The 129,440-nt window shown below is 32.1% G+C and overlaps 1 protein-coding gene, 11 non-coding genes and 2 pseudogenes across 14 annotated transcripts; 8 read left to right on the top strand and 6 right to left on the bottom strand.

The window, feature by feature from the left end:
- Window positions 1-12,101: 12,101 nt before the first annotated feature.
- On the top strand, window positions 12,102-12,258 carry LOC114189271 (U1 spliceosomal RNA). Its single transcript, XR_003605588.1, has one exon. It is a non-coding gene; the product is annotated as a U1 spliceosomal RNA (small nuclear RNA).
- Window positions 12,259-19,944: 7,686 nt separating this feature from the next.
- On the bottom strand, window positions 19,945-20,024 carry TRNAL-UAG (transfer RNA leucine (anticodon UAG)). Its single transcript has one exon. It is a non-coding gene; the product is annotated as a tRNA-Leu (tRNA).
- Window positions 20,025-31,566: 11,542 nt separating this feature from the next.
- TRNAL-UAG (transfer RNA leucine (anticodon UAG)) lies at window positions 31,567-31,646 on the top strand. Its single transcript has one exon. It is a non-coding gene; the product is annotated as a tRNA-Leu (tRNA).
- Window positions 31,647-34,472: 2,826 nt separating this feature from the next.
- On the top strand, window positions 34,473-34,633 carry LOC114189331 (U1 spliceosomal RNA). Its single transcript, XR_003605635.1, has one exon. It is a non-coding gene; the product is annotated as a U1 spliceosomal RNA (small nuclear RNA).
- Window positions 34,634-41,184: 6,551 nt separating this feature from the next.
- On the bottom strand, window positions 41,185-43,285 carry LOC114188973 (toll/interleukin-1 receptor-like protein). 3 transcript variants are annotated; one of them, XM_028077662.2, is made up of 5 exons: window positions 42,588-43,285; window positions 42,278-42,416; window positions 42,020-42,104; window positions 41,828-41,929; window positions 41,185-41,593 (listed from the first exon to the last, which is right to left on the bottom strand). In XM_028077662.2, exons 1-5 carry the CDS (start codon window positions 42,763-42,765, stop codon window positions 41,408-41,410), a joined length of 690 nt encoding a protein of 229 aa, XP_027933463.1. In that variant the 5' UTR covers window positions 42,766-43,285; the 3' UTR covers window positions 41,185-41,407. The 3 variants fall into 3 exon arrangements, with proteins under 3 accessions (XP_027933463.1, XP_027933462.1, XP_027933464.1); XM_028077661.2 differs by having other exon boundaries at window positions 42,278-42,772; window positions 42,978-43,285; XM_028077663.2 differs by having other exon boundaries at window positions 42,278-42,688; window positions 42,978-43,285.
- Window positions 43,286-44,608: 1,323 nt separating this feature from the next.
- On the bottom strand, window positions 44,609-44,767 carry LOC114189367 (U1 spliceosomal RNA). The gene has a single exon (XR_003605670.2). It is a non-coding gene; the product is annotated as a U1 spliceosomal RNA (small nuclear RNA).
- Window positions 44,768-60,650: 15,883 nt separating this feature from the next.
- LOC114188426 (squalene monooxygenase SE1 pseudogene) lies at window positions 60,651-61,665 on the top strand (annotated as a pseudogene).
- Window positions 61,666-62,422: 757 nt separating this feature from the next.
- LOC114189344 (U1 spliceosomal RNA) lies at window positions 62,423-62,582 on the bottom strand. Its single transcript, XR_003605647.2, has one exon. It is a non-coding gene; the product is annotated as a U1 spliceosomal RNA (small nuclear RNA).
- A 16,776-nt stretch (window positions 62,583-79,358) lies between these two features.
- On the top strand, window positions 79,359-79,517 carry LOC114189372 (U1 spliceosomal RNA). Its single transcript, XR_003605675.2, has one exon. It is a non-coding gene; the product is annotated as a U1 spliceosomal RNA (small nuclear RNA).
- A 680-nt stretch (window positions 79,518-80,197) lies between these two features.
- LOC114189269 (U1 spliceosomal RNA) lies at window positions 80,198-80,356 on the top strand. Its single transcript, XR_003605587.2, has one exon. It is a non-coding gene; the product is annotated as a U1 spliceosomal RNA (small nuclear RNA).
- A 15,372-nt stretch (window positions 80,357-95,728) lies between these two features.
- Window positions 95,729-98,606, top strand: LOC146885716 (uncharacterized; annotated as a pseudogene).
- A 1,321-nt stretch (window positions 98,607-99,927) lies between these two features.
- Window positions 99,928-100,087, bottom strand: LOC114189334 (U1 spliceosomal RNA). Its single transcript, XR_003605637.2, has one exon. It is a non-coding gene; the product is annotated as a U1 spliceosomal RNA (small nuclear RNA).
- A 16,325-nt stretch (window positions 100,088-116,412) lies between these two features.
- LOC114189375 (U1 spliceosomal RNA) lies at window positions 116,413-116,569 on the top strand. The gene has a single exon (XR_003605677.1). It is a non-coding gene; the product is annotated as a U1 spliceosomal RNA (small nuclear RNA).
- Window positions 116,570-125,953: 9,384 nt separating this feature from the next.
- On the bottom strand, window positions 125,954-126,033 carry TRNAL-UAG (transfer RNA leucine (anticodon UAG)). Its single transcript has one exon. It is a non-coding gene; the product is annotated as a tRNA-Leu (tRNA).
- Window positions 126,034-129,440: the final 3,407 nt, after the last annotated feature.

The following is a 129,440-nucleotide window of genomic DNA, read 5'->3' as shown; positions in this document are numbered from 1 at the left end:
ATGCAAATACTGGTTTAATGTTTAGATCCAATTAAATCTTCTAATGCTTGGGATATACCAGAGATGGATATGCAATTTTAGTTGGTTTAAAGAGTCTTGTTCTTAAAGCAAGGGTTCCTCCACTTGAATGGGAATCATCATGCGTCTGGCACCCTTAAGTTCCAATACTACAAACATGAGGTTAGAATGACTTTTAAAAGTACTTCCATGACTACTAAGATTAAGAACATAACTTATAGATCAAGGGTAGTGCATTCGTGTGAGTGAAATCAAGTTCAATCCCAAGATCTTAATGAACATCACTTATTAGTTATCACATATCACCTATCTTTATTACTATTCAAACTTTTTATTTCGAATAATCAAACATTTATCATTTTGTTATTGCAAAATTGAATAGATTATAAATTACTATTTTATCAAACCAAATCCCTATGGATACATCCTTGTTTTGCTATAATTGAATCAAATCACTTGCTGGATAATGTCAACACCCAATTTCGTCCGGGTAAATGCATTTGTTTGGTAAAAATAATAATAATAATAATAATAATAATAATAATAATAATAATAATCATAATATATAATATAATAATAATAATAAATAATAAAATAAAATAAAAAAATATGTTTTGATTGATGGTAGGTTTTTTAACTTTAATTCTACCATGGGAAAAAAAAGAAAAAAAAAAAAAGAAAAAGAACCAAGAGAGGAGAATCTAATTTATTTTTAATTATCACACTCTTTTCATGAGCCCAAATGTTTTACATATTTTCACCCCCACTGTTTGCTATTTACACTCTTCACATGACATGTCAGAAAAGGACGTTTCATAATTTTATGTTTTTAGACTGTTGTATGATTAAATGTGTTTGGGGTTCTCATGTTAGATAATTTTGGGTTTGTCATTGATGTGCTCAACTTCTCTCTTTCCCTCTATTTTAATCTTGATAAATAAAAAGGTTTCTTTCATAGGCTTTAATTCTCTCAAAACAAAAAAATAAAAAATAAAATAAAAAATAAAAAAATTTATATTTTTTTTATATAAGTATTGCATACCATGTCAAGTCTCGGACTTGCTTGGTAATCAAAACACTTCTTCGTAGGTTTTTTTGTTCTTAAAAGGAAATTAATAACAATAAAAAAAATAAAAATATAAAATTATAAAATTATTTTTAATATCATGTCAAATCTCAGATTTACTTGGTAACTAAATCTTTTATCATGTAGAATCTCGGGTTCTCTTGATATTAATAATATATATATATATATATATATATATAGAAAAATCTAAAATTAAAAAAAATAATAATATCAAAAAATAAATATTTGTACAAAGAACTGCGTTATCCTTGATTTTCCAAATGAAAATACGTAGGAGCGAGGTACAATCCTCGTCGAGCCCAAAAAATAAAAAAATAATTTTAATCTTTAATATTTTGTATTGTGTTTTTATTTTGTTTGATTTTTTGGGGAATAACAAATATTTTAAGCATCAAATTCTACTTTGCACACTTAATTAAAGAGGGAACCGTCTTAAGACGGGCGTTGTGGGGTGCTAATACCTTCCCCACACGTAACTAACTCTTGAATCCAAATTTGGTTTCAAAGACCATTCTTTTAATGTTTTTCTATAATTTTCCATAATAAACTATGGTGGTGACTCCTCTGTTTTTTTAATTATTTTCGCCGTCCCGCTGCGATCTCGGTTCCGACAGATGAGTTAGCCCATTAACCGATAGTCAACAAGTGTTTGGTGTCGTTGTTAGGGGATTTGTGCTGATATAACTAGTAATTTGTAATCAGTTTGTGTTTGTTGTAAACTTTTGTAAATATGTGCACACTTGTGTAGTTCACTAACATTTCCTTTGTAAATATGTTCATATCTTCTAAAAAATATACTTGTAAAATCTACACGTTTTGTTTTTTTTTTCTTTTCTAAAGTGTCTTTTTTCAGGTTTCTATTTTACTCTCACACAAATATCAAACAAGAGGTAAGTTCAAATGATACATATTTGTATTACTATTTGAAAATTTTGGCTATTTGATGCTATTGGAGGGATTTTTTTTTTTTTGCAAAAAATATGGTTTTTTAGTGTAAAATTGAAATCTGGCAGCTTTAACCTTTGTTGTTTGTTTGAAGCATAACTTTCTCTGCAATTATCCAGTTGAGCTGGTCCTTTTTATCATTACATTCTTTACTCAATGATCTTTAATTTGAATATAAGAACATATTTTTTTGGATTTTTGTGAAAGATGCATCTTAATTTCAAAATTAGCATATAGATTGCATAAGATAACTTTGACCTATAGTGCTTGTTTGATGCATAACTTTCTCCACATTTATCCAATTTAGCGGATTCTTTTTGTGTTACATTATTGATTCAATTATCTTTAATTTGAATATAATTACATATTTTTTGTATTTTTGTGGAAGATGCGATTTTGAAAAAAAAAACCAAACAAATTGCATAGGTGTTGATTTGTGTTTTAAGTGGATTTAAGATTTTTAACTTATGGTACTAGATGTTGTGATTTAAGTCCAATTCTGAGCATTGAACTTAAAGGAAAAAATTGAATGAATTTGGATAGAAACTAAAAGACTTATTGTAGGCAACTAAAAGTTCAACTTGGTAAGTTAAAATCATAACTGATAAAGGATACTTATTGGTGCAGTTTTGATGACCTGTCCAAGCTTTGGTTCAGTAAAACAAGTCCCAAAATTTAGTAATTAGTGTAGGCAAGCTAAATTTTTCTAAACCTTATAGCAATACTGATGAATCCACCCCAAGGATTATAGCTTGGGCCATAGATTAAGCCCATTTTCTTTATCCGTATTAATTAAATAAATATTTGTTTTGGGCCTTATGCTTTTCTTGGGCCATGATTTTGCGCAACCTTTAATTGTTTTGTTTATTTTTTAAGTGGACCTGGAATATTTTCAAGCCAACAGCCTTGATATGGAAGTGTATGAGTGGACCAGGCCTACATTGTGACGCATCAAGCTTCATGAGTGTTTGGGTCGAGGGCTTTCCAACAGCCCAATTAACAGCTCTGTAACCTCTTTACCCGTAGCCAATACATCACGCGTGCATCTTCAGTGTTCTCCAATGTATGTAACCTGCAACGCACAAAAGGCTTCATAATTCATATTTGGCCTAAAACCAACAGCCCAATACACTCCAGCATATGTATCACATTCACGAAGGCTTCCCAAAGAATGAATCTCCTCTACTAGGGTTCCTCTCATCACGCACCTTCACACCAGCTCCTAGGATTGTCTCCTCTTTCACGCACATACTTAGGGTTCCAGATCTCACTTTCTTGGCTAGGGTTTTGCTTTCGTTTACACACGCTCCTCACCCTTAGATGCTAGGATAATGTTCAAACCTTGTTCATGTTTTTCTTTTAGTTTACTTTCGTGGTTGCCTTTCATCGATAAAAGGGGCAGACCATTTGTTTGTAATTTTCAGCTTTGATTAATTGAGAGGTTTATACCCTATTTTCATAGCTCCCATTCCTAGTATCCATTCCTAGTAGAGGTTTTACCTCCTAGGGTTCCAAAACTAGTGAAAACTTGAGAGGTTCCTCACACAAGAGAGATTCGAACCTTCTGCTGCGTTTTAAAGGTGTTCTGCGTGAATTGATCAGAGGAACACTGATTGGAGTGGACATTTGGCGAATTCCGTGATGGAGCGTCTCCATCAAATACTTACAATTTTTCACAGGATTGTAAAAATAAAAGAGAAGAATATGGATGGAAGCAAGGGAAATAGTATCCTTCATTAAATGAAAGAACTAACAAACTTGAGGATACTTTGGAAAAATTCATACAATTCTCATTGTCCGATTAGAGTAACATTGAAGCATCAATAAAAATATTAAAAACACAAGTTGCACAGTTGGCTAAACAAATTGCAAATCAGTTGAGAAGCCAATTCTCTACCAAACACACAAACCAAAGCCAAAGAATTTTGCCAATCAGTCAATTCAAAAACTTCAAGGATTGTTGATGCTTTAGCTGAGAATGGGGGCTGTGACATAATTGTAATAGGTGTCGAGCTAAAGACATTAATCAAACGCTCTTGGGATGCAGTCCAATGTTTCATTTAGTCTTGTTTCATTAATCTTATTTCTGTTTTCCTTTTTCTTGGTTTTTGAGTTCTTGATATTTGTGTTTTATTTTGTTTTGAACTTCTTTTAAAAAGAAAACATTTTTCTCTCTAATGTGTTTTATTGTGCGGAAGATTTGATCTTTGAATAATCTAGAATGGAAAACTAAGAATGAGGCGAAAAAAGATAAAAAGTTTTCAGGTACACTTAGAAAAATTTAAAAACTAAGAATGGATAACTCTTAGAAAATTTTCTAGATTTGTCATTCCACTTGCTACAAGAAGAGTAGAAAGTAAACTTGCATTTCTTAACATAATTCTTCACATTTATTTTCAAGTAAAGATCATGAATATCCCTTAGCTAACCTTGAAACATTTTATGAAGTTTGCACAAATAAAGGGAATTGGAATAAGGGGATTTTGAATCCTTAACTAGCACTTAAAGGACGCAATTAGCCAATACTAAAGTTGGCCAACCAAGGTAAAGGATCTAAACTAGAAACACAATTTACTAGTACTAAAGTTGGCCATGTAGTTAAATAAACATAATTGGCCAATATTGAAGTTGGACAAGTAGTCAAAGAACTAAAGTCGTATTAGAAGAAGAGGATGTTGAAGCCTCTAAATTTTAAGATGAAGAGTTCTTTGACAAAGATATTCACTCTAGTTGTTAAGCAATGGAAGAATCTGATGCAGAGGAGGAATGAGCCAAAAATAAAGTTCCTTTTCAAATTTTCTACACTTTAAATTATTTTTTTAGAATAGTTTTTTTGATACATAGTCTACATGTTTTTAGGAGTTACTTTTGGAACATGGTTGGACTAGGAACTAAGAAAACATAGAACTAAATACACTATTTGTAATCCATTTTGAAAAATTAGCGAGTGTAAGAAAGGAAAGATTCAAAAACCATTAGTGCTTAATGAGAATCTAATACATTGTAAGACAATTAATGGCTAGGAGTTAGCATAGAAAAGTGAACATGCCTTGTGAGATGAATGAGCCAAATAGTTCATGGGAGATTGAGAGAAGCACCTAAGTAATAGAGCCACTGGTTTTGTGTTGAATTTTTTATGTTCATTAAGCATGTTCAACATAGAAATTATCTAGGAAAAATTTTATTGTGAATATTTTGTATAAACCAAAGCCAAACAACCGCCCAACATGATTTTGAATATAAAAAAATACCCTTTTCAAACCTTGGCCTAAAACACACACCCTAAGTCTAAAATGTAGGTAATCCAACCCTTCTTACTAATGAGAAATATTCAACAAATGTGTGTGTGCCATGAAAGGAAATGGTAAGTTGTAAATTGGATGAAAAGGAACAAAGTTGGGGTATGTAAAACCAAACCCAAAAATGCAGATTGCAATCAAAGCAAATTGAAATTGGGACATCTCAACTAGAAAAAGAATGTACTAAATTAATACAATGAAAGGCGTGCTCAAAGGAAATGTAATTGAAAAAGAAAATGAGATGCAAGAGAAGAATAAGGTTGGAACAAACTTAGACTCGTGGCACTTGCATGTTGTTTGTTTTCTGTTTTAGGAGTGAGTCTTGAACATCTTTAAAAACAAATAACTTTTGATAGCCTAACCATGTTACAAGCCCAAAAGACCTTAGTGATCGTTTCTAATGTGTGTACATGGTAGTTGAAAATGAAATACAAAGCTAAGTGGACAGTTGCAAAGTTGCAAATAGAGCAGACACTTTGAACACCTGAGAGGATACAATTCTGCACTTTAAATTAAAAATCCATTGAGAGACTCTGTATTGTGATTGCATTCATTTTAGCATTTTGTTTTAAATTAAAAAGTGTCAAAATTATAGTTCTTAAGCCAACCATGATCAAATTTTTGGAAACCATTCTATAGAAGTGTTTAGGCTTTGCTTAGGACAAGCAAAGAGCTAAAGTTGGGGTACATGATAAATGTCTAATTTTAGTAAAATTGTATATCATTTAGACACTTATCTTGCATGATTTTAACATAAATCTTAGTAAAATAACCCCTTTTACCTTTAATGATAGAATCAAGAGTAAAGAAGTTATAAAAAGTTAAAATTGATATGTTTATGGTTTTTTGCATGTAAAATGAAGAAAATTGTGGCTGATGCGACTAAGCGGTAGAAAAGATGTTGAGGTGGGAGTTGCAGTTGTGGTTGTCCTACCAGTTGATGCAACAACGTGGAAAAGGTGTTTGAGTTGAGAAAGAGGAGTCCTCTATAGTTTCCACAACCATAAGGTTGGGTGCCCTTCTCTTTTTGGGTGGAGCTGCACTGCAATAACTTTCCCCTTCTTGGAGGTAGGAACCTCATAAGTTGTCTGTCTCTTTGGTGCCATTTAAAAAAGAATCATAATTATGAACATCCACACCTTATACACGACAATCAATCCACTATTTTCTTTAGAGTTTCGTAAAATGCGACTTCCATGCTCTTTTAATTTCGCAAACTTTTAGAAATAACATGATCAATAATCAAAACGAATTTTAAGCACACTCAAGGATGATATATATACTTCAAGTCAGTTCTCCATTTACGAAGCCAACATGCAACCTTAAAAACACAATCTTTACTCAAAAACAAGAAAACACAATTTTTGAGTCATCTTTGTACTTGTTGTGATTGTTCAAAAATCAATGGCTCTAAAATGTTTTATCACAAATGAATTTGATGTATAGAGACTTGATGAAGATATTGCATAAAGACTTGATAAGGTTATGAAGGATTGATGGATATTGATGAAGACTTCAAGAAATAGTGTGTTGATCAAGCTTGAAGTGTGCTTTATTTTGCTATCATGTGATGATCTTGAAACTTGAAGATTGGAGCTTAACCTAAAGACTTTTTGACATGGAATAAGTGTTTTGTGTCTTTTAGTCTATTAAAAGGTTTTTTAACATGGTAATTGACTGATTGTTATTGTTTTGTTATTAAGATATTTAATTAGCTAAATTATCATTTACTTAGTTGATTTCACTTAAGTCAAGCCAAAACAGATTCAACAGATAAATCAACATGTTGAATATGCTAACAAACAAACAAACTATAAAGTCTAGTTTTTAAGGGAGATCAGTAACACTTCATAATTTGAGCGCGAAATCTGTGTGAATCTTTTCGAAAACTTGTTCTTTTTGAACTACATAGTCTTGCAGCTGTTTGTGATTGATTCTTGGAGCCTTGGAGACTTGTTGGCTTGGAGTTGGTGCCTTGAAGAAAGCATTTGGTTAGCTAGGGAGAGCCATCTCCAAGGTTTAGTCTTTCTTGGATACCTGGGTGTAATCTAGCATGATAATAACCCAGTGCTCAAATAGGTTGGTTAGTTATTTAAATTGTGTTTGTAGTTAGGGTTTGAGTAAGGAGGTTAATTAAGTTGATTATATATATATATATATATATATATATATATATATATATATATATATATATATATATATATATATATATTACACTCATGTATAAAACATGTGGCATAAAAAAATTCTTACCTTTTTAGTTATTTCTTGAATCACAAAGGTGGATGTGAGAGACATGTTAAAATTTGTCATTATATTATAATTGGATTATTTATGATTTATTTATATAATTCTACAATTATGGTATATTAGAGGCCCAAATGTAATAGAAAAGAAAAAAGTGAACTATGGAGTTAGTCTAATAATTAATAAATATTTTCTAGAATTTTAAAAATTTTAAAAATATTTCAAATAATTTTTGGCGGTTTTTAATTATGAAAATATGATATATTTTGTAGCGGTTTTTAACCATAAAAATATGACATATTATGTGTAGGTTTTTAACCGTAAAAATATGATATATTTGTGGTGGTTTTTTTACCGTCAAAATATGATATATTTTTTGTCGATTTTTAACCTTTAAAATATGATATATTTTGTGGCAGTTTTTAACTATTAAAATATGATAAAATATAATCAATTAGATTACATTTGTATCGATTTTTAACCGTTGTTATTTTTTTTCTTTTCTGACAACAATACCCATAGTTAGAATATTTTTGTCACAAATTATTTTTGACTTTTGTAACTGTGATGGATACTTTTTATTGTAACCGTCGGAAATTTCATTTTTAACGATTTTTAACCACTAAAATTTGTAATTTTAACCCTCACAAATATCAATGTTTTTTGCATTGATAATCTTCTCTTTTTATTTCAAAATTACTTTAATAAATACTAATTGTATAAAACAAGTGTTTTTCTTAGAAGATAAAATTAACGCAATAGTATTGATATATGTTTACATTATCATATCATATTATGCACTTTGTAAAACTATCCATCTAGTCGCTCGCACAACGTTATATTCTAAATGACATGAATTATAAAAAAAATTAAAATCTTAAAAAATAAAAAGGACTTCAAATTTTAAAAATATCAACATACAAATAGCTTTTTTTTTAATAAATAACTACATAATTCTAATTTTTTATTGTGAATGAAAATAAGTTGGATTATATTGTTTGTTTGAATTTTTGAGAAAAATAAATATTTTAAAATTAAATTAATCTTACAAGTTTAATTTAAGGGGTCGTATTAAAACAAAACTAAATCTAATTTCATAGAACATTCCTTATTTAGTTTTTTCATAATGTTTCTTGATAAATTGTGATGACAATTCCACTATTCTTTTTTTTCAAAAGTTGTCTTTCTTAGTGTCTTGTCATGAACACAATGATGACACACCGAGTTGTGTTGACTAAACATAACTTCACTTTGGGGAGTCATAAGTCATGTCATGCAACAATGACTTACTCATGTACATAATGTTTTCAAAACTTGCCCATTTGGATAATATCCCATTAAAATTGTACCACTATGACAAACTTATCCCATTTACTTCCACCTAGTCTAATTTATTCATAATCTCTTCATTTTCTTCCTTAATAAAGTAAGTGCAAAATATTTTGTTATTCAGGCCGGTTGTATGATTAAGAGATGGTAAATTTGGGCCGGTTGTGACAATTTAATTCATGATTACATGACAGTGCAGGACTTCATGAGTATCCCATTCAATGCATAAATCTAGAATTGAGTGTTGAATAGTTTATGTCAAAATTATAAAGTTGATGAATTGATCATGTCTGATATATTGTGAAATGTTCAAGTCTAGTAATTCTGGTTATGTAAAATAGTTTATATTACATGATGGCCATATAAAATACTATTAGCTTACCATGTTTCTTGTGTTGGGTTATGGGTTATCCACTTGCAATGATCATATGTTGTACGTAAGCATATGATAGTGCAAGTAAAGATCCTCAATAATGAGATAGCTCAACAGTGATATAGAGAGAAAGGGGTTGCATATGTATAGTTTCCTTTATGTTTTGCATATTTCCTCTAATTTAGAATACTTTTATGTTTTTTTTGTTTGTAAAACTTTATTGTGTAACTTGTGAGGAGTATGATAATACACAATTCATATACTATGTAGTTTTTTTGCTTATATATAAATTTCAAAAACTTTAATATAGTACAATGATTCTATTAAAATGGGTATTACATTTATAATTTTAAGATTTTATAATTTATAATTTTATAAAATAAGTCTCTTACTCTGAAATAAAATTAATGCACTAGTATTGATATATAGTTTATATTATCATCTCATATTGTTCATTTCGTAAAAGTATCAAGCATAGTCGCTCACACTACATTATACTCTAAATGGCGTCAATTATAAAAAAGATATTGAAATATCAACAAATAGAAAAGACTACAAATTTGAAAAATATCAACAACCATCAAATAGCTTTTTTAATAAAGAATTACATAATCCTGATTTCTTATTGTGAAGAGATTATGTTGGAGCAAAGTCAATCATTATCAGATCCATATAAATATTTTTTTGAAAAAATATAAAAAAATTTTGTTGATTTTTGGAGAAAAAAAATATTTTAATAACTAAATTAATTTTGCAAGTTTAGTTAAAAGGGACCATCTTAGAACAAACCTAAATCTAGTTTCGCATACCACTTCCTATGTAGTTTTTTTTTTGTAGTTTTTTTTTTTGTAGTTTTTCTTGATAAATTATGGTGACAACTCCATTCTTTTTTCAAAAGATGTCTTTCTCAATGTGTTTGCCATGGAAGTAGGACTTAGTCATGTAAATAATTTTTTCAACACTTGCCCATCTGGATAATATCTCATTTAAATTGCACCATTGTGACAAACATTTCCATTTAATATCACATGATCTAATTTATTCATAATCTCTTCATTTTCTTCCTTAATAAAGCAAGTGCAAATTATTTTATTATGTTTAAAAGTAAATAAAATATAAAATTTACCTAAAGCTATGCTTATGATTTACATCTACCAATAATACAAAATGTAAAGAAAACTATTTAATGTAAATAAAAAATAAAAATCACCTTAATTTTATCTTGTCTCTTAGTTTTGTGTTGGAAAAAAAGCTAATAGCTTCATTAATGGATGCATTACTTCTAAATAAAAGGGTAAGTAACATATGATTATCATAAGGACTAGGAATTATATTTGAGATTCAATGGTGGCAATTTACCATCATTAAATACAAAAAAAAATCCTTTAGTCCATAATCTTTTTAGCCTTCTATGGGGCAACAAACAACAACTTTATTATATACCTTCTTATTAATTAGTTTGTACACCTCACTGAAGTTCCATGAGTAGGAAACGATCGGCCAAACAATTCCATTTTTTGACATGATTTTCAAAATGTGCAAAACTAATATTTGTCTAAAATAAATGGTTAAATTACTCTTTTAGTCCTTGTATTTATCTAGTGTCACACCGGTCCTCCAATTTTTCGTTGTCTCAATTTGGTCCTTGTTTTTGTAAAAATGATTCAATTTGGTCCTTGCCGTTAATTTTGACCAAACGATGTTAAAGTCAACACTACGTGTCAGTTTCTGGTTTTTTTGAATTTTTGAATTTTTTGAATTTTTTTATTTTTTACACGTGTCACTTCACAATTGTGCCACATGTCAAAATGATTCAATTTGGTCCCTATATTTGCTTTTAGTTTCAATTTAGTCCCAATTTTTGTAAAAATGAAGCAATATTGTCCCTCTTTAAATTGACACTCAATTTACTTTTTGTATAAATGTTATGATGATATTCTTACTAAAATTTACATTTTAATTTTATTATGGGACTAGATTGATACTAAAAACATATATAGGGACTAGATTGAATCATTTTGACACGTAGCACAACTGTGAAATGACACGTGTAAAAAAAAATTCAAAAATTCAAAAAAACCAGAAATTGACACTTGATGTTGACTTTAACACTATCTGGTCAAACTAACGGTAATGACTAAATTGAATCATTTTTTAGAAAATGACGACCAAACTAACATTACTTGACAAATAGAACGACCAAAAGAGTACTTGAACCAAAATAAATTGATGTGAAATAAGTGCTTAGAAAAGAAAAAGAAAATGCGGTTTTTTTCCCTTACCCTTGTTAAAGAATATTAATCCATGGCAAAGTTTTTCATGAATAAGGATAATGCAAGCATTTGAAAAATCGAACAAAATTAATAATGTATACAACATATTGGAGACAACCCATAGGACTAGCATGAGAATGAATTCCAATTATTACTACAGTAGTTTCAATGTATCAAAATATTTTACTAGGATTTGATTCATCTAGAGTGTGTAAATTGATATAAGCCATTTCAATCACTAATGAAAAATTTATGTATATGAATATGAATGCAATATCAACTATTAAGATTATTGATTTTACTCTCTAAGTTGAATGACTCATTTTAGAGGATCTAGATCCATTTTACTACAGGTAGAAAGCAAGAAAAATTTATGAAGATACCACAAATCTTGTCATAAGAACTTTACGTCTATGAAACTAGTCACTACTAGTACCTTGCTTTTAGCCTCTCAAAATCTTATGATTTTTAAAAATATGTGAAACCATGCAAGCATCAATTTTCACATGCACTACCCGATGGGGTCCAACATACTTACCTAGATAGGGTCTATGGTTGATCATGAAGGCCTGTGGCCTAAGGTAGACTTTCATTGCACTCTTGAGGTATGCTACCTTAAGGTCTGCCAAAATGGTAGAGGCTACACCATAATTTGTGGTAGTGGAGTTTGTGTTCGCGCAACTCCTTTATTGTAGCTCTACATTTTCTACAAAAGCTAAAGCAAGTGATATTACTATGAACTTTAATTTACATTATAATGTCTAGATATTATCTATTATCTATTTCAAAAGAACTTTGGCCACAATGTATAGAGAAAATAAAATATGGTGTGTGAATTTCAAATAAATGTTCTATCTTCTAATCTATTAGAGTGAAATAAAAATATGCATTGGAATAAATGTATAATTAATTTACTACTAAGTCATTGTCTTTTAATAACATTTGATTCATTTATTACTGCTTTTATATATAGATTTTTGTTGACGTCTTAGTTTCAAGTTTATTGTATGTAAGTAATCAATATAGACAACATCATTAAAATTTAGGTTCAAGTTGAATAAATGTACACTTAACTTTTAAGTTAGTTACTGAAATAGTCATATCAATTTGTTTAACGGTATATACAAGAGCAAAAAGAACATTAATATATTTTTGGGATATATTCATAAGTTTGCACGACCCCTACATTTCATTCATAAGTTTTGTTTTGTTTGTGAAATTTAGGTTTATTCATATTTATCTATGATCTTAAGTGTTGTGTTGTTTTTGTAGTTCAGGTTTTCCCACAGTCTTTAAGTTCTTCTTTGTTTTAGTAGAAATCTTTGTTTGTGTTGGTTCAGTCTGTGTACATTGTTTTTATCTTGTTTTTGGTTGGTTATATGCTCTTCTAATTGGGATTCTTATGTTTCTGTAGTTGCCAATTATGTCATTTGGTAGTAATATCAAATTTAACTGTTCATATTTAAGGTTGAAGGTTAATTTATTATAGTATTCACATTGAGTTTTTATTTTTCACTTTTTTGTAGTTTCTATATTTTGTTAGGTAAATTTTGTTCATTTATTAAAATCCATAAACATTAAAACTTACAATCATATTGGATATGAGGATGTGCAAAATCTTTCTACAACGAAAAAAATCTATGCCAGACAAGTATTTAGAGAGAAATGTCTTTAATCATGGAACAAAAAAGTTGAAGCTAGTCTAGTTTATGTTTCCTTTCGGTAAACCTTTGATGCTTTCACACTGCCATAGTGTAATCTAAAGTTTATCAGACTTTTTATTTCTAATCATTTATTGAGCTCTATTTTATGTTAAAATGCACAAACAACTTTTCAAAGGTAAAATTTCCTAAGATCACAACACGTTAATCATATTAGTTTTGACTCTCTCATTTTAGACACCAAATCATAATGTTAAGGACAAGTGTGAAGAAAACATTTCAACATAAAACCTTTTTTACATTATAATAATTGCAGTTTGTGGGTTCAACACATGAAATGCACAATGGTTGAGCAACAAATGATAAGTGATGTTGTGTCTTCCTCTAACTCGTCTAAAAGACAAAGATATGACGTTTTCTAAGATTTCGAGGTGAAGACACTCATAGGAACTTCTCTAGCCATCTTTATAAATCTTTAATGCAAAAGAAAGTTTTGTTAGATGATGCGGGTACCTCAGAAGAACTAGAAAAAGTGATAAAATATTATGATTTATTAGGAGTAGGAAGTAGAGTCATCGTTCCAACTACAAATAAACAAGTACTTAGCCAAATTGATGAAGTATATAAGGTTAAAGAATTAAGATCTCATCTCTGTAAGACCCGAGAAAATTAAATAATTAAATAAATAATTATTTAATATAAATTTCGGTAATGGAATCTTTATGAAATTTAATGTGGGGAGTTGTGATAGGGAACAATACTAGCTCAAGTGGTTGAGAGTACTTGGCTATTAGGAGAAGACTTGGGTTTGAGTCATGTGGATGTCATTTGTGTGTTAATTTGATTGTTTTATTATTTTAAATAGGCTTGACCCTAGTGCGTGATAATATAACCTTAGTTGTATAAGAATTATCTTGAAACATGATTTGGTTGGTTGGTTGTGCATTTGCTTGGCAAGTGTGTGATTGTGTGTTCAAACCTTAACTTATGCAAAAATAGGTTTCTTTTTGCAAAAACTCTTTTTGGTCATGAAGGGAAATGTTCAGAAACCCTTGCCGTCATAGGGAGGTGGAAGGGCTAAGAAGACCTCCTGTTAATGGCATTTGATGGCCATTGCCATTAATGCCTCATAATAATAATTTTCGTTTTTATTATTAATTAAATTAAATTATGGTGGAAGATGGGAGGAAAAGAGAGGCCTTGAGAGATTTAACTAGAGGAATGAATTTGGCATTGAGAAAAGAGAGTTTGGGCACCTAGTAGTGAGAGTATTGAGGGCTGGAATCAACTTTGGAGAGGAAACAAGGGCTAAGGAAAAAATGGGCTAAGAAATTTTAGGCGTTAATCTGTCGTGCTTTAATATGTTGTTAATTGATTGGATGTTGTATGTATTGTATGTGAATCGTTGGTCCTTGCCATTTTCTAGATTCTTTTCGTGTTTCTAGAAATTTTAAAAACCACCTTGCTGCCTTGAAGGTCTGCCAAGCAAGCCATGTGTATTGTTGTTAGTTTTTGGGTTTCTGCCAGAAACTGCCTGGCGCTATGAACTAGCCGCCAAGCGACACAACTAGAGTAACCCAGTTTCTTAGGTTTTTACATGAAGCGCCTAGCAGCGATGAATACCCACCAAGCGGCGCAAGCAAGATTGGCTCGTTTTTAGTGTTTTGTGGTTTTTGGGTTATTCAGATCGAGGGAAAAAGGTTCTTAGCAACTGGATACATTGCGAACTGTCAAGAATTATTGAATTGTGTTGTGGTTCGAGCAATAGGTTGAATCATTGTGAGTATGATCATAAGTGCATTTTAGGGTTTTGGGAAAATTGGGATTTTGATGTTCGGGGATTAATTGTAGTATGAATTGCACTAAAAAGTTGTTAGATATGATGTAGGTTGAGTATTTGTACAATTGTAGGCATGATTAGCTGTTGGGTTGTGAAACTGGACATGGGAATTGAGGGTTGTCATAGGTGCAAAGAAATTTTGGGTTTTACCTAGAATTCTATGCATCGCCTAGTGGACCTGGCTTGCCGCCAAGCACCAGCGGAGGGAAAAGTGGCACTACGTGTTGTGTTTGATGGAATTACATGGCTAAATGTCGAGGTTTGATGATGGAATTATAAGAGGGTTGTTGGAAGGGTGATTGTAGTTATTCAGTGAGTAAGACTTGGAGTTCATAAATTTAGGTTTAACTTGTGATTGGGTTTGAAGGTGGATATGGTTTCAAATGGGAATGGTATACGTGCATTATAAATGCATAGGCATAAGAGAAATATGGATCACGTTAAAGTGTAGGATTTTCGGGCGATACCTGGAAATCTAGAGATTTTTGGAGCGTGTGGCGCCTGGTGGCAAAAGGCTTATGCTAAGCGGTCTACAACCAAACTTCGGTTGGCAGCGCTTAGGCAGGGGACAACAGGTTGTTCTAATGGATTGGTGCGTGTTCTACAATGCTTTGGATGACACCTTAAGGATGAAGCTTACTAAGGCATTCCTTGAGTTGTGGCTTAAAATGGAGGGTAAACACCTAGTGATCCCGAGTTGTGTCCTAGTGATATTGGAAAACCGGTGTGAGTATGCGAGTTGTGGCTCATATGGATGGGCTCCACTTGATTAGGAAAATCACGGGTTGTGGCCAGTGGGGTTGTAAATCTTGTGTTGAGAATACAAATTATGGTTCATATTGGGAACTCAACCTAGCGTTACGGATGGTGGTCCGTAACAGGATAGTCCCGTAGTCTATCTACTAGTTTTGACTTGTAGAGGTGGAACCACGAGTTGTGGCTTGTGGTAGCAAGGATTATCTTAAGGTCACCATCTGAGGATGTAGAGCGTGGATGAACATGGTAGTGACCATGTTTTATGGAATCGGGGTATGGAGGATTCCCGACCGAGTGTGTGTGTGTGTGCACTTTATTTTGGTTATGTATGTATTTATGTTGTTAGCTCACCCTATTTGCTTGTGTTTGGCGATGATCGTGTAATTCGTTACATGGGAGTAGATGATGTTACAGGTGGAGCTGGTGAGGTATAGCATCAAAGAGGGGCAACATGAGAGTTTTGTTTTATTGATTATATCTACTATTTTTTGAACAGGATTTATAACCAATATTTGGATATGTAAACTTTGAGTTAAAGTACAAATTTTGGATTTTAGCGGTTTTAATAAAATTGAAATTTTCTCGCGTTTTGGGAAAGAGTTTTTATTCAATGTGATATTATTACTATTATTATTTCTATTTTACTTAAATTAGTAATATCTGGCCAGGATATTACAATCTCTCTCTGAAAAAATGGGTTTAAACCCAAAAGTGTTGGGTGAATAGGTCTTAATCTTTGTTTCAATACCTTTAATCTGAAATATTGAATTAAATGGTCACATTGTACATTGTATAACTAATTCAACTCCTCTTTGACCAATCTTCTTAACTTTTCTAACTTCCCATTGTGGAGTGATATTGGGTTTAGTGTTAAACATTGTAATATCCTTCACATTGTGAAGTTTACCCTATGAGCGTGATTGTATTCTTCTGCATGAGATATCATTATTGTTTATTGTAAATGAAAGTTCTTGATCTCAATGAGAGATTGAGAAAGATACTTGGAGAGGTTAAACCCATTGTAACCTAGAGAGGTTTATACTAGTAATACTTGAAGAGGATGATACTCGTGAAAGTTAAGGGATTTGATTAGTGGAACTTTTTAAGCAAGTTGCTTAAAAGACTAGACGTAGCCTCAATGTGGGAGGTAAACCAGTATAAATCCTTAAAATTTTGGTTCACTTATATTATGTCTGCGCAAAATAATTGTAAAATGTTTACATGCTCTATTCATCACCCTTTTCTAGAGCCACCTTGCACTAACAAACATCACCCTTGCTCTTTATATTTTGAAAAAACAAGTTTTATCCAATGACCAGAGCACTCACCGAGAGAGTCTGCATAATCAGTAGATGAAGAGCTCATATATTGGATCACAAAGAGGCTATTCAAGAATTTTATCCATTCCTCATGTTAAAATACCTACCTTTTAGTTCAAAAACACCTAAAATGACACCACTTATCTAATTGATATATCAAACTCACAAATACCATATTACAAACCAAAACTTCACATGAATTTCAACATTTATAATAGTCATATTATACCAATTAAATTATCAAAGCTACTCTACTCTAATTAATACAACAAATTACAGCCTCAATGCCTTAATTAAAAATTTAAGTATTATTATAATATATTAGCTTTCATTACCTTGTTAGTAAATTCCTAACACTATTAATGCTCCACATAACACAACTCTCACAAGTAACTTTAACTATGCAAAGAAAACACACATAAATGATCTGAACATACCCTTATGACCATAAAAAAATAGAGATTTAGTTTAGGGTATTGGGGGTCACATGAAAACCTTATAGAGGCCACATGCAAATAGAACATAACTGACTCAAGAAAAAAAAGGAGAAAATGACTGTAATCACACTTTTGAATTAACAAATGTGTTGCCCTCTACACTAGGAGTCTATAGGTGGGTGCAAATCTTCAAAGGGATGAAAGACGAGGTCGAAATTTTACAAAGATTGCAAAGAAAGATTTAGAGTAAATGTTTTAGACAAATGATGGTTTTATATAAGAAAACTCGATTAATAAAAAATTATATTGATAGCTTAACTTTTTAATACTACAAAAATAAAAGTTTCATCTACAAAATCATTTCTACTCTTAAACTATTTTCTACATCAATAAATTTGCTCAAGAGAAAAAAGAACATTTTTTATTTTTTAGATACTCTCATTATTTTTAAATATTTAACTAATAATATCACTTTTTATCTTTTATTTTTATCACATTATATTATCTATAATACATATATTCCTCTCCTATTATTCATTTACTTTTTTTTTGGTCTATATGTTATCTTATTACTGTTTCAATATTACAATAGTTTTATCTTTAAGAAGAAAAGGAGCATGCAATTTTTTTCACTTACCCTTGTTAAAGAATATTTATCCTTGACAAAGTTTTCCGTGAATCAAGGATAATTCATGCATTTGTCAACTATCAACAATAACATCAAAAGGACTTTTGCACATATCTCACAAAAGTTATAATGTATACAACATATTGGAGACAACTCGTATTAATATCATGATAATCAATTCCACTTATTACTACATCAATTTTAGTGTATCAAAATATTTTACTAGAATTTGATTCATCTACAATGAGTAAAATAAAATAAATCATCTCAATCACAGATGAGAAATGTATGCATATGTATGCCCTATCAATTATTAAGTTTACTAATTTTACTCTCTAAGTTGAATGATTAATTTTTTAGATCTAGATCCATTTTACTCTAACTAGAAAGCAAGAAATTTTTTTGAAGATAACATAATTCCTTTACAAACATGTATACTCTCCACTTGTACCAACTTGACCATTGTCTTATACATATGTTACTTTGCACGAGTATAAAGCTCCTTCGATTTTTATAAAGAATTACAATTACAGCCAAAATACATCAAGAAATTGTTATTGCCAAAAAACTAATAAATGTTGAGTTGGTGAGAAATAACAAGTGAATACTACGTTATTCATAAGATGTAGGAGGAAACAAGGTTATATAATTACACACTTGTATACTCTCCTCCTGTACCAAGTTGACAATTTTCTTATACATATGTTACTTTGCATGAATACAAAGCTCCTTTGATTTTTATAAATAATTACAATTACAACAAAAATACATCAAGACATTGTTATTGCCAAAAAAAAAATGAATGCCGAGTTGGTGAAAATAACAAGTGAATACTACATTATTCATAAGATGTAGGAGGAAACAAGGTATTTTGATGCTTGCATGGTTTCACAAATTTTTGAAAATCATAAGGTTTTGGGAGGCTAAAACCAAGGTACTAGTAGTGACTAGTTTCATAGACGTAAAGTTCTTGTGACAAGAATTGTGGTATCTTCAGAACTTTTGCTTTCTACTTGTAGAAAAATGGATCTAGATCCTCTAAAATGATCCATTCAACTTAGAGAGTAAAATCAATAATGTTAATAGTTGATACTGCATTCATATTCATATACATAAATTTCTCATTAGTGATTGAAATGGCTTATACCATTTTACTCACTTTAGATGAATTAGATCCTAGTAAAATATTTCGATACATTGAAACTAATGTAGTAATAAGTGGAATTCATTCTCATTCTAGTCCCATGGGTTATCTCCAATGTGTTGTATACATTATTATTTTTGTTAGATTTGTCAAATGCATGCATTATCCTTATTCATGAAAAAGTTTTTGGAAGATCGTTTCCTACTCATGGAACTTCAGTTAGGTGTAAAAACTAATTAATAAGAAGGTATATAACAAAAGTGTTGTTTGTTGCCCCATAGAAGGCTAAAAAGATTATGGACTAATGGATTTTTTTTTATATTTAATGATGATAAATTGCCACCCTTGAATCTCAAATATAATTCCTAGTCCTTATGATAATCATGTTACTTACCCTTTTATTTAGAAGTAATGCATCCATTAATGAAGCTATTATACTTTTTCCAATACAAAACTAAGAGACAAGATAAATTAAGGTGATTTTTATTTTTTATTTATATTAAATATTTTTCAAAATAATATAATTTTCCCTACCCACAATATATGAAATGGAGGTGCATATAGGGTAATCAAAGAAAAAAAAAACCATGACAGCTGTGGGATTTGAACCCACGCCCTTTCGGACTAGAGCCTAAATCTAGCGCCTTAGACCACTCGACCAAACTGTCCTTTGTTATTAATAATTGGGCTTGTAAATTTTATATTTTATTTAGTTTTAAACATAACAAAATAATTTGCACTTACTTTATTAAGGAAGAAAATAAAGAGACTATGAATAAATTAGATTACATGATATTAAATGGGACATGTTTTTCGCAATGGTGCAATTTAAGTGAGATATTATCCAAATTGGCAAGTTTTGAAAAAAATTATGTACATGACTGAGTCCTACTTGCATGGCATGACTTATAACTCCTCAAATTGAAGTTGTGTTTAGTCAAACATAACTCCCGTGTGTTGTCATCGTGTTCACGACAAGACACTAAGAAATACATCTTTTGAAAACAAGAATGGAGTTGTCACCATAATTTATCAAGAAAAACTACGAAAAAACTACATAAAAAGTGGAATCCGACAATAGATTTAGGTTTGTTCTAAGATGGTCCCTTTTAGTTGTTAAAATATTTTTTCTCCAAAAATCAAACACATTTTTTTATATTTTTTATTAAAAAAAATATTTATGTGGATCTGACAAGGATTGAATTTGCTCCAACTTAGTGTTGTTCACAATAAGAAATAGGAGTTATGTAGTTCTTTATTAAAAAACAACTATTTTTGAAATTTTAATATCTTTTTATAATTCGCCCTGTAATACCCCTTTCGTGTTGTCACATGTAAATTTTTTCCTCCTTTCTAACCAACGAAAATACTATGATACCATTCTATAAATAGGAACTTCATAAATACTTGTCCAAGTTCATTCAAATAAAACCTCACAAATACCAAAAACATCTATAAAGGTTCCTATTACAATTCTTTTAAACCACAAACATTCAAAGAAAAATTCAACATAAAAGAAACCATTTTTTTTTTCAAAAGCTTTCCAAAAATCCCAAAGTTCTCCTTAGCACATCTCCTCACACCTATGCATTTGCACCAACATCTATGACAACATTTGCTCCCGTATAACACTCACATTATATGATCATCGCACAAACACAACAATGTAATGCAACTCACCTCATGATCACAAATGTGTTACATAAATTTAACCAAGTCATATTACCACCAAGTAATATCAATCAAATCATATTAGCACCAAGTAATATTGATTTAGTATGTCATTTTCTTATATCTTACCACTATCACAACGGTCAAACGAAAGAACAACGTGTTATCGATCAAATGTCGCAAATTTAGCTCAATCCAATGGTTAACGATCCGAAAAACTCAATTTTACCAAAATTGAGCAGACCAGAAAAATAAACACTCGTCGAATACAAAAAACAACGTTTTGGCATATTAAAATGAACATGTTTCAATACAACCAATTCTCTAGAATACACAACAAAAATTTTGATCATCCCACCATCAAATTAATTGAGCATAAAATCATTCCCATATTCAAAAGTTCCAATTCTATGTGCTTATTCATTAAAATTGATACAACCTTCAGAGTTCAAATAATAAGGAGAAAAAAATACACTGCACTTGTAATCCTCTTAACATTGGACTCACTTACCTTATATTCACTTAATAAGCATTCTTCTATTAAATCAAAATTATACTCACCACTTAATATTAACAATTCAGCACGTAATTATTTAACCTAAACAACAAAACTATAAATTTTCCATAGAGAATAGCAACCCGAAACCACTTCTTATACCCTTATAACATCATTCCATTGATCATATAAAAAAACATCAATAATTAACATATAGTCACAATTTAGTACCTAAAATTATATTTCCATTGGATATTCCACTCATAATTATTAACTCCAAACCCAAACTGACCATTAATCCAAAAACTCAAAATTTAATCTTGCATTATAATTTCCTGTATTTATCATGAATAGAAAAATTGCAAAATCCATATAACCAACGTCACAACCATTGAGCGTCCCTTGAGAATCGTTATCCAATAATACAACTCATCATTCACTAAAATTCCATTTCACAATCCCATTATCATTATTTTTCCCAAAACCCAACTGTGCAAAACCACGTCACAAAATTTCCTTCCATTACACCCAACAATAGTCCACAAAAAAAGTGTTCATCACCACCACTTTAGAATATCAACATTTCGATCAGCCAATAAGAACAACAATAGAAAACATACATTGCATCCACAGTAACATCTCGGTCGGATATACTAATTTAAATAATTAAAATAGGAAATAAGTATAAAATCGCATTTATGGTAACTCATTTTCCCAAAATGCGGGAAAGTTTAAAACATTTATTATACCGCAATAAACCAAAATTAACAAACTATAATTGTTGATTACAAATTCCAAGTCTGGTAAGATAAAGGTTTACAAAATGTTTAAAATCCATAAAACAAGAAAACATCATAAAGGCTTTTCCCCAAGCTAGCCCCTCTTTGAATCTATGCTTCACTAGCAACACCTGCAACATCATCTACTCCCGTCTAACACATTACACGATCATCACCAAACACAAGCAGACAAGATGAGCTTAACAGAATAAAAGTACACTACACAATATAATAAATAATCATTCACTATTCCAAATACATCTAATACTCCCAAGTCTCACAACATAATACACCATTCCCTCAGAACCAACTAGTTTCCTTTCCTACGCCCTAACACCTCTTGGAAGAGAATTTCTCCCATTGCGAACCAACGCGTCGTGGAAAAACAAGCAACAACCCTTACCTGTTCACCAAAACCCTAGTAAAAGTATTACTTTCCTTAGGACTTACAAGCAACCGCCCTTGCCTGTCACCAAAACCCAGCAAGAGCATAACCTTTCCCTGTTCACACAAAACCTGGTAAGAGTGTTGCTTTTCCTAAGACTCACAAGCCACAATCCTTAATCCTCAACTTCAAAAACTTCCCCCGGACGCATCTTGATTCTACACCCTTTGATGATTACATTGATCGATCTTTGCTACCACGAGTGTCTACTCGTCCCTCTGACTACAAACCACCACCTAATAGTCCACACGCGGGAATAAATTTACCACGACCACGATCCACGACACGAAGTGGAGTTCCCCAATACGAACCACAATTTGTATTTGTCCCATGACTACCAACTCGTCAGCTAACACTAAGGAGGGCAATCTTCCGAAACCCATCCGTACAAGCCACAATCTCGCACACTCCATTGGACTTCCAAAACCACCAGGCTACAACCTCGAGTGGCCACATGTTACCCCAATAGAAGTTGCACTCGTAACTAGGCCCCCAACAAAGCATCGCATCAAGACCTCCATTTAAATTTGTGTAGAATCCTCCTCACAATCCAACTCTCCACCCAAAACTGCTTGGCACATCACTCGGGCATTATGTTTCTCCCAAAGCTTACTTGCACCCACTATCGCCTAGCGGCTTACCCTGTGCCGCCAGGTGCCACACCAATAGTGTCAATGCTATTGGTTCTTGGCACTTCAGAATAGGTTCTAATGAACCTACTCACCTTACACGCAATCTAGAACACCAACAACATGTTGATACATATACCAAAACTCCATGCACATTCTACAAGTCATAAGAATCAAGCACATATACTTTTACACAAGGATTCATGCATTTATATCCTGCCAATACTTGGTTTAATACGAACCATTCATGTTGTAACTGAACCCAATATGCACCCAACTGATAACGCAGTCGTCAAACGATCAAATTAATACTACTTATCTATAACAACTTTAGTATTGTTAAGAAAGTAGTCAACAAAATAGAAAGGGTAAAGTAACCCAAAGTCGTCTCCCAACGAACACAGAATTGAGTTTTAACAAATCAATTCTTATAAAACTATACAAAAGAGTTAGTCAAATAAAATAATAAAAATATGAGAGATAAAGATAAAAAGATAAAATAAGATGAAAATAATAGAAAAGAAAAATAGGTTGATTCCACTACTTTTTCAAAATAGGATTCATCACTGGTTTCTTAAAGATTATTGTTATTAATTTCTTGTTGAAAACTTCACATTAATCAATGTAACTTCTCAATTAATTTGTTGGCGTCCTTACTTTCAACAAAAGTAACTTCTCAATCAAAAGCAAGAACTTTGTAGATTAATCTTAGTAAATTTAACCAAAGTAACTTCTCAATTAAATATTACTAATCCTAATCATGTCCATTCTTTTACCTCTTATATCTAATCTAAGTTTTCACCTTTAATAAAAGTAACTTCTCAATTAAAATTTAAAAACCCTTGTACTCATACGATTGTTATGTTATGTAGATTTAACACCATGCTAACTTGCTACAATGTAAAATTCATTACTTTTACTAAATTAAGAACCAAAAGACATAGATGAAAATAAATCTCAACAAGAATCAAAAGAACAAACAAATTAATTGATCTAACCTCAGAATCCAATTAAGAAATTACAATGGAATCAACCCAAGAAGTTTAGCATTCCATGGAATGCAAAAGTAAAATAAAAATAGAAGAAGAATGGAGAGAAAAAGAGAGAAAGGAAACGAAATTAGGCCCCCCTAAGGGTTCCTAAACTCCGAAGTCCCGAGCTTTTTTTCTCTGCTTCCCCCTTGGTCTCTTTATGTAGGACTTGGACTAGGCTTTTCTGTTGCTAAAATCTCTCAAATATATTTTAAAATAAAGATAAAGATAAATATTCAAAGATATATGGAGAGATATAGACTATTTTACAAATATAGTTGGTTGATGATATTAATATCTAATATAATTAAATAAATTAATTGCTTAAAGATATATGATAAATTATCACCAACTAATATTTGTATTAGTTTTCTAAATCAGCCATTTTGAGATCTGATAGTCCAAATTTGTAGAGACATCCAAAAATATCAACATTTGTAGTTAAACCCCTCTTGTTTGATGAACTTTGACCAGAATTTGCCCAAAGTTGACTGTTTGACCATATTTAACTCTTTGACTGTCCATTGAGAAGCTGACATGTGGCATTCCTCTCTTTCTCTCTTCTCCCTTAGGGTTTCTACCGCAGAATGAATTATGATCGTTATTGTTCATGCTTGGAGGCACTGGAGGAACGATGCAAAAACGCTGGTGCAGGTGCGTGAAGCTTGGTTCACGTTTTCCAGATCTAATTTGGACTACACAGTTTATTGCAGTGCGATTTCCGTGTGTTAATCTCGTGTTCGCGTGCTGGTCTAGGCGCTCATGCAGGTTTCGCGTTTTCTGCTCCAACAAAGGTGTGCATGGTTGTGATGGTGGAGTAGAGAGCAGTGTTGCTAGCTGTTGCATATCCTATGGTGGTCGGCTCATAGACTGTTGCAATTTCTGCAGATGCAATTTCGTTAGTTAGGGTTTTTATCGAAGGTTCATCAATGGAGGTCGACGACGGCTATCATGGTCGTTGTTCCCGAAACTGGATTTATGTAAGAGCCGAGAAAATTAAATAGTTATTTAAATAATTATTTAATTATGGCGGGTATTAGAAACATTTAAGTAATTAATGTGAGGAACTATGACATGGAAAAGTATTAGCTCAAGTGGTTGAGAGTACTTTATTGTGTGTGAGGACTTGGGTTCGAGTCCTATGTGTGCCACTTGGGTGTTATTTAAATTATGCGTTTTTGTGTGTTTATATATTGAATGCATGGGGTGATGATAAATTCCTAGAATTGTAGGAGTTATAATGAAATCTGGATTGGTTGAATGGTTTGGCCTTAGTTTGGTATGTGCATGGGTGTGGGTTCAAACCTTGTTGAGAACTAAATAATTTCTTTTTGCCAATTTTTCCTTTGGCATGAATGTGAAAAGGTTTGGAAAACCTAGTAGCCAAGAAGGCAGTCGTGAGTGCTGGAAAAATACACTGTGAGGGATATTGAGTAGACATTAACACACACTTTTATTGTAATTTTCGTTTTAAAAGGTTAAGTGAAATTAAGGGTGGAATAAATTAGAGTGAGAGAGGATAATTAAGGGATTAAGGGTCTGAGACAGGGGAGTGCATACGGAATCACAGACTTCTGGGCGATTGGCACGAATTATAGAGGAGAATTGGAGTGGGAAACCATTGTGGAAGAGTGAGGCAAGAGCAAGGGTGAGTTTGAATTAAAAGTCACGTGCAATCCGTGTTTGGAGCGAGGATCAGAGGTTAGGGGAGCTGGAACCGAATCCTTTATTTCTTGTTTTTATTTGTATGAAATGTATGAGAATTTGAATGTATGTACTCTGCTATTTCATGTATTTTCGTATTTTCTGCAATTTTCCAGAAATCGCCTGGCGGGTGATGAATCACCGCCAGGCGACTCATCTTATTTCTAGGTAATTGGGGGTTCTGGAGACGAAACCGCCTGACGGCACGGGCTTAATCGCCAGGCGGTGCATGTTAGAGTACCCAGTTTTTTGGGTTTTATGAAGGGCCTAGCGGTGACGAATACCCGCTAGGCGACGCAAGCCACTTTTGGCTCGATTTTGATGTTTCACAGGTTCTGGGAGGTTTGTAATCAAGGAGAAATTGCTTTCTAATATTTATGAATGATTAAACATAGTATTTCATTGGAAATTCGTGGAATTGGGGTTTAATTGAGAAGAAGATTGCATGAAGGTTATCTTAGGGTTGATGAATTGGGGATTTCAAAAACGACACTAATCTAAATGGAAAGGGTGAATGAATTCGGGTATGGGAAGTGTTAGAGAATGAATTGTAATCCTAAAAGATGGAATCGTATCCTATAGAGTCATAAATTGGTTGAACTCAGAGTTGTTCTGAAAGGGTTGAGATTCGCAGGTGCAAAGAAAAATGTTGGGGTTCCTGGAACAGCAGGAACCGCCTGGCGGCACGTTGGTTACCGCCAGGCGCCATATCAGTGAAGCGTGGTGTCTGATTCATGAAAAACGCTGTTTTCCGTACTTTTCGTGGAGCAGGAACCGCCCGGCGCTAGTTCATGCCGCCAGGCGCCACCGATTTTTCTGGTCTGCGCAGTTTTTGTAAAATTGCCTTTCCCGCTTCGTTAACCGTCCGATTTGGGTGAAATTTTGTAAGGTGTTTCACAACATGTTGTTCTTCACTTTGAACGGTGGAGATTCAAATTGTATGCCTGAAGAGGGAGATATATGTCACTCATGATTGGTTGTTGAATTCCCTAATAATATGATTACTAATGGATGATTAAGTGTGATCAAGTGCTGGTATGGCCTTGATTGGTGAATGTATATATATATATATATATATATATATATATATATATATATATATATATATATATATATATATATATATATATATATATATATATATATATATATATAAATATATTGATGCATGATTGATGAGTATGTTTTTGGTAGTGCTTGTTGAGACATGTTGAATATATGAACCTATATATGTTAGCTCGAATGTAAGATGTTATAAGTGTGGGAATAAGGCCACAATTGATGATATCACTATGACCGAGTGTTGCATGATCATGACGGGTTTTGGAAAAGTTTGGGAACATGATAATCATACTTTAAATGTAATGGAATTGTAAGCATGCAAAGGGTTGGGAAAAATGAGAAGGGGAAAATAAAGTGTGTGTTGGAATTGGTTTAAGAGGTAAGTATATATGAATTATAAAAGAGAGGAATGTGTGCTTATACTTGAAAGATGCATATATGTTGTGATGTTGTAATTTGGAATATATGAATGTGTATGTTGATTTCTAGATGTTTGAGAATTAAATGGTTGAATTCTAGGAAATGAATTAGAGTACCTAAAACCAGTAGTGTCACATTACTGGTGTAGCGCCTAGCGGTGTAGACTGAACCGCCAGGCGATAGTATGAAACAGGAATGTCTTATAAGTTGTGGCGCCCGACGGTGATGTGGAATCGCCAGGCGGTCTGTACTGCCATTTTGCCTAGCGGTGCTTAGGCTACGCTAGGCGATGGTGTAGTGGTAGGGTGCATTGTGATATGTTTTGCATGGTTTGTGGTGTGGGTCCTGGTCTGGGATATGCTTGATGTTGTCATGAGCAGGTAGGTTCATGACTGGTGATGAACAGGTTCGTAGAGTTGGACCACGAGCGGGCAGGTTCGTGGAAGCATTGGAATCCCTAAGACCAGCTTGAGTATATACCTTGTGTAGGGTGGTGTGCTTTGCTTGTTTTCTTTATCGTGTTGTGAAACTTGGATCAGGGGATGCTGTGCCATGAGCGGTTAGGTTCATGGATGGTGGTGAACACGTGATGATATGAGCGGGGAGGTTCATATCATGTTACTCTCGTGTGGGGATACGAGCAAGGTAGGTTCGTATGTTCCGTGCTCACACTTGAGAGATGCTGCGTGCGGGGAGGTACGTAGCTAGTGGATCACGTGTGTTGGACTACGGGCGGGTAGGTCCGTAGAGTAGCACTGCGAGCGGGGAGGTTCGTAGAGGTAGGACCACGAGCGGGTAGGTTCGTGTGAGCATCATAAACCCTGAATTCGAGGCTAATTATTTATGTGTTGTGAAGGTTGAAAAGCCTTGGGGATTAAGGTCTGGGCCAAGAATTAACTAGAATAAAATAGATGGGTGTATCTTGACTTTTTTTATTAACTTATATGTTAATTATTTATGAGCTCACCCTATCTGCTTGTGTTTGGCGATGATCGTGTAATGCGTTACACGGGAGCAGATGATGTTGCAGGTGGTGCTGATGAGGCATAGCATCGGAGAGAGGGTTAACTGGGAAAAGCTTTTACTGGAGTTTTACCGTTATTATTTTTATGAAATTTGTAAATAGTGTCTTACTGATTTGTGAATTTGGATACTGTATTGGAGTTTCATAAATTATGGATTTTTGGATAACATCCGATTAATAAATGTTTTAAAATTTCCCGCGTTTTTGGGAAGCGAAGTATAATAAATTATGTTTTCATCGTATTTCTTAATTTTTATTACTTAAATTAGTAATATCCGACTGGGATGTTACAATTTACATTTTGGAGTGTTGCACTGGTGTTTAACGAAATTGCATCCATGGTTGCTACGATGGAAAAGATAATGCATTCGCTGCTGCAATGGCTGCTACGGCTAGTTGGTGTGTTGTGAACGCGAAAGGAGTTTTGAAATGCAGATGTGTGGAGGCGCTGCTACTGCAATGGTGATTGTTGGTCCGTGAGGTTGTAGGAATGGTGTGGAACTGTTGTGCTCTCCGTGTAGGTGGTGTTTATGGTGGCCAACGTTGTGCGTTGCACTGGATCGCAATGGCTCCGCGAAAAACAGGAAGATGTTTCTGAACCAATTTGATGCGTGTTGTTTCTTTTTGAGAAAATTGTGAAAGTATTAACTTTTTACTAAGTGAAACTTTTAAACAATATGCCTCATAAGAAATCCATCAAAAATCCACCGTTGCGATAGTGGATAGATATAAGAGAATGACATACTAGATTGATACTAGTGGGTGGTAATATGATTTGATTGATATTACTTGGTAGTAATATGACTTGGTTAAATTTATGTAACACGTTTGTGATCATGACGTGAGTTGCATTACATTGTTGTGTTTGTGCGATGATCGTATAATGTGAGTGTTATACGGGAGAAAATGTTGTCATAGATGTTGGTGCAAATGCATAGGTGTGAGGAGACGTGTTGAGGAGAACTTTGGGATTTTCTGAAAGCTTTTGAAAAAAAATTGGATTTCTTTTATGTTGAATTTTCCTTTGAATTTTTGTGTTTTAAAAGAATTGTAATAGGAACCTTTATAGACTTTTTTGGTATTTGTGAGGTTTTATTTGAATGAACTTGGACAAGTATTTATGAAGTTCCTATTTATAGAATGGTATCATAGTATTTTCGTTGGTTTGAAAGCAGAAAATAATTTACACTTGACTAGGGATGACAACAGGGCGGGGCAGGGACGAGTTTCGCTATCTCATACCCATCCCCGTAGAAAACATTCATATCCATCCCAATCCCCAAACCCAACGGGTATCAAACTTTTGTCCCATCCCCATCCCCACCGGGTACCGGGTATAATCTCGTACCCATACCCGTACCCGTTTTCTTGCTACTTCAATATTAATTTTAATTAATTTTTATAAAATAATAAAAAATTATGGTAATGGAAAAATAATATTATCAAATATTCAATATTAGAGGATGATTGTTTCTTCAATATCAAATACTTTTAAATAAATTATAATTGTTTACATTTTATATTAGAGTATCAAATAAAATTTCATGAGGATCAAAACATTTATTAAATTTGCAAACTACAAACATTAATGAAACAAAGTTGATAAAATTTAAAAATATAAAAGGAAAACAGATATTTAAATTAAAATATATTTTAAATTTTTGTTTACTTCAATTGATAAAAATTCTAATGAATCTATTTTTTATACACTAATAAAAGTTATAATACATATCTTGATCAAAATGATGCAAAGAACAAATAATAAACATAATAATAAAATTTTGACATAGATCTTGTATCTTTTGAACTTCAATGTATGTTGGATGGTGATAAAATAATATTCATGACAATTACATTAAATTTTTATATTGTAGTAGATAAAAGTTATTTATACAATTATAGTGAAAAATTACAGTATGATTGATAATGAGTTAAAAAATAAAAAATAATTAGATAAAATATATTGAAATGATATTGTAGATGATGAAAATAAACAACAAATAAAAATATTAAAAAAATATCAAATGTGTGTCTTAGAAATAATTTGAGAGACTATTGAAAGAAATCACAAAAAAGAAAATGAATGTACAATTAAGGGTATGGTAAGATAAAAAAAATACCTTAGAGATCTAAGAAAAGTTTTCAAATATCAACATACATACTTAATGTTTGAGCAATAACGAAAAATGTATGGGAGATGCGAATGAGTTTCATGACAAACCAAATAATTAGAAAAATAAAAAATAGAAAGTATATATATATATATATATATATATATATATATATATATGGTTACTTAATTAATTATGAATATTTTAATAATTTAAACGGAGACGGAGATATGGCGGGGACGGGTATTATGGCGGGGATATATACATCCCCATACCCATCCCCATACCCAATTAAAAAGTCGGGGATTCCCCATACCTATACCCATACCCATACCCAGTCAGTGCAAGGATTTCCCGTCAAAACGGGGACTGGTTCGGACAATACCCACGGGGACGGGTTTATTTGCCATCTCTACACGTGACAACTCGAAAGGGGTATTACAACGCGAATTATAAAAAAATATTAAAATTTCAAAAAATAGAAAAGACTTCAAATTTTAAAAATATCAATAACCATAAAATAGTTGTTTTTTAATAAAGAACTACATAACTCCTATTTCTTATTGTGAACAAGACTAAGTTGGAGCAAATTCAATCCTTGTCAGATCCACATAAATATTTTTTTTAATAAAAAATATAAAAAAAAATTGTTTGATTTTTGGAGAAAAAAATATTTTAACAACTAAAAGGGCCCATCTTAGAACAAAGCTAAATCATGTAATCTAATTTATTCATAGTCTCTTTATTTTCTTCCTTAATAAAGTAAGTGCAAATTATTTTGTTATGTTTAAAAGTAAATAAAATATAAAATTTACAAGCCCAATTTTCAATATCAAAGGACAGTTTGGCCGAGTGGTCTAAGGCGCTAGATTTAGGCTCTAGTCCGAAAGGGCGTGGGTTCAAATCCCACAACTGTCATGGTTGTTTTTTCTTTGATTACCCTATATGCACCTCCATATATATATATATATATATATATATTATGTTCTCTTTTTTTTCTCTCTTTTACATCTACCAATAATACAAAATGCAAAGAAAAATATTTAATATAAATAAAAATCACCTTAATTTATCTTGTCTCTTAGTTTTGTATTGGAAAAAGTATAATAGCTTCATTAATGGATGCATTACTTCTAAATAAAAGGGTAAGTAACATGATTATCATAAGGACTAGGAATTATATTTGACATTCAAGGGTGGCAATTTATCATCATTAAAGAAATAAAAAATCCATTAGTCCATAATCTTTTTAGCCTTCTATGGGGCAACAAACAACACCTTTGTTATATACTATTAATTAGTTTTTACACCTAACTGAAGTTCCATGAGTAGGAAACGATCTTCCAAACAATTCCATTTTTTCTGACATCATTTTCAAATTGCACAAAACTAATATCATTCTAAAATATATTGATGTGAAATAAGTGCTTAGAAAAGAAAAAGAAAATGTGTTTTTTTCCCTTCCCCTTGTTAAGAATATTTATCCTTGGCAGAGTTTTTCATGAATAAGGATAATGCATGCATTTGACAAATCCAACAAAAATAATAATGTATACAACACATTGGAGACAACCCATGGGACTAGAATGAGAATGAATTCCACTTATTACTACATTAGTTTTAGTGTATCAAAATATTTTACTAGGATCTAATTCATCTAAAGTGAGTAAAATGGTATAAGCCATTTCAATCACTAATGAGAAATTTATGTATATGAATATGAATGCAGTATCAACTATTAACATTATTGATTTTTCTCTCTAAGTTGAACGAATCATTTTAGAGTATCTAGATCCATTTTTCTACAAGTAGAAAGCGAGTAAAAGTTTTGAAGATACCACAATTCTTGTCAAAAGAACTTTACGACTATGAAACTAGTCACTACTAGTACCTTGGTTTTAACCTCTCAAAAAGTTATGATTTTTAAAAATATGTGAAACCATGCAGGCATCAAAATACCTTGTTTCCTCCTACATCTTATGAATAATGTAATATTCACTTATTATTTCTCATCAACTCAACATTCATTATTTTTTTGGCAATAACAATTTCTTGATGTATTTTGGTTGTAATTGTAATTATTTATAAAAATCGAAGGAGCTTTATACTCGTGCAAAGTAACATATGTATAAAAAAATGGTCAAGTTGGTACAAGTGGAGAGTATACAAGTGTGTAAAGTCCCACATTGTTTAAGGTATATAAAGTAATGAAAATCAAGAGATATAAAAACAGAAGTGTGTACATAGGTCCAACATACTTACTTGGACTAAGGTAGTGACTTTCATTGCACTCTTAAGGTATATTCCCTTAAGGTCTTCTAAAATGGTAGAACCTACATCATAATTTGTGGAAGTGGAGTTTGCATTTGCGCAACTCCTTCATTGTAGCTCAACATTTTCTACAAAAGCAAAAGCAAGTGAGATTACTATGCACTTTAATTGACATTATAATGTCTAAATATTATGTATTATCTATTTCAAAAGAACTTTGGCCACAATGAATACATAAAATAAAATATAGTGTGTGAATTTCAAATAAATGTTTTATCTTCTAATCTATTAGAGTGAAATGGAAGTATAAATTGGAATAAATGTATAATTAATATACTACTAAGTGATTATCTTTTAATAACATAGATTTTTATTCATTTATTACTGATTTTATATATAAATTTTTGTTGACCTCTCAGTTTCGAGTTTATTTTATGCAAGTAATCAATATAGATAACATCATTAGAATTTAGGTTCAGGTTGAATAAAGGTACACTTAACTTTTTGAAGTTAGTTATCGAAGTAGTCCTATGAATTTGTTTAATGGTACGTAGAAGAGCAAAAAGAACATTAATATATTTTTGGGATATATTCATTATTTTTACATATCTAACTCATGATATCACTTTTTTTTATCACATTATATTATCTACAATTGATATATTCTTCTCTTATTGTTTATTTAGCCTTTTGATCTTGTGTCTATATGTTATACTCGGTACATGTTGTTTCTGGTTTGATTGGTGGAATACCGAAAATTTTATATAGGACACTTATAAGTTTAGCAACAAAATGTCAAATCATGAGTTGAAATCCACAGGTTATAAAGATTTAAAATTTGTATATTTATGTGTTTTCATTATTTAGCTTTTAGCTCTGAAATATTTCTTATTCTTCAAAATTAGTCTAGTTTATACACAATGATTGCATTTAACGTGGAAAATGTGTTTTCTTTTTCTCATGTAGATCATGAAAATCTTTTTTTTAATCAAATCTAAAATCGTTATTATGAATTTAATTAAAAAAATAACCTTCAAAAGCAGGAAAAGAAGAAAGACATGCACTTTGTTTGTTGTCTATGTTGGTTTCAAATTCTCATTTCATAGAGTGCCATGTTAAGTAATTAATTATTTTACAACAAATTCAGTCATTTCTCTTTGAAATATTTAAGTTTGTAATCCCACGATAAGATTGAACTTTGCAGCTGATGTATCATAAATGAAGAATCATTTAATCATTCTATGGTACAAGTGCAAGGTCAATTTTCTCTATATTTTGTTGTTACAAGTTGGTGTTTTCAAATAGTTTATTATCATGAGCAGGAAGTAAGGTATGTTAATGTATTTGGTGGCAGAGGTGATTAAGTTAATGAGAGGTTTGTTTTCAAAGATATTTGGAGTCCTACATCACTGAAAGAGTAGTGAGAAGTGTGGAACTTGTGGTACAAAAGAAAAGTGTGAATGGTTATACAACATACTTACCTGGACGAGATCAATGGGTGATCAAGAAGGCCCATGGTCTAGGACAGTAACTTCCATTGCACTTGGGAAGGGTGCTGCTCTAAGGTCTGCTCAAATGGCAGAGCCTACGTCATAATTTGTGGTAGAGGGGGTCTGCGTTCGCGCGATCCCTACATTCCAGTCATAAGTTTTGTTTTGTTTGTGAAATTTAGGTTTATTGCAGTTTATCTATGATCTTAAGTGTTGCGTTGTTTGTGTAGTTCACGTTTTCCCACGGTCTTTAAGTTCTTCTCTATTTTAGCATAAATCTCTGTTTGTGTTGGTTCACTCTATGTATGTTGTTTTTTATCTCATTTTTTGTTGCTTATATGCTCTTCTAAGTGGGATTCTTATGTTCCTGTAGTCGCCAATTATTTCATTTGATAGTACTATCCGATTTAACTATTCATATTAAAGGTTGAAGGTTAATTTATTGTAGTATTCACATTGAGTTATTATTTTTTATTTTTTTATAGTTTCTATATTTTATTAGGTAAGTTTTGTTCAATTATTAAAATCCAAAATCATTAAACCTTACAATCATACTGCATACGAGGAAGTGCATAATCTTTCTACAACAAAAAAAACTATGCCAGACAAGCATTATATATATATTACACTCATGTATAAACATGTGGCATAAAGAATTCTTACCTTTTTAGTTATTTCTTGAAACACAAGGGTGGATGTGAGAGACATGTTAAATTTGTCATTATATCATAATTGGCTTATTTATGATTTATTTATATAATCCTACAATTATGGTATATTAGAGGTGCAAATGTAGGAGATAACTATTTAAAACTTGATTTTTTTCTAATAATGTTATAGAAAAGAAAAAAGTGAATTCTGGAGTTAGTCGAATAATTAATAAATATTTTTTAGAATTTTAAAAATTTAAAATAACATTTCAAATAATTTTTGGCGGTTTTTGATTATGAAAATATGATATATTTTGTGGCCATTTTTAACAGTAAAAATATGACATTTTATATGTAGGATTTTAACCGTAAAAATATGACATATTTTGTGGTGGCTTTTTATTATCAAAATATGATATATTTTTTGTCGATTTTTAACCTTTAAAATATGATATATTTTGTGGCGGTTTTTAACCGTTAAAATATGATAAAATATATTCAAATTAGACTACATTTTGTAGCAATTTTTAACCGCTGTTATTTTTTTTTCCTTTTCTGACAACAATACCCGTAGTTAGAATATTTTTGTCATAAACTATTTTTTATTTTTGTAACTGTGATGGATAACTTTTATTTTGACCATAAAAAATTTCATTTGTTTTTTGTATTGATAGTCTTCTATTGTTATTTCAAAATTATTTTAATAAATACTAATTTTATATATGATAAGATGTATAAAACAAATGTTTTTCTCAGAAAATTAAATTAACGCAATAATATTGATATATGTTTACATTATCATCTCATATTGTGCATTTTGTAAAACTATCCATCTAATCACTCGCACATCGTTATATTCTAAATGGCATGAGTTATAAAAAAAAATACTAAAATCTTAAAAAATAAAAAGGACTTCAAATTTTAAAAATATCTACATACAAATAACCTTTTTTTTTTAATAAATAACTACATAATCCTAATTTCCGATTGAATGAAAACACATTGAATTATATTGCTTGTTTGAATTTTAAAGAAAATTAAATATTTTTAAAATTAAATTAATCTTGCAGGTTTAATTAAAGGGGTCATATTAAAACAAAACTAAATCTAGTTTCATAGAACATTTCTTATTTAGTTTTTTCATAACTTTTCTTGATAAAATATGATGACAATTCCTTTATTCTTTTTTTTTCAAAAGTTGTATTTCTTAGTGTCGTGTCATGAACACAATGATGACACACTGGAGTTGTGTTGACTAAACACAACTTCACCTTAGGGAGTCATAAGTCGTGTCATGCAACAACGACTTACTCATGTACATAATGTTTTCAAAACTGGTCCATTTGGATAATATCCCATTAAAATTGTACCACTATGACAAACTTATCCCATTTACTATCACCTAGTCTAATTTATTCATAATCTCTTTGCTTTCTGCCTTAATAAAGTAAGTGTAAATTATTTTGTTATTTAGACCGATTGTATGATTGAGAGATGGTAAATTTGGGCCGGTTGTGACAATTTAATTCATGATTACATGACAATGCAAGACTTCATGAGTATCCAATTCAATGCATAAATCTAGAATTGAGTGTAGAATAGTTTATGTCAAAATTGTAAAGTTGATGAATTGATCATGTCTGATATATTGTGAAATGTGCCAGTCTAGTAATTTTGGTCATGTAAAATAGTTTATATTGCGTGATGACCATATAAAATACTTTTATGTTTTGCATATTTCCTCCAATTTAGAGTACTCTTATGTTTTTTTCTCTATAAAACTTTATTGTGTAACTTGTGAGGAGAACGATAATACACAATTCATATACTATGTAGTTGTTTCGCTTATATATAAAATTTCAAAAACTTTAATATAATACAGTGATTCTATTCAACTGGGTGTTACATTTATGGTTTTAAGATTTTATAATTTTATAAAATAATTCTTTTACACTGAAATAAAATTAATGCACTAGTATTGATATATTGTTTACATTATCATCTCATATTGTGAATTTCGTAAAAGTTTCAAGCATAGTCGTTCACACTACGTTATACTCTAAATGGCGTCAATTATAAAAAAGATATTGAAATCTCAAAAAATAGAAAAGACTTCAAATTTGAAAAATATCAACAACCATCAAATAGTTTTTTTAATAAAGAATTACATAATCCTAATTTCTTATTGTTAATGAGATTACGTTGGAGCAAGGTCAATCATTGTTGGATCCACATAAATATTTTTTTAACAAAAAATATAAAAAAAATTTGTTGATTTTTGGAGAAAAAAATATTTTAACAACTAAATTAATTTTGCAAGTTTAATTAAAAGGGACCATCTTAGAACAAACCTAAATCTAATTTCGCATACCACTTCCTATGTAGTTTTTTTGGTAGTTTTTCTTGATAAATTATTGTCACAACTCCATTCTTTTTTTAAAAGATGTCTTTCTCAATGTGTTGTCGTGAACACGGTGACAACATATGGGAGTTGTGTTTGACTAAACACAACTTCACTTTGGGGAGTCATAAGTCTTGCCATGCAAGCAGGACTAAGTCATGTACATAATTTTTTCAACACTTGCCCATTTGGATAATATCTCATTTAAATTGCACCATTGTGACAAACTTGTTCCATTTAGTATCACGTGGTCTAATTTATTCATAATCTTTTCATTTTCTTCCTTAATAAAGTAAGTGCAAATTATTTTATTATGTTTAAAAGAAAATAAAATATAAAATTTACCTAAAGTCATGCTTATGATTTACATCTACCAAGAATACAAAATTTAAAGAAAAATATGTAAATAAAAAATAAAAATCTCCTTAATTTTATCTTGTCTCTTAGTTTTGTATTGGAAAAAAGCTAATAGCTTCATTAATGGATGCATTACTTCTAGATAAAAGGGTAAGTAACATATGATTACCATAAGGACTAGAAATTATATTTGAGATTCAATGGTGGCAATTTACCATCATTAAATACAAAAAAAAAAAAATCCATTAGTCCATAATCTTTTTAGCCTTCTATGGGGCAACAAACAACACCTTTATTATATACCTTCTTATTAATTAGTTTGTACACCTCACTGAAGTTCCATAAGCAGGAAACGATCTTCCAAACAATTCCATTTTTTCTGGCATGATTTTCAAAATGTGCAAAACTAACACCTGTCTAAAATAAATGGTAAAATTACTCTTTTAGTCCTTGTATTTGTCAAGTAATGTCAAATTGGTCCTTCAATTTTTTATTGTCTCAATTTAGTCCTTTTGTTGTAAAAATGATTCAATTTGGTTGTTGCCGTTAATTTTGACCAAACGGTGTTAAAGTCAATGCCAAATGTCAATTTCTGTTTCTTTTTAATTTTTTGATTTTTTTTTAATTTTTTTAGTTTTTACACGTGTCACTTCACAATTGTGTCACATGTCAAAATGATTCAATTTGGTCCCTATATTTGTTTTTAGTTTCAATTTAGTTCCAATTTTTGTAAAAATGAAGCAATATTGTCTCTCCATAAATTGACACTCAATTTACTTTTTGTATAAATCTTATGATGACATTCTTACTAAAATTGACATTTTTATTAAATATTTGTAGAAATATTTTTAAACAAGCTTGTAGTGTGTATGTGTATGCAAGATTCTTGGGGATGTTTTCCTGGTGGAATATCACACCATCTTTGACTACACAAATCTCCAAGTTGGGTTTGTTGAAGTTATGTTGCAAAATAAGCTTCGAATACACTACAAGAGGAGTTTCAAGATAGTGATGAGATATATAATGTTAAACTTCATAAGAGAAGATTTTTAATTAATAGCAATGAAAGAATATTAGACCATTAAAGACTACTATTCTAGGTAGTTAGATAAGAGCCTATGGAGAAAATATTCTTGACAAAAAGATCGGTAAGAAAATTTTAATTTCTATTTCCTAGAAATATAATGCAACCGCAACCGCAATTGAACAAAACGAAGATTTGGCTACACTGTTAGTAACACAACTTATGGGCTATCTTGAAACTTATGAACAAAGATTGAAAATTTGCGAAGAAGACTTAGCCGAAAATGCCTTCAATCAAAACTAAAATTATCGTCTCGGAAAAAAAATATGAAGGAAATAAAATTAGAGGAGAAATTTCTAGAAATAAAGAAAATTCTAGAAGCTTATCTATGACCCGTCAAGGAAAATATCCTCCACGTGGCATTTGTCAAAAGAAAAGTCACTTGGAAAAATGGTCGACACCTCAATGTCAACACTACAAGAAATTTGGACACATGGAGAAAATTTGTTGCAACAAAAATCAACAAGCAATTTTTTCTAAATAAGAAGATAATTAGCAATATCTTTTTTATGCACGATACTCTAACAATCAAAAGGGAGATGGTTCTTGAATAGTGGGTGCAGTAATCACATGATTAATGATCCAGGCATCTATAAAGAAATTAATAACTCTATCAGAGTTCACGTATGATTGGGGAATGGCACAATGGTGGAGTCAAAAGGCAAAGGCACTATCATGGTGGAGACTAAGGAAGGAACGAGACTCATCAATGATGTCATACTAGTACCCAAGCTTAAAGAAAATCTCTTAGCATTGGCTAACTGATGGAGAAAATTTGCTACATACATGTTCCTAATTAAAGAAGCCACAAGCTTGAAGACAATTAAGACTATATGAAGAATGTTCTTGGGATATAGTACACAGTCAAAAGGTTAGTCGAGATGTTGAGGTTCATGAAAATTCTTCTTGGAATTGGAAGAAGAAAAAATTGTTAAAAGCAACATTTTAGTTTGAGTACAACAATCTTAAGAAAAAAAAACTCAAGAAGAGACTAAATATTTAGGTACACTTTCTCCACCTCCATAACAACAACAACAACAAGATTCTTCACTAGAGTCCACTCCAAGACTTCTAAGATCTTTGGTAGACATATACGAAACTTGCAATATAGTAATGATTAAACCTAACTGTTGTGAATTAGCATCAAAGCAAGATGTATGGGTTAAGGATATGGAATAAGAGATTAAAATAATTGAGAAGAATAACACTTAGGAGTTCGTAAATTGTCCTCATGGAAAAGACATTATTGGAGTGAAATGGATATATGAAAAAAAATGTTCAATCTTGATGGACCTATACAAAAGAACAAGGAAAGATTAATCGTTAAAGGCTACTTATAACAACCAAAAATCGACTACAATGAGACATTTTCTTTAATTTCTCACTTAGATACAATTAGAGTTTTAATAGCTCTTATAACACAAAAAGGATGAACATGAACTGGATGTCAAATCAGTCTTTCTAAATGGAGTGCTCGAAGAAGAGATTTATGTTGAACGACCACAAGGCTTCATCAACAAAGGAAATGATGAACGAGTTTAAAGAAGACATGGTGAAGACATTTGAGATGACTGACCTTAGCATGATAAACTATTTCCTCAGTATAGAGGTGAAGCAACAAAAAGAAGATATATTTATCTCTCAAAAGAAATATATTGAAGCTCTATTGAAAAAGTTCAAGATGTATGATTGTGTAAACCTGACACTACTCCATTGATAGTAAATGAAAAGCTACACAAAGATGATGCAGCACAAGAAGCAGATGCATCACACTACATGAGTTTAATTGGAAGTCTCCTATATCTCAGCCATATGGCCAAAAATTATGTATGCTACAACTCTGTCAAGATTCATGCAAAAGCCAAGTCAGATTCATTAGGAGTAGGAAATAGAAGTTTAAGATATCTGTAAGGCACAAAGTAGTTTGGTATATGATACAAAACTATGACTAACTCAAGAATGATCGGCTACGCCAATATCGAGCATCAAAGAAGCAAGTAATTGTGGCACAACCAACAACAGAAGCAGAGTAAGTATGTAATAGCTACTGAAACCACGAGTCAAGCAATATGGTTACGAAGAATACTTGAAGAAATGGGTGAACCACAAGATGGACCGACTATTATCTATTGCAACAACAAATGACAATAGCAATAGCTAAAAATTCAGTCCATTTTCAAAAAACAAACACATAACCATTAAATATCCCTTCATTCGAGATGAAGAGGCAACTCAACAAATTCAACTCTAGTATTGCACAACAGAAGATCAAGTTGCAGAAATATTTATGAAAGTGCTACCAAGAACAAAGTTTGAACAACTACAAACTATTTCTACTAGTAGTTCTATTTCTACAATGGTGAGACCCCATTAATTCCAACTAAAATAGAGAATCTGATGGAAAAGAGGCATTGGAAAGTGCATTCCTAGCATTCCCCTGCTAAAAAAAATGTAAAAATATAATAGAGCATTCTATACCTTAAGCATAGTCTTTTAAGATAGATTAGACCTACTAGGGAGGTCAGATAAATATGTACACCAGGTTCATCTTGCTCAATCCATTCAGTCTCATCGGAACCAAGAACATGTAACCTCATGGCCATATCCTTCAACTATTCAGTGCAAGAAACAAAGACATGTAAGATTAGCCAGACCAGTTCTCATACATCCACACTATATACTCAAGAAATAACTAAAGAAAGCATCACTAGGGATAAAATGTACTTGAATAAGGGTTTTCACTAGATATAGTTAGGTTATTTTAAATGAAAAAAAAAAATAAATGTTACCAATCCTCTATCTGTGTACGTGAGAGATTGTAGCTCTTGTAGGAATATAGTTTCTACCTGAGAAGTAAGTGACTTGATCACTTTCTCTACTGCTTTGCATTTAGCACTTTCTTCAATTGCAATTGCTTGAAGTTGGGCTTTCCGTGTAAGGTTTTCCACCTGAAGGGAGACAAAAAATTCACCAGCCTCACTACAAATAAATGAACACGAGATTTCATCAATCTGTTTATGGTGTTCCTCGATTCTTACCCATCCTTTACATTGGTTTCTGCATCTAGGAGGCAATTTTTCCAAAACATCTTTAACAATGTCCTTAAGTAATTCAGAGTCAGTCCTAGCATATGAAAAAGGAAAACAAAGAATTACATCATGAAAACATAACTACACAACTATCATGAAAGGTGTTGCACCACAACAATATGCTTAATCTAGAAAGGAATTAGGTAAACATAATCCAACACAAAATAATGTCCGACTAATTTGCACACTCTCAATTCATTTTGTTACCTATAATTTTGAGAGCTCCATCCAGCTAAGTTGGCTGCTTGAGTGAGAGCAGTTTTCCATTTTATGCAGTTGGGTTCTCCTTCATGTTTTACAAAGCTCTCCATAAACCTCCCAGTTTGGTTCCTGACATGGGATGGATCTGTGTTGTAGAACACTGGTATTACAATTTGTCCCAACTCTTTCTTGTAATCCATAATCTTTATGAGTTCATTCAAGCACCACTTTGAGGAAGCAAAATTCTCTGAAAACACAACAATAGATACACGAGAATCTTCAATGGCTTTCATCAGTGCTGCTGAGATTTCATCACCCTTTTCAATATCTTCATCTACATAGGTTTCCACTTTCTTTTGCACCAAAGCCTCATAAAGATGGGTGCTGAAGTTCCTGCGTTTGTCTTTACCTCGATAGCTTATAAAAACATCATATTTTTTTGTACAAGAGTTAGAGGAAGAAGAAACAACACTCATAATTCTCTGCTCAACCATCTTGCACCTGCAATGAGTATAACACTACAATTGAAGAGATAGAAAATGTTTTTATATTTCCCTTTGTTCTTGACACTTCTCCTCAACATGAGCATAGATAGAAGAGAAAACCAGAAGATACCAAATTAACCATATCCATTATTTCTATTCAGAGGTAAAATTGAAAACAGATCACAGTTCTTATGGGAGAGAATGAAACAAAGATTATTTACCTGAGCACAAGAAATTCTGAGATGCAAGAGAGAATAACTAGACTCTTTTACAACAATTAAAGAACTAGAAAAATGAATGTAAATAAAATGTCCATGTGATGCAAATTTCTAAGAAGTACCGTAAAAGGGTTCCAAGTGGGGTCCATTGGTTCAACATTGCTTTGAGAAAGTGTTTCATGTCTCTTCACTTTTGACCAGCACAAGCTTGAGTATGCAATATTCCTGCTGTGAATAAAATTTAGGACTGTTTATACGAAGAGCTATTTATATCTAAATTATATATAAAAAATACAAGATGATACATTTATTCTAACAAATAGTATAGTAATATTTTATCTAAATTATTTATTTATTTATTTAATCACATTAAATATCTAATGTAATAATTAAATGTTAACTTTTTTAACAAAAATTATACAACAGTAAATATTTTTCTTAATTCATTCATTCTACTCTAATAAACTCCTCTTAATTTTATTATAGAGCTCAAACTTGTTATTAACGCTGTGAAACGCCTTCTTAGTCGGTAAAATGTTTTGCATTGATAATACAAGGTAACATTAACAAATGAAATCAATTAATATTGATTTATTTCCTTATTATTCAATTTATGATAATCTTAGAATCATGAACAAATTGAACTAAAATTATAAAATACTTGTTTTTCATTATCTTTATCTCTTCCGTTTGCTTCGTACAAGAAAGCCAACAATAACTATGCTTTATGTAGAGTTGTACAACCGTAAAAAAAAGACAGTAGTTGCACTAAAACAATGTGCATGAAAAGCAGTTCCTAACCATCAATAAAATTGTATTACATGCACTACACTATTTGTTTCTACACTTGGAGCATAAAAAATGTTCTTCTTGATGCAAATCTTGGTTTAATCACGAGGTTCACGACAACATTATCACTTATGGTGAAGTTCTCATCTCTTTGGTTGCAGAAAGAAGTTGTTCCCTCTCTCTTTCAGAGCCTCTGATTTCTTTACATTCCCATTCAACAATTTCTTTGCTACTACTATTAATCACCTTCAACCATGTTGTTGTTGTGTTGTGGCATAATATAGTGGAAACACACCCACCCTCTTTTATCATCCTTTCGGTGCCAAAAGTGCATTCATGTTCAAACACAAATGTTATGTCCCTAAGCAATTCAGGATCGGTCCTACCATATTAAAAGGGAAACAAAGGAAGACAATGATTCTTTACTTCACAAAACAGAATAGTTATACAACCATTGTAGTGTTCCTGTTTTTTGTCTTCAGAAATTCACACGTTTTCCTAGATAGTGTGATCCAAGTTTCATGTAATTATGCTTGTTGAACTTTTCACCATGCAAAAGGTTAGGGTATATGCTTTTTTTTATCCCGTTGGATATGTTTTTTCGTAAAAATCGATTCTTTTACAATATTAATCTCAACAAATTATGGTATGAATTTAAAGTGGCAACTACAAAAACATCCCTATTGGAAAAGCATACAGCAAAATAAAATTGCCAACCAGATAAATTAACATCACAAGTACCTAAACAGAAACTTCTGCTAAACCTAAATAATCTCAAATAAATGGAAAAACGCATAGGCTACAAAGCCCAAATGACTGACAAAAGCAAAACTTAGGACTGAAATGCAAGGGCCGCGCAAACGCAGCTTCCTCTGCCACAAATTATGACGTAGGCTCTGCCACTTGGGCAAACCTCAGAACAGCACCTCCTCAAGTGCAATGAAAGTCACTGTCCTAAACCATAAGCCTTCTTGATCATCTAGTGATCCTGTTCAGGTAAGTATGTTTTATAACTGTCACACTTTTATTTTGTACCACAACTTCCACATTTCTAACTACTCTTTTAAAGATGTGGGGCTTATATATCTTTGAAAACAGACGTCTCTGATAACTTAACCTCTGCCACCAAATACATTAACATAAGTTGCTTTCTAATCGGAATAATAAATATAGAAAAAATTAACCTTGCACTTGGTAACATAGAATGATTATTCATTTAGGATACATCAGGTGCAAAGTGAAATCTTATCGTGGGATTACACACTTAAAAACTTCAATATTTGAAAGAGAAATCCCTCACTTTGTTGTAAAACAATTAATTACTTAACACAACACTATGTGAAATGAGAATATGAAACCAACATAGACAACAAACAAAGTGCAATGTCTTTCTTCTTTTTCCTGTATCCGAAGGTTAAATTTTTAATTAAATTCAGAATAACTAATTCAGATTTGGTTCAAAAAAATTAGATTTCCATGAGCTACATGAGATAAACAAAACACTTTTTCCACGTTAAACTAGACTAATTTTGAAGAATAAGAAGTATTTCAAAGCTCAAAGCTAAATAATGAAAACACATAAATATAATACTTTAATATCTTCGTAACTTCTGGATTTGACATTTTCTTTAAAACTCATGATTGGCCCAAGGGTGTTCGGCCAGAGTGATTGGTCATGGTGTTCGGTCAAGGTGATCAGCCCAAGGATGTTCAACTAGGGTGATCGGTCATGGTGTTCAGTTCAGTCAGGGTGATCAGCCTAAGGATGTTCAACTAGGGTGATCGATCAGGATGATCGATCCAAGGGTGTTCAACTAGGGTGATCAACCAAGGTGATGCCCCAAGTGTGTTCGGCCAAGGTGATCGGTCACGATGATTGGCCCAAAGGTGTTTGACAAGGGTGATCAGTAGGGTTATGAGCGCAGCTTTGGCGTGTTTGCAAGCTCAAAATCTAAACCCATCCAATGCTTCTCCCTATAGGCTTGTGGTCTGCCCACCTAACCCGTCCTGCTTTACCACCCCTACGACAACATAGACATGTTTACTAGTTAGACCAATGTAGTCTGTAGTGAGGATCTCATTAATTGGGGTTTGTTTAAGGAAGGTGTTTAGTCTATGGTAAGCAAGAGTTGTGAAGAGTCTTTCTTTTACTCTATGTTAATTGGTACAATTTATTTCTGGTTTGATTGGGTGGAGAACCAAAGACTTTATATAGGGCACGTACAAGTTTTAAACAAAATGTCAAGTCATGAGGTCCTATGGTCTAGTACAGAACGCAGCCCTTATATTTCAGTCTTGAGTTTTGTTTTGTCTGTGAAATGTGAAATTCATGTTTAGATGTTGTCCCTGTATTACAGTCTTAAGTTCTAGTGTAGTTTATTGTATGTATTACAGTCTTACATCATGTTTAGATGTTTTGTTTTGTTTTTTGTTTTTATTGTTACTTCTTAGTTGCTTATTGTTCCTGTAGTTGCCAATTATGACTTTTGACAGTATTTTCTAATTTAACTGTGCAAAATCTTTCTACAACGAACAAAAATGATGCCAGACAAATATTTTGACAATATCTAATTCTAAAATTTAGGATTGTTTATATGTAGGGTTATTTTATATCTAAATTATATAAAGAAATAGAAGATAATACATTAATTCTAACAAATAATGTACTAATATTTTATCTAAATTATTTTTATTTATTTAATCACATAAAATTATCTAATGTAACAATTAAATATTGATTTTTTTTTAACAAATATTATACAACAGTACAAATATTCAATCTACTATAATAAACTCCTTTTAATTTTATTATACAGCTCTAACTTGTTATTAGCGCTGAGAAACCCCTTCTTAAATAATAATTAATTTTACACAAGTATTACTTTTAATGTATGTAACAAAGTAGACGAGCTTCAACTTTTCCCTTCCAAGACATTCAACACATTTGTATTTTCTTCCTAAAATACTGTCTGGCATCAATTTCTTTCCCTTGTAGAAATTTTTTGCAATCCTCACTTCCAACATTATTGTAAGGTTTAATAAGTTTTGGATTTTAATAATTGAATAAATTTTACCAAATAAATTATAGAAACTAAATAAATACTATAAAAACACTTAATGTAAAGTCACAATAAAAGAAACATGAGAATTCCAAATACAAGAGCATAGAACAATAAAAAATAAACATCATAAAAAATAGAATGGAAACATCATATAAAACCTTAAACTTACACAAAGAAAACAGGACTGTGCAATTATGGGCTGCAATCAAACTTAAATTATACAATATAACAATACTAGAAGAGTTACACTTGAACAAGAACTATACAGACAAACAACTTACGACCGGAATGTAGGACGCGAGCGTAGGCCCCACTGTCCTAGATCATGGGCCTTCTTGATTATCCATTGATCTTGTCCACGTAAGTATGTTACATATTCATACACACTTTTGTTTTGTAGCACAACTTCCACACTACTCACTACTCTTTCACCCATGTGGAACTTGAAATATCTTTGAAAACAAACATCAATAACTTAATCACCTCTGCCACCAGTTACATTAACATACAATGCTTTCAGCTCAGAATAATAAATTATTTGAAAATATCAACTTATAATAGCAACATACAGAGAAAATTAACTACTATAATGGCTTGCACACAATGATTGTTAATTCAAGACACATCATCACCAAAGTGCAGTCCTATAGTAGGATTACAAACTCAAAAACTTAAATATCTAAAAGAAAAATGACTGAAGTTGTTGTCAATTAATCAATTAATATACCCATGTAGTGAAAACATGAAAGATATACCCATATAGTGTGTTGTGTGTTAAAGTTGTACATGTTAGTGTGTATAAATGTAATTTATTCTGTATTTAATAGATTATTCTATACTTTTTATACTTTTAATACATAGCTCTTAGTGATTCTCAATTACTCCATGTAAATAGAAAATCTCCTATAATTCCTACCCCTTTATTGAATATTAATGTACATATATTCTATAGTGCCTATTTAAGAAAAGGGGGCTGCAGAATAAAAGCAAGTCATTCTAAAATACACTCTTGAGTATTGGATTGGAGTATGTTTTCATATACCGTGATATTGTGACAATACAACCATCAACAGAAGACCGTATTTGTGGTAAAAAACTGTGCATGAAAGCAGTTCCTAACCATGATAATATTGTATTACATGCCCTATAGAATATTTGATTTTTCCACTTGGAGTATTGAAAATGTGGTTGTTGATGCAAGTTTTGGTTCAATCATGCGGTTCACAAGGTTATCACTTATGGTGAAGTTCTCATCTCTTTGGTTGTAGAGAGAAGTTGTTCCCCATCTTTCATTTTCATTATTAGAGCCTCCAACTCTGATTTCTCTACATTCCCATTCAATAATTTCTTTGCTATTGCTACTAATCAGCTTCAACCCTGTTGTTGTGGCATATTTGGAAACACCTCACACTCTTTTATCATCCTTTAGTGCCAAATTCATGTTTAGACACAAATGTTATGTTCTTGAAATCATCATACTATTCATTTATTGTTGTCAAATTTTCTGATGTCATGATGCCAAAATAACGCATGATCTTAAATTCAATTTGTGAAAATTATCTTCTTGAAACTCGAACACGCCTCATCAATGGGTGTGTCCGTGTCCGACACGTATCGGACACCGACACTCGTATGACACTCGTACGACACGTATCAGTAAAATGTCCAATTTGAAAGACATTTTTTTTGTCTTTAAGATGATTTTGAAATGACTCCATACAATATTAATAACTACAAATTCAATGATTTTATAAAAAATCCATAAACTTGTAAATTTATCACATAAGTTTCTATTATGATTATAAAAATAAGGAAAAAGTATTATATGATCACTAATTTTCATTTTTTTTATATTAGATAAATAAATTAGATTCATTTATATATTAGTTGACAATGTGTTAGTTGAAAGTTTGAAAATAATATGTATATACATGTCGTGTCCTAGGTCCTATATTTTTCAATTTAGCCACCTTTATACCATCTAGATAGACATAAAATGAAACTTCATTGTCAAAAAGATATAATCCTATATAAAGAATGATACAGTAAATGAAACCAAACAGGTTAGATTTTGGAAGGTAAGAAATACTTATTTCTAGTTGTAACAATGACTCAATCTGCCTTCTGTCTTTCTTGCATTCCATAATCTTAATGAGTTCTCGCAACCACCACTTTGAGGAAGCATATTTTTCTAAGAAGACAACAATAGAAACATGAGAATCTTCAATGCTTTTGATGAGTGCTGGTGAGATTATTTCATCTTCCTTTTCAAGATGTTCATCAATGTAGTTTCAACTTTCTTTTTCATCAAAACTTCGTAACGATGGCTAGAGAAGTTCCTACAAGTGTCTTCACCTCAAAAGCTTAGAAAAATGTCATGTCTTTTAGATGAGTTAGAGGAAGAAGTAACATCACTTATCATTCATTGCTCAACCATTACGCATTCCAATTATTGTTGCACCTCCAAACTGCAATAACTATAACGTAGAAAAGGTTTTATGTTTCAATGTCTTCTTCACACTTGCCCTTAACATTATTATTTGTGTGTCTAATATTAAAGAGTTCAAAACTAATATGATTATTGTTAGAAAATCTTTAATTAGTAGATTATTTTTACCAGATTTGTTTTATACAGTAGATTATTGCCTTTTATTTTGTGCGTTACACGTCATGTCTCGTCTTATTATTTTTCTAGTGTGCGTAAAGGTTTACTTCAACAAAATGGTATCAGAGCTCTTAAGCTCTGAGTGCCGAGTGAGAGAAAAAGAGAGAGTGAAACAGTGTGAAAAAAAGAGTGTGCGCTTGAGTGCTTTTTAAAAAGGAAAGGAGATAGCAAAAGTCATTAATGTTATGATTGTACAACAATTGTCGAAGAAAACTAATTATCATAATTGGTGTTTACAAATGAAGACTCTTTTGAGATCCAAGACATATGGGATATAGTAGAGAGCGGGTACCAAGAACCCGCGGAGGACGCAAATCAGACAGTGGCCTAAATTACCACATTGAAAAAGACATGAGTGAAAGATAAATCGACCTAGTACTTCTTGTACAATGCGCTGTATAGAGGTGTCAATTTGGCCCAGGCCATAGAGTTTAGCCCTAGCCCATGTGGGCTAGGGCCAAAAAAGCCAACATTGAAAAAAAAAACCACTTCAAAGAACCCAACAAGGCCAAAAACTCCACAAAAGCCCTGTGAGTCAACGCTAACCCATGGGCTTTCTTATTCAACATGAAAAATCTCTTATTTTCTAACATATATTACTAAACTTTCTGGCGACCTAGACATGCCCGACGACCCGGATTGGCCAAGAAAACGCAACAACATGGACGGGTCGGGCGGCCCTGATGAGCTAGGGCCCAACGACTAGAACGCGCCCAATGACCCAAACAAGTTGACGTGTCAGATGGACTCAACGACCCAGACGAGCTCGACGTCCTGAATGGGCCTAACGACTTAGACAAGCCCAACGACCTGAACGGGTTCAACGACCCAGACGGGCCTAACGACTCGGATGATCTTGATGACCAGAATAGGCTTGACAATTCGGATGGGCCCAATGACTCAAACAATTTCGACAACCAAGACGAGCCTGATGACCAAGATGGTCCCAAAGATCGAGACGAGCCCGACGAGTCGAGCAGTCCCGACGACTCAGACAAACCCGACGACCAGGACGAGCCCGAATACCAGGTTGGGCTCACTGACCAACACGTCAGGCCTTTTCGGGTCGTCATGCACATTTGGATCTTCCGAATAGTCGGGCTCGTTCGGTTCGTCAGCCTTGTCCAAGTTTTCAGGTTGGTCTAGGTCTTCGGGCCCATCCTAATCATCGGCCTCGTCCTAGTCGTCAGACCAGTTTGGGTCTTTGGATCCATCCAGATCTTCGAGTCTGTTCGGGTTGTTAGGTCATTCAAGACGTCGGGCTACTCGGGTCGTCGAACTTGTCTGGATCGTTTGATCTGTCTAGGTCGTCAGACTCGTCCAGGTCATTAGGCTCGTCTAGTTCTTCGAACTTGTTTGGGTCCATCCGGCTCGTTGGGCCTATCTTGGTCTTTGGACTTGTCCGGGTCACTCGACTTGATCTTTGACTCTAGCCTAATGTAGTATTTTTAGGGGAGCCTAACCCACCTTAGCCATGGTGCTAACCCACTAGAGAGGGGGCTTTGGGGGCTGGGGCTTTTGTTTGGCCCCTCATTTGGGGGCCTTCTAAAATGGGGCTTAATGAAGAGTTGTTCAGGGTTAGTCCATGGGCTACAAATTGACAATTCTAACGGTGGACGAGTCAGGCTTCGAGACATGACGTGCACCTTGATTTAGATGGAACTCGTAACACTCAGGGTTCAGTTCCTTGAGGTAGAGGACGAGGTAGCCAAGGACGAGGTGGACGTGATTAAGGTGATGTTAAAGATAACACGGATCAAACCAAGTTGCATAATTGACGTGGCCATGGTCAAGAAAAGGGCCGAGGAGGTCGGTCCAAGTCAAAAGTGAAATGCTTCATGTGTGGCAAGCATGACCACTACGCAAGAGAATGCAGGTCGACAAGCTGTTACAACTATTGCAAGGCTGGTCATATAGTAAAGTTTTGTCGAACTGAAGAAATGGAGAAAAATCTTCTAACAAAGGAAGACGACGAGGAAGAGATAGGGATTTTAATGATGATGCAAAACTTGGATGCTGAACTCAGCAGTTGTAATTCGCCATAAACTTAGGAACTCAACCTCACGCTCATGTTTAGCGCTATTAAGGAAAAATTCTCCAAGAACCTCCTCCTGAAGATGGTCCAAGTCACCTGCACATCCCGGGTCTGCATCTACTTCTGCATCCCCAGCCATCAATACTCTGCCTCGGTCACCAACAGGAAGGTGGCGAAGGTGAGCTTCTACGCCTCGGTGCACTCTATCACTCAAAAGATTTTCTCGCACTCTCGCATCCATGTGTCTGCCTCGTCTGGGGTGGCTTTTCCAGTGAACTTAGCTAGTTTATGGCACATGAAATTCTCCATCGTCACAGGCCTGACAGGTGGGATCATGGCTCTCGGTTGCACTGCCACAGGCTGCATCGCATCCACCATCCTGTGGATCACGTTCGCAATCTCATCAGCACCTACGGTGTTCCTGCGTCTCCAGTTTGCCATTGCTTGTGCACGCCACATAGTTCAGCTGTTAACATTAAACACCTAAATTAAAACAAACATTATTAGTTGCAAACAAACAACCACACATCACACAATTTCACAACAATACGCGGTCAGCTCACTTCCCAAGTTCCCCAAAAATTCAAAATGTTTACTCTGATACCAAATGTAACATACCTAAGGAATATTACTTAATTAAATAAATAAAGAAAGAAAGGAAAATAAAACATCACGATATCATTATTTCCAAATGCGGGAAACTTTAAAATATTTAAACATCGCGCCAAAAATCCAAAAGAAATTAAATCAAAATCATTACAAGTTCCAATGTTCCAATGAAAGTCATGAAAACAAAATAAAATCCCTAGCTCTAATCCCAGCTATCCCTCACTCCGTCGCCTGAGCATCCTCAGCATCACCTGTATCAACATTTGCTCCCGTGTAATGAATCACACGATCATCGCCATACACAAAATAGAAAGGGTGAGCTGAGAAAATAAAAATCACATATATATAATATGCAAGATAAATCATACACCCATCTTATTCAACCTACTCAGTTCCTGGCAGGGACCTTAACCACAAGGCTTTTTAGCCTTCAAATCACACAAATGGTTAGCCTTTGACTCGAGTATATGATGCTCACACGAACCTGCCCGCTCATGGTCCTACCTCTACGAACCTCCCCGCTCGTAGTCCTGCTCTACGGACCTACCCGCCCGTAGTCCAACACATGTGATCCACCAGCCACGTACCTCCACGCATGCAACATCTCTCAAGCGTGAGAACGGAATATACGAACCTACCTCGCTCGTATCCCCATGCAAGAGTAACTGGATATGAACCTCCCCACTCATATCATCACATGTTCACCACCATCCATGAACCTACCCATTCATGGCACAACATCTCCCGATCCAAGTATAGCATCATTGTTTAACACACAACACATAAACAAGTCAAAGTCTGCAGGATTTCTGCCCAACGCAGCCCCAAGTGCCGCCAGGCGAAACAGGTCTAGACCGCCTGGCGGTACCTTCCTACTACTAGTCGCCAGGGCGCTCCCAAACCCATTGTTTCACAGACACTACCTAACGGAGCACACCCTGCCGCTAGGCACCACGCGGTGCAGGGACCTCTTACGCTAGTCCTATCGCCTTGCGCACACACCCGTGCCGCTAGGCTCTACACTAGTGGCCTACATAATGTCTGATTTTCTCCCACAGGTCTGAGTACATGGACTTATACCACTAAACAACACCAAGATACTCATGTGTGTTTATTCTTCAACCTCGAATTGGTGTAATATTGTCACACTACACATGGTCCATTACCTATGATCCACTTCCAAGGTTACTCTAGTCATAACTTGGCCTTTAGCAAACATAATGTCACACTCTCCAAAGATTTGTTTTAACTTAACACCATTATTGCTCCATCCAGCACCTCCACTACATATAATTGGTATTTCTATGCAATGTTACATAATCCAATATCGCCCATCAATGCATTTAAGTCACGAGTGATACCTAAAGCTAATAAGTCATGATCAACAATTATCCAATCACACATATGCAAAGACTATGCTTCCAGAACCTGAACTTTTAAATAAAATTACTCTTCTCCCTTTCTTTACTTAACATTCCTACCAACACGACATACCCTAGTCATACTTTCAACCCATTACCATTCACATACTTAATTACCACAATATATTGCCCTTCCAATGTTACCCATTTAATTCTGAAACCACTCACTCGCCAAGGTTCCTCCTCATTTTTCACTACCTAAAATCGCAAACAGTACCTGGCCTCGCCATCGCCTGGCGGCAAGCAAAGCGTCGCCAGGCGGTGTGTCAGTACCCCACATAAACCAGACGTCTTCATACCTGTGACAGATTAAGCCCATTTTCCAGTATTCATCCCTACCACTTACAGTCACCAAGACGCGACAATACATATATAATGGACTAACTTTCTACTCTTAATTCATTTCATAAAGGTATCTCTATCTTTATTCTCTTGAGTAAACCCAATTCAATTCATGCACGAGTATATCTCAAGCTTTGCCATAACCCCAATTTTAATCGATTTTAGACCAACAAAGTGTCCAATAGAAGCTACACACATCAATTCCAGAAACCATATTGATTCCTGTACGAACAACATTGAAATCACCAAAATGAACATGAACAGTGTTGCGCCGCTTGGCAGAAATTCATCGCCGCCAGGCAATTCAAGCCAAAATCAAGAACATTGCCAATGTCTGATGTGCCGCTTGGCAGTAGGGGATAAGTCGCTAGGGTTTTCATGCCTCTTCATTCCCATGCCAAAATAAAAATTAGCAAAATATAAAGTTCTAGTCCCTTTTCCCCAACAAGAACCCACAACCCATCAATTATTAAGTCAAGTTCATAACCAATTCAACAAATTCATATTTGTTATAATTCCTATAATTTTAGGATTATATTATCACGTCTCACATTCATATATATATATATATATATATATATATATATATATATATATATATATACACAAAACACATAGTACTCTCAACCACTTGAGTTAGTACTTCTCCACATCATAGCACTCCGCATTAAATGCCTTAAAGGCTTCTATTACCCGCATTTATTAAATAATTATTTAATTAACTATTTAATTTTTTTCTAGTCTTACAATGTGTGATCTGACATGTTTTTAATCTATTATTTTTCACAAAACAACACATAGATGTCATGTAAGACCCGTGAAAATTAATTAATTAAATATTTAATTAATTAATAAATGTGGGTAGAAAGCGCCTTTATGGCATTAACTATTGTTTAATGTGACGTGGAAAAGTACTAGCTCAAGTGGTTGAGAGTACTTTGTTTGTGTGAGAGGACTTGGGTTCGAGTCTTATGTATGCCAATTATGTATAGATATTTTATTATTGATTTTAAAAGATATGTAAGAGTATGTGATTAGTATTGTAAACTTATGTGATTTGTGTGTATCATCAAATGTGAATTGGCATAGTGGTTGTGCTTTGGCCTTATGAGTGGAAGGTCATGGGTTCAAACCTTTGTGGGCAAAGAAAAAACTTTATTTTTGCTAACTAATAGTTGAGGTATGAATGTGAAGGGGTAAAGAAAAGCCTAGCAGAATGGGGTAGTCAAGGGGGTTGGAAAATTACCAAATAATCAAGGGGGTTGGATTATTGCTTCTTGATTAAATTCTGAATGGTGGCAATTTCGCATTCTATGTGCCGTGATTGGATTATTGCTTCTTGATTAAATTCTGAATGGTGGCAATTTCGCATTAATTTGGATGATATATTGGGTTGGAATGGATGATTCTGAATGGCATTTGTCATTATAATTACATTGGTATCGATTGAATGGTTGTGGTACAATTTTTGGGTATGATTTAACATGGTTTTAGGTAAAATGCGTGTGTGACAGTGAGGGAACTCTGCAAGTCTCGCCCAAGCGAGTTTATCTCGTCTAGGCGAGAGTTGCAAAACCTCACGTCTGGTTTGGGTTGCGCTGTCGCCCAGGCGACCTTTGTTTGGTGTTGAGCGACTTAGTCTCACTCAGGCGAGGGACAGCTCGCCTAAGCGAGGTCGCGAGGAAACTTAGACGCTTTTTGAGCGCGATATCTCGCCTAGGCGAGAAGTATTGGTGTTTTGAGCGACTCTGTCTCGCTCAGGCGAGAGACATTCGCCTGAGCGAGGTCGCGATGAGAAATGACGTTGTTTAGGTTCCTCGTTTAGGCGAGGGGTGGATGTTACTTTGAGCGATGGTGCAGCTCGCCCAGGCGAGGGAATCTCGCCTAAGCGAGATAATGTGAGATTGTGGTTGTTCTAAGCTCGCCCAAGCGAGGCGAACTAGCCTAAGCGAAGCAGAGCTTGGGCGAGGGTCCCTAGCTTAAGCGAGTTTATGTGATTTACTATGTTTTTATGTGCTTGTGAATGTCTTTTGGCTGTTTATACTAAGGTTAGGTTGTATATGCATGTGGTGTGGTGTTTGGGCTTGAAGGACTAAGTCCATTAGGAGTCTGGGATGTGCTCGGAGGTTGGACACATGATGGGCATGGAACTGGTTGAGTTCCCGTCGGCTACTAATGGGCTAGGAGTCCTTAGTATGGTGATTGCATGTGTCGGGCGCACGATGGGCAAGGAATTGATATGTTCCCGTCGGCTACTACTGGGCGAGGAGTCCATAGTATGGTGATTGCGTGCGTGCCAGGGTCCAAGTATGAGACTTGGATGTTTTACTACAAACGAGGAGTCTGTAGGGCAGGACTATGAGCGGGATAGGCTCATAAGGTTGGACCACGAATGAGTTAGTTTCGTGGGAGCACAGGGAAGTCCCAAGACCTAGTTCATGCATATGACTCATGAAGGACTATGAGGTCATGGTTGGGTGATTTGGAAATTATGAGTTTTGTACTTATGTTGTTTTGGGTGGGGAAACATGTTTATTTCATATATTTGTTTATACTTTATTGTGCATAGCTCACCCTATCTGTGTGTGTGTGGCGATGATCGGATACCTTGTTATCCGGGAGCAGACGATTTGGCAAGTGAGCCAGGAGACGCTTAGACTCGGAGCGTGGGCTAGCTTGGGATTTTTGTACATATATTTATTATTTTAGTTTTGAGATAATTATGTAACCATTTCGGGAGCCATTGAATTTTAATTCCATTTTATTATTATGGAGTCCTGGTGTACCACAGTTATATTAAAGTTGTAAATTTCCCGTGTTTTGGGGAAATAGTTTTCTTAAATGTGGACTTTAATTTTAATTTGGAATTATTTATTAAATATTCGTAATATTCCTTAGGATGTTACATTTCACGTAAACTGTCGCAACATGAATTTCATGTGATCAGAAACTTTTAGTCTATTAAATTTGCAAAAACAACACATAAATTTCACTTCAAATTGTCACTACACTCAAATTATGTGACCTGGTGCATTTTTAATTGACTGACTCTGAATTTTTATATGTTGATTTCATTTATGCTGATGTGGATTTGCTCGAATTGCATTCAATTGATAGACCCAGTCAAATTACTCATCATATGACATTGATTAGACTGTAGTAGCAACAATAACAACTAGTGCATCAACTAAAAACCAATTTTGCATATTGCATTGACCATAAAGCACTTTAATTATATGATTCCCAATGTGTATGCATTTGTTATGAACTGTTTTGAGTTGATAGCATAAAAAATGCTTGGGAAACATCTTACTTTATGCTTTAATACTGATTCCAGAACATTTAATTGGTTATGATTCCCTGTACTACATTGAATCCACAATATTTGTGCAAATTAATTGACTGATTTTATTATCAACATGTTGATTCTATAAATACATGCAAAAACATTATGCATTTGCACTCATATCTGCTAGTAAGAGCCAAACCTAGATTTACCATGTCTCGTAGACAAAGAACAACCCCGTCAAATGAAGAAAACTCCATCCTACCTACTCTATCCTTTCCCGTTGCCTTGAATCATGGAAAGCTTGAAGTTTGGTTCGAAGGCCATGAAGATAGGATCCAAACCTTCTTGATTAAGATCACTAGGAAGCACATGATCATTCCTAAGGTGTTGTGTCTATCATGGTTGAGGGCAAAGAACTTTGGGACTATAGAACAACACTTCAAGTCTAAAATATTTAAGGCTTTTGTTGAACTTTTGGGCTAGATCTATCTGGACTTGGCGAAGGTCTTCTATGACAACCCCAAGTTCAGCAATGGCATCCTCAAATCAAGGGTTAAAGGTGTTGACATGCAGATCACTAGGAAAACATGGAAAGATGTTGCTTGCCTAAGGCAAATGGGTGTGCAAATTCACAAGGGTGAAATAACTATTATGGATGAATTCAATAAAGTCCAATATTTCAACTAATGTGTGCGAAATCAAAGTAATCAAACTCGCAATTTTCATGTGGGAAGGGTTTGTTTGGAGGAAAGGTTGCTAGCCATGGTGTTGACTAAAATTATCATGCCTAGGGGGAGCAATCATTCAACCTTGAATGAAGGTGACTTGGTGGTGATGTATTGCATCCAAAATGGTGTGGTGGTTGATTGGATATACACCATCTATGGTCACATGTTTAAAGCAAAGAGACTCACTGATTTCAAGCTACCATATGTGGTTCTCATCTCCAAGTTCATTGAGCATTTTGGTGTTGATGTGGAAGAAAAGATTGAGGAGTCCACTGGCCTGTTGAACCATGTTTCCACAATCAATATGCACAAGATGGGTTTCACAAAAATATGTAACACATGGCTGGTTGAAGGAGAAGAAGCTGCAAACATTGAAGTTGGAGCCAATGATCATGAGGCTGAAACTGGTGGAGCAAACCTAGGAGAAGATGATGTCTCTGATCCACAATCCATGGCCATTGAGATCTATCAACCTCCTAAGAACACTAGACCTGTATATTCCCAGTTTGAGAGGATGGTTCTAAACAAACTTCAAGACTTGAACATGTCACCAAATGCTCACCATGCATAGGTTAAAAATTATATTTGAAGGAGTTGATAGATAAAGATTATGGTAACTAATGTAAGCCTTTTTTTTTTCTTTCCTTTGTTGTCCCAGAGGTGTGGGCCTGGCCCTTCGTAGGCCCAAGGGCAGCCCTTCTGAAGGACACCCTACCTTGCTACAAACCCCTCCATTCTCCTCATTCCTCAGTTTTTAATTTTTTCAGAAACAGCAACTCCACACCTCTGCTCTCTGCTAGGGCACACCAGCCGCACGTCTCCGAGCTACCAAAACCCTTCCTTTTCCCAGGTTCCAGCTCTTTCCTAACTCCGGGAGCTGTGGTGCCCTTAGTTTCGAATTTGTTGCTTTGGTTGTTCTCCAGAACAGGTAAGGGAAGTTAGACTCATCGGTCCTAAGTATTCTTGGCTGCTTAGGTCGATTTTATATTTATGTGCGTGCCTAGTATGCTTTATTGGATGAAATGAAGTTGCATGTGTATTTGGGCGTTGATCTGGGCTGTTTTCGCTACTGCATGTGTGCTGACAGTGGTGAGACCTGTTAATCTCACCCAAGCGAGCTCGTCTCGCCTAGGCGAGAATAACAGGGCTTTTGCTTAAGGTTCTGCTTCGAGAACTCGCCTAGGCGGCCATTTTCGTTTTTGACCGACGCCTAGTCTCGCTCAGGCGAAAAGGCCTCGCCTGAGCGAGATCTCGTGAAACCTCCACTGTCGCGCGTCTCGCCTGGGCGAGAATTCGCTGTTTCTGTGAGGACAGCTTCTCGCCTGAGCGAGTTCGCGAAGGCGTGCTCTGTTTTCCTAGCTGTTTGGATGGTCTGTTGCATGCCTTGGTTAGGTTATCCTTCCTAAATAAGATGTACATAAATATGCTTGGGTGTTTGAATTTTGTGAGTTTAATTGGCATGATTGGTATGTGGTTTATCATGGATTGTGGGTTTGTAGTAACTTGACATGAGAATTGGATAAATGACCAAAATGAGCTGGGAATTGTATGAGAAACATGATTCTGAATGTGAGATAGGCGTAATTCCATGAGTCCCATGGGGAGACTTCATGGTGGTGTGTAGTGTATATATTAAGATAAGGATTCAAGTAAGGACCGCATCCCGAAACTCTGAAAGGGTCAGTGAGTCTCAAGTAGAGCAAACTGACCCAAGTGGTGAGAGTAGCGGGAGGCCCTAGTCTATGGCAGGATAATGGCCTTAGACGTTTAAAGGCTAACCTTATGCGTGGTAGGGTGAAACCCATTGGCAATGGCTCTGCAGAGCAGTAGAGGCCACCACAAGTGCAAGCGTCCAGTGAATCCGATCTTAATTATGTATCCGGATAATCGAGTCATAGTGTTTTGCTTGCTTGTCATAACATGAATTATGTGCCTCTGTGTTGTATGTCTGGGAATGTTTATGCACTTCTTCCTTTATACCATGATAAGTCTTATATTGCACTAGCTTACCCTTGCATTTTGTGTTGTTTCTATTATGTTTTCTCTTTTGCGATGATCACCTTCGGGTGGGAGCAGATGAGAGGGAGGTACGAGATGGATCCGGGAGACGCAGCGGTGCGGCCTAGATTTCCTTGTCTGGATGTCTTAGGAGTAGTTTCATGGCCATGAGGCCTTTTGTATTAGTTGCCTTAGTGGCAACCTTTTTGCAAAACTGTTGCACCCTTTTAAATTTCCTTTTGCTTAGGACTATGTGCTATGCCTAAGTTTCCTTTTAAGTAATTCTGGATGACTGTAATAGTTATCTTTCCTACGTTTTATATTTCTCTGAGTGCTTCTCGTTATTGTGATCTTGTGACGTTTTATTTAGTAGTAATATCTTTCTAAAATGGGATGTCATAACTAATTTATATAAAAATTTAATTTAATTTATTTCAATTTTTACTTTTTATCATTATTTATCTAAAAAGTTTTAACTCAATGAATAAACGATATTGCCGAGTGATTTGCTAAATAGTTGAATTTTGTAGTGAAGTGCATTTATTTATGGAATACTAGTAAAATTCTAATTAAAAGGATTATAACTTTAGAAATTTAATTACGAACTTTGAAAGTTTCTTGACTTGTTTAAAACTTCTAAGTAGCTTTAGCATTAATGTGGTACAAATATAGATTGGTTGGAAGTATGCATGATAGTGTGATGAGAGAATAACGGGAAAAGTTGCGTTTTTGGATTGAATGGTGAGGTTGCCATGCTTAGAGGTTTTGGATTTAAGTTTGTTGAGATACAATTCTCATATTTCCACGTGCTGTGTATATCCTTTGTCAAACAGTGTTGATCAAATTGATACACAAAGGGTGCTAGGATATGTTCTTTTCATGGATGGGAAAAAAACTAAGCTGCCTTATCCTTTGGAGAAGTTTCATGCTGAAGTGGCTGGCAGGAGCTTCCATGATGGACGTTTTATACAGATGATGAGAGAAAAAGTTGTTGCTCTGCAATTGTAGTCCTTAATATATTTTGATTGTGAATTTAATTATTAAAATTATTTACAGGGCAAGAAAATAAGCCTAAAAAATTACTAATTTTTAATTGAAATTATTGTTTGAAGTGTTCTTTTTTGCCTGATAATATTGTCTGGTTTGTTTACTATTCAGTGTACGAATGGAGTAGGGCACTGTGACATCTCTTCTTGAACAGGATAACAAAACTGTTGTGGGGGTCCAGTACAGAACTAAAGGTGGTGAACAACTTAAAGCATATGCTCCCCTCACAGTTATTTGCGATGGCTGTTTCTCAAATCCGCGTCGGTCTCTTTGCCACCCCAAGGTTGAAATGTCTTCAAAATAGTTGAGTGACAATACTTTCCTTTTAGTGACACCATATATCGTGCTTATGATCAATTCAGACACAGTTTGTAGATGTTATGAAATCTGGAGGATTTGATTCATCAGTTTTGCACAAGTTTTGGCTCCCCTAATATGGTATTAGCCACTTGCCAGGTTGAAGTACCCTCCTCTTTCGTGGGTTTAGTTCTGGAGAATTGTCAACTCTCATGGGCATGTTATTCAAGTTTATCCTTCCCCTATCTTATTTTATCGTATCAGCAGCATTGAGGTTCGCTGCTTAGTTGATATACCAGGTCCAAAAGTCCCTCTTATTTGGAGCGGCATGGCCAATTACCTGAAAAAAGAAAATTATATTACTTGTGGTACATTCATATACCTGTGGAATAATTGTACACTATGGTGAGCATTAAACTCTTAAACAAAATCAAATCAAAAGTAAAATTTATTTTTTCATTTTTTGCAATCGAAAGTAAAATGAGTTTTTGATACAGTATTTGAGCATTAAAAGTAAATCAGCTATAAGAAAGTAACCATCAAGCAAAACATTAGTTCTTTTAATGTGTACTACTTGTAATCTTATATATTTTCATTTTTCTAGTATCAGTTTGAGTACTTTCGTGTTGTACCAAAACAAAACATAAACTAGACTGGCCTTACCGGTTTAGCAATCGAAACATAAACTAGAATAGCTTCTCCTTAAACTGGCATAGATTTTTTTTTGTTGTAGAAAGATTTTGCATTTCCTCATATCCATTCTGATTGTAAGGTTTAATGTTTTTGGATTTTAATAATTGAACAAAATTTACCTAATAAAATATAGAAACTATAAAAAAAATAAAAAATAATAACTCAATGTGAATACTACAATAAATTAACCTTCAACCTTTAATATGAATAGTTAAATTGGATAGTACTATCAAATGACATAATTGGTGACTACAAAACATAAGAATCCCGCTTAGAAGAGCATATAAGCAATCAAAAACAAAATAAAAAACAATATACACAGACTGAACCAACACAAACGGAGATTTATACTAAAATAGAGAAGAACTTAAAGACTGTTGGAAAATGTGAACTACATAGACAACATAACACTTAGGATCATAGATAAATCTGAATAAACCTAAATTTCAAAAACAAAACTTATGACTGAAATGTAGGGGTCGCGCGAACGCAGACCCCCTCTACCACAAATTATGACGTAGGCTCTGCCATTTGGGCAGACCTTAGAGCAACAACCTTCCCAAGTGCAATGGAAGTCACTGTCCTAGACCATGGACCTTCTTGATCACCCATTGACCCTGTCCAGGTAAGTATGTTGCATAACCAACCACACTTTTCTTTTGTATCACAAGCTCCGCACTTCTCACTACTCTTTTAGTGATGTGGGACTCCAAATATCTTTGAAAACAAACCTCTCATTAACTTCATCACCTCTGCCACCAAATACATTAACATACCTTGCTTCCTGGTTAGGATAATAAACTATTTGAAAATACCAACTTGTAACAACAAAGTATAGATAAAATTGACCTTGCACTTGTACCATAGAATGATTAAATGATTCTTCATTTAGGATACATCAACTGCAAAGTGCAATCTTATGGTGGGATTACAAAATTAAATATTTCAAAGAGAAATGATTGAATTTGTTGTAAAACAATTAATTACTTAACATGGCAATCTATGAAATGAGAATATGAATCCAACATAGACAACAAAACAAGTGCATGTCTTTCTTCTTTTTCCTGTTTTTGAAGGTTAATTTTTTTAATTAAATTCAAAATAACTATTTCAGATTTGATTAATTTTTTTCCATGTGCTACATGAGATAAAGAAAACACTTTTTCCACGTTAAATGCAATCATTGTCTATAAACTAGAGTAATTTTGAAGAATCAGAACTATTTCAAAGCTAAAAGCTAAATAATGAAAACACATAAATATAAAGCTTTTAAATCTTCATAACTTGTGAATTTCAACTTATGATTTGACATTTTGTTGCAAAACTTATAAGTGTCCTATATAAAATGTTTAGTACTCCACCAATCAAACCAGAAAGAACATGTACCGAGTATTACATATAGGAACAAAAGCAAAAGGCTAAATAAACAATAAAAGAAAAATATATCTATTGTAGATAATATAATGTGATAAAAAAAGTGATATCATTAGTTAGATATTTAAAAATAATGAATATATCCCAAAAATATATTAATGTTCTTTTTGCTCTTCTATATACCATTAAACAAATTCAAACGACAATTTTAGTAACTAACTTAAAAGTTAAGTGGACCTTTATTCAACCTGAACCTAAATTTTAATGATGTTGTCTATATTGATTACTTGCATAAAATAAATTCGAAACTGAGAGGTCAACAAAAATCTATATATAAAATCAGTAATAAATGAATTAAAATGTATTAAAAGATAATAAATTAGTAAATTAAAATGCATAGTAATGTCACTTGCTTTTGTAGAAAATGTTGAGCAATAATGAAGGAGTTGCGCAAATGCAAAGTCTACTACCACAAATTATGATGTAGGTTCTACCATTTTGGAAGACCTTAAGGCAATATACCTCAAAGTGCAATGAAAGTCACTACCTTAGTCTAGGTAAGTATGTTGGACCTACATACACACTTCTTTTTTTATATCTCTTGATTTTCATTACTTAATATACCCTAAACAATGTGAGACTTTACACACTTGTATACTCTCCACTTGTACCAACTTCACCATTTTCTTATACATATGTTACTTTGCACGAGTACAAAGCTCATTCGATTTTTATAAAGAATTATAAAACCAACATACATCAAGAAATTGTTATTGCCAAAAAAATAATGAATGATGAGTTGATGAGAAATAACAAGTGAATACTACGTTATTCATAAGATGTAGGAGGAAACAAGGTTATATAATTACACACTTGTATACTCTCCACCTGTACCAAGTTGACCATTTTCTTATACATATGTTACTTTGCACGAGTACAAAGCTCCTTTGATTTTTATAAATAATTACAAATACAACCAAAATACATCAAGAAATTGTTATTATCAAAAAAATAATGAATGATGAGTTGGTGAGAAATAACAATTGAATACTCCATTATTCACAAGATGTAGGAGGAAACAAGGTATTTTGATGCTTGCATGGTTTCACATATTTTTGAGAATCATAAGTTTTTGAGAGGCTAAAACCAAGGTACTAGTAGTGACTAGTTTCATAGACATAAAGTTCTTGCATGTGCTTTCTACTTGTAGTAAAATGGATGTAGATCCTCTAAAATGATCCATTCAACTTAGAGAGTAAAATCAATAACGTTAATAATTGATACTGCATTTATACATAAATTTCTCATTAGTGATTGAAATGGCTTTTATCATTTTACTCACTTTAGATAAATTAGATCCTAGTAAAATATTTTGATACACTAAAAATAATGTGGTAATAAGTGGAATTCATTCTTATGCTAGTCATGTGGGTTGTCTGCAATGTGTTGTATACATTATTATTTTTGTTGGATTTTTCAAATGCATGCATTATCCTTATTCATGAAAAACTCTACCAAGGATAAATATTCTTAACAAGAGTAAGAGAAAAAAATGCATTTTCTTTTTCTTTTCTAAGCACTTATTTCACCTCAATTTATTTTAGACAGATGTTAGTTTTGTGCATTTTGAAAATCATCTCAGAAAAAATGGAATTGTTAGGAAGATCGTTTCCTACTGATGGAACTTCAGTGAGGTATAAAAACTAATTGATAAGAAGGTATATAACAAATGTGTTGTTTGTTGCCCCATAGAAGGCTAAAAAGATTATGGACTAATAGGATTTTTTTTTATTGAATGATGATAAATTGCCACCGTTGAATCTCAAATATAATTCCTAGTCCTTATGATAATCATGTTACTTACCCTTTTATTTAGAAGTAATGCATCCATTAATGAAGCTATTATCCTTTTTCCAATATTTTTCAAAATAAAATAATTTTCCCTACCCAAAAAGAAAAAAAAAAACATGACAGCTATGGGATTTGAACCCACACCCTTTCAAACTAGAACCTAAATCTAGTGCCGTAAACCACTCAGCCAAATTATCCTTCAATATTGACAATTGGGCTTGTAAATTTTATATTTTATTTACTTTTAAACATAACAAATTAATTTGCACTTTTTTAAGGAAGAAAATGAACATATTATGAATAAATTAGATCACGTGATATTAAATGGGATAAGTTTGTCACAATGGTGCAATTTAAGTGAGATATTATCCAAATTGGCATGTTTTGAAAAAAAAATATGTGCATGACTGAGTCTTGCTTACATGACATGACTGATGACTCCTCAAATTGAACTTATGTTTAGTCAAACATAACTCCATTGTGTTGTCATCGTGTTCACAACAAAACATTGAGAAAGACATCTTTTGAAAACAAGAATGGAGTTGTCACCATAATTTATCAAGAAAAACTACATAAAAAATGGTATCTGAAAATAGATTTAGGTTTGTTCTAAGATGGTCCCTTTTAATTAAACTTGAAAAATTAATTTAGTTGTTAAAATATTTTTTTCTGCAAAAATCAAACAAACAATTTTTATATTTTTTATTAAAAAAATATTTATATGGATCTGACAAGGATTGAATTTGCTCCAACTTAGTCTTGTTCACAATAAGAAATAAGAGTTATGTAGTTCTTTATTAAAAAAACAAATATTTTGTGGTTGTTGATATTTTTAAAATTTGAAGTCTTTTCTATTTTTTGAAATTTTAATACTTTTTTATAATTCGCGTTGTAACACCTCTTTCGAGTTGTCACGTGTAAATTTTTTTCTCCTTTCAAACCAACAAAAATACTATGATACCATCCTATAAATAGGAACTTCGTAAATACTTGTCCAAGTTCATTCAAATAAAACCTCATAAATACGAAAAACATCTAAAAAGGTTCCTATTACAATTATTTTAAACCACGAAAATTCAAAGGAAAATCCAACATAAAAGAAATCCAAATGTTTTTTCAAAAGCTTTCAAAAACTCCCAAAGTTCTCCTCAGCATGTCTCCTCACACCTATGCATTTGCACCAACATCTATGACAACATTTTCTCCTATATAACACTCATATTATATGATTATCGCACAAACACAACAATGCAATGCAACTCACCTCATGATCACAAATGTGTTACATAAATTTAACCAAGTCATATTACCACCAAGTAATATCAATCAAATTATATTACCACCAAGTACTATCAATATAATATGTCATTCTCTTATATCTATCCACTATCACAACGGTCAAATGAAAGAACAACGTGTTACCGATCGAAAAAATCAATTTTACCAAAACTGTGCAGACTAGAAAAATACACACTTGCCAGAATACGGAAAACAACATTTTGGCATATTAAAATGAACATGTTTCAATACAACCAAGTCTCTAGAATACACAACAAAAATTTTGATCATCCCATCATCAAATGAATAGAGCCTAGAATCATTCCCATATTCAAAAGTTCCAATTCTTTGTCCTCATTCATTAAAATTGATACAACCTTCAGAGTTCAAATAATAATGAGAAAAAAAATACATTACACTTGTAATCCTCTTAACATTGGACTCACTTACCTTATATTCACTTAATGAGCATTCTCCTATTAAATCAAAATTATAATCACCACTTAATATTTACAATTTAGTACATAACCACTTAATTAAACTGTAGGGATTGAGAGCCTTAATTTCTTTCTTGGGTGATCTGATATAAAAACTCCTTACATCTTTCATAATCTCATGATTAAGCATGGGAAGCTTAATGGCCTTGTTGTTCTTCTAATTGTGGGTTGTGAAAGGGCTATTTTGAAAATCTCTTCAGTGATTATATCTACAATGTCCACCATATAGCCTCTCATGATGCAATAAAGCAATTGTGCTTTGTCAAAAGTTATGCCAGACACATGCGAACTTGGAAGAATGCTGGTAAACACAAAGGTCACCCCAAATCTGAGTGATAGTCTTCATATTTTCGTTGTTCCGCCTTTAGGGTTGACCATTCTTCTCCAAACTCAAATGAGCATTCAGCCACACATTATAACTCTATTATTTGTTGTACAATTATATCTCTCATCGTGCAATGGAACTCAATTATTTTCTCATCTTCCATGAGCATATTAATCGACAAATACTTCCTTATAGTCTACCGACCATAATGCACCTTTGATAAGTGTCAAGTTTTAGTAAATTTACATATCATTTAGACATTTATCCTGCATGATTTTAATATAAATCTTAGTAAAACAACCCCATTTACCTTTAATTACTGAATAAGGAGTAGAGAAGTTATAAAAAGTTGAAATTAATATGTTTGTGTGATTTTTGCATGTAAAATGAAGGAAATTATGGTTGGTGTGGCTGAGAGGTAGAAATGGTGTTAAGCGCCACAAAGGTAGTTCTCTAAACTCTTTGTACTACACTTGATTCAATATATTATGTTCTTGTTTTATGTGTTGGTTATTTGATTTGCTTTTATTGCTTTGATGACTTGGCCAATCATCATACTTCATCAACACTAGATAATAGTGAGAACTGGTTTAATGTTTAGATCCAATTAAATCTTCTAATGCTTGGGATATACTAGAGATGGATATGCAATTTTAGTTGGTTTAAAGAGTCTTGTTCTTAAAGCATGGGTTCCTCCACTTGGATGGGAATCATCATGCGTATGGCACCCTTCGGTTCTAATACTACAAACATGAGGTTATAATGACTTTTAAGAGTATTTCCATGACTACTAAGACAAAAAACATAACTTATAGATCAAGGGTAGTGCAGTCGTGTGAGTGAAATCAAGTTCAATCCCAAGATCTTAATGAACATCACTTATCAGTTATCACATATCACTTATCACCTATCTTTATTACTATTCAAACTTTTATTTCGAACAATCAAACATTTGTCATTTTGTTATTGCAAAATTGAATAGATTATAAATTACTAATTTATCAAACTAAATCCCTATGGATATGGCCTTGTTATGCTACAATCAAATCAAATCACTTGCTGGATAAGTTAGCCCTTTAACCAGCAGTCAACAAGTGTTTGGTGCCGTTGTTAGGGGATTTGTGCTGATATAACTAGTAATTTGTAATCAGTTTGAGTTTGTTGTAAACTTTTGTAAATATGTGCATACTTGTAAAGTTCACTAACATTTCCTTTGAAAATCTGTTCATATCTTCTAAAAATAAACTTGTAAAATCTACACAGTTTTATTTTTTTTCTTTTCTAAAGTGTCTTTTTTCATGTTTCTATTTTACTCTCCAAAAAATATCAAACAAGAGGTAAGTTCAAATGATACATATTTGTATTACTATTTGAAAATTTTGGCTATTTGCTGCTATTGAAGGGACTTTTTTGTTTTACAAAAAATATGTTTTTTAGTGTAAAATTGAAATATGGCAGCTTTGACCTTTGTTGTTTATTTGATGCATAACTTTCTCCACAATTATCCAGTTGAGCTAGTCCTTTTTCTCATTATATTCTTTACTCAATGATCTTTAATTTGAATATAAGAACATATTTTTTGGAGTTTTGTGAAAGATGCAAATTAATTTCAAAATTAGCAGATAGATTGCATAGGATAACTTTGACCTATAGTGCTTGTTTGATGCATAACTTTCTCCACATTTATCCAATTGAGCTGATTCTTTTTGTGTTACATTATTGATTCAATTATCTTTAATTTGAATATAATTACATATCTTTTATACATTTGTGGAAGATGCGGTTTTGAAAAGAAACAAACAAACAAATTGCATAGGTGTTGATTTGTGTTTGAAGTGGATTTAAGATTTTTAACTTATGGTACTAGATGTTGTGATTTAAGTCCAATTCTGAGCATTGAACTTAAAGGAAAAAATTGAATGAAAGTTGGATAGAAAATAAAAGACTTGTTGTAGGCAACTAAAAGTTCAACTTGGCAAGTTAAAATCATAACTGATCAAGGATACTTGTTGGTGCAGTTTTGATGACCTGTCAAAGCTTTGGTTCAGCAAAACTAGTCCTACAATTTAGTAATTAGTGTAGGCAAGCTAAATTTTTCTAAACCTTATAGCAATACTGATGAATCCACCCCGAGGATTATAGGTTGGGCCATAGATTAAGCCCATTTTCTTTATCCGTATGAATTAAATAAATACTTGTTTTTGGCCTTATACTTTTCTTGGGCCATAATTTTGTGCTATCTTTAATTGTTTTGTTTATTTTTTAAGTGGACCAGAAATATTTTCAAGACAACAACCTTGATATGAAAGTGTATGAGTGGACTAGGCCTGCATTGTGACACATCAAGCTTCATGAGTGTTTGGGCCGAGGGCTTTCCAATAGCCCAATTAACAGCTCTGCAACCTCTTTACGCGTAGCCAACGTATGCAACCTGCAACGCACAAAAGGCTTCATAATTCATATTTGGCCTAAAACCAGTAGCCCAATACACTCCAGCGTATGTATCACATTCACGAGGGCTTCCCAAAGAATGAATCTCCTCTACTAGGGTTCCTCTCGTCACGCACCTTCACACCAACTGCTAGGATTTTGTCTCTTCCTTAACGCACATACTTAGGGTTCCAGATCTCACTTTCTTGGCTAGGGTTTTGCTTTTGTTTACACGTGCTACTCACCCTTAGATACTAGGATAATGTTTAGACCTTGTTCATGTTTTTCTTTTAGTTTACTTTCTTGGCTGCCTTTCATCGATAAAAAGGGCAAACCATTTGTTTGTAATTTTCAGCTTTGATTAATTGAGAGGTTTATACCCATATTTTCATAGCTCCCATTCCTAGTATCCATTCCTAGTAGAGGTTTTACTTCCTAGGGTTCCAAAACTAGTGAGAATCTGAGAGGTTCCCCCACACAAGAGAGTTGAGCCTTCTGCTGCGTTTTGAAGGTGTTCTGCGTGAATTGATCGGAGGAACGCCGATTGGAGTGGACATTTGGTGAATTCCGTGACAGAGCGTCTCCATTAAATACTTACAATTTTTCACAGGATTGTAAAAATAAAAGAGAAGAATATGGATGAAAGCAAGGGAAACAATATCCTTCATTACATGAAAGAACTAACAAACTGGAGGATACTTTGGACAAATTCATACAATTCTCAATATCTGACTAGAGTAACACTGAAGCATCAATAAAAAAATTGAAATCACAAGTTGCACAGTTGGCTAAACAAATTGCAAATCAGTTGAGAAGCAAATTCTCTACCAAACACACAAACCAAAGCCAAAGAATTTTGCCAATCAATCAATTCAAAAACTTCAAGGATTGTTGATGGTTTGGCTGAGAATGGGGATTGTGATATAATTGTAATAGGTGTCGAGCTAAAGATATTAATCAAACGCTCTTAGGATGTAGTCCAATGTTTCATTAATCTTATTTCTGTTTTCCTTTTTCTTGGTTTTTGAGTTCTTGATATTTGTGTATCATTTTGTTTTGAACTTCTTTTAAAAAGAAAACATTTTTCTCTCTAATGTGTTTTATTGTGCGAAAGATTTTATCTTTGAATAATCTAGAATGGAAAACTAAGAATGGAGCGAAGAAAGATAAAATATCTTCTTCAACAAGTGAGATGGATGATCAAACAGATAGAGGAGATGGCAAAATCATCATTTGGGGCTATGTTGCAGGGCCTTACACTTTAAAGTGATTGTGTCATGCACCTAACTCTTAGAAAATTTTCTAGATTTGTCATTCCACCTGCTACAAGAAAAGTAGAAACTAAACTTGCATTTCTTAACCTAATTCTTCATATTTATTTTCAGGTAAAGATCATGAATATCCCTTAGCTAACCTTGAAACATTTTATGAAGTTTGCGCAAACAAAGGGAATTGGAATAAGGGGATTTTGAATCCTTGACTAGCACTTAAAGGACGCAATTAGCCAGTACTAAAGTTGGCAAACCAAGTCAAGGATCTAAACTAGAAACACAATTTACTAGTACTGAAGTTGGCCATGTAGTTAAAGAAACATAATTGGCCAATATTGAAGCTGGACAAATAGTCAAAGAACTAAAGTCGTACTAGAAGAAGAGGATGTTGAAGCCTCTAAATTTTAAGATGAAGAGTTCTTTGACAAAGATATTCACTCTAGTAGTTAAGCAATGGAAGAATCTGATGGAGAGCAAGAATGAGCCAAAAACAGAGTTCCTTTTCAAATTTTCTACATTTTAAATTCTTTTTTTAGAATAGTTTTTTTTATACATAGTCTACATGTTTTTAGGAGTTACTTTTGGAACATGGTTGGACTAGGAACTAAGAAAACACAAAACTAAATACACTCTTTGTAATCCATTTTGAAAAATTAGGGAGTGTAAGGAAGGAAAGATTGAAAAACCATTAGTGCTTAATGAGAATATGACACATTGTAAGACAATTAATGGCTAGGAGTTAGCATAGAAAAGTGAACATGCCTTGTGAGATGAGTGAGCCAAATAGTTCATGGGAGATTGAGAGAAACAACTAAGTAATTGAGCCATTAGTTTTGTGTTGAATTTTTTATGTTCATTAAGCATGTTCAACATAGAAATGATCTAGGAAAAATTTTATTGTAAATATTTTGTATAAACCAAAGCCAAACAACCGCCCAACATGATTTTGAATATAAAAAATACCCTTTTCGAACGTTGGCCTAAAACATACACCCTAAGTCTAAAATGTAGGTAATCTAACCCTTCTTACTGATGATAAATATTCAACAAATGTGTGTGTGCCATGAAAGGAAATGGTAAGTTGTAAAGTGGATGAAAAGGAACAAAGTTGGGGTATGTAAAACCAAACCCAAAAATGCATATTGTAATCAAAGCAAATTGAAATTGAGACATCTCAACCAGAAAAAGAATGTACTAAATCAATACAATGAAAGGTGTGCTCAAAGGAAATGTCATTGAAAAAGAAAATGAGATGCAAGAGAATAATAAGGTTGGAACAAACTTAGACTCATGGCACTTGCATGTTGTTTGTTTTCTTTTTTAGGAGTGAGTCTTGAACATCTTGAAAAACAAATAACTTTTGATAGCCTAACCACGTTACAAGCCCAAAAGACGTTAGTGATCTTTTCAAATGTGTGTATATGGTAGTTAAAAATGAAATACAAAGCTAAGTGGACAGTTGCAAAGTTGCCAGAGCAGACACTTTGAACACCTGAGAGGATACAATTCTGCACTTTAAAATTGAAAATCCATTGAGAGACTCTATATTGTGATTGCATTCATTTTAGCATTTTGTGTTAAATTAAAAAGTGTCAAAATTATAGTTCTTAAGCCAAGCATGATCAAATTTTTGGAAACCATTCTATAGAAGTGTTTAGGCTTTTCTTGGGACAAGCAAAGAGCTAAAGTTGGGGTACGTGATAAATGTCTAGTTTTAGTAAAATTGCATATCATTTAGACACTTATCTTGCATGATTTTAACATAAATCTTAGTAAAATAACCCATTTTACCTTTAATGATAGAATCAAGAGTAAAGAAGTTATAAAAAGTTAAAATTGATATGTTTATGGTTTTTTGCATGTAAAATGAAGAAAATTGTGGCTGATGCGACTAAGCGGTAGAAAAGATGCTGAGGTGGGAGTTGTAGTTGTGGTTGTCCTACCCGTTGATGCAACAACGTGGAAAAGGCGTTTGAGTTGAGAAAGAGGAGTCCTCTATAGTTTCCACAACCATAAGGTTGGGTGCCCTTCTCTTTTTGGGTGGAGCTGCAATAGCTTTCCCTTTCTTGGAGGTAGGAACCTCATAAGTTGTCTGTCTCTTTGGTGCCATCTACAAAAGAATCACAATTATGAACATCCACACCTTATACACGACAATCAATCCACTATTTTCTTCATAGTTTCATAAAATGCGACTTCCATGCTCTTTTAATTCCCCAAACTTTTAGAAATAACATGATCAAGAATCAAAACATGAATTTTAAGCACACTCAAGGATGATATATATACTTCAAGTCAGTTCTCCATTTACGAAGCCAACATGCAACCTTAAAAACACAATCTTTATTCAAAAACAAGAGAACACAATTTTTGAGTCATCTTTGTACTTGTTGTGATTGTTCAAAAACTAATGGCTCTAAAATCTTTTAGCACAAATGAATTTGATGTGTAGAGATTTGATGAAGATATTGCATAAAGACTTGATAAGGTTATGAAGGATTGATGGATATTGATGAAGACTCAATAACATGATGAAGACTTCAAGAAATGGTGTGTTGATCAAGCATGAAGTGTGCTTTATTTTGCTATTATGTGATGATCTTGAAACTTGAAGATTTAAGTTTAACCTAAAGACGTTTTGACATGGAATAACTGACTTGTGTCTTTTAGTCTATTAAAAGGTTTTTTAACATGGTAATTGACTGATTGTTATTGTTTTGTTATTAAGATATTTAATTAGCTAAATTATCATTTACTTAGTTGATTTCACTTAAGTCAAGCGAAATCAACAGATTCAACAGATAAATCAACATGTTGAATATGCTAACAAACAAACAAACTATAAAGTCTAGTTTTTAAGGGAGATCAGTAACACTTCATAATTTGAGCGCGAAATATGTGTGAATCTTTTCGAAAACTTGTTCTTTTTGAACTACATAGTCTTGCAGCTGTTTGTGATTGATTCTTGGAGCCTTGGAGACTTGTTGGCTTGGAGTTGGTGCCTTGAAGAAAGCATTTGGTTAGCTAGGGAGAGCCATCTCCAAGGTTTAGTCTTTCTTGGATACCTGGGTGTAATCTAGCATGACAATAACCTAGTGCTCAAATAGGTTGGTTAGTTATTTAAATTGTGTTTGTAGTTAGGGTTTGAGTAAGGAGGTTAATTAAGTTGATTATATATATATATATTACACTCATGTATAAAACATCTGGCATAAAAAAATTTCTTACCTTTTTAGTTATTTCTTGAAACACAAAGGTGGATGTGAGAGACATGTTAAAATTTGTCATTATATCATAATTGGATTATTTATGATTTATTTATATAATTCTACAATTATGGTATATTAGAGGCCCAAATGTATGAGATAACTAATTAAAACTTGATTTTTTCTAATAATGTAATAGAAAAGAAAAAAATAATTATGGAGTTAGTCTAATAATTAATAAATATATTTTAGAATTTTAAAAATTTTAAAAACATTTCAAATAAATTTTGGCGGTTTTTAAGTATGAAAATATGATATATTTTGTGGCGGTTTTTAACTATAAAAATATGACATATTATATGTAGGTTTTTAACCGTAAAAATATGATATATTTGTGGTGGTTTTTTACCGTCAAAATATGATATATTTTTTGTCAATTTTTAACCTTTAAAATATGATATATTTTGTGGTCGTTTTTAACTATTAAAACATGATAAAATATAATCAATTAGATTACATTTTGTACTGATTTTTAATCGTTGTTATTTTTTTTTCTTTTCTGACAACAATAACTGTAGTTAGAATATTTTTGTCACAAACTATTTTTTACTTTTGTAATTGTGATGGATACTTTTTTTTTTAACCATCGGAAATTTCATTTTTAACGATTTTTAACCGCTAAAATTTGTAATTTTAACCTTCACAAATATCAATGTTTTTTGTATTGATAATCTTCTCTTTTTATTTCAAAATTACTTTAATAAATACTAATTGTATAAAACAAGTGTTTTTCTTAGAAAATAAAATTAACCCAATAGTATTGATATATGTTTACATTATCATCTCATATTGTGCTTTTTGTAAAACTATCCATCTAGTCGCTCACACAACATTATATTCTAAATGGCATGAATTATAAAAAAAATATTAAAATCTTAAAAATAAAAAGGACTTCAAATTTTAAAAATATCAACATACAAATAGCTTTTCTTTAATAAATAACTACATAATCCTAATTTCTGATTGTGAATGAAAATAAGTTGGATTATATTTCAACGACGACTTACTCATGTACATAATGTTTTCAAAACTTGCCCATTTGGATAATATCCCATTAAAATTGTACCACTATGACAAACTTATCCCATTTACTTCCACCTAGTCTAATTTATTCATAATCTCTTCATTTTCTTCCTTAATAAAGTAAGTGCAAATTATTTTGTTATTTAGGCCGGTTGTATGATTGAGAGATGGTAAATTTGGGCCGGTTGTGACAATTTAATTCATGATTACATGACAGTGTAGGACTTCATGAGTATCCCATTCAATGCATAAATCTAGAATTGAGTGTTGAATAGTTTATGTCAAAATTATAAAGTTGATGAATTGATCATGTATGATATATTGTGAAATGTTCAAGCCTAGTAATTCTGGTTATGTAAAATAGTTTATATTACGTGATGGCCATATAAAATACTATTAACTTACCCTGTTTCCTGTGTTGGGTTATAGGTTATCCACTTGCAATGATCATATGTTGTACGTAAGCATATGATAGTGCATGTAAAGATCCTCAACAATGAGATAGCTCAAGAGTGATATAGACAGAAAGGGGTTGCATATGTATAGTTTTTTTTTTTTATGTTTTGCATATTTCCTCTAATTTAGAATACTTTTATGTTTTTTTTGTGTGTAAAACTTTATTGTGTAACTTGTGAGGAGTATGATAATACACAATTCATATACTATGTAGTTGTTTTGCTTATATATAAAATTTCAAAAACATTAATATAGTACAATGATTCTATTAAAATTGGAATTACATTTATAATTTTATAAAATAAGTCTTTTACTCTGAAATAAAATTAATGCACTAGTATTGATATATAGTTTACATTATCATCTCATATTGTGCATTTCGTAAAAGTATCAAGCATAGTCGCTCACACTACATTATACTCTAAATAGCGTCAATTATAAAAAAGATATTGAAATATCAAAAAATAGAAAAACTTCAAATTTGAAAAATATCAACAACCATTAAATAACTTTTTTAATAAAGAATTACATAATCCTGATTTCTTATTGTAATGAGATTACGTTGAGCAAAGTCAATCATTATCGGATCCACATAAATATTTGTTTGAAAAAATATAAAAAAATTTTGTTGATTTTTGGAGAAAAAAATATATTTTAACAACTAAATTAATTTTGCAAGTTTAATTAAAAGGAACCATCTTAGAACAAACCTAAATCTAGTTTCGCATACCACTTCCTATGTAGGTTTTTTTTTTGTAGTTTTTCTTGATAAATTATGGTGACAACTCCATTCTTTTTTCAAAAGATGTCTTTCTCAATGTGTTTGCCATGCAAGTAGGACTTAGTCATGTACATAATTTTTTCAACACTTGCCCATCTGGATAATATCTCATTTAAATTGCACCATTGTGAGAAACATTTCCATTTAATATCACATGATCTAATTTATTCATAATCTCTTCATTTTCTTCCTTAATAAAGTAAGTGCAAATTATTTTATTATGTTTAAAAGTAAATAAAATATAAAATTTACCTAAAGCCATGCTTGTGATTTACATATACCAATAATACAAAATGTAAAGAAAAATATTTAATGTAAATAAAAAATAAAAATCACCTTAATTTTATCTTGTCTCTTAGTTTTGTATTGGAAAAAAAAGCTAATAGCTTTATTAATGGATGCATTACTTCTAAATAAAAGGGTAAGTAACATATGATTATCATAAGGACTAGGAATTATATTTGAGATTCAATGGTGGCAATTTACCATCAATAAATACAAAAAAATCCTTTAATCCATAATCTTTTTAGCCTTCTATGGGGCAACAAACAACACCTTTATTATATACCTTCTTATGAATTAGTTTGTGCACCTCACTGAAGTTCCATGAGTAGGAAACGATCTACCAAACAATTCCATTTTTTCTGACATGATTTTCAAAATGTGCAAAACTAATATCTGTCTAAAATAAATGGTTAAATTACTCTTTTAGTCCTTGTATTTCTTTAGTGTCACACCAGTCCTCCAACTTTTCATTGTCTCAATTTGGTCCTTGTTTTTGTAAAAATGATTCAATTTGATCCTTGCCGTTAATTTTGACCAAACGGTGTTAAAGTCAACGCCACATGTCAATTTCTGGTTTTTTTGAATTTTTCAATTTTTTGAATTTTTGAATTTTTTTTATTTTTACACGTGTCACTTCACAATTGTGCCACATGTCAAAATGATTCAATTTGGTACCTATATTTGTTTTTAGCTTTAATTTAGTCCCAATTTTTTTAAAAATGAAGCAATATTGTCTCTCTTTAAATTGAAACTCATTTTACTTTTTGTATAAATCTTATGATGATATTCTTACTAAAATTTACATTTTTATTAAATATTTGTAGAAATATTTTTAAACAAGTTTTTTTAGTTTTATTATTAAAAAAAGTTAAATCCCAAACTTAATTTCAACAATTAACAATTTTATCATAAAAGTATCATATTATACAAACTTAGTGAAGATTAAAAATTAAATAACTATTGTCACACATAAGTTTAGGAACTAAATTTCAAGTTCAAAACAAAACTAAAATTTAATGATTTATATAGAATTTAAAGTTAATTTAAAATATTTCTAGAAAGATTTAATAAAAACGTTAATTTTATTAGGAATATCACCATAACATTTATAAAAAAGTAAATTTAGTGTCAATTTAAGGAGGGGCAATATTGTTTCATTTTTACAAAAATTGGGACTAAATTGATACTAAAAACATATATAGGGACTAGATTGAATCATTTTGACACGTGGCACAACCGTGAAGTGACATGTGTAAAAAATAAAAAAAAATTCAAAAAAACAAGAAATTGACACTTGATGTTGACTTTAACTTCATCTAGTCAAACTAACGGTAATGACTAAATTGAATCATTTTTTAGAAAATGACGACCAAACTAACATTACTTGACAAATAGAAGGACCGAAAGAGTAATTGAACCAAAATAAATTGATGTGAAATAAGTGCTTAGAAAAGAAAAAGAAAATGCGGTTTTTTCCCTTACCCTTGTTAAAGAATATTAATCCATGGCAAAGTTTTTCATGAATAAGGATAATGCATGCATTTGAAAAATCCAACAAAAATAATAATGTACACAACATATTGGAGACAATCCATAGGACTAGCATGAGAATGAATTCCAATTATTAATACATTAGTTTCAATGTATCAAATTATTTTACTAGGATTTGATTCATCTAGAGTGAGTAAAATGATATAAGCCATTTCAATCACTAATGAAAAATTTATGTATATGAATATGAATGCAATATCAACTATTAAGATTATTGATTTTACTCTCTAAGTTGAATGACTCATTTTAGAGGATCTAGATCTATTTTACTACAGGTAGAAAGCAAGTAAAATTTATGAAGATACCACAATTCTTGTCATAAGAACTTTAGGTCTATGAAACTAGTCACTACTAGTACCTTGCTTTTAGCCTCTCAAAATCTTATGATTTTCAAAAATATGTGAAACCATGCAAGCATCAATTTTCACATGCACTACCCGATTACCATCTGGTTGCGAGACAATTTTAATAGCTTACAATATCAAAATTTTGAAATTATATAACCTTTTTTCCTCCTACATCTTATTAATAATGTAGTATTCACTTATTATTTCTCACAAACTCAACATTGATTATTTTTTTGGCAATAAAAATTTCTCCATGTATTTTGGTTGTAATTGTAATTCTTTATAAAAATCAAAGGAGCTTTGTACTCGTGCAAAGTAACATATGTATAAGAAAATGGTCAAGTTGGTATAGGCGGAGAGTATACAAGTGTGTAACTATATAACCTTGTTTCGTCCTATCTTATGAATAACGTAGTATGCACTTGTTATTTCTCACCAACCTAACATTCATTATTTGTTTGGCCATAACAATTTCTTGATGTATTTTTGTTGTAATTGTAATTCTTTATAAAAATCGAAGGTGCTTTGTACTTGTGCAAAGTAGCATATGTATAAGAAAATGGTCAAGTTGGTACAGGTGGAGAGTATACAAGAGTGTAAAGTCCCATATTGTTTAGGGTATATTAATTAATGAAAATCAAGAGATATAAAAAAGAAGTGTGTGTAGGTCCAACATACTTACCTAGATGGGGTCTATGGTTGATCATGAAGGCTCGTGGCCTAAGGTAGTGACTTTCATTGCACTCTTGGGGTATGCTACCTTAAGGTATGCCAAAATGGTAGAGCCTACACCATAATTTGTGGTAATGGAGTTTGTGTTTGCGCAACTCCTTTATTGTAGCTCAACATTTTCTACAGAAGCTAAAGCAAGTGATATTACTATGCACTTTAATTTACATTATAATGTCTAGATATTATATATTATCTATTTCAAAAGAACTTTGGCCACAATGTATAGAGAAAATAAAATATGGTGTGTGAATTTCAAATAAATGTCCTATCTTCTAATCTATTTGAGTGAAATAAAAATATGCATTGGAATAAATGTATTATTAATTTACTACTAAGTCATTGTCTTTTAATAACATTTGATTCATTTATTACTGATTTTATATATAGATTTATGTTGACGTCTCAGTTTTGAATTTATTGTATGTAAGTAATCAATATAGACAACATCATTAAAATTTAGGTTCAGGTTGAATAAATGTACACTTAACTTTTAAGTTAGTTACTGAAATAGTCATATGAATTTGTTTAACGATATATACAAGAGCAAAAAGAACATTAATATATTTTTGGGATATATTCATTATTTTTAAATATTTAACTAATGATATCACTTTTAATTTTTTTTATAACATTATATTATCTACAATAGATATATTCTTCTCTTATTGTTTATTTAGCCTTTTGTTCTTTTGTCTATATGTTTTACTCAGTACATCACTGAAAAAGTAGTGAGAAGTGTGGAGGTTGTGGTACAAAAGAAAAGTATGGATGGTTATGGAACATACTTACTTGGACGAGATTAATGGGTGATCAAGAAGGGCCATTGTTTAGGACAGTGACATCCATTGCACTTAGGAAGTGTGTTGCTCTAAGGGCTGCCCAAGTGGTGGAGCCTACGTCAAAATTTGTGGCAGAGGAGGCCTAAGTTTTTGCGATCCCTACATTCCATTCATAAGTTTTGTTTTGTTTGTGAAATTTAGGTTTATTCATATTTATCTATGATCTTAAGTGTTGTGTTATTTATGTAGTTCAGGTTTTCCCACAGTCTTTAAGGTTGAAGGTTAATTTATTATAGTATTCACATTGAGTTTTTATTTGTTACTTTTTTTTGTAGTTTCTATATTTTATTAGGTAAATTTTGTTCATTGATTAAAATCCAGAAACATTAAAACTTACAATCATATTGGATATGAGGATGTGCAAAATCTTTCTACAACGAAAAAAATCTATGCCAGACAAGTATTTAGAGAGAAGTGTCTTTAATCTTGGAACAAAAAAGTTGAAGCTAGTCTAGTTTATGTTTCCTTTTGGTAAACCTTTGATGCTTTCACACTGCCATAGTGTAATCTAAAGTTTATTAGACTTTTTATTTCTAATCATTTACTGATCTATATTTTGTGTTCAAATGCACAAACAACTTTTCAAAGGTAAAATTTCCTAAGATCACAACACGTTAATCATATTAGTTTTGACTATCTCATTCTAGACACCCAAATCGTAATGTTAAGGACAAATGTGAAGAAAACATTTAAACATAAAACCTTTTCTATATTATAATAATTGCAGTTTGTAGGTTCAACACATGAAATGCACAATGGTTGAGCAACAAATGATAAGTGATGTTGTGTATTCCTCTAACTCGTCTAAAAGACAAAGATATGACATTTTCTAAGATTTCGAGGTGTAGACACTCATAGGAACTTCTCTAACCATCTTTATAAAGCTTTAATGCAAAAGAAAGTTTTGGTGGATGATGCGGGTACCTCAGAAGAACTAGAAAAAGTGATAAAATATTATGATTTATTAGGAGTAGGAAGTAGAGTCATCATTCCAACTGCAAATAAACAAGTACTTAGCCAAATTGAGGAAGTATATAAGGTTAAGGAATTAAGATCTCATCTTTGTAACACCCGAGAAAATTAAATAATTAAATAAATAATTATTTAATATAAATTTCCATAATGGAATCTTTATGAAATTTAATGTGGGGAGTTGTGATAGGGAACAATACTAGCTCAAGTGGTTGAGAGTACTTGGCTATTAAGAGAGGACTTGGGTTTGAGTCTTGTGGATGTCATTTGTGTGTTAATTTAATTGTTTTATTGTTTTAAATAGGCTTGACCATGGTGCATGATAATATAATCTTAGTTGTATAAGAATTATCTTGAAACATGAATTGGTTGGTTGGTTGTGCATTCACTTAGCAAGTGTGTGATTGTGTGTTCAAACCTTAACTTATGCAAAAATAGGTTTCTTTTTGCGAAAAATCTTTTTGGTCATGAAGGGAAATGTTCAGAAACCCTAGCCATCATAGGGATGGAAGGGCTAAGAGGACCTCCTGTTAATGGCATTTGATGGCCATTGCCATTAACGCCTCATAATAATAATTTTTGTTTTTATTATTAATTAAATTAAATTAGGGTGGAAAATGGGAGGAAAGGAGAGGCCTTCAGAGAGTTAACTAGAGGAATGAATTTGGCATTGAGAAAAAAGAGTTTGGGCACCTAGTAAAGAGAGTATTGAGGGTTGCAATCAACTTTTGAAAGGAAACAAGGGCTAAGGAAAAAATGGGCTAAGGAATTTTAGGCGTTAATCTGTTGTTAATTGATTGGATGTTGTATGTATTGTATGTGAATCTTTGGTCCTTGCCATTTTCTGGATTCTTTTCGTGTTTCTAGAAATTTTCAAAAACCACTTTGCTGCCTTGAAGGTCTGCCAGGCGAGCCATGTGTATTGTTGTTAGTTTCTGGGTTTCTGCCAGAAATTGCCTGGCGGCATGAACTAGCCGCCAAGCGACACAACTAGAGTAACCCAGTTTTTTAGGTTTTTACATGAAGCGCTTGGCAGCGATGAATACCCGCCAAGCGACGCAAGCAAGATTGCCTCATTTTTATTGTTTTGTGGTTTTTGGGTTATTCAGATTGAGGGAAAAAGGTTCTTAGCAACTGGATACATTGCGAACTGTTAAGAATTATTGAATTGTGTTGTGGTTCGAGGAATAGGTTGAATCATTGTGAGTATGATCATAAGTGCATTTTAGGATTTTGGGAAAAGTGGGATTTTGATGTTCGGGGATCAATTGCGGTATGAATTGCACTGAAAAGCTAGTGGATATGATGTAGGTTGAGTATTTGTACAACTGTAGGCATGATTAGTTGTTGGATTGTGAAACTAGACATGGGGAATTGAGGGTTGTCATAGGTGCAAAGAAATTTTTGGGTTTTACCTAGAATTGTATGCACCGCCTAGCGGACCTGGCTTTCCGCCAAGCACCAACACAGGGAAAAGTGGCACTACATGTTGTGTATGATGGAATTACATGGCTAAGTGTTGAGGTTTCATGATCGGATTGCAAGAGGGTTGTTGGAAGGGTGATTGTAGTTATTCAGTGAGTAAGACTTGATTGTGGTTGAGATATGCATTATTGGTTACTAGAATTGGAGTTCATAAATTTAGGTTTAACTTGTGATTGGGTTTGAAGGTGGATATGGTTTCAAATGGGAATGGTATGCGTGCATTATAAATGTATAGGCATAAGAGCAATATGCATCACGTTAAAGTGTAGGATTTTCAGGCGATACCTGGAAATCCAAAGATTTTTAGAGCGTGTGGCGCCTGGCGGCGAAAGCCTTATGCTAAGCGGTCTGCAACCAAACTTCGCTTGGCGGCGCTTAGGCAGGGGACAACGGGTTGTTCCAATGGATTGGTGCGTGTTCTACAATGCTTTACATGACACCTTAAGGATGAAGCTTACTAAGGCATTCCTTGAGTTGTGGCTCAAAATGGAGGGTAAACACGCGGTGATCTCGAGTTGTGTCCTAGTGATATTGGAAAACCAGTTTGAGTATGCGAGTTGTGGCCCATATGGATGGGTTCCACTTGATTAGGAAAATAATGGGTTGTGGCTAGTGAGGTTGTAAATCTTGTGTTGAAAATACAAATTGTGGTTCATATTGGGAACTCAACCTAGCGTTACAGATGGTGGTCCGTAACAGGATAGTCCCGTAATGTATCTACAAGTTGTGACTTGTAGAGGTGGAACCACGAGTTGTGGCTTGTGGTAGCAAGGATTATCTTAAGGTCACCATCTGAGGATGTAGAGCGTGGATGAACATGGTAGTGATCATGTTTTATGGAATCGGGGTATGGAGGATTCCCGGCCAAGTGTGTGTGTGTGTGTGCACTTTATTTTGGTTATGTATGTATTTATGTTGTTAGCTCACCCTATCTGCTTGTGTTTGGCGATTATCGTGTAATTCGTTACATGGGAGTAGATGATGTTATAGGTGGAACTAGTGAGGTATAGCATCAGAGAGGGGCAACATGGCAGTTTTGTTTTATTCATTATATCTACTATTTTTTGTACATGATTTATAACCAATTTTTGGATATGTAAACTTTGAGTTAAAGTACAAATTTTGGATTTTAGCGGTTTTAATAAAGTTGAAATTTTCTCGCGTTTTGGGAGAGTTTTTATTCAATGTGATATTATTACTATTATTATTTCTATTTTACTTAAATTAGTAATATCTGGCTAGGATATTACAATCTCTCTCTGAAAAAATGGGTTTAAACCCAAAAATGTTGGGTGAATAGATCTTAATCTTTGTTTCAATATCTCCAATGTGAAATATTGAATTAAATGGTCACATTGTACATTGTATAACTATTCAGCTCCTCTTTGACCAATCTTCTTAACTCCTCTAACTTCCCTTTGCACATCCAATGAATTTGTCTAGCTGTTTAGATGCTTCTCTAAGTTAGTTTCCACCTAGGATGGGTGATGTTGACTTTTCACAAGAGATTTCTTTGACAACTTTTCTTTATGGTTCGACCAACTTGTAGATCTCATCAAATCTTCAAATTTAAATCTAAAGCCTTTTGGAAAACATAATTAAAATTCATGTTATTCAAGTTTAAGAGAATTTAATCAAAGTTAGAATTAAGGAAACACTATGCTAGACTAGTCTTAGGAACTCAAAAACATACTAAACTAGAATATCACTCTAAAAACAGCCTTTTGACTACATTTTGTTAAAACTAAGATTTTTAGAAGAAAATATTACGTGAAAAATAGTTATGCATGATTGTTATGCATGTATTCCTATATAAACTCGGTAACTCTTGTTTTCTAATATACAATAATATTTTTTCTCTTCTCTCATTAACCCTTGCTTCATCTCTTCTTCCCTTTCTCCTATAACCCTTTCAGAAAATACTAAAACACTCTAAAAATAGAAAATAAAGAAGACAAAACTCCCAAAAATAGTGCTCTAAAAGACAAAAAATGTGTCTAATATGACACTTAACACAATTACTTCCATTAAATGACTCAAATGGAAGATTAACTAGACGAATGACGTCAAAGTATGTCTTAGACAAGTATCATAACTATTAGACAAATCAAGTTCAGATGATCAAATGGCGCGAAAAGTTAAAAAAATCACTAAGTGACATAAAGATTAAGTCAAAGGTTGAAATTGATAACGGGTCAATTAAGAGAATATCAAATTATTTGATTAATATTGTCAAGCAAGCACTCAAGGCTCAATGTTGATTCAATATATTATGATTGAAGATATATCTAAAGAATATCAAGGTGATTGAGTATTTGATTGAATATAAATATAAAGGAAAACCTCTTTGATTGAATATTATGAATACTATCATATGATTAAAAAGCAATCATGAGCAAATAAAATACTCTATAGATCAAAGAATGCAAGAGAATATCAATAAAATTAAAGCCATAACGGTATGAAGTTTAAAATTCAAGTTGATGAATGGATGAAAAGGAAAGAATTGATAATTCACAAGTAGCAATACACTTTGATTGATATATCAAGAACTTTCATATGGAGCAAAATATTTGAAGATACAAAGCATATACTCAATTGAATATGCATCAACGGTCAAATGACACTAATTATAAATACTAAAAAGACAATAAAACACTATAAAACTAGAAAATACTAAAACACCCTAAAAACAGAAAACAAAGAAGACAAAACTCCCAAAAAAAGTGCTCTAAAAGAAAAAAAAAAATTTGTCTAATATGACACTTAACACAATTACTTCCATTAGATGACTCAAATGGAAGATTAACTAGACGAGTGAATTTAACGTATGTCTTAAACAAGTATCATAACTATTAGACAAATCAAGTTCAGATGATCAAATGGCGCGAAAAGTTAAATAAATCACCAAGTGACACACAAAGCATATACTCAATTGAATATGCATCAACGGTCAAATGACACTAATTATAAATATTAAGACCAAGATAAAGAAGAAAAAAAAAGCGACAAATATACTGAAAGAATTATGAAATAAAGAACGAGTAAAATTGTTAAATATTCAAGAGAAATCAAAGTAAGATTACTATTAGCATTGTGTATTTTGTGGAGTAATATTGGGTTGAATGTTACCCTATGAGCGTGAGTGTATTCTTCTGCATGAGATATCATTATTGTTTATTGTAAATGAAAGTTCTTGATCTCAATGAGAGATTAAGAAAGATACTTGGAGAGGTTAAACTCATTGTAACCTAGAGAGGTTTATACTAGTAATATTTGAAGAGGTTGATACTCGTGCAAGTTAAGGGATTTGATTAGTGGAACTTCTTAAGCAAGTTGCTTAAAAGACTGAACGTAGCCTCAACGTGCGAGGTAAACCAGTATAAATCCTAAAGTGCATTCTTCTTTGCCTTAAAATTTTGGTTCACCTTTATTATGTCTACGCAAAATAATTGTAAAATGTTTACATGCTCTATTCATCACCCTTTCTAGAGCCACCTTGCACCAACAAAGATCACCCTTGCTCTTTATATTTTGAAAAAACAAGTTTTATCCAATGACAAAAGCACTCACCGAGAGAGTCTGCATAATCAGTAGATGAAGAGCTCATATATTGGATCACAAAGAGGCTATTCAAGAATTTTATCCATTCCTTATGTTAAAATACCTACGTTTTAGTTCAAAAACACCTAAAATGACACCACTTGATCTAATTGATATATCAAACTCACAAATACCATATTATAAACCAAAACTTCACATGAATTTCAACATTTATAATAGTCATATTATACAAATTAAATTATCAAAGCTACTCTATTTTACTTAATACAACAAATTACAGCCTCAATGCCTTAATTAAAAATTTAAGTATTATTATAATATATTAGCTTTCATTACCTTGTTAGTAAATTCCTAACACTACTAATGCTCCACATAACACAACTCTCACAAGTAACTTTAACTATGCAAAGAAAACACACATAAATGATCTGAACATACCCTTATGACCATAAAAAAATAGAGATTTAGTTTAGGGTATTGGGGGTCACATGAAAACCTTATAGAGGCCACATGCAAATAGAACATAACTGACTCAAGAAAAAGAGGAGAAAATGACTATAATAACACTTTTGAATTGACAAATGTGTTGCCCTCTACACTAGGAGTCTATAGGTGGGTGCAAATCTTCAAAGGGATAAAGGACGAGGTCGAAATTTTACAAAGAATGCAAAGAAAGATTTAGAGTAAATGTTTTGGACAAATGATGGTTTTATATAAGAAAACTCAAGTAAGAGAAAAATATATTGATAGCTTAACTTTTTAATACTACAAAAATAAAAGTTTCATCTACAAAATCATTTCTACTCTCAAACTATTTTCTACATCAATAAATTTGCTCAAGAGAAAAAAGAACATTTTTTATTTTTTAGATACTCTCATTATTTTTAAATATTTAACTAATAATATCACTTTTTATATTTTATTTTTATCACATTATATTATCTATAATGCATATATTCCTCTCCTATTATTTATTTACTTTTTTTTGGTCTATGTGTTATCTTATTACTGTTTCAATATTACAATAGTTTTATCTTTCAGAAGAAAAAGAGCATGCAATTTTTTTCACTTACCCTTGTTAAAGAATATTTATCCTTGACAAAGTTTTCCGTGAATCAAGGATAATTCATGCATTTGTCAACTATCAACAATAACATGAAAAGGATTTTTGCATAAATCTCACAAAAGTTATAATGTATACAACATATTGGTGACAACTCATATTAATAGTATGATAATCAATTCCACTTATTACTACATCAATTTTAGTGTATCAAAATATTTTACTAAAATTTGATTCATCTACAATGATTAAAATAAAATAAATCATCTCAATCACAGATGAGAAATGTATGTATATGTATGCACTATCAATTATTAAGTTTACTAATTTTACTCTCTAAGTTGAATGATTCATTTTTTAGATCTAGATCCATTTTACTCTAACTAGAAAGTAAGAAATTTTTTTTGAAGATACCATAATTCCTGTAACAACTATTAAAACAAAGAAATAAAGAAACAAAAGTGTATTTTACAAGGTTACAAGGTTAGTTTAAATACTCAATAATACTAAATAACAAAATAGATATAAATGGTAAAAGCCCTCCTCAAGTTGGATCAAAAATGTTTTGAGATCTAACTTGTTGAGTTTTGTAAACTTTTGATGTGGTGAGACTTTAGTGAAGAGAATTGCAACTTGCTAATGTGATTTAACGTGGATAAGTCTTAAGAAAGCAAATTCAAGGTGTTCTCTAACAAAAAGAACTTTAGACCTTTGATTTGAAACATGATTAGAGACAGATGGATAGTAGAAACGTTATCACACAATAGAAGAACCATTAACAGTTGGTGGTCGAAGAACCACAGGAGTTGTTTGAGCCAAAGTAACTTTGAAGTTATAGATGCAATAGCCCTGTACTCCACTTTTGTTGAAGATCTGGAAACGGTTGGTTCTTTTTCTAATTTCTAGGTAAAGAGAGAATAACCCTTGAAGATACAAAAAATCGTAGTGGATATTTTGTTGTCTAGAAAACCATGAGATTTTAATGATGTAGAGAAATGTTTAAACCATTGCCTGAAGGCTTGTTTTAAGCCATATAAAGATCTAGTCAACTGACAAACAAGATTACTATTATCATTTTGTTGGGTCTTGCAACCTTTTGGTAAGTTCATGTAGACCTCTTCATGTAGATAGCCATTTAGAAAAGCATTTGGTACATCTAGCTGGAAAAAAAAATCTTTTTTTAATGAGAGCCAAATTGGTCACGTACAATGGTAATAGTAGCAACAGAAGAGAAAGTGTCAAGGAAATCAATACTCGTCTCTTTTGTAAACCCACGTGCTACAAGTCCAACTTTCTTTTTGATAAGGTACCCTTAACACTATATTTTACCTTATAAATCCACTTTCTATTGATGGCCTTCTTCTCTTTAGGTAGAGAAACAATATCCCATGGGTGGTTGGTGTCCATTGCTTCAAGCTCTTTGTCCATAGCAACCCACTATTCAAGGAATCAAACAACTTGATGATAATTTGTTGGTTCATAAATGTTAGTGATTTGCATAACAAAATTAAGGTATGAAGTAGAAAGCTTATCATATGAATGTGAATGACATATGAATGTGAGTGACATATCATATTCATTTGGATAAAGAGGATGATTATTGTGTCGAAAATATCTTCTAGGAATATTAGGAGGAGATATAGTAGGTTGATTAGTCAAATCATTATAGTCATTATGATTATGTTCATTATGAGGAAGAGGATTTTTTTTCAGTGATGGGTGGTTGAAAAATATTTGTGGTGGGGGAAAAATCATTAGCAGATCGATGGATAACAATATGGACAAATGGATCATCAATCTGATTTAACTATGGTGTAGAGTTATGATGCTGCATGGTAAAAGGCATAATAATTTCATGAAAAACTACATTTAAGGACATAATAGTTTTTCCAGATTCAAGGCCATACAACATATAACCCTTAACCCCAGTGGGATAACCAATAAAAATAGTGGGTCCAGCCTTGGGACTAAACTTGTGTTTGTCATGTTTTTGAGTAACACCATAACATAAAGAGCCAAATATCTTAAAGTTGGAATAGTCAAGAGCAATATTGTAAAGAATTTGATAAGGAATGCAATTATTTAAAATACGATATGGTATCCTATGTATGATACATGTAGCTGTTAAAATACAATCACCCCAAAAAACAATGGTAACATTAGATTGAAATAATAAGGATCTAGCCACATTTAATAAATGTTGATGTTTCCTTTCTACAACAAAATTTTATTTTGATGTACAAGGTAATGAGAATTAATGCAAGGTTCCTTCAAAAGCAAGAAAATTAGTGAGGAAAAATTCCTTTCCAATATCACTTCTTACGTTTGAAGGATTTGTGAAGCTGATTTTTAACAATTTGAAAAAGAAAAATACAAATAGAGGCTTGTTGTTTAGACTACAATAAAAATATTCAAGTGAATCGGATGTGATAATCAACTATTGAAAGAGAAAAATGATTGTTGCCATAAGTAGGAATATGAAAGGGTCCCCAAGCATCAGAGAAGTGATTATGACATGTAAAAGGAAGGAGTTTTACTTAGCTAAGGGACATATAATATAAGTTTTACAAGAGAAATTACTAAGCAAATGTAGATTGTTATCAACATGAATCAATCTAAGAATTTCATCGGATAAATGGCCTAATCTATATTGCCATTTAAGAGTATTTATATGAGTATTCATATTGTCAACAATATTAATAGAAGAAGGAAAAATATTGTTACAAAGTTTATTGAAGGTATTTTGAAAAATGTAGTGGCCATCCAAGATGCTACCCTTGCTAATCACTTGATAAGTACCAAAAATCAATCATTTTCATATGGAATGTTGGCACTTCTGTTTGTAATTTGTGTTTATATCATGTTGATCTTCCTTGATCTAGGAAAAATGAGCTTCAATTACATGCTTCCAAGTTTCTACCTATAGGAAATCATTTGATCCCTATTTTGTATATTTTTCAGGTAAATTATAATAGGAGGAAAGAACTTAAGAAGAGTGGAGAAATCAAGAAACAGAGAAAATAGAGAAGGCTTACGTCTAAGCTCGCTCAAAACAAAAAAAATCTCACCCAAGCGAGAACTTAGGCAGCCATCTCGCTTAAACGAAGAAGGATCTCGCATAAGCGAGAGTTCGTGCAGAGGAGATCATCTTTTTCCACCATTCTCGCTCAAGTGAACTTGATCTTGCCTAAGCAAGAGTTCGTGAAGAAGCTCAAGCAGTTTTGCAATTCTCGCCCAAGCGAGAATATGGTCGCCCAAGCGAGACTCTTTCTTCAGCATGAAGTACTCTATCTCGCCCAAGTGAGATTAAGCTAGCTTAAGTGAGACCTCGTGCAATATATATTCCTGGAGTTTAGAAGGAAATGGGGTTAGACATATATAAGCTTAGTGACCATGAGGCAGAGCACAAAACTCTCATTTCCTTCTTCTTCTTCTATTGTACTTCTTAGGATTTTGATGGCTACCATGAGTGGCTAATCTCCTTTCTTGGGATTGAATGTAATCGACTTGAACTTGGATGTCATATGGTGATATTTATATATAACATTTTTGTTTCTACTCAATATTGGTATTATTGTTCTGTTCTTAATGCTTAATTCTATCTGATCAATATATGTTCTGATTTTGATTTTTGGATCTGTTTGGAAAGTATTTCTGAAAATCTAATTTGAACAACGATACTTGATATATTTTGATGCTAGGAATAGATCTCAATATCTCAATTGCTTATAACACTCGACCGTAATGTTGGATAGCTTGATGAATATGTGAGGAATCCATACTCAAGGAACTAATCTTATGAATTTTATACGCGAGGAATTGATATAAATGATTTTTGGGTGTTGTATCAATATTGGTATTTTCAGATGTTATGTATTATATTCATCCAGATTACAGACAAGGGAGATAGATGAAATTCAATCCCAGTTTCTTTTACTGAACTTTTCTAAATTTTCCTTTTTTACTGTATTACTTTATCCAAGTTATTTAACAAGCAATGATGTATCAAATTAAAATCTTTGTACATATGTCGATGGAGATAATTATCTATTTCAACTGAATCCATTCCTCGTGGGTTCGACACTCTTATTTAAAAATCATTATACTACATTTGACTTTTGGTACACTTGCCAAAAGATCAACAAGTATTTTTTGGCGCCATTGCCAGGGAACGATGTTCTTTTGAAATTTTTATTTATCTCATCGAGCTTTGTGAATATTTTTCTTAATTAAATAGTTATTCAATTTTCTCCTTTGTACTAATCCTTGCTTGAGCTATTTTGATTTATGTTCTTACGAGGTCAGGTTCCTAAAGATCAATTAGCATTTGACCCAAAGATAGAAAAGACAGCTAGAAGAAACAAAGGCAAAAGCAAAAAGAAGTAAGGAAAAATAAAGGAAGAATCTTCTAGTACTCTCACCACACATTAACAAGTAGAAAATATGGAGAATTAGATACATATATTTTGGTTCTTAACTAAGAATTAAATAGGACCATCATTACGTACTTGTAAGAACAAAAGGAAACAATACCATATGTTTAAAAATATTGTGTGGAAAGAAAATTATATTACTTGTCGTACATTCATATACCTGTGGAATTGTACATTATGGTGGGCATTAAATTCTTAAATAAAATCAATTCAAAAGATTGTAATACAAGGACTGCATCTAAACAAGAATTTCACATTTCATTGATAAAACAAAACTCAAGAAACTTAGATTTCCATGTGCTACACGAGAAAAAGAAAACAATTTTTCCACATTAAATGCAATCATTATGTAAAAACTTCACCAATTTTGAAGAATAAGAATTATGTCAAAGCTCAAAGCTAAAAGAATGAAAACACTTTAATATCTTCATAACTTGTGGATTTCAACTCATGACTTGACATTTTGTTTAAAACTTATATGTGTCCTATATAAAGTCTTTGGTGCTCCACCTAATCAACCAAGAAATAAATTGTACCAAGTAACATAAGTAAAAGAAAGACTCTTCACAACTCTTGCTTACCATAGACTAAACACCTCCTTAAACACATTCCAATTAATGACATCCTCACTACAGACTACGATGGTCTAACTAGTAAACATGTGCCCGTTGTCATAGGAGTGACAAAGCAGGATGGGCCAGGCGAGTAGCCCGCAAGCCTGTAGTGAAAAGTATAGGATAAATTGAGATTTTGAGCCGACAAACATGTTGAAGCTCAGCTTGCATAACATTAACTGATCACCCTAATCAAACATCTTTGGGCCAATCATCCTAACCAATCACCCTAGCTGAACACACTTAGGACATCACCCTCGCGAAATACCCTGGTTGATCACCTAGTCTAACACCCTTGGGTCGATCATCCCTGGTCGATCACCCTTGGGTCGATCATCCTTGGGTCGATCATCCCTGGCCGAACATCCTTGAATTGATCACTTTAGCCGAACATCGTTGGTCGATCATGAGTTTTAAACAAAATATCAAATCCAAAAGTTATAAAGGTGTTAAAGTATTATAATTGTGTTTTCATTATTTAGCTCTAAGCTTTGAAATATTTCTTATTCTTCAAAATTAGTAAGCTTTGAAATATTTCTTATTCTTCAAAATTAGTCTAGTTTAACGTTGAAAAAGTGTTTTCTTTATCTCATGTAGCACAAGGAAATCTATTTTTTTTCTGAACCAAATCTGATTTAGTTATTCTGAATTTAATTAAAAATTTAACCTTCAAAAGCAGGAAAAAGAAGAAAGATAATGCACTTTGTTTGTTGTCTATGTTGGTTTCATATTCACATTTCACAAAGAGTGTTATGTTAACTAATTAATTACAAAGTCGGTCATTTCTCTTTTAAATATTGAAGTTTCTAAGTGTGTAATCCCACGATAAGATTGCACTTTTCACCTGATGTATCCTAAATGAACAATCATTCTATGATACCAAGTGCAAGGTTAATTTTCTCTATATTTTGTTGTTACAAGTTGTTGTTTTCAAATAATTTATTATTTTGAGCAACTTATGTTAATGTATTTGGTGACAGGGGTGATCAGATAGGCATGTTTTCAAAGATACATAAGCCCCACATTGTCCAATACCTACGAAATTTGCTTCGTAGGTAATTCGTAGATAACAACACACTACCTACGAAAAAAGCACATTACCTACGAAAATTTAGCGTAGATAATAAGCTAATTTCTTGTAGTGGTTGTCAATGGGTGATCAAGAAGGCCATGGTCTAGGACAATGACTTTCATTACACTTGGGAAGATACAATGACTTTGATTCCACTTGGGAAGGGTCTGTTCTAAGGTCCATCCAAGTGGCACGACCCCTACATTTCAGTCCTAGGTTTTGTTTTTGTCTTTGTCATTTGGATCTATTTGTAGCCCCTGCGTTTTCTCCATGTATTTGAGGTCATTTAGGTTTAGCATAAGTTTCTGTTTAGGTCTTGTGATGTTAGTTTATCTGGTTGGCTATGTTATTTTACTTTTCTAATAAGGATGTTTTTGTAGTTGCCAATTATGACAGTAATTTCCAATTTAACTCTTCATTCCTTAATTGTTGAGATTAAATATTGTAGAGAAGATTTTTACAAAAAACCATATACAACAGAATAAAAATAAAAAGAATATACTTTAACCTTTTACATGGTCAAAAGTTCGACGAGCATAGTTACATGAAACCTGTTGGATCACACTATCTAGGAAAACGTGTGAATTTCTGAAGACAAAAAACAGGAACACTACAATTATTGTATAGTTATTCTGTTTTGTGGTGAAGTAAAGAATCATTGTCTTCCTTTATTTCCCTTTTAATATGGTATGACCGATCCTAAATTGCTTAGGGACATAACATTTGTGTTTGAACATGAATGCATTTTGGCACCGAAGGGATGACAAAAGTGTGGGTGTGTTTCCACTATATTATGCTACAACAACATGGTTGAATGTGATTAATACTTGTGATGCTCCGACACGGTGCTTGGATGATGCTTCCTGCTCCCGCAGCGAACACGGAGGCAGATGCGCAACAGACACCTGCACGACGTGGTGTTGGGAACTTCTCCATGGATCAGACGCGGCCAGCTCTATGACACGTGCGGGAGGACACCTTTGTTTGTTTGGACGCACAACTTTGATACGAAAACGAAATTGAGAGAATTTGTCGCGTATCCGACGAAGATGCGTTTGTTCACGTTTTGCTAATCTCGTTCTTAGATATTGGATTTGATTGGCATGGTATTTTTGCTTGCTATTTTTTAGAGAATAAAGGGAAACCTAAAAATTTTAAAATAAAAGAATAAAATATAATCTTTCATACTTTTTATTAAAATAAATCCAAAAAATTTAAAATAAAAAATGAAATAAAAATAATAAAAAATAATCTTTCATACTTCTATTAAAATAAACCCAAAAAATTTAAAATAAAAATGGAAATAAAAGGATAAAAAATAATCTTCCATACATTGTATCAAAATAAACCCAAACAATTTAAAATAAAAAAATGAAATAAAAGGATAAAAAATAATCTTCCATACCTTCTATTAAAATAAAATAAAATCAAGATGATGACCAAAAATAAAATTAATAAGAACAAATTATTCTATCAATTAGAGTAATATGAGATGCTATAATGACAAGTAACAAAAACAGAAGAAAGAATCGAGATTGGGAGCTCTTGAGTTGAGAGGAAATACAATTGAGAAACTTGTTAGCAATTGCAGAACAAAAGGAAGTTGTTGCTTTGCAGTTGTAGAACGAAGGAAAGTTGTTGCTTTACAGTTGCAGAACCAAGGGAAGGAGAAAGAAAGTCTAGAAAAGATTCTGAAAGGGTAACTTTATAAACTTTCTTTTTTATAATTTAAATAAATATCCTTCGTAGTTTTTTTTATGTAAAAATAATTTATTGTAGTTTTTCTTATATAGTGTATATTTGTATTTGTGAACAATTTTTTTTAACGTTGTTAGTATTTATTAAATAATGTTTTATTGTATTTTATAATTTATTTATTATATTAAATTTAAAATTATGTAATTTAATTGTATAATTGCACCTTAAATTGAACAATATATCTATTATTGAAATTTTATCAAATCAAATTAACTAGAAGGAAAACAACATTTTTACGTTTTCAAGTTTTTTATTGCTATATTTTTATTATTTAAAACACCTTTATATAATGTTAAGAAAAACATATTTTTTTATTTAAATTTTTATTTTTTATTTGAATTATATCTTTTTATTGTTTTAATATTTGTCCCATTTAAATTAAAATATTAGTTTTTTATTGTTATAATTAATATTTGTCCCATTTGAATTATATAATTTCTTTTTAATTTATTATTTTTTATACCCCAAAAAATTAATTTAGTAGAATATTTATTTTATTATAGGAAATTAAGATGAGTATACCTAGTCATGCCATCGAAAAAGAAGATGAAACAAAGCTTTTATGGAGATATGTTACAAAGTTAAGAAAAACTCCTGGTGGTGGAAATAATATGATTAAATGCAGTTTGTGTGATTTATCATTCAATGGATCTTACACTTGAGTAATATCTCATTTGCTAAAAATTATGGGAGTAGGAGTTAGAATTTGTCCAAACTTGACTACATCAAAACTTACTTAGTTTAGAAGATTAGACAATGAAGCAGCATTGAAAATAGAAAATTCAAAGAAGAAAAAGGTCTCTCTACCATCTGTATTATCTAATGAAGAAAAGCAGACGAATAGTGGTGTTAATCCAAAACACAAAGGTCCTTTAGAAGCTTCTTTCAATATCCAAGCTAGAGATACTCTTGATTATGAAATTGCAAGGATGTTTTATTCTTCAGGACTACCATTTCATCTAGCAAAACATCCTCACTACAGGAGTGCATTTTCTTATGCTGCCAATACTTCTAATCTCAATGGATATGTACTACCAACATATAATAAATTGAGAGGTCCTTTACTTGCAAAAGAAAGAAGTCACGTAGAAAATCTTTTGCAACCCATAAGAGATTAATGGAATAATAAAGGTGTGACAATTGTTATTGATGGGTGGACTGATCCTCAAAGAAGACCACTTATAAATTTTATGGTTGTCAATGAGAGTGGTCTAATGTTTTTGAGGTCAATAGATGGATCTGGTGAGATAAAGGACAAAGATTTTATTGCTAAACACATGAGAGATGTAATTATAGAGGTTGGACCAAAAAATGTGGTACAAATTATAACTGATATTGCAGTTGTATGTAAGGCAGCATGTATGCTTATAGAAGAAAAATTTCCTTCAATCTACTGGACTCTTTGTGTAGTGCATACATTGAATCTTGCATTGAAAAATATTTGTGTGGCAAAAAAATGTGAAAGAAATAGTGATACTTATAAAGAGTGTTTTTTGATCACACAAATTGCTGATGATGCTACATTTATAAAACACTTTATTGTGGGGCACTCTATGAGATTGTCAATGTTCAATACCTTCAACTCATTCAAGTTGTTTTTTGTTGCTTCAACCATTATCATGCTCAAAAGGTCTCAACGTTTGAAGAAAGGACTCCAAGAGACGGTTATTAGTGATGATTGGTCTTCTTATAAAGAGGACAATGTGAACCGTGCACAATTTGTGAAAGAAACTTTATTGAATGATAATTGGTGGATGAAGGTTGACTACATACTTGCTTTTACTGCTCTTATTTATGATGTTCTCAAAAACACAAATACAAATATTGTTACTTTTCACTTAGTATATGAAATGTGAGACTCAATGATTGAAAATGTTAGAAAGATCATATACCAACATGAAAGGAAGACAAAAGTTGAACAATCATCCTTTTTTGAGGTAGTAAATTCAATATTGATTGATTGTTGGACTAAAAGTAACACATCTCTTCATTGCCTTGCTCATTCTTTAAATCCAAGGTAATTATGTAGTTAAATTACTTTATGACTATATTTTATTAAAATTTATAATATTATGTTAATATATCTTTATGTATTTTTAATATTGTAGATACGTATCAGACACCAACACTCGTATGATATTTGTAGGATACACTATGTCCAATTTGAAAGATATTTTTTTTATCTTTCATGTGATTTTGACAATTAAAATAAGGAACAAATCTTATATTATCATTATTTTTTCATATTGGATATTAGATAGATAGATTAGATTCATTTTGGTGTTAATTGACAATGTGTTAGTTGATTGTTTCAAACTTACATGTATATACACGTCGTGTCTCGTGTCTTATATTTTTCCAATTTAGTTGTATCTTCGTGTCCGTATCTGTGTCGTATCCGTACCTATTTCCGTATCCGGGCAACATAGGTTCTGAATGATTAAGTGAAGAACCACAAAGACGTGCCCCACATAAAGATTTGGAACTTACTCAAGAAAGGAAAAAAATTGTTTTAAGAGGTACTTTGATGACGCTGATGTGAGGAGAGAAGTGAATCTAGAGTTCGCAAACTTTTTAGGTAAATTGGGAGATTTTGCAGATGAGGATTCTTTAAGGGATAGAGGCAAAATGGATGCAAAGTCATGGTGGATTATTCATGGATCTCATGCACCAATACTTCAAAATATAGCTCTTAAGCTACTTGGTCAACCATGTTCTTCTTCTTGCTATGAAAGAAATTGGAGTACCTATTCTTTTATACATTCTTTAAAAAAAAATAAGATGATACCTAAAAGGGCGGAAGATTTAGTATTTGTCCATAGTAATCTTCGTCTTCTTTCAATAAACTCCTCAAAATACAAGGAAAAGGAAACTAGCCTGTGGGATATTGCTGGAGATGATTTTTCATTGGATGATAATGGAATTCTTAATATTGTTAGCCTATTAACATATATAAGACTCAAACATTATGATATTTTAAATGTTTCTTTTTTTTATTATTATGAAATATAATTATTAGATTTTAATATTTATATTGTCGTATCCGTGTCTTATACTTTTTGAATTTTTCCGTATCTCTGTATCCGTGTCCGCGTCGTGTCCGTATCTGTATTTGGGCATCATAGGTTGCTTCCCAGGTATCTGTTATGATCCTGCATGTGCTTGGCATGTGTGTAGTCCAGTTGTGATTTATCAATCATTACTTGTAGTATACAATAGTAGCCAATTTTACTTGTTTCAAAGAAGCAAAAAAGTTTATTCCTACTTTATCTTCTTTGTATCTAGTGTAATTTACAGATTCCACCTGAGCTTCAGGATGCTTTCCTATCTGAAATTGATAAAGTTTATTCCATATTTACAGAATGGGGGTTTCTTCTGCAGTGTCCATAATCATTATCTTAGTACTGTATGTTAACAGTGATATATCTTTCAGTGTGCGTTTGGCATAATATTTCCAATCATCAAGGCTGAAGGAATAAGACAAATGTTTTTCCCCACATCCATAGCAGCTTTTTATAGAGCTCCTCCTCACAGGTGATGCATTGAGGATTAAGGAATACTCACACTCCTCTCTCTACTATGCATTTTCAACTTCAAATTAAGAGGAATTTTGATGGAGGCAAAGACATTTGTTATGCCACTTGGATGAGGAGTTTCGATGGGTTGTAGCATTTAATTCATCAATCCGCTTGGTTGTCATTGTACCAAAAGAAACAGAGGCATTGCCTTCAACCTGAAAATTGTGAGCATGTACCATAAATTCTATTATATTTTCCTTGAACCAAAGAAGGATACATACATTCTGGTTCTTAACTCAGAATTAGACAGAATCATTGCGTACTTGTAACCAAAAGGAAACAATACATACGTCGAAGAATAGTGTGGAAAGAAAATTATATTACTTGTGGTACATTCATATACCTGTGAAATTGTACACTATGGTGAGCATTAAACTCCAAAATCAATTCAAAAGTAAATATTTTTTTTCATTTTTTGCAATCGAAAGTAAAATGAGTTTTTGATACGGTATTTGAGCATTAAAAGTAAATCAGTTATAAGAAAGTAACCATTAAGCAAAACATTAGTTCTTTTAACGTGTATTACTTGTAATCTTATATATTTTCATTTTTCTAGTATCAGTTTGAGTACTTTCGTAACAAAACATAAACTAGATTGGCCTTACCGGTTTAGCAATCGAAACATAAACTAGTTTGTTGTAGAAAGATTTTGCATTTCCTCATCCATTCTGATTGCAAGGTTTAATGTTTTTGGATTTTAATAATTGAACAAAATTTACCTAATAAAATATAGAAACTATAAAAAAAATAAAAAATAATAACTCAATGTGAATACTACAATAAATTAACCTTCAACCTTTAATATAAACAGTTATATTGGATAGTACTATTAAATGACATAATTACATAAGAATCTCGCTTAGAACATATAAGAAATCAAAAACAATATACACAAACTAAACCAACACAAACAGAAATTTATGCTAAAACAGAGAAGAACTTAAAGACTGTGGGAAAACGTGAACTACACAACACTTCATAGGTAAATCTTAATAAACCTAAATTTCAAAAACAAAATTTATGACTAGAATGTACGAGTCGCGCGAACGCAGATCGTGAACTACACAACACTTAGGATCATAGGTAAATCTTAATAAACCTAAATTTCAAAAACAAAACTTATGACTAGAATGTAGGAGTCGCGCGAACGCAAACCCCCTCTGCCACAAATTATGACGTAGGCTCTGCCACTTGGGCAGACCTTAAAGCAGCACCCTTCCCAAGTGCAATGGAAGTCACTGTCCTAAACCATGGGCCTTCTTGATCACCCATTGATCCCGTCCAGGTAAGTATGTTGCATAACCATCCACACTTTTCTTTTGTACCACAAGCTCCACACTTCTCACTACTCTTTTAGTGATGTGGGACTCCAAATATCTTTGAAAACAAACCTCTCATTAACTTCATCACCTCTGCCACCAAATACATTAACATACCTTGCTTCCTGCTTAGGATAATAAACTATTTGAAAATACCAACTTGTAACAACAAAATATAACAAAATATAGATAAAATTGACCTTGCACTTGTACCATAGAATGATTAAATGATTCTTCATTTAGGATACATCAACTGCAAAGTGCAATCCTATCGTGGGATTACAAACTTAAATATTTCAAATAGAAATGATTGAATTTGTTGTCAAACAATTAATTACTTAACATGGCACTCTATGAAATGAGAACTTGAAACCAACATAGACAACAAACAAAGTGCATGTCTTTCTTCTTTTTCCTACTTTTGAAGGTTAATTTTTTAATTAAATTCAGAATAACTATTTCAGATTTGATTAAAAAAAAAAATTCCATGTGCTACATGAGATAAAGAAAACACTTTTCCACGTTAAATGCAATCATTATGTATAAACTAGAGTAATTTTAAAGAATCATAACTATTTCAAAGCTAAAAGCTAAAAAATGAAAACACATAAATATAAAACTTTTAAATCTTCATAACTTGTGGATTTCAACTCATGATTTCACATTTTGTTTCAAAACTTATAAATGTCCATATAAAATGTTTAGTACTCCACCAATCAAATCAGAAAGAACATGTATCGAGTATAACATATAGACACAAGAGCAAACTGATAAATAAACAATAAAAGAAGAATATATCTATTGTAGATAATATAATGTGATAAAAAAAGTGATATCATTAGTTAGATATTTAAAAATAATGAATATATCCCCAAAATATATTAATGTTCTTTTTGCTCTTCTATATACCGTTAAACAAATTCACATGACTATTTTAGTAACTAACTTAAAACTTAAGGGGACCTTTATTCAACCTGAACCTAAATTTTAATGATGTTGTTTATATCGATTACTTGCATAAAATAAACTCGAAACTGAGAGGTCAACAAAAGTCTATATATAAAATCAGTAATAAATGAATCAAAATCTATGTATTAAAAGATAATCACTTAGTAAATTAAAGTTCATAGAGTGCAATGAAAGTCACTACTTTAGTCCAGGTAAGTATGTTCGACCTACGTACACATTTCTTTTTTCTATATCTCTTGATTTTCATTACTTAATATACCCTAAACAATGTGGGACTTTACACACTTGTATACTCTCCACTTGTACCAACTTAACCATTTTCTTATACATATGTTACTTTGCACGAGTACAAAGCTCCTTTGATTTTTATAAAGAATTACAATTACAACCAAAATACATCAAGAAATTGTTATTGCCAAAAAAATAATGAATGTTGAGTTAATGAGAAATAACAAGTGAATACTACATTATTCATAAGATGTAGGAGGAAACAAGGTTATATAATTACACACTTGTACTCTCCACTTGCACCAACTTGACCATTTTCTTATACATATGTTACTTTGCACGAGTACAAAGCTCCTTTGATTTTTATAAATAATTAGAATTACAACCAAAATACATCAAGAAATTGTTATTGCCAAAAAAAATAATGAATGAGTTGGTGAGAAATAACAAGTGAATACTACATTATTCGTAAGATGTTAGAGGAAACAAGGTATTTTGATGCTTGCATGGTTTCACATATTTTTGAAAATTATAAGTTTTTAAGAGGCTAAAACCAAGGTACTAGTAGTGACTAGTTTAATAGACGTAAAGTTTATGTGACAAGAATTGTGGTATCTTCAGAAATTTTACTTGCTTTCTACTTGTAGTAAAAGGGATCTAGATCCTCTAAAATTATCCATTCAACTTAGAGAGTAAAATCAATAACGTTAATAGTTGATACTGCATTCATATTCATATACATAAATTTCTCATTAGTGATTGAAATGGCTTATACCATTTTACTCACTTTAGATGAATTAGATCCTAGTAAAATATTTTGAACACTGAAACTAATGTAGTAATAAGTGGAATTCATTCTCATGCTAGTCCTGTGGGTTGTCTCCAATGTGTTGTATATATTATTATTATTTTTGTTGGATTTGTCAAATGCATGCATTATCCATATTCATGAAAAGCTCTACCAAGGATAAATATTCTTAACAAGGGTAAAGGAAAAAATGCATTTTCTTTTTCTTTTCTAAGCACTTATTTCACCTCAATTTATTTTAGACAGATGTTAGTTTTGCGCATTTTGAAAATCATGTCAGAAAAATGGAATTGTTTTGAAGATCGTTTCCTACTCATGGAACTTCAGTGAGGTATAAAAACTATTTAATAAGAAGGTATATAACAAAGGTGTTGTTTGTTGCCCATAGAAGGCTAAAAAGATGATGGACTAATGGATTCTTTTGTATTTAATGATGATAAATTGCCACCATTGAAAAAACATGACAGGTGTAAGATTTGAACCCACACCCTTGCGGACTAGAGCCTAAATCTAACGCCTTAGACCACTCGGCCAAACTGTCCTCTGATATTAACAATTGGGCTTGTAAAGTTTATATGTTATTTACTTTTAAACATAACAAAATAATTTGCACTTACTTTATTAAGGAAGAAAATGAATAGATTATGAATAAATTAGATCACGTGATATTAAATGGGACAAGTTTGTCACAATGGTGCAATTTAAGTGTGATATTATCAAAATTGGCAAGTTTTGAAAATATTATGTGCATGACTGAGTCCTGCTTACATGACATGACTTATGACTCCTCAAATTGAAGTTATGTTTAGTCAAACATAACTCTAATGTGTTGTCATCTTGTTCATGACAAGACACTAAGAAAGACATCTTTTGAAAACAATAATGAAGTTGTCACCATAATTTATCAAGAAAAACTACGAAAAAACTACATAAAAAGTGGTATCTGACAATGGATTTAGGTTTGTTCTAAGATGGTCCCTTTTAATTAAACTTGCAAAATTAATTTAGTTGTTAAAATATTTTTTTCTGCTAAAATCAAACAAACAATTTTTATATTTTTTATTAAAAAAATATTTATGTGGATTTGACAAGGATTGAATTTGCTCCAACTTAGTCTTGTTCACAATAAAAAATAAGAGTTGTGTAGTTCTTTATTAAAAAACAACTATTTTGTGGTTGTTGATATTTTTAAAATTTGAAGTCTTTTCTATTTCTTGAAATTTTAATATTTTTTTATAATTCGTGGTGTAACACCTCTTTATTAGGAGCAATGAAACTCAATTATTTCCTCATCTTCCATGAGCATATTAATATGCAAATACTTCCTTATAGTCTACCGACCATAATGCACCTTTGATAAGTGTCGAGTTTTAGTAATTTACATATCGTTTAGACATTTATCATGCATGATTTTAATATAAATCTTAGTAAAACAACCATGTTTACCTTTAATTACTGAATGAGGAGTAGAGAAGTTCTAAAAAGTTGAAATTAATATGTTTGTGTTGTTTTTGCATGTAAAATGAAGGAAATTGTGGTTGGTGCGGCTGAGCGGTATAAATGGTGTTAAGCGCCACAAAGGCAGTTCTCTAAACTCTTTGTACTGCACTTGATTCAATATATTATGTTCTTGTTTTATGTGTTGGTTATTTGATATGCAAATACTGGTTTAGTGTTTAGATCCAATTAAATCTTCTAATGCTTGGGATATACCAGAGATGGATATGCAATTTTAGTTGGTTTAAAGAGTCTTGTTCTTAAAGCAAGGGTTCCTCCACTTGAATGGGAATCATCATGCGTCTGGCACCCTTAAGTTCCAATACTACAAACATGAGGTAAGAATGACTTTTAAAAGTACTTCCATGACTACTAAGATTAAGAACATAACTTATAGATCAAGGGTAGTGCATTCGTGTGAGTGAAATCAAGTTCAATCCCAAGATCTTAATGAACATCACTTATTAGTTATCACATATCACCTATCTTTATTACTATTCAAACTTTTTATTTCGAATAATCAAAAATTTATCATTTTGTTATTGCAAAATTGAATAGATTAGAAATTACTATTTTATCAAACCAAATCCCTATGGATACATCCTTGTTATGCTATAATTGAATCAAATCACTTGCTGGATAATGTCAACACCCAATTTCGTCCGGGTAAATGCATTTGTTTGGTAAAAATAATAATAATAATAATAATAATAATAATAATAATATATAATATAATAATAATAATAATAAATAATAAAATAAAATAAAAAAATATGTTTTGATTGATGGTAGGTTTTTTAACTTTAATTCTACCATGGGAAAAAAAAGAAAAAAAAAAGAAAAAGAACCAAGAGAGGAGAATCTAATTTATTTTTAATTATCACACTCTTTTCATGAGCCCAAATGTTTTACATATTTTCACCCCCACTGTTTGCTATTTACACTCTTCACATGACATGTCAGAAAAGGACGTTTCATAATTTTATGTTTTTAGAGAAGGGTATAATATTAGGAACAATATTTTTTTATAATAATTTGAATAAATATCTTGCATTTATACTTATGTGTCTTTTTGCGTTGTCAATCTTGGAAGGTATTATTTTAATTAGAAGCAAATATTTCCGATAATAATGCTTTTAGAGAATGGTACGATTTTAATATTTAGAAGAAAATATTTCTGGTAATAATATGAATTATATGTTAGGATTTGATCACAATCTTTAGGTGACAGAAAATAAAATATGATTCTAGTAATTACAGGCAATATTTCGTTAATAATTATAATCAATACCGTGAATATTATGCAACGATTTAATGGCTATAATATGTTTCATCAAGACCAATTTCTTCCCCATATATTTTATAATAATTATAGATTAGGATCTCAATGGTACCCCATGGGGCCTATATAAGCACAAAATTTCTTCAATGCAAGACACAGAAAAAAATTGGAAAAACCCCTCTCCTTTTTTATTACAGCACGCGTAAAAGGGGTCACCTTAAGGTAAATTCTCTTTGCTCCTAATGCTATGTATGATTATCTTATAATATCAAATGTATGATCGTTTTGAACTGTTGTATGATTAAATGTGTTTGGGGTTCTCATGTTAGATAATTTTGGGTTTGTCATTGATGTGCTCAACTTCTCTCTTTCCCTCTATTTTAATCTTGATAAATAAAAAGGTTTCTTTCATAGGCTTTAATTCTCTCAAAACAAAAAAATAATAAATAAAATAAAAAATAAAAAAATTTAGATTTTTTTTATATAAGTATTGCATACCATGTCAAGTCTCGGACTTGCTTGGTAATCAAAACACTTCTTCGTAGGTTTTTTTGTTCTTAAAAGGAAATTAATAACAATAAAAAAAATAAAAATATAAAATTATAAAATTATTTTTAATATCATGTCAAATCTCGGATTTACTTGGTAACTAAATCTTTTATCATGTAGAATCTCGGGTTCTCTTGATATTAATAATATATATATATATATATATATATATATATATATATATATAGAAAAATCTAAAATTAAAAAAAAATAATAATATCAAAAAATAAATATTTGTACAAAGAACTGCGTTATCCTTGATTTTCCAAATGGAAATACGTAGGAGCGAGGTACAATCCTCGTCGAGCCCAAAAAATAAAAAAATAATTTTAATCTTTAATATTTTGTATTGTGTTTTTATTTTGTTTGATTTTTTGGGGAATAACAAATATTTTAAGCATCAAATTCTACTTTGCACACTTAATTAAAGAGGGAACCGTCTTAAGACGGGCGCTGTGGGGTGCTAATACCTTCCCCACACGTAACTAACTCTCGAATCCAAATTTGGTTTCAAAGACCATTCTTTTAATGTTTTTCTATAGTTTTCCATAATAAACTATGGTGGCGACTCCTGTTTTTTTAATTATTTTCGCCGTCCCGCTGCGATCTCGGTTCCGACAGATGAGTTAGCCCATTAACCGATAGTCAACAAGTGTTTGGTGTCGTTGTTAGGGGATTTGTGCTGATATAACTAGTAATTTGTAATCAGTTTGTGTTTGTTGTAAACTTTTGTAAATATGTGCACACTTGTGTAGTTCACTAACATTTCCTTTGTAAATATGTTCATATCTTCTAAAAAATATACTTGTAAAATCTACACGTTTTGTTTTTTTTTTCTTTTCTAAAGTGTCTTTTTTCAGGTTTCTATTTTACTCTCACACAGATATCAAACAAGAGGTAAGTTCAAATGATACATATTTGTATTACTATTTGAAAATTTTGGCTATTTGATGCTATTGGAGGGATTTTTTTTTTTGCAAAAAATATGGTTTTTTAGTGTAAAATTGAAATCTGGCAGCTTTAACCTTTGTTGTTTGTTTGAAGCATAACTTTCTCTGCAATTATCCAGTTGAGCTGGTCCTTTTTCTCATTACATTCTTTACTCAATGATCTTTAATTTGAATATAAGAACATATTTTTTTGGATTTTTGTGAAAGATGCATCTTAATTTCAAAATTAGCAGATAGATTGCATAAGATAACTTTGACCTATAGTGCTTGTTTGATGCATAACTTTCTCCACATTTATCCAATTTAGCGGATTCTTTTTGTGTTACATTATTGATTCAATTATCTTTAATTTGAATATAATTACATATTTTTTGTATTTTTGTGGAAGATGCGATTTTGAAAAAAAAAACCAAACAAATTGCATAAGTGTTGATTTGTGTTTTAAGTGGATTTAAGATTTTTAACTTATGGTACTAGATGTTGTGATTTAAGTCCAATTCTGAGCATTGAACTTAAAGGAAAAAATTGAATGAAATTTGGATAGAAACTAAAAGACTTATTGTAGGCAACTAAAAGTTCAACTTGGTAAGTTAAAATCATAATTGATAAAGGATACCTGTTGGTGCAGTTTTGATGACCTGTCCAAGCTTTGGTTCAGTAAAACAAGTCCTAAAATTTAGTAATTAGTGTAGGCAAGCTAAATTTTTCTAAACCTTATAGCAATACTGATGAATCCACCCCAAGGATTATAGCTTGGGCCATAGATTAAGCCCATTTTCTTTATCCGTATTAATTAAATAAATATTTGTTTTGGGCCTTATGCTTTTCTTAGGCCATGATTTTGTGCTACCTTTAATTGTTTTGTTTATTTTTTAAGTGGACCTGGAATATTTTCAAGCCAACAGCCTTGATATGGAAGTGTATGAGTGGACCAGGCCTACATTGTGACGCATCAAGCTTCATAAGTGTTTGGGTCGAGGGCTTTCCAACAGCCCAATTAACAGCTCTGTAACCTCTTTACCCGTAGCCAATACATCACGCGTGCATCTTCAGTGTTCTCCAATGTATGTAACCTGCAACGCACAAAAGGCTTCATAATTCATATTTGGCCTAAAACCAACAGCCCAATACACTCCAGCATATGTATCACATTCACGAAGGCTTCCCAAAGAATGAATCTCCTCTACTAGGGTTCCTCTCATCACGCACCTTCATACCAGCTCCTAGGATTGTCTCCTCTTTCACGCACATACTTAGGGTTCCAGATCTCACTTTCTTGGCTAGGGTTTTGCTTTCGTTTACACACGCTCCTCACCCTTAGATGCTAGGATAATGTTCAAACCTTGTTCATGTTTTTCTTTTAGTTTACTTTCGTGGTTGCCTTTCATCGATAAAAGGGGCAGACCATTTGTTTGTAATTTTCAGCTTTGATTAATTGAGAGGTTTATACCCTATTTTCATAGCTCTCATTCCTAGTATCCATTCCTAGTAGAGGTTTTACCTCCCCTAGGGTTCCAAAACTAGTGAAAACTTGAGAGGTTCCTCACACAAGAGAGATTCGAGCCTTCTGCTGCGTTTTGAAGGTATCCTGCGTGAATTGATCGGAGGAACACTGATTGGAGTGGACATTTGGCGAATTCCGTGATGGAGCGTCTCCATCAAATACTTACAATTTTTCACAGGATTGTAAAAATAAAAGAGAAGAATATGGATGGAAGCAAGGGAAATAGTATCCTTCATTAAATGAAAGAACTAACAAACTTGAGGATACTTTGGAAAAATTCATACAATTCTCATTGTCCGATTAGAGTAACACTGAAGCATCAATAAAAAAATTAAAAACACAAGTTGCACAGTTGGCTAAACAAATTGCAAATCAGTTGAGAAGCCAATTCTCTACCAAACACACAAACCAAAGCCAAAGAATTTTGCCAATCAGTCAATTCAAAAACTTCAAGGATTGTTGATGCTTTAGCTGAGAATGGGGGCTGTGACATAATTGTAATAGGTGTCGAGCTAAAGACATTAATCAAACGCTCTTGGGATGCAGTCCAATGTTTCATTTAGTCTCGTTTCATTAATCTTATTTCTGTTTTCCTTTTTCTTGGTTTTTGAGTTCTTGATATTTGTGTTTTATTTTGTTTTGAACTTCTTTTAAAAAGAAAACATTTTTCTCTCTAATGTGTTTTATTGTGTGGAAGATTTGATCTTTGAATAATCTAGAATGGAAAACTAAGATTGAGGCGAAAAAAGATAAAAAGTTTTCAGGTACACTTAGAAAAATTTTAAAACTAAGAATGGATAACTCTTAGAAAATTTTCTAGATTTGTCATTCCACTTGCTACAAGAAGAGTAGAAAGTAAACTTGCATTTCTTAACATAATTCTTCACATTTATTTTCAAGTAAAGATCATGAATATCCCTTAGCTAACCTTGAAACATTTTATGAAGTTTGCGCAAACAAAGGGAATTGGAATAAGGGGATTTTGAATCCTTGACTAGCACTTAAAGGACGCAATTAGCCAATACTAAAGTTGGCCAACCAAGGTAAGGATCTAAACTAGAAACACAATTTACTAGTACTAAAGTTGGCCATGTAGTTAAAGAAACATAATTGGCCAATATTGAAGTTGGACAAGTAGTCAAAGAACTAAAGTCGTATTAGAAGAAGAGGATGTTGAAGCCTCTAAATTTTAAGATGAAGAGTTCTTTGACAAAGATATTCACTCTAGTTGTTAAGCAATGGAAGAATCTGATGCAGAGGAGGAATGAGCCAAAAATAGAGTTCCTTTTCAAATTTTCTACACTTTAAATTATTTTTTTAGAATAGTTTTTTTGATACATAGTCTACATGTTTTTAGGAGTTACTTTTGGAACATGGTTGGACTAGGAACTAAGAAAACATAGAACTAAATACACTATTTGTAATCCATTTTGAAAAATTAGCGAGTGTGAGGAAGGAAAGATTCAAAAACCATTAGTGCTTAATGAGAATCTAACACATTGTAAGACAATTAATGGCTAGGAGTTAGCATAGAAAAGTGAACATGCCTTGTGAGATGAATGAGCCAAATAGTTCATGGGAGATTGAGAGAAGCACCTAAGTAATAGAGCCACTGGTTTTGTGTTGAATTTTTTATGTTCATTAAGCATGTTCAACATAGAAATTATCTAGGAAAAATTTTATTGTGAATATTTTGTATAAACCAAAGCCAAACAACCGCCCAACATGATTTTGAATATAAAAAAATACCCTTTTCAAACCTTGGCCTAAAACACACACCCTAAGTCTAAAATGTAGGTAATCCAACCCTTCTTACTAATGAGAAATATTCAACAAATGTGTGTGTGCCATGAAAGGAAATGGTAAGTTGTAAATTGGATGAAAAGGAACAAAGTTGGGGTATGTAAAACCGAACCCAAAAATGCAGATTGCAATCAAAGCAAATTGAAATTGGGACATCTCAACTAGAAAAAGAATGTACTAAATTAATACAATGAAAGGCGTGCTCAAAGGAAATGTAATTGAAAAAGAAAATGAGATGCAAGAGAAGAATAAGGTTGGAACAAACTTAGACTCGTGGCACTTGCATGTTGTTTGTTTTCTTTTTTAGGAGTGAGTCTTGAACATCTTTAAAAACAAATAACTTTTGATAGCCTAACCATGTTACAAGCCCAAAAGACCTTAGTGATCGTTTCTAATGTGTGTACATGGTAGTTGAAAATGAAATACAAAGCTAAGTGGACAGTTGCAAAGTTGCAAATAGAGCAGACACTTTGAACACCTGAGAGGATACAATTCTGCACTTTAAATTAAAAATCCATTGAGAGACTATGTATTGTGATTGCATTCATTTTAGCATTTTGTTTTAAATTAAAAAGTGTCAAAATTATAGTTCTTAAGCCAACCATGATCAAATTTTTGGAAACCATTCTATAGAAGTGTTTAGGCTTTGCTTAGGACAAGCAAAGAGCTAAAGTTGGGGTACATGATAAATGTCTAATTTTAGTAAAATTGTATATCATTTAGACACTTATCTTGCATGATTTTAACATAAATCTTAGTAAAATAACCCCTTTTACCTTTAATGATAAAATCAAGAGTAAAGAAGTTATAAAAAGTTAAAATTGATATGTTTATGGTTTTTTGCATGTAAAATGAAGAAAATTGTGGCTGATGCGACTAAGCGGTAGAAAAGATGTTGAGGTGGGAGTTGCAGTTGTGGTTGTCCTACCAGTTGATGCAACAACGTGGAAAAGGTGTTTGAGTTGAGAAAGAGGAGTCCTCTATAGTTTCCACAACCATAAAGTTGGGTGCCCTTCTCTTTTTGGGTGGAGCTGCACTGCAATAGCTTTCCCCTTCTTGGAGGTAGGAACCTCATAAGTTGTCTGTCTCTTTGGTGCCATTTAAAAAAGAATCATAATTATGAACATCCACACCTTATACACGATAATCAATCCACTATTTTCTTTAGAGTTTCGTAAAATGCGACTTCCATGCTCTTTTAATTCCGCAAACTTTTAGAAATAACATGATCAATAATCAAAACGAATTTTAAGCACACTCAAGGATGATATATATACTTCAAGTCAGTTCTCCATTTACAAAGCCAACATGCAACCTTAAAAACACAATCTTTACTCAAAAACAAGAAAACACAATTTTTGAGTCATCTTTGTACTTGTTGTGATTGTTCAAAAATCAATGGCTCTAAAATGTTTTATCACAAATGAATTTGATGTATAGAGACTTGATGAAGATATTGCATAAAGACTTGATAAGGTTATGAAGGATTGATGGATATTGATGAAGACTTCAAGAAATAGTGTGTTGATCAAGCTTGAAGTGTGCTTTATTTTGCTATCATGTGATGATCTTGAAACTTGAAGATTGGAGCTTAACCTAAAGACGTTTTGACATGGAATAAGTGTTTTGTGTCTTTTAGTCTATTAAAAGGTTTTTTAACATGGTAATTGACTGATTGTTATTGTTTTGTTATTAAGATATTTAATTAGCTAAATTATCATTTACTTAGTTGATTTCACTTAAGTCAAGCGAAATCAACAGATTCAACAGATAAATCAACATGTTGAATATGCTAACAAACAAACAAACTATAAAGTCTAGTTTTTAAGGGAGATCAGTAACACTTCATAATTTGAGCGCGAAATCTGTGTGAATCTTTTTGAAAACTTGTTCTTTTTGAACTACATAGTCTTGCAGCTGTTTGTGATTGATTCTTGGAGCCTTGGAGACTTGTTGGCTTGGAGTTGGTGCCTTGAAGAAAGCATTTGGTTAGCTAGGGAGAGCCATCTCCAAGGTTTAGTCTTTCTTGGATACCTGGGTGTAATCTAGCATGACAATAACCCAGTGCTCAAATAGGTTGGTTAGTTATTTAAATTGTGTTTGTAGTTAGGGTTTGAGTAAGGAGGTTAATTAAGTTGATTATATATATATATATATATATATATATATATATATATATATATATATATATATATATATATTACACTCATGTATAAAACATGTGGCATAAAAAAATTCTTACCTTTTTAGTTATTTCTTGAATCACAAAGGTGGATGTGAGAGACATGTTAAAATTTGTCATTATATCATAATTGGATTATTTATGATTTATTTATATAATTCTACAATTATGGTATATTAGAGGCCCAAATGTAATAGAAAAGAAAAAAGTGAATTATGGAGTTAGTCTAATAATTAATAAATATTTTTTAGAATTTTAAAAATTTTAAAAATATTTCAAATAATTTTTGGCGGTTTTTAATTATGAAAATATGATATATTTTGTGGCGGTTTTTAACCATAAAAATATGACATATTATGTGTAGGTTTTTAACCGTAAAAATATGATATATTTGTAGTGGTTTTTTTACTGTCAAAATATGATATATTTTTTGTCGATTTTTAACCTTTAAAATATGATATATTTTGTGGCAGTTTTTAACTATTAAAATATGATAAAATATAATCAATTAGATTACATTTGTATCGATTTTTAACCGTTGTTATTTTTTTTCTTTTCTGACAACAATACCCATAGTTAGAATATTTTTGTCACAAATTATTTTTGACTTTTGTAACTGTGATGGATACTTTTTATTTTAACCGTCGGAAATTTCATTTTTAACGATTTTTAACCACTAAAATTTGTAATTTTAACCCTCACAAATATCAATGTTTTTTGCATTGATAATCTTCTCTTTTATTTCAAAATTACTTTAATAAATACTAATTGTATAAAACAAGTGTTTTTCTTAGAAGATAAAATTAACGCAATAGTATTGATATATGTTTACATTATCATATCATATTGTGCACTTTGTAAAACTATCCATCTAGTCGCTCGCACAACGTTATATTCTAAATGACATGAATTATAAAAGAAATTAAAATCTTAAAAAATAAAAAGGACTTCAAATTTTAAAAATATCAACATACAAATAGCTTTTTTTTTTAATAAATAACTACATAATTCTAATTTTTGATTGTGAATGAAAATAAGTTGGATTATATTGTTTGTTTGAATTTTTGAGAAAAATAAATATTTTAAAATTAAATTAATCTTACAAGTTTAATTTAAGGGGTCGTATTAAAACAAAACTAAATCTAATTTCATAGAACATTCCTTAGTTAGTTTTTTCATAATGTTTCTTGATAAATTGTGATGACAATTCCACTATTCTTTTTTTTCAAAAGTTGTCTTTCTTAGTGTCTTGTCATGAACACAATGATGACACACCGAGTTGTGTTGACTAAACATAACTTCACTTTGGGGAGTCATAAGTCATGTCATGCAACAATGACTTACTCATGTATATAATGTTTTCAAAACTTGCCCATTTGGATAATATCCCATTAAAATTGTACCACTATGACAAACTTATCCCATTTACTTCCACCTAGTCTAATTTATTCATAATCTCTTCATTTTCTTCCTTAATAAAGTAAGTGCAAAATATTTTGTTATTCAGGCCGGTTGTATGATTCAGAGATGGTAAATTTGGGCCAGTTGTGACAATTTAATTCATGATTACATGACAGTGCAGGACTTCATAAGTATCCCATTCAATGCATAAATCTAGAATTGAGTGTTGAATAGTTTATGTCAAAATTATAAAGTTGATGAATTGATCATGTCTGATATATTGTGAAATGTTCAAGTCTAGTAATTCTGGTTATGTAAAATAGTTTATATTACATGATGGCCATATAAAATACTATTAGCTAACCATGTTTCTTGTGTTGGGTTATGGGTTATCCACTTGCAATGATCATATGTTGTACGTAAGCATATGATAGTGCAAGTAAAGATCCTCAATAATGAGATAGCTCAAGAGTGATATAGAGAGAAAGGGGTTGCATATGTATAGTTTCCTTTATGTTTTGCATATTTCCTCTAATTTAGAATACTTTTATGTTTTTTTTGTTTGTAAAACTTTATTGTGTAACTTGTGAGGAGTATGATAATACACAATTCATATACTATGTAGTTTTTTTGCTTATATATAAATTTCAAAAACTTTAATATAGTACAATGATTCTATTAAAATGGGTATTACATTTATAATTTTAAGATTTTATAATTTATAATTTTATAAAATAAGTCTTTTACTCTGAAATAAAATTAATGCACTAGTATTGATATATAATTTATATTATCATCTCATATTGTTCATTTCGTAAAAGTATCAAGCATAGTCGCTCACACTACATTATACTCTAAATGGCGTCAATTATAAAAAAGATATTGAAATATCAACAAATAGAAAAGACTACAAATTTGAAAAATATCAACAACCATCAAATAGCTTTTTTAATAAAGAACTACATAATCCTGATTTCTTATTGTGAAGAGATTACGTTGGAGCAAAGTCAATCATTATCAGATCCATATAAATATTTTTTTGAAAAAATATAAAAAATTTTTGTTGATTTTTGGAGAAAAAAAAATATTTTAACAACTAAATTAATTTTGCAAGTTTAGTTAAAAGGGACCATCTTAGAAGAAACCTAAATCTAGTTTCGCATACCACTTCCTATGTAGTTTTTTTTTTGTAGTTTTTTTTTTTGTAGTTTTTCTTGATAAATTATGGTGACAACTCCATTCTTTTTTCAAAAGATGTCTTTCTCAATGTGTTTGCCATGGAAGTAGGACTTAGTTATGTAAATAATTTTTTCAACACTTGCCCATCTGGATAATATCTCATTTAAATTGCACCATTGTGACAAACATTTCCATTTAATATCACATGATCTAATTTATTCATAATCTCTTCATTTTCTTCCTTAATAAAGCAAGTGCAAATTATTTTATTATGTTTAAAAGTAAATAAAATATAAAATTTACCTAAAGCTATGCTTATGATTTACATCTACCAATAATACAAAATGTAAAGAAAACTATTTAATGTAAATAAAAAATAAAAATCACCTTAATTTTATCTTGTCTCTTAGTTTTGTGTTGGAAAAAAAGCTAATAGCTTCATTAATGGATGCATTACTTCTAAATAAAAGGGTAAGTAACATATGATTATCATAAGGACTAGGAATTATATTTGAGATTCAATGGTGGCAATTTACCATCATTAAATACAAAAAAAAAAATCCTTTAGTCCATAATCTTTTTAGCCTTCTATGGGCCAACAAACAACACCTTTATTATATACCTTCTTATTAATTAGTTCGTACACCTCACTGAAGTTCCATGAGTAGGAAACGATCTGCCAAACAATTCCATTTTTTCTGACATGATTTTCAAAATGTGCAAAACTAATATTTGTCTAAAATAAATGGTTAAATTACTCTTTTAGTCCTTGTATTTATCTAGTGTCACACCGGTCCTCCAATTTTTCGTTGTCTCAATTTGGTCCTTGTTTTTGTAAAAATGATTCAATTTGGTCCTTGCCGTTAATTTTGACCAAACGATGTTAAAGTCAACACTACGTGTCAGTTTCTGGTTTTTTTGAATTTTTGAATTTTTTGAATTTTTTTATTTTTTACACGTGTCACTTCACAATTGTGCCACATGTCAAAATGATTCAATTTGGTCCCTATATTTGTTTTTAGTTTCAATTTAGTCCCAATTTTTGTAAAAATGAAGCAATATTATCCCTCTTTAAATTGACACTCAATTTACTTTTTGTATAAATGTTATGATGATATTCTTACTAAAATTTACATTTTAATTTTATTATGGGACTAGATTGATACTAAAAACATATATAGGGACTAGATTGAATCATTTTGACACGTGGCATAACTGTGAAGTGACACGTGTAAAAAAAATTCAAAAATTCAAAAAAACCAGAAATTGACACTTGATGTTGACTTTAACACTATCTGGTCAAACTAACGGTAATGACTAAATTGAATCATTTTTTAGAAAATGACGACCAAACTAACATTACTTGACAAATAGAACGACCAAAAGAGTACTTGAACCAAAATAAATTGATGTGAAATAAGTGCTTAGAAAAGAAAAAGAAAATGCGGTTTTTTTCCCTTACCCTTGTTAAAGAATATTAATCCATGGCAAAGTTTTTCATGAATAAGGATAATGCAAGCATTTGAAAAATCGAACAAAAATAATAATGTATACAACATATTGGAGACAACCCATAGGACTAGCATGAGAATGAATTCCAATTATTACTACAGTAGTTTCAATGTATCAAAATATTTTACTAGGATTTGATTCATCTAGAGTGAGTAAATTGATATAAGCCATTTCAATCACTAATGAAAAATTTATGTATATGAATATGAATGCAATATCAACTATTAAGATTATTGATTTTACTCTCTAAGTTGAATGACTCATTTTAGAGGATCTAGATCCATTTTACCACAAATCTTGTCATAACAACTTTACGTCTATGAAACTAGTCACTACTAGTACCTTGCTTTTAGCCTCTCAAAATCTTATGATTTTTAAAAATATGTGAAACCATGCAAGCATCAATTTTCACATGCACTACCCGATGGGGCCAACATACTTACCTGGATAGGGTCTATGGTTGATCATGAAGGCCTGTGGCCTAAGGTAGACTTTCATTGCACTCTTGAGGTATGCTACCTTAAGGTCTGCCAAAATGGTAGAGGCTACACCATAATTTGTGGTAGTGGAGTTTGTGTTCGCGCAACTCCTTTATTGTAGCTCTACATTTTCTACAAAAGCTAAAGCAAATGATATTACTATGCACTTTAATTTACATTATAATGTCTAGATATTATCTATTATCTATTTCAAAAGAACTTTGGCCACAATGTATAGAGAAAATAAAATATGGTGTGTGAATTTCAAATAAATGTTCTATCTTCTAATCTATTAGAGTGAAATAAAAATATGCATTGGAATAAATGTATAATTAATTTACTACTAAGTCATGTCTTTTAATAACATTTGATTCATTTATTACTGATTTTATATATAGATTTTTGTTGACGTCTTAGTTTCAAGTTTATTGTATGTAAGTAATCAATATAGACAACATCATTAAAATTTAGGTTCAAGTTGAATAAATGTACACTTAACTTTTAAGTTAGTTACTGAAATAGTCATATCAATTTGTTTAACGGTATATACAAGAGCAAAAAGAACATTAATATATTTTTGGGATATATTCATAAGTTTGCACGACCCCTACATTTCATTCATAAGTTTTGTTTTGTTTGTGAAATTTAGGTTTATTCATATTTATCTATGATCTTAAGTGTTTTGTTGTTTTTGTAGTTCAGGTTTTCCCACAGTCTTTAAGTTCTTCTTTGTTTTAGTAGAAATCTTTGTTTGTGTTGGTTCAGTCTGTGTACATTGTTTTTATTTTGTTTTTGGTTGGTTATATGCTCTTCTAATTGGGATTCTTATGTTTCTGTAGTTGCCAATTATGTCATTTGGTAGTAATATCCTATTTAACTGTTCATATTTAAGGTTGAAGGTTAATTTATTATAGTATTCACATTGAGTTTTTATTTTTCACTTTTTTGTAGTTTCTATATTTTGTTAGGTAAATTTTGTTCATTTATTAAAATCCATAAACATTAAAACTTACAATCATATTGGATATGAGGATGTGCAAAATCTTTCTACAACGAAAAAAATCTATGCCAGACAAGTATTTAGAGAGAAGTGTCTTTAATCATGGAACAAAAAAGTTGAAGCTAGTCTAGTTTATGTTTCCTTTCGGTAAACCTTTGATGCTTTCACACTGCCATAGTGTAATCTAAAGTTTATCAGACTTTTTATTTCTAATCATTTATTGAGCTCTATTTTATGTTAAAATGCACAAACAACTTTTCAAAGGTAAAATTTCCTAAGATCACAACACGTTAATCATATTAGTTTTGACTCTCTCATTTTAGACACCAAATCATAATGTTAAGGACAAGTGTGAAGAAAACATTTCAACATAAAACCTTTTTTACATTATAATAATTGCAGTTTGTGGGTTCAACACATGAAATGCACAATGGTTGAGCAACAAATGATAAGTGATGTTGTGTCTTCCTCTAACTCGTCTAAAAGACAAAGATATGACGTTTTCTAAGATTTCGAGGTGAAGACACTCATAGGAACTTCTCTAGCCATCTTTATAAATCTTTAATGCAAAAGAAAGTTTTGTTAGATGATGCGGGTACCTCAGAAGAACTAGAAAAAGTGATAAAATATTATGATTTATTAGGAGTAGGAAGTAGAGTCATCGTTCCAACTACAAATAAACAAGTACTTAGCCAAATTGATGAAGTATATAAGGTTAAAGAATTAAGATCTCATCTCTGTAAGACCCGAGAAAATTAAATAATTAAATAAATAATTATTTAATATAAATTTCGGTAATGGAATCTTTATGAAATTTAATGTGGGGAGTTGTGATAGGGAACAATACTAGCTCAAGTGGTTGAGAGTACTTGGCTATTAGGAGAAGACTTGGGTTTGAGTCATGTGGATGTCATTTGTGTGTTAATTTGATTGTTTTATTATTTTAAATAGGCTTGACCATGGTGCGTGATAATATAACCTTAGTTGTATAAGAATTATCTTGAAACATGATTTGGTTGGTTGGTTGTGCATTCGCTCGGCAAGTGTGTGATTGTGTGTTCAAACCTTAACTTATGCAAAAATAGGTTTCTTTTTGCAAAAACTCTTTTTGGTCATGAAGGGAAATGTTCAGAAACCCTTGTCGTCATAGGGAGCTGGAAGGGCTAAGAAGACCTCCTGTTAATGGCATTTGATGGCCATTGCCATTAATGCCTCATAATAATAATTTTCGTTTTTATTATTAATTAAATTAAATTATGGTGGAAAATGGGAGGAAAAGAGAGGCCTTGAGAGAGTTAACTAGAGGAATGAATTTGGCATTGAGAAAAGAGAGTTTGGGCACCTAGTAGAGAGAGTATTGAGGGCTGGAATCAACTTTGGAGAGGAAACAAGGGCTAAGGAAAAAATGGGCTAAGAAATTTTAGGCGTTAATCTGTCGTGCTTTAATATGTTGTTAATTGATTGGATGTTGTATGTATTGTATGTGAATCGTTGGTCCTTGCCATTTTCTGGATTCTTTTCGTGTTTCTAGAAATTTTAAAAACCACCTTACTGCCTTGAAGGTCTGCCAAGCAAGCCATGTGTATTGTTGTTAGTTTCTGGGTTTCTGCCAGAAACTGCCTGGCGCTATGAACTAGCCGCCAAGCGACACAACTAGAGTAACCCAGTTTTTTAGGTTTTTACATGAAGCGCCTAGCAGCGATGAATACCCACCAAGCGGCGCAAGCAAGATTGGCTCGTTTTTAGTGTTTTGTGGTTTTTGGGTTATTTAGATCGAGGGAAAAAGGTTCTTAGCAACTGGATACATTGCGAACTGTCAAGAATTATTGAATTGTGTTGTGGTTCGAGGAATAGATTGAATCATTGTGAGTATGATCATAAGTGCATTTTAGGGTTTTGGGAAAATTGGGATTTTGATGTTCGGGGATTAATTGTAGTATGAATTGCACTAAAAAGTTGTTAGATATGATGTAGGTTGAGTATTTGTACAATTGTAGGCATGATTAGCTGTTGGGTTGTGAAACTGGACATGGGAATTGAGGGTTGTCATAGGTGCAAAGAAATTTTGGGTTTTACCTAGAATTCTATGCATCGCCTAGCGGACCTGGCTTGCCGCCAAGCACCAGCGTAGGGAAAAGTGGCACTACGTGTTGTGTTTGATGGAATTACATGGCTAAGTGTCGAGGTTTGATGATGGAATTATAAGAGGGTTGTTGGAAGGGTGATTGTAGTTATCCAGTGAGTAAGACTTGGAGTTCATAAATTTAGGTTTAACTTGTGATTAGGTTTGAAGGTGGATATGGTTTCAAATGGGAATGGTATGCGTGCATTATAAATGCATAGGCATAAGAGAAATATGGATCACGATTAAGTGTAGGATTTTCAGGCGATACCTGGAAATCTAGAGATTTTTGGAGCGTGTGGCGCCTGGTGGCAAAAGGCTTATGCTAAGCGGTCTACAACCAAACTTCGATTGGCAGCGCTTAGGCAGGGGACAACAGGTTGTTCCAATGGATTGGTGCGTGTTCTACAATGCTTTGGATGACACCTTAAGGATGAAGCTTACTAAGGCATTCCTTGAGTTGTGGCTCAAAATGGATGGTAAACACCTAGTGATCCCGAGTTGTGTCCTAGTAATATTGGAAAACCGGTGTGAGTATGCGAGTTGTGGCTCATATGGATGGGCTCCACTTGATTAGGAAAATCACGGGTTGTGGCCAGTGGGGTTGTAAATCTTGTGTTGAGAATACAAATTATGGTTCATATTGGGAACTCAACCTAGCGTTACGGATGGTGATCCGTAACAGGATAGTCCCGTAGTCTATCTACTAGTTTTGACTTGTAGAGGTGGAACCACGAGTTATGGCTTGTGGTAGCAAGGATTATCTTAAGGTCACCATCTGAGGATGTAGAGCGTGGATGAACATGGTAGTGACCATGTTTTATGGAATCGGGGTATGGAGGATTCCCGACCGAGTGTGTGTGTGTGCACTTTATTTTGGTTATGTATGTATTTATGTTGTTAGCTCACCTTATTTGCTTGTGTTTGGCGATGATCGTGTAATTCGTTACATGGGAGTAGATGACGTTACAGGTGGAGCTGGTGAGGTATAGCATCAAAGAGGGGCAACATGGGAGTTTTGTTTTATTGATTATATCTACTATTTTTTGAACAGGATTTATAACCAATATTTGGATATGTAAACTTTGAGTTAAAGTACAAATTTTGGATTTTAGCGGTTTCAATAAAATTGAAATTTTCTCGCGTTTTGGGAAAGAGTTTTTATTCAATGTGATATTATTACTATTATTATTTCTATTTTACTTAAATTAGTAATATCTGGCCAGGATATTACAATCTCTCTCTGAAAAAATGGGTTTAAACCCAAAAATGTTGGGTGAATAGGTCTTAATCTTTGTTTCAATATCTTTAATCTGAAATATTGAATTAAATGGTCACATTGTACATTGTATAACTAATTCAACTCCTCTTTGACCAATCTTCTTAACTTTTCTAACTTCCCATTGCACATCCAATGAATCTGTCTAGCTGTTTAGATGCTTCTCTAAGTTAGTTGCCACCTAGGATGGGTGATGTTGACTTTTCACAAGAGATTTCTTTGACAACTTTTCTTTATCGTTCAACCAACTTGTAGATCTCATCAAATCTTCAAATTTAAATCTCAAGCCTTCTGGAAAACATAATTAAAATTCATGTTATTCAAGTTTAAGAGAATTTAATCAAAGTTAGAATTAAGGAAACACTATGCTAGACTAGTCTTAGGAACTCAAAAACATACTAAACTAGAATATCACTCTAAAAACACCCTTTTGACTACATTTTTATTCAAAATAAGATTTTTAGAAGAAAATATTACGTGAAAAATAGTTATGCATGATTGTTATGCATGTATTCCTATATAAACTCGGTAACTCTTGTTTTCTGATATACAATAATATTCTTTCTCTTCTCTCATTAACCCTTGCTTCATCTCTTCTTCCCTTTCTCTTATTACCCTTTCAGAAAATACTAAAACACTCTAAAAACAGAAAATAAAGAAGACAAAACTCCCAAAAATAGTGCTCTAAAAGACAAAAAATGTGTCTAATATGACACTTAACACAATTACTTCCATTAAATAACTCAAATGGAAGATTAACTAGACGAGTGACATCAAAGTATGTCTTAGAAAAGTATCATAACTATTAGACAAATCGCGTTCAGATGATCAAATGGCGTGAAAAGTTAAATAAATCACCAAGTGACATAAAGATTAAGTCAAAGGTTGAAATTGATAACGAGTCAATTAAGAGAATATCAAATTATTTTATTAATATTGTCAAGCAAACACTCAAGGCTCAATGTTGATTGAATATATTATGATTGAAGATATATCTAAAGAATATCAAGGTGATTGAGTATTTGATTGAATATAAATATAAAGGAAAACCTCTTTGATTGAATATTATGAATACTATCATATGATTAAAAAGCAATCATGAGCAAATAAAATACTCTATAGATCAAAGAATGCAAGAGAATATCTATAAAATTAAAGCCATAATAGTATGAAGTTTAAAATTCAAGTTCATGAATGGATGAAAAGGAAAGAATTGATAATTCACAAGCAGCAATACACTTTGATTGATATATCAAGTACTTTCATATGGAGCAAGATGAAGATATTTGAAGATACAAAGCATATACTCAATTGAATATGCATCAACGGTCAAATGACACTAATTATAAATACTAAGAAGACACTAAAACACTCTAAAACCAGAAAATACTAAAACACTTTAAAAATAGAAAATAAAGAAGACAAAACTCCCAAAAAAAGTGCTCTAAAAGACAAAAAATGTGTCTAATATGACACTTTACACAATTACTTCCATTAGATGACTCAAATGGAAGATTAACTAGACGAGTGAAGTCAAAGTATGTCTTAGACAAGTATCATAACTATTAGAAAAAATCAAGTTCAGATGATCAAATGGCGCGAAAAGTTAAATAAATCACCAAGTGACACACAAAGCATATACTCAATTGAATATGCATCAACGGTCAAATGACACTAATTATAAATACTAAGACCAAGATAAAGAAGAAGAAAACAAGTGAGAAATATACTGAAAGAATTCTGAAATAAAGAACGAGTAAAATTGTTAAATATTCAAGAGAAATCAAAGTAAGATTACTATTAGCATTTTGTATTTTGTGGAGTGATATTGGGTTGAGTGTTAAACATTGTAATATCCTTCACATTGTGAAGTTTACCCTATGAGCGTGATTGTATTCTTCTGCATGAGATATCATTATTGTTTATTGTAAATGAAAGTTCTTGATCTCAATGAGAGATTGAGAAAGATACTTGGAGAGGTTAAACCCATTGTAACCTAGAGAGGTTTATACTAGTAATACTTGAAGAGGATGATACTCGTGAAAGTTAAGGGATTTGATTAGTGGAACTTTTTAAGCAAGTTGCTTAAAAGACTGGACGTAGCCTCAACGTGCGAGGTAAACTAGTATAAATCCTAAAGTGCATTCTTCTTTGCCTTAAAATTTTGGTTCACTTATATTATGTCTGCGCAAAATAATTGTAAAATGTTTACATGCTCTATTCATCACCCCTTTCTAGAGCCACCTTGCACTAACAAAGATCACCCTTGCTCTTTATATTTTGAAAAAACAAGTTTTATCCAATGACCAGAGCACTCACCGAGAGAGTCTGCATAATCAGTAGATGAAGAGCTCATATATTGGATCACAAAGAGGCTATTCAAGAATTTTATCCATTCCTCATGTTAAAATACCTACCTTTTAGTTCAAAAACACCTAAAATGACACCACTTATCTAATTGATATATCAAACTCACAAATACCATATTACAAACCAAAACTTCACATGAATTTCAACATTTATAATAGTCATATTATACCAATTAAATTATCAAAGCTACTCTACTCTAATTAATACAACAAATTACAGCCTCAATGCCTTAATTAAAAATTTAAGTATTATTATAATATATTAGCTTTCATTACCTTGTTAGTAAATTCCTAACACTATTAATGCTCCACATAACACAATTCTCACAAGTAACTTTAACTATGCAAAGAAAACACACATAAATGATCTGAACATACCCTTATGACCATAAAAAAATAGAGATTTAGTTTAGGGTATTGGGGGTCACATGAAAACCTTATAGAGGCCACATGCAAATAGAACATAACTGACTCAAGAAAAAAAAGGAGAAAATGACTGTAATCACACTTTTGAATTAACAAATGTGTTGCCCTCTACACTAGGAGTCTATAGGTGGGTGCAAATCTTCAAAGGGATGAAAGACGAGGTCGAAATTTTACAAAGATTGCAAAGAAAGATTTAGAGTAAATGTTTTAGACAAATGATGGTTTTATATAAGAAAACTCGATTAATAAAAAATTATATTGATAGCTTAACTTTTTAATACTACAAAAATAAAAGTTTCATCTACAAAATCATTTCTACTCTTAAACTATTTTCTACATCAATAAATTTGCTCAAGAGAAAAAAGAACATTTTTTATTTTTTAGATACTCTCATTATTTTTAAATATTTAACTAATAATATCACTTTTTATCTTTTATTTTTATCACATTATATTATCTATAATACATATATTCCTCTCCTATTATTCATTTACTTTTTTTTTGGTCTATATGTTATCTTATTACTGTTTCAATATTACAATAGTTTTATCTTTAAGAAGAAAAGGAGCATGCAATTTTTTTCACTTACCCTTGTTAAAGAATATTTATCCTTGACAAAGTTTTCCGTGAATCAAGGATAATTCATGCATTTGTCAACTATCAACAATAACATCAAAAGGACTTTTGCACATATCTCACAAAAGTTATAATGTATACAACATATTGGAGACAACTCGTATTAATATCATGATAATCAATTCCACTTATTACTACATCAATTTTAGTGTATCAAAATATTTTACTAGAATTTGATTCATCTACAATGAGTAAAATAAAATAAATCATCTCAATCACAGATGAGAAATGTATGCATATGTATGCCCTATCAATTATTAAGTTTACTAATTTTACTCTCTAAGTTGAATGATTCATTTTTTAGATCTAGATCCATTTTACTCTAACTAGAAAGCAAGAAATTTTTTTGAAGATAACATATTTCCTTTACAAACATGTATACTCTCCACTTGTACCAACTTGACCATTGTCTTATACATATGTTACTTTGCACGAGTATAAAGCTCCTTCGATTTTTATAAAGAATTACAATTACAGCCAAAATACATCAAGAAATTGTTATTGCCAAAAAACTAATAAATGTTGAGTTGGTGAGAAATAACAAGTGAATACTACGTTATTCATAAGATGTAGGAGGAAACAAGGTTATATAATTACACACTTGTATACTCTCCACCTGTACCAATTGACAATTTTCTTATACATATGTTACTTTGCATGAATACAAAGCTCCTTTGATTTTTATAAATAATTACAATTACAACCAAAATACATCAAGACATTGTTATTGCCAAAAAAAAAAATGAATGCCGAGTTGGTGAAAATAACAAGTGAATACTACATTATTCATAAGATGTAGGAGGAAACAAGGTATTTTGATGCTTGCATGGTTTCACAAATTTTTGAAAATCATAAGGTTTTGGGAGGCTAAAACCAAGGTACTAGTAGTGACTAGTTTCATAGACGTAAAGTTCTTGTGACGAGAATTGTGGTATCTTCAGAACTTTTGCTTTCTACTTGTAGAAAAATGGATCTAGATCCTCTAAAATGATCCATTCAACTTAGAGAGTAAAATCAATAATGTTAATAGTTGATACTGCATTCATATTCATATACATAAATTTCTCATTAGTGATTGAAATGGCTTATACCATTTTACTCACTTTAGATGAATTAGATCCTAGTAAAATATTTTGATACATTGAAACTAATGTAGTAATAAGTGGAATTCATTCTCATTCTAGTCCCATGGGTTATCTCCAATGTGTTGTATACATTATTATTTTTGTTAGATTTGTCAAATGCATGCATTATCCTTATTCATGAAAAAGTTTTTGGAAGATCGTTTCCTACTCATGGAACTTCAGTTAGGTTTAAAAACTAATTAATAAGAAGGTATATAACAAAAGTGTTGTTTGTTGCCCCATAGAAGGCTAAAAAGATTATGGACTAATGGGCTAAAAAGATTATAAATTGCCACCCTTGAATCTCAAATATAATTCCTAGTCCTTATGATAATCATGTTACTTACCCTTTTATTTAGAAGTAATGCATCCATTAATGAAGCTATTATACTTTTTCCAATACAAAACTAAGAGACAAGATAAATTAAGGTGATTTTTATTTTTTATTTATATTAAATATTTTTCAAAATAATATAATTTTCCCTACCCACAATATATGAAATGGAGGTGCATATAGGGTAATCAAAGAAAAAAAAAACCATGACAGCTGTGGGATTTGAACCCACGCCCTTTCGGACTAGAGCCTAAATCTAGCGCCTTAGACCACTCGGCCAAACTGTCCTTTGTTATTGACAATTGGGCTTGTAAATTTTATATTTTATTTAGTTTTAAACATAACAAAATAATTTGCACTGACTTTATTAAGGAAGAAAATAAAGAGACTATGAATAAATTAGATTACATGATATTAAATGGGACAAGTTTTTCGCAATGGTGCAATTTAAGTGAGATATTATCCAAATTGGCAAGTTTTGAAAAAAATTATGTACATGACTGAGTCCTACTTGCATGGCATGACTTATAACTCCTCAAATTGAAGTTGTGTTTAGTCAAACATAACTCCTGTGTGTTGTCATCGTGTTCACGACAAGACACTGAGAAATATATCTTTTGAAAACAAGAATAGAGTTGTCACCATAATTTATCAAGAAAAACTACGAAAAAACTACATAAAAAGTGGAATCCGACAATAGATTTAGGTTTGTTCTATGTTCTAACACATTTTTTTTATATTTTTTATTAAAAAAAATATTTATGTGGATCTGACAAGGATTGAATTTGCTCCAACTTAGTGTTGTTCACAATAAGAAATAGGAGTTATGTAGTTCTTTATTAAAAAACAACTATTTTTGAAATTTTAATATCTTTTTATAATTCGCCCTGTAATACCCCTTTCGTGTTGTCACATGTAAATTTTTTTCTCCTTTCAAACCAACGAAAATACTATGATACCATTCTATAAATAGGAACTTCATAAATACTTGTCCAAGTTCATTCAAATAAAACCTCACAAATACCAAAAACATCTATAAAGGTTCCTATTACAATTCTTTTAAACCACAAACATTCAAAGGAAAATTCAACATAAAAGAAACCATTTTTTTTTCAAAAGCTTTCCAAAAATCCCAAAGTTCTCCTTAGCACATCTCCTCACACCTATGCATTTGCACCAACATCTATGACAACATTTGCTCCCGTATAACACTCACATTATATGATCATCGCACAAACACAACAATGTAATGCAACTCACCTCATGATCACAAACGTGTTACATAAATTTAACCAAGTCATATTACCACCAAGTAATATCAATCAAATCATATTAGCACCAAGTAATATCGATCTAGTATGTCATTTTCTTATATCTTACCACTATCACAACGGTCAAACGAAAGAACAACGTGTTATCGATCAAATGTCGCAAATTTAGCTCAATCCAATGGTTAACGATCCGAAAAACTCAATTTTACCAAAATTGAGCAGACCAGAAAAATACACACTCGTCGAATACGAAAAACAACGTTTTGGCATATTAAAATGAACATGTTTCAATACAACCAATTCTCTAGAATACGCAACAAAAATTTTGATCATCCCACCATCAAATTAATTGAGCATAAAATCATTCCCATATTCAAAAGTTCCAATTCTATGTGCTTATTCATTAAAATTGATACAACCTTCAGAGTTCAAATAATAAGGAGAAAAAAATACACTGCACTTGTAATCCTCTTAACATTGGACTCACTTACCTTATATTCACTTAATAAGCATTCTTCTATTAAATCAAAATTATACTCACCACTTAATATTAACAATTAAGCACGTAATTATTTAACCTAAACAACAAAACTATAAATTTTCCATAGAGAATAGCAACCCGAAACCACTTCTTATACCCTTATAACATCATTCCATTGATCATATAAAAAAACACCAATAATTAACATATAGTCACAATTTAGTACCTAAAATTATATTTCCATTGAATATTCCACTCATAATTATTAACTCCAAACCCAAACTGACCATTAATCCAAAAACTCAAAATTTAATCTTGCATTATAATTTCCTGTATTTATCATGAATAGAAAAATTGCAAAATCCATAGAACCAACGTCACAACCATTGAGCGTCCCTTGAGAATCGTTATCCAATAATACAACTCATCATTCACTAAAATTCCATTTCACAATCCCATTATCATTATTTTTCCCAAAACCCAACTGTGCAAAACCACGTCACAAAATTTCCTTCCATTACACCCAACAATAGTCCACAAAAAAAGTGTTCATCACCACCACTTTAGAATATCAACATTTCGATCAGCCAATAAGAACAACAATAGAAAACATACATTGCATCCACAGTAACATCTCGGTCGGATATACGAATTTAAATAATTAAAATAGGAAATAAGTATAAAATCGCATTTATGGTAACTCATTTTCCCAAAATGCGGGAAAGTTTAAAACATTTATTATACCGCAATAAACCAAAATTAACAAACTATAATTGTTGATTACAAATTCCAAGTTTGGTAAGATAAAGGTTTACAAAATGTTTAAAATCCATAAAACAAGAAAACATCATAAAGGCTTTTCCCCAAGCTAGCCCCTCTTTGAATCTATGCTTCACTAGCAACACCTGCAACATCATCTACTCCCGTCTAACACATTACACGATCATCACCAAACACAAGCAGACAAGGTGAGCTTAACAGAATAAAAGTACACTACACAATATAATAAATAATCATTCACTATTCCAAATACATCTAATACTCCCAAGTCTCACAACATAATACACCATTCCCTCAGAACCAACTAGTTTCCTTTCCTACGCCCCAACACCTCTTGGAAGAGAATTTCTCCCATTGCGAACCAACGCCTCGTGGAAAAACAAGCAACAACCCTTACCTGTTCACCAAAACCCTAGTAAAAGTATTACTTTCCTTAGGACTTACAAGCAACCGCCCTTGCCTGTCACCAAAACCCAGCAAGAGCATAACCTTTCCCTGTTCACACAAAACCTGGTAAGAGTGTTGCTTTTCCTAAGACTCACAAGCCACAATCCTTAATCCTCGACTTCAAAAACTTCCCCCGGACGCATCTTGATTCTACACCCTTTGATGATTACATTGATCGATCTTTGCTGCCACGAGTGTCTACTCGTCCCTCTGACTACAAACCACCACCTAATAGTCCACACGCGGGAATAAATTTACCACGACCACGATCCACGACACGAAGTGGAGTTCCCCAATACGAACCACAATTTGTATTTGTCCCATGACTACCAACTCGTCAGCTAACACTAAGGAGGGCAATCTTCCGGAACCCATCCGTACAAGCCACAATCTCGAACACTCCATTGGACTTCCAAAACCACTAGGCTACAACCTCGAGTGGCCACATGTTACCCCAATAGAAGTTGCACTCGTAACTAGGCCCCCAACAAAGCATCGCATCAAGACCTCCATTTAAATTTGTGTAGAATCCTCCTCACAATCCAACTCTCCACCCAAAACTGCTTGGCACATCACTCGGGCGTTGTGTTTCTCCCAAAGCTTACTTGCACCCACTATCGCCTAGCGGCTTACCCTGTGCCGCCAGGTGCCACACCAATAGTGTCAATGCTATTGGTTCTTGGCACTTCAGAATAGGTTCTAATGAACCTACTCA

Source organism: Vigna unguiculata, chromosome 6, assembly GCF_037176805.1.
Source record: "Vigna unguiculata cultivar grain cowpea cultivar isolate G323 ecotype 2 chromosome 6, ASM3717680v1, whole genome shotgun sequence".
Lineage (NCBI taxonomy): Eukaryota > Viridiplantae > Streptophyta > Magnoliopsida > Fabales > Fabaceae > Vigna > Vigna unguiculata.
Note: the sequence above shows the minus strand (reverse complement) of the source record. Positions and strands in the feature narration are given on the sequence as shown.

Excerpts from the sequence above, each read along its gene's own strand:
- LOC114188973 (XM_028077661.2), bottom strand. The coding sequence starts at position 42,765 with ATGGTTGAGCAGAGAATTATGAGTGTTGTTTCTTCTTCCTCTAACTCT. Across the intron at positions 41,930-42,019 it reads GAAACCAATGTAAAGGATGG|GTGGAAAACCTTACACGGAA; the intron begins GTAAGAATCGAG and ends GTCTCCCTTCAG. Across the intron at positions 41,594-41,827 it reads TCAAGTCACTTACTTCTCAG|TTGAAGGATATGGCCATGAG; the intron begins GTAGAAACTATA and ends TGCACTGAATAG.